This window comes from Protopterus annectens, chromosome 4.part1 (genome assembly GCF_019279795.1).
Source record: "Protopterus annectens isolate FY-2018-M chromosome 4.part1, PAN1.0, whole genome shotgun sequence".
In the NCBI taxonomy this organism is placed as follows: Eukaryota; Metazoa; Chordata; order Ceratodontiformes; family Protopteridae; genus Protopterus; species Protopterus annectens.
The window spans coordinates 279,835,726-279,979,904 of NC_056734.1; positions in this window are offsets into that span (position 1 = coordinate 279,835,726).

Sequence of the window (144,179 nt, forward strand, 5' to 3'; positions counted from 1 at the left end):
CAGGTTGTGCCGCTGCTACTCAGATCGTAGGTCACATATGTATGTATGTGACATGGCCATCCACTGTCATGTTCTGTGACCAGGGTCATCTGTGGCACACACACCCATGACAGTTACTTAAGAGTAGTGCGAGTGAGGGTATATGGCTGGGGTATATGTCAGAAATGGTCATACACAACAAAGTCTGCCAAGAATGGACAGTCTTTATAGGTGTACGACTGCCTTGTGGATATGCATTCAGGCCTCTAATGTCTGTGATACACCTTGGGACTCCACAATACCTATGGATATGTGGATCTGAAGGACACATGACATAACATGGGTCTGTATGTACACAATGGTACCCGACATACATGTTGAGGGCTACCACTGGTGTGGTACTGACGGGATAGTATGTATAGTACATGAGGATGACTATGCCATAGTCGGCTTACCGCTATACAGCATGTATCACACAACAGGTATCTGTCTGTATGATACCCTTGTGTAGGATATGCGTCCCATCCAGGGAATGCATTGTAGGCCATTCCATGCATTCTCAGATTTGGATGGACACATCCTTAGTGTGTCTGCATGTACCTAAGGGGGCTATATGACACACAGGTGTGTCACAGTAATGGGTGGCGGTCATCACCACTGGTTAGTGTTATAGTGTAGCACCGGAAGGATCCAATTGATACTGGGTTCCCTACTACTGTGTGTCATTTGTCAGGACATCATCCAATGATTGCTTATAGTCATGCTGTTGAGGTTGTGTATACTACCAGACCACAAATCATTGATTGATATTAATGGTATCACCCGCAGCATAGTCTCAACCCATGTCATACACACGTCTACCTATGTTAGTACATAACTGTAGTAGAATGCATACTGGCCATTGAAAGATGCAATGGGATGTTAATAATGTGTATGACAGGGTATGCCACACATTCCATGTGTCCACTATACACGTACATTCAGACAGTGTGCACCCACCATGTTCACAGATGTACACTTGCTAATCTGTACTGCACACATCACACATGTACTGTCCACTTGCTAACACATGCTGGCAACACATCACACATCAGCCAAGTGGCACATGGGTGGATAATACATACTCAGACCTAACAGTGGTGTAAACAATGCTACATTGACAAACAGAGCTTTGATGCATAATGTCTGCTCAGATATACCTGCAAGGATGTAGTTAGACTTCCTTGTTGACAACTCGCCTATTGCTACATTGCTATAGTGTCACCCTGTGCATCAGCACCATGTTAGCCTGTCCCTCCGTCTATAATGCAGATGACAGGAGGCGGCACAGGTATCATATGCACAGGGCATTTTGATGTTTGCCAGAGCCTGACATTGACCCATCCAATCGACATGTCTGTGTGTGTGTGTGTGTGTGTGTGTGTGTGTGTGTGTGTGTGTGTGTGTGTGTGTGTGTGTGTGTGTATGGGGGACAACAGTACAGCATGGGCCAATGTTGATGTAATGTGTGTGTGTGTGTATGTGTGAGCCCTAGTTGTTTGCTTAGTGTGTGTGTGTGTCTGCATGCACACAGCTCCACCATGTGGCTGCCATATACGGTGGTTTGTGGGACAGCCACAGACTGTACCTGCTTGGCTGTACAGATCACTGTCTCCAGCCATGAACACAGTACCTGTGCCTTGCAGGGGTGCTATGGACAGTATCGGGTACCAACCCTGACTGGGTACTGTCATCAGAGGCAGAGGTATGATGACTGGACCCATGTCCCTGCTGGAACTGGAAAGAGCCACGTGCACATGGTCTACTGGGATGGACAATGGACAGGCCAGCCCCAGCATTGCTGGGGCTGGTACTGCCACTACGGGAGTGGCTGTGAGCTGTGGGCCATCCGCGACCACTGCCAGCTGTTGCTGGCATACGTCCGCGTCAATGTCGTGACCGTCCCGCACGGTCCTGGCTTGAGGAAGACATGTTGTGGAGGGCATCTATTGTCTCCCCCCAACATCTATCAATGACCTCAGTGTATGTCCGGATGGCACTGGCAAGGTCACGGATGCTGTCATTGATAGCAGTGTTATGTGCCCTCTGCGGCCTAAGTTCCTGCCTGGTGTACCGTTACATACGTGCCTGAGCCTGCATTACAGCCCGGAACATAGTAGTCATTGTAAGACCTGTGAGGGCATGCCTGCCAGGGGCAATACATCCAGTGGTGCTCCCCGAGAACCCCTGGACCTCCGCCTATGTGGTACCTTTGTGGGTCTATGGCTATGGCTGCTGTGAGGGAATGCACGTGCCATGGGTACCACATTTTCCTGGACAATGCCAACTATATGCTGTCCCTCCCCTATGGCCATTGGTGGTGAGGGATGTAATGGCAGTATGAGTGTGCACATGGATGGGGTTGAATGCTGTGTACTGTCGATTGGTGAACCGACAGACCCTGTCAAATCTCCCTGTGCCAAAATACATGTCCCATCATCATCACTATCCGTGGCAGTGGCTTCAGGTCACCTGCTGCTTTCGCCAAGCCCTACCTCAGCACCTGTGAGAGGAAGACAGGAAACACACGTTACAGTCTGCACATGCACACATGCACACATGCACACATGAACACATGCACACATGCACACATGCACACATGAACACATGCACACATGAACACAGGCACACAGGCACACCGGCACACAGGAACACATGCACACAGGAACACAGGAACACATGGACACTCCTCACTACAGCAGATACACACACACAACAGACTTCCAAATCATACTCAATACTGGTTGAAGGTGGGTGACAGTATCACAAGGCAAACAGACACGCACACGTGTCAGCATGCAGAATAAGTGTTGCTGAAGTCCATGCAGTGTGAGTGTAGACAGCCATAGTTGATGTCAGTGTACATGGCTGTGGTGCATGTGTGTACATGTTCAGTGATTGCCTACACCCTGGAACACAATGTGTACAATGACACGACATTTCTGTGCAAGTATTATAAGCTCTGCAATGTCCTGTGCACCATCACACACAGGTATACATACCATGGCTGCGTGTGTTATCTGTGTGTCACATGGGTTTCCATGTCTGATTGCAGTGTCTGTGTCTGTAGCAGATAATTGTGGACACAGGTGTAGCATATGCATACTATGTACACACACAGGATGGGTGGTGCATGTATACATGATGGGATACCAATCCTGGACATGGCCACTGTAACAGTATGGGGTGTAGTACCATTAGCCATCATCATCATGCATCATGTGGTCACTCAAGGCCACTAAAGTATGCTAGACCACTGCCTAGCAAGCTGTACCTGAACCTCAGTGCCGTGGCTAAGTTCACAATTACACAGCCACGTTGCACAAGGGTGTGTGAGGTGTCCAATAGGCAGCATTGCCTAACATGACTGTGTTATGTATTGTGGAGTGTTGCACAGCCCCATGCTAGGCCCCTACCCCTCAGGTATGGTATGTATGTTGTGTGGATGACATATGGGATACTGAAGTGTGACCTGCCAGCGTGTGTACGGTTACACTATGTGTAGCATGTTGAGGTGTACTGCGCATGACAAACATGTTATGTTGTGTACATGTGTGTCAACTATGCCTATCCAATGTGCAGTACAGTGTTGCCACATTTGTGTCTGATGCTCTGTGCATTGCATGTAAATGAGGCAGCTACTGACATTACTGAGATGTTTCATGTCTCACAGCAAACATGCACAGCATGCATTATGCGTAGGCGTGTTATGTGTACATGGCCTACATCTCATCTATGACATGCACAGTTCAATAACAAGTTTAAAGTGTTAACACACTCACCAGCATGTAATGTCTGCCCTGCTGTCACACCAGAGGGACCTGCAAGAATATGATACAGTTTGTCAGTGGCCACACCTGTGGCATTGCTACTGTGAGTGTGCTAAACTACAGTAGAACAACAGGCATAGGTGTACATATACAATTCACATTATCAGTATTGCACACAATAGGCAGCACAACTGCTAAACACAGTACACATCTTACACATGCATAATCTATCAATACAGGTAACAGTAGTCGACAGCTAGGGCATGTTACCTGCATGCTCCATGTCACTATGCTGGGTGGCTCCGGCCTCCATGACGACACATGTGTGATGTTGTTGTTGCTGTAGGCCAGGGGCCACCACACTTAGCAGCAGTTCCTCCACTCTGGTGAGGGGGGGATGTATGGCCACCCCACCTCCTGTGGCAAGCTGTTGTCTGTGGATATCAGATGCACGCTGCTGGACATGTCTGATTAAATCACTGCAGTGATGGCATACCTGCTCATATGTCCAGTTATGCATGCCTATGTCATTTACCCGATGAAAAAGTTCTTGCCACAGTGCAGTACGCTCCTGCTGGTGCTGGCTGGCCCTTGAAAAGAGCAGGGTATAGTGCTGTACCAAGCTATGCTGGATTTCCTGCTCCTCTGCAGCTGTGTAGCATGGTTTCTGTGATGAGCCATATGCCTGGAAGCCAAGTAAACGATATGTGTGAGCAAGTTATGTGGCAAACTTAACATTATACAGTACAGATATCAGTTACCTGCCATATATAGCATCTGTTCATCTGTCAGAGGATACACACATTCAATACCACATATTAGTGCTCAGCCCACAACTGGCTGACAGTACCTGCCACACTCCATATGACACACCAGTATACACCAGTACTCGGCTCACTGTTCGGGATCCAATGCACAGCCTTGCCAGGGGGGTACATATCAAGCTGATGCATGCAGATATATGTCATCCATTGCAATGAATGTGAAGTACAGTTACAGTATAACCAGTAACCTAAAATAGTCGTTGATGCCATACCCCTACCTACCATATGTTCACAGTTGTTAATATAGCTGGCATACTGCTGTAACAGAGTACACATGTTGCTAGGTACACACGCAAACCCTGCATCACACATGTGATTGCAGACATGGTACAGGCACCATTACACACACATCAGACATTCATACCATGCACAAATGTATGCTAACACAGATGAGCATTTGATATGTACCTTACAGTACTGTGTGCCCCTACTTACAGATACCTATGCCTGAGGAATGTAATCTGTGCAGACTGCAGGAAACACACAAGACAGTGTTACCAGGGAATGTGAACATACACCATACTGTGCTGTTTACGCCTACAGATTCAGGTGGTACAACAGTTCTAAAGTCGGATGGAGTCACCAGCAGTAGCACTTACTAAGCACACATGTATTGCATCAGCCTATGATGGGACACCACAATCATACACAAGGACCTACGTCACAACATATACCATCCTACTATGTCTGCATTCCAATAACTGACACATCTTTCTCTGGCCTCACACGTAGGACACAAACAACCATGACGGAAACAACCTCACTCCTAGCTATCACACCATCACAGACCTTGCACACATTCATTGTCACATTCATTCCACCTCACATAGCTGGTATTGCACTGTGTACATGTCTGTGTGCATTGTGTCATAAGTAGGTAATACGCTATTGTCCCTGGGGCCTACAGCAGCCTAGCCATATGCTACCCTGGCCTGTGACACACATGTAATTAGATTTCACATCCTCCTGTCAACCGGATACACAGAGGTGATTCCCAGGGTGTGTTACCTATCCCCCAGACAATCATTAGGGGTATGTCTGACATCTGCTACTGAGGAGCCTTGTTTGTTCATGCTGGGTGGTTTACTCCAGAATATGACATATTTGCCAATAGGAGCATATCCCTCCAGCATGTGCTGTTTAGTGATGTTGCGTGCACTAGGGACCTAGGCCATGTAGCCCAGTGGGATTGTGAGGTGTTGACATGGTGGTTGTCTGACTGCTATGGGTGTGGCATGCCTCTGTATGTTTGGCAGAGGTAACCTCTGGGTGTCTGGTATACAACCCACTGTAGCTATGGTTATGTGAGTCAGTCTGCATAAGGTATGTGTATCAGGGCAGTATTACCCTTTGTGAGGTATGTCTGTGGACTTTCCACTTGCTGTAGTTGTCATGTGAGGTACATACCACATGGGGCATTGTGATGAGTACAGGGGAACACTGACCTATATTTCCATACATGACACATCGTTTGTGATTACATGTACCACGTAGACAGATTACAAGACTAGTGTGGCACTGTGAATATCAAAGGGGAGGCTACTGTCCACCTGTGTCCCATGTTCCCTTCTGACACCTTCAGTGTTAGTCAGGCAACCACCTATCCGGTAGTTAGTGGGTAAAGTGTTTTGGAATGGGGTATGGCACTGCAGTATCAACACTGGTGTTCAGTCCATGCCTTGATCACCAGGCACCTGTTGCAATACATCTGACCGTGTGTCTCCCTCTCTCACTATATATATATTTATATATCTATGTATATTTATATACATATACATTTATATATCACTCTATATATACTTATCTATATATACCTATATACATATATATATATATATATATATATATGTATATATATATATATATATATGTATATCCATAGATATCCATATATATCTGTATATATCTATATATCTATATATCTATATAGGTATATATCTATATATGTATATATCTACATATATATATATCTATATATATCTATATATGTATATATGTATATAGCTATATATATATATATATATATATATATATATATGTGTATAGATATACATCTCTCTCTCTCTCTCTCTCTCTATATATATATATATATGTGTGTGTGTGTGTGTATACACATACATATGTGTATATATATATATATATATATATATATATATATATATATATATATATATATATATATATATATATGTAGACATACTTGTAAACAGCCACTGCTGTACATATACATGTACATATATGCAGATATACTGGCCAACTTTCATGGTGGGAATATCAATTATGGAACAGTTGTGAGATATACGATTATGTAATAATATTGCACAGTGTTGTGCAGAATGCTTTTCGCTATCCTCAGGCCGTATAGCTATAGCAGACCTCACTGGCTGTAACTTAGTCCCACAGCATTTAACCACCACATGACATATACCTGCACTGCTTGCTGTTTTCAATGCCACACACTACAACCTACATCGATTTGGGCACATAGCAACCTTCAAATACATATATATGTCCAGCCTTCACTAACTGTTGCAGTATGTCCCTTGCCCTATGCACATCTGCATATACATATAGATGTAGAGTACCCTTCAGACACATCATTTGGATGCCAGCAAATACATCTGTGTTACATACCTTACCTTTGTATGTCTCACCTCAGTCTGTTGTACCTGTTGATGTTTTTTATTTTTATTTATTTAGGTCGGTGTCCTCCACTGCCTCTGTTTGTTTTAATTTTTGTTTTGGTTGGTCAGTGTCTACAACTGCCTCTGTTTTTTTTTTTTTTTTTTTGTTTGGTCTCTCCAACTGTTTGTCTGTCTGTCTGTCTCTCTCACTCGCTCTCTCTCTCTCTCTCTCTCTCTCTCTCTCCAATTGCTGCAATGATATTATTGCATGTATGGACAGCAAGTACAGGCTGCTTTTGTAGGTAGCTGCACATGTGCATGTGATGGCCTCTGCACCAATTGGTGCCCACCATTTAGTAATTGCATGCAGCCTGCTGTGTGGCAATTGCAGTTCTCACTGTGATTTCAGGACACTGCTATAAAATTATACGTTAGGTAGGCATAGGCCTTTCAGTTTTGCAAGGTGGGGACCATGCTTGTTTGCTGTGGACACTGTTGTGTCAGTCAAAAGATTGGTATATGTCTCATATCTAAAGCTGGGTTGTAGCCAGTGACATGCATGTTGTACTAAAACCTGACTGTTGCTTCTTCAAGTACACTCTTCTCAGTGTGTAAGTTTACTCACACCTCCTAATGCTAACACTGGATACATGGGAGTATGTACTTTCTTTTGGAATTAGGGAATTAACTGGCATACAACAGTAGTTATTGCAATGTATTCCAATGTCTTTCCTATTTTCCCTTTACATTCAGTCCTTATATTGCATGTCATATTTCTTTATTGCAATGTATTCCTATGGCTTTCCTATTTTCCCTTTGCATGCACTCCTTGTAATGCATGTTATATTTCTTTCAGCACCAAGTTATTGTATATATGTTGTGGCTTAGTGGTACATCATGCAGACTGGTGAGTCCAAGGTGTGGGGTTTGAGACTGACAAGGGTATTTTATTTTGCTGCTGAGCAATACAAGGGCCTTGTCATAGAGAGTGACAAAGGCACTTTGAAGTGGTTGTAAGTGAGTTGGCGTGGGTTTGCGCGATGCTTAGCGAAGATTAGTGTATTTTAGCAATACTAAGCTAAGCTTAGCTTAGCTCATTTTATGTTAGCAATAGTAAGCTAAGCTTGGCGGAGCTCATCATATCTTAGCAATGCTAAGCTAGGCACACACATGCGCACACTGGTGCAAACCTGCTTACTACTGTTTACAAGTGCTCACTCCCGCTAACCCCCGCGCTCATGTCTTTGACAGAAAAGTAAATGGGGCGATAGGAATGTGGTGATAAAGGGTGCTCAAAGAGGTGAAGACAGTAGGTAAAATAGCTTGGGATGTACATGATGGGTGTGGAGAAGGTCCATAGCTGCCCATTTCTTTACCAGCAACAGCTGTGCATATGCAATGCATTAGGTGGGATATTTGAAACCTTTCACCCCTGAGAGAGTGGTGAGGACATCTAAGTATGTTGTACTACCAATTATGAATATCAGGTACATGCACTGTTTGTGAACAGCTATACTGTCATTAGTACATTACTCACGCCTGAGCAGTTTGTGGTTTGTGTTGGCATTAGCGCAGTCTGCTCAGGACGACTGGACATATTTCTGTACTATGTATGCCTACCTACACCCTTGGTTGTGCCTGACTACACAGGTATATAGTACCTTTGGGTAGGGGTGCAGAACTGCAGTGTGCATTATTTATTATCGTGTGATGTTTATCTTGCTGAACATGCAGAGTTGCTGTGTACCTGTAAGTCTATGAAGGCTTGTAGTCTGTCTGAGTAGCTCCCACCTGTGGACATATTCAGATGGTAGACAGAGGTCAGCCTAGTATTCTTTGACTGTGCACCACAGCAGTCTTTTCAGCACCTGAACAATGACATTGTCACAAGTGATTGCTAGCAGTACATGGCTACATCTTTTGCTATTTCTGTGTTGTACTTCTACATAAGGCCATGCTTGTTGAATTCATTCTACAGCTATTTGCAGAGTGTGTAACAGCAGACAAGCTGATATGCCTGTGTGTTTCTGACTCTTCAAGGCCTCAGATACTCTCACGTATATATTTGAACAGCCTCAGGGAAAGGTACATATAAGTGGGATACACCTGTGATATAGTTCTGACATTTTTCAGTTCAGACTTTGGGTGATTCAGAGCATTTCTATTACTACACCTTTTCTGACGTGCAAGCAGTGTCTACTCTCACTTAGTGACATTTGTTATGAAGTGAGATTCAACACCTTTCTGCCTACTGTTAGTATATTTCACAGGGAGTCAGTGGGGCACAGCTAACATGTATTTACTAATCAGGGTCATCACTGTAGAGCAGTCACTGTTGGGAGGTCTAGCCTGTGACCTATGCTAATATGCCAGTGTGTATCCTGCTCTGATACTGTGTGGGGTTTGTAAGCTGCTACTGTAAACTTATTCCCTACTAGCATGGCTGATTCTCATTTCAGTCATGTCATCCAATTCAACAACACCTGCTGGTTAAGGCCCACAGTACAAGATTTGTGTTATGGCATTCCTGTTTTCCCTTTACATTCCCTCATAGTAATGCATGATATATTTATTACAGCACCAAGTTCTTGTATATTTGCTGTGGCTCAGTGGTAATTCATGCAGTCTAGTGTGTCCAAGGTCCACGGTTCGAGACTGACAGGGGTATTTTATTTTGCTGAGGAGCAGACTACAGGCCTTGTCATACAGAGTGACTAAGGCACTTTTAAGCAGTTGTAAGCGGGTTTGCGTGAGTTTGCGTGAGTTTGTGTGACGCTTAGCTAAGTGCACACAAGTGCATACCCGCTGACTACTGCTTAAAAGTGCTTACTCCCACTAACATCTGCGCTAATTTCTTTTAAAGAAAAGAAAATGGGGAAATAGGAAAGTGGTGAAAAAGGGGGCACAAAGAGGGTAGGACAGTAGGAAAACAAGCTTGGGATGTGCAGGAAGGATGTAGGGAAAGCCCATAGCTGCCCAATTCTTTAAGAGCAACAGCTGTGCATATGTTAGAAATTTAAAGTGAGATTTGAAACCTTCCACCCCTGAGAGAGGAGTGAGGACAACAAAGTATGTTGTACAGCCAATTGTAATTATCAGTTTACATGTCCAGCAGACATGTGTGCGAAATGGGCAGCTATGTATGGGGTGTAATTTTTTTGCGGGTACAGATTGCCCTTTTTTTATTTTTTTTTTAGGTAAGAGTGGAATGTGAGGTAAAGGAAGTAGGAATATTGAGGGAGGTGTGTTGGGGAGGTTAACAGACAAGACAAACAAGACACATACAGGGGCGGAGTATGACACATGTGGTGGGTACACATAATTGACGGGGACGGATGTTTGGATATCGCAAGCCCATGATCCCACAGATGGCAACAGTGGAACTGAGATCCTCACCCATGGGCAGTTACCACTGTGCCTTCACAGCCCAGGCTGAGGCTGTGCTGCAGCTGGATAGGAGGGGCAGGCACACCCATGAGTTGTGCCACTCTCGCCTCAAGCTGGCGTAGGGGATCAGTCACGGAATGCCTGATCTCACTACACACCACAGACCAGACCCTTTGGAGGGTGAGTGGAGGCTCTCCTCCGGCCACACTTGCAGAGGGGGGCCGAGCCCCATCCCCTGCAGCACTTCCACCCAAAGGTGGCACAGGGCCACCGGAGGAGGAGGTCCCGGGCTGGGCACTGGTGCCAGGTGCAGTCACCAGCTGAGGTGGGAGAGGTGGGTCTGCTGGGACCCGTCTTCCCAGTTGTCCTATGTTTAGCAGTATTTAATGGCATTTTGGGTTAGTAACAAACAACACCATTCCAAATTAGTTGTAACAGCATGCATTAGTATTCCCATTAACCAAACACACATGAATTCCAAACGTTGAACAGCAAACATAACACATGCATATTTAGAACAACAGTGGACATTCCAACAGCATGCAGGGTTGATTGGTGGCAACAGGCCATCAGGTTTGGATATGTGAACAGGGCACATGCATCAACGTACATGCAGATATGTATAAACCAACAGGACAAATGTCCATAGGAATTAATTTTGAATACACATACCCAGATTGGTTTGGAATGGCATAATTTGTGAACATAACATAGAGTGGTAAAATATTACATTAACAACTTAAATTACCTATACGTATACTGTACATTCCTAGTAGATGCAGATATATATATCCCCTACATGTATTAGTACAGTTCCCTGTATGTAACCTTAGAAATGTTGGTGATGGAGATGTTACTGCTACATTAATATACTTTCCATTTGTATTCATATATGTTCATATCTGGCTGTGTTCAGGTAAAGTATCCTGCTACATTTGAGCAGTTACGTACAGTTCTAGCAACACACTGACATTTGTGGGATCACAAGCACAAGCTGCTCATGTACAGGATTAACGTGTACATACTATACATGAAACAGTTGAGGACTATAAATATTCTTCTGTGATACTGGCATTCCCATCAGCCAGTTTATATGGGCCTAGACAACTGTGGATGTTCAGCATTTCATACAACCATACTATCTCCATAATGCAGGGGTACAACAACATATCCAAAATGTGGGACAGACACAGTCCAGGTATTGTACTTTATTACAAACATTTCACTCTTTGGTTGTGGCTGTCTCATTCATTTCATTATGTAGTGCATGCAGTATACCTTTATTCCAGACTTCTTACACCTTTATTGGTAGCTTCAAACTCTTTCTCACACTCTCTCACTTATTTTATATTTACATTTCAGGATGGTATTTAATTCCAGGCTTTATTAACATTTATTACTGGGTTACAACAATCCTTTCCAGCTGACTCACTTATTTCATATGACAGTATATACAAGGATGTATCCAAGACTTGTCTGTCCTTTATTGATGGATTAAAACACTCATTTTCAGGCTGAAGCAGTTATCTGATATTACAATACAGGTGAAAACTCTATTTGAGACTTGTTTACTCTTTATTAATGGATTACAATACTCTTTTTCAGGCTGCATCACTTATCTGATCTTAGAATACTAACAGAAGCTTTACTCTAGGCTTATTTGACCTTTATTACTAGGTTACAACACTGAACTCTTTTACAGGCTGTCTCACTTATATTCTATAATAATACCAGCTGAATAATTACCAACCTGCCTGGTGGTGCAGCCTTAACAGCCTATCAGCATAGGCTTGACGATTCGCGGAACGAACACCTGCAGGTGTAATATAAATGAAGGGATATTGGAACATACCTATCCATACTATAGGCTAGGATAGCATATCTTACATACTTAATTACATGGATACTTACTCAGAAGTGGGGCATTGGGCATATGACGGGCCTCCTGGATCCATCGGTTCAGTTGGTCCTCCTTTCGACGCTTCAGGTCTGCATGGTGGTGACGGACCTGCTCACCAGTCCTGGGAATGCCTGTGGCACTGGTAAGATCATGTGGCAACTGGTTCCACGCCTCTGCCTTGTATGCTCTGCATTGAACCTGGCCCTGCATGAGTCAGCCTTCATGTTGGTGGACTAGGAGCCAAACCATATATTTAGACTCCTAAATGCCCCACCTTTGTGCTCTAAAGCGATTACCCTCTCCAAAGCCTGCCATCCTGACTGCAAGTGGGTACTACAATCTGTTATGGTGAGTATTCCCGCCTATGGGGCTTAAATATGCCGCATTTCCCGCACTTTTTTGTGAATGGCCATTTTTGAGAATTCTAAGCTGACTGCAGATCTGCTTAGTAATGGTTAATCTACCATTTCTTTGTATATGTATGCTAATAGTGGCTGTTTCTCCTAAGCTGTCATGGCTTAGTGGTTCTGTGGTTTGATTATGATGCAACAAACGTTCCTACATTAAAGGATTTAATTTATTTATTTGAAAAAAAGTTGTTTAAATATAAATGCTTACAAATTGATGATAGATATTTGCACTGTTGTGTAGTCACAAAATAGTTCCTCAGGGACTTAGAATTTTTAAATACCCTTTTGGAGTTGTATACTCTGATGTGGTTCTAAAAGATTTTCATGACTTTTTTGATGAGTGTGGGTTTGGTTTGATTTTAAAGTTGATTAAGTATAACGAAACACTGTTGAACAGTTTGTTAGTCGATCTAAACAAACTGAATGATGATATTCTTAAAGACTTGCTGTTTGATGAATACAAATATTTGTATAATAGGGTCTTGAAAAAAAACAGATGACAGGACCAATAAGGTTTTTGCTAGGAAGCAGAAAAAGTTTATTGAGGGACAAAGAACAATACAGCAAAGGCAAAATGCATCCTGGACCTTTGAATAACTTTAAAAATAGAAATAAAAACCAGGAATTGGTTCAACCTAAGCAATTTGATTTAGCTGAAACTAATGAAATACAAAGAAATTACTTCCATGGTAGAGGTGCGTCTAATAGAGTTTTAGATGAGCTTGATTCCTTTTCTGAACCACATGAACATTTTTTAGGTCCAAGGAGGTCAGAACGCCTGGCAAACAAAGCTAGACTTCCATCCGACCCTGGTTATTCAACAAGTTTACATGGGAACAATTTTGGATGGAAAAATGTGGGGAAGAAGGGCAGATACATATTATTCAACATGCTGATGGTATAGTTTCTGAATATAAAGGTTTTAAATTTTTTAATTATACATCTATTGTTTTGGGAAAGAACCATTTTGATTTATTTTCAAAGGGTTTTAAGTTTGTCAAATCAGAGTATGGTGATTTGGCACACATTTTAGTAGATTTTAAACTATACCTGAGAAAATTAAACCTTGATTTGATACATAAAATAACCTTGGGAAACAATTTGTTCACCAACAGAGGTTAGTAAGGTATAGTACATACAACCCTACCCTGCATCCAGCACTTATTACATTTGAGAACATTGTTACAAATGAAATTTATGACACCTATAAAAAGAACAGAAGAAAAATGGAACAACATAATCTGAGTAAGGAAGAAGAAAAGTTGTTTTTTGAGTTAAAAACACAGAAAGATATTAGAATTATGAAACCGGATAAAGGAGGTGGTGTATTATTTGATAATGAAGAATATAACAATGCCTTAACTAATATTCTTTTGGATTCAAACACATATACTTCAGTTTCATACAATGAGATAAGATTGCATATAGAAGAATTGATTCTCTTTTAGAAGAACATCTTTTAGAAAATAGAGTTGATAAACCTACATACAATTTTCTGAGACAAATACACCCTATTATCCTTCAGTTTTTTGGGGTACCTAAGGTTCATAAGTCTATATCTGAGCCCCCGTTTAGACCAATTGTATCAGTCAGTAATTGTAAAACACATCCCCTAGCAGTGTATGTAGATAGCCTTACTAAAAATATAGTAACCAAGACGGAACATTTAATTAAAGATTCTTGGGAATTCCTTAGTAAATTAAATAAAGAATTGTGGTCAGAAAATTGTGTATTTCTGACAATTGATATTAAAGATTTATTTACCTGTGTACCACGTGTTGAGGGACAGGAATTTTCTGAGGACAGTATCCACAAACACCTGGATTTACCTTACGATCAGAAGTTATTAATTCTGGAACTAATGGAAATGGTTTTGGATAATAACTATATAGGCTTCCAGGGGGAATATTACCAACAAGCCAGCGGTGTAGCCATGGGAGCAGCTTGTGCCCCCATTTTTGCGAATTTAGTGATGCTAGAATGGAAGGAAAGATTTGTGTTAAATAGTATTTACAGGAAACATATAAAGTGTTATCTGAGATTTTTGGATGACATTTTTGTGATCTGGGATGGCACTAAGGAAAGCATAGGGGATTTTATTGACTATTTGAACAATACTACCAATTTTCTATCCTTCACATATACCGTTGATGATCACAGTATTAATTATCTGGATATCACTATTTGTAAGACAACGCTGGGTTTTAAGTCTAGAATTTTTCGTAAGGCTACATGGTGTAATAGTTACTTGCACCACGATAGTTCCCACCCTTTCCATCAAAAAAGTAGTTTTATTAAGGGACAGGCTGTCAGGCTGGCTAGGATGACTTCCGATTTCTCTGATTTATTTGAAGAATTTATTTTTCTAGGTAAAAAGTTTATTGAGAGAGGATATCCCAGGGGATTGGTTGGTAAAACAATGGAGGAAGTCTATAATGGATGGGGGACCAAATATAAAGCTTTATTAGGTCAACCCTTCAATAATGTTGTAGAATCAGACAAAACAACAAAAAAATTATCAGGGGGCTTGTGTTACTGAATTTAACACATTTTCTGACTATTTCACACAGATAGTAGAAGCAAATTGGTGTATATTGAAAACAAACAAGGAATTATATGAAGTGGTAGGAAACCGACCTCATTTCATTTATAGGACAGGAACAAGTCTTAAAAGACTGTTTGAAAGAGTTGATTATAAGGAGAACAGTAAAAAGGCAACTAGCTCATGTGGTAGGTGTGGACAATGTTCTCACATCTAGAAGGAAGAGTCTATAAAATTGAATAATGGCCTGGGTAGTGTTGTTAAATTTTGCAATGGAAATTGTTATAGTAGAATGTTGGTATATATGGCCATCTGTACACACTGTTCATCATGTTATATTGGGAAAACCGAAAGGGCACTAAAAGATAGAATATATGAGCACCTTAATGACATTAGGATTAGGAAAGATACCAGTGCCTATACAAACATTCGGTTTCCTGTGCATCTTCCAGTAGTTTTAAATTCAGAATTATTGATTTGGTTAAAAATAACCACAGGGGGGTGATATAAAGAATTTACTATTGAATAGGGAATTAAGATGGCAATTGAGACTTAAGGCCAATTACCCCCCCCCCCCCAGGCCTTAATGAATACATCAGCATTAAAGCTACACTTATTGAAAAGGCAGCAAAAGTTTGAATTATTGGGTATGACATGTTTTACATATTTAATCTTTCAGATGTGATTATGGTAATATTTCATAATAGATTTAATGTATATTTGTTTAGTTTTTCTTAGTTTTATATGAATGTAAGGAACATCTTATTTATCCTTTGATTTTTATACACTTTTGTATAATAGCCTTATGGTACATAATAATACTACATTTTTTAAAATCAGCTGACATTGTTGCTTTAAATTTTTAATTGGTTAGTTAATTAATGTTATTGTGGCATTTTAAATAGTAGGCGTAGCACTCATAATGTTTTATCTGATGAAGTCTCATTTTGGAGATGAAAACGCTCATGTATTGGTGGATTTAAAATAAACTTTAAAGAGGTTATCCTACTTGCAGTCTGGAATCGCTTTTAGTTGTCTGTGACTATTTTTGACTTGTTTTGCTTCCTGGGTTCGAACCTTGTCACTCTTTTATTTTAATACTGTCTAGACAGGTTAGGGGGTGTGGCTGCATTTAAGCAACCTAGCTCTGCGTTGCTCCATGGTGCCCTACAGTGCCCTGGTTGTCGCGGCGCGCACATCCACGTAAACACATTGTGCTGGGTAAAGCATTTTTAAATGTTGGGCAATTCTATTGCACTAGATAAAGCGCTATTACACTATGAGCAACTCTGTTTAGCTGAGTCAAGCGCTATTAAACTATGGGTAACTCTGTTTAGCTGGATAAAGCGCTATTAAACTATGGGCAACTCTGTTTAGCTGGTTAAAGCGCTATTAAACTATTGGCACCTCTGTTTAGATGGGTATAGCGCTATTAAACTATGGGCACCTGTGTTTAGCTGTGTAAAACATTGCTTAATGGCAGGCTATTATATATCTGGGTATTTTCAAAATATATATTTTGTTCGCTGATACATTGGCCATGTCACTGCTTTTAATAAAATTTTAATCATATTTGTCTGGTATTATTTCAAATACTGATTTAAAACATAAATAAGAAGGGGAGTGCTGGGACTCGAACCATGAATGCCTTCGCTTTGCGCATACGCTCTACCATTATGCTATTGCTATTTGGATTAATTTGCATAAGTAGTTCTTATATGCTCTAAAATGTCACAATTGCTAACTGTGGTTAAGCAATGGGCACAATCGTGCAAACAAGCGCAAATACAGGCAGCTATATCATGGATTTAAAAAAAAAATGTTTTTTCAGTTTTTTAACTCTGATGAGGGTTTACAGTGTCAGGGAGTGTGGTGTTGGGCGCAAGTACATTTGAGCGGACTCGCTCTTGTCTGTTGACATTATGCTTTTTAAAACCTTGCAGGGGCGTGGACTTTTAGACTGCTCAGCAGTCGGACACGCCCCCTGCTTGCCTACTCAGTCCATGTAAGAGTTACAGATGAGTCAGCGTGCCCTCATGAATATTCATGGCATGCTGACATCATACCGTTCAACTGTGGCCTCCGAGTAAGACATATTAAGTCTTACACGGAGGTTTCGTGAATCCAGCCCAGTATCATCAAAGAAAAAAGTACATTTATACCACTGAGTCATCCTGTGGATGACACTTATGAAAAAATAGTGACAAGACAGATCTATCAAGTTTCTCATTTTTCTCAAAAAGCTAACATCAGTAATTTAAATGAAGTAGAAATGAAAACACTTAAGGCATTACAGAAGGACACTAACATCAGGGTGATGAAGCCGGATTGGGGGGGGGGGGCGGTATTGTCATCTATGATAGTATAAGGTATACCAAGAAAATGTATGATATTCTCTACTATTCAGGTAATTATGAATCTATCTCTATTAACGAGATAAATATAGCTTATCAACGGATAGATTCATATATAGATGAATTTTATATTGATGGTGGAATCAATAGTGACAATTGTAAATTCTTAAAAGTTAAGTATCCAAGATTAGCCACAATGGTTGGCATACCAAAAATACACAAGGACATCAAAGGCACCCCTTTCCGACCAATTATGTCAGGTAGCAAATCCAAAACATTCTCCATGGGGAAGTTTATAGATTTGAAGTTAAAACATTTATATAGTAAGGTACTTCACTTAGTTAGGGATTCCTGGGAGTTTTTAGGTACTTACCCCATGGGTATATGCAAGCAAGGTTTGTTATTTGTCACCATTGATGTTATAGACCTGTTTTCATGCATACCCAAGCAAGCAAGATTAGAAGCCTTTTGTAACAGTGTCACCAAGTACACAGATTTTAGTTGGGATGAGATGTGCCTCATTATGGAATTGATGTCTATTGTGTTAGACAACAATTTCATATATTTTGAGGGTGAGCATTTCAAGCAGACCAGGGGGGTAGCAATGGCAGCAGCTTGTGCTCCCATATTTGCCAACCTGGTCATGCTTGATTGGGAGCATTCTATATTATTTCCTAGTGAGTTTTATAAGAGTTTTAAATATTACTCAAGATTTTTAGATGATATATACATCTTATGGGATGATAGTGAAGAAAGTTTAGTTGCATTTTTGCAATTCCTTAACACTACAAGTGACTATCTCAAATTCACATATGCTTACAACACTGAAGGTATAGCCTCTCTTGATACATATATATACAAGAAGGAGGGTAACTTTAATTCCAGAATATATAGAAAGAAGACTTTTTCCAATGATTATTTGGAATACAGTAGTTGCCATCCAGTTAATATGAAACACAACATCTACAAAGGGCAATGCATACATGCAGCCCGTATGACATCTGATGTAAAGATGATGGTAGAGGAAATTAATTTCATAACTGAGCTGTTTCTAGAGAGAGGCTACCCACTGAAAATGTTATCAGATATTGGACAAAATGTAATTCAGGATTGGGGCATTAAGTATAAACCTTTATTAGGATCTGCATTTGAGACTAAACAGGTAAGGAAAGTGGGGAATAATTATGACAATGAGAAAATTTGTCATCAGAGATCCCTAATATTGCAATACAGTCCAGTAGTAGATAAGGTAGTATACATTATAAACAAATTTTGCTATGTGATCTCCCGGGACTCCAGTTTGTTGGAATTAATGGGTAACAAACCTAGAATCGTTTACAAAATGGGAAGGAATATAAAAAAATGTATTAGTCCATAAGACAGGTAGCGTAGGTAAGGCGTTAAAGAACATTAATTCTTCACATACCTTCAAATGTGGAACATGCAATCAATGCAAATATATATATGAAAAGGAAAGGATGATTATTCAGAATGAATTAAAAACATTACTTAAATTCAAACGTGGTAATTGTAGAACAAAAATGCTCATATACTTGGCCAAGTGTTGTGAATGCACAAGCTATTATGTAGGTAAGACGGAGAGATGTCTCAGACAGCGTATATACGATCACACATATTGTATTAGGAAGAAAGACCCCACAAATCCATTATATAAGCATATAGAAAGGATGGGGGATACACACAATTTTAAATTCACTATTCTGGAGACAATTACCATAGACCCGAGAGGTGGTGACTACAAAACTCTGTTAAGTTTCAAGGAAGTTTGGTGGCAACTTTATCTAGATGCCACCACCCCCCAGGCCTCAATGAATACATTTCATGCAAACCAATTTTGGAAATGATGTAACTATTTGTACAACTATAGGAGTCAAGGGGGAAAGTGCACCCAATATCAAATTTACATTATGCAATATATACAGGTAGTTAGTTATCTAGTTACTTAGTAATTTGAGTGAACTGGAACCACATTTTTTATATTTTTTCATATTTCATTTTCAAGTATTTTTTTCATGTAATATTTATTTATTATTGGATTATATTAATAATGATAGTTGTTTTGTGAGTATCAGTAACATCAATTTTATTTGTAATGTATTTAACATTAACTGGGTATACAAGATATTATTATATAGGTATATTTAGTATTTAATCATAGATAGACTTGCATGACAATTTAGACACTTGATCTAGTTCGACACACACACATTTGTTTTCTGTCTTCTTATATATTTTATATATTGTCTATAATCTTGTTTTCACATCAAGTTATTTGCTACAATTCATACAGTTTGGAATATGTTATCAGTTGTAGTAAATATTTTTTATTGTCATTCTAGGGAATTGTAGTTTTTTGTTAAATATACAATTTAGTGTTGGTTTAGATTTAAGAGGTGTGTAAACAGCAACGGATACATGGTTTCTACTTGTATCTGTTGATTTTAGCGCCAATTTCAAAATATAACGCGATATGTGGTCATGAGAAGATGTTCTGATGAAGCCCTCTATATGAGTGGGTGAAAGCACTTAACTAGTTTTTTTTTGTCTTTTTTTGTCTTTCCAATTTCATGTGCTGTCAGTATTTGGAGTATTTGTATTGTTCGTTCATGGAATAAAACTGTGTTATACAAGAGGTGCTTGAACACTTATTGGAGAGTCTGTGACAAGGGATTCCATTGTCTTTATTCTTTTGGTATACAATCCAATAGACCCTACACGTGACAATGGTTTCACCAATGTTGGCAAGAACATCCACAAACCCACCATGTCAGCTGGGAATTTCCACCTGGTAGCCTGATGACAGTGGTCTGCAGGGACATGGAACATGCTAACAATGAACCCATGGCCAATGTCACTTGTTATCTTAACACACGTGACCCCGCCAATGTTGGAATTGTCAAAGGCAGAGAATACAACCTGAACCTGGTATACCTCCTTAATCCAATCATGACAGGTGTAGATGAGGGTTTGGAGGTGCACAATGCCTATGTAGATCATAGCAGACTTTTGTACACCTTCCCGCTTGTAGGAATGTGTGTAGGATAGGTTTCAACCAGGACTGCTTGGCATGTGCCATCCCGTGGGCATACAGTCCTTCACAGGTGATAGATGTGTCGATGCCCTCCTCCACACAGTTGAGGTGTGCAGCACTACTGGGGTTGCTATAACTCACTAGGTGTGGCTGTTGTGGACACGACTGCCATAATTGCAGTTACTGTTGCATCTATCCCCCCACATAGCTGTCTGTAATACTGTACAGTGTATGTAATCAGGTTTTTAGTTGTTGTCTACACCATTCACAGTAGTTGAGCGCCTCACACCCTCTTAAGGGTAGGGCTATGCCACCAGCATTGGCACACACATTACTGAGGTGAGGATTGCAATAGAGTGGGGAGAGGGACATACACCCTGCTGTTACCATGTTCAATGTCATCAACATTGCAGACTGCATATATAGCACTGTATGGTTGTGCCTATCAATTCTTGGTGGGATTACATGTGCAACAGATGTGTTACCTGCATGGGGACATACCTCCATGTGTACAGTCCTGTACTTGTACTGCATCCTATCCAAAGGCACTGTGTGTTGTACCCGGCCATGGCATGTGTGCCACCCACTACACTTACTGGTGTCCACTATAGAAGGCCTGCTGACACCACTACACCCATCAGCCATGTGGCACATGGACAAACACAACACAATCTGAACAGATACTGGTGACAACAATACAATATTGTTAATTAAAGCTATGATGCATCATGGCTGCACAGCTACACCTTCCAAGATATTAGCATTTCACTTTATTGCTGACAACATGCTACACATCCTTCCATTGCTACATTGTTGTACAGTCACCCTGTGCATCAGAACCATGTTAGCCTGTACCTGCATCGATGTTATTGATGTCAGGCAGTGGCACAGGTATCATTATATGCACAGAGTGTGTTGTTGGTTTGCCAGAGGCCTAAGCTGAGCCATACAATTGACAACATGTGTGTTTGTGAGGGAGCTGAGTATTGTTATGGGCCACTGGTGATATCATGTGTGCAGGTATGTGGTTGCCCTAGGTTCATTGTTTATGTGTGAGTGTCTGCATGCACACAGTTCCTCCATGTGGCTGCCCTATACAGGGAACTGTGGAACAGCTGCAGACTGTACCTCACAGGGTTTGCAGTTCACTGTCTCTGGCCACAGACAAGGGACCTGTGCCTGGAAGGGTTGCTATAGGCAGTATCAGGTACAGAGCTCGATCGAATCCTGTCCCCCGAATTTGACAGACATCCACTAGATCCATGTCCCTGCTGGGACTGGCCAGGGTCACATGCACCTGGTCTGCTATGATGGATAGTGGACAGCCCTCCCCTAGTGCTGGGGCTTCTACTGCCACTACGGGAGTGGCTGTAGCTGGATGTCCAAGGTGACCTCCAGCTGCTGGTGTTGCTGGCATATGTCCACATGGCTCTCGCAACTGTCCTGCCCTGTCCTGATGCATGGAAATGACATTTTGGATGAGTTCCAATGTCTCACTCCACCGTCTATCCATGACCTCGGTGTAACTACGGATGGCACATTATAGGTCACGGATGCTGTCAGTTACAGAGGTGTGATGAGCCCTCTGTGCCCTTAGACCCTGCCTGGTGTACCGTTCCATTCATGCCTGTGCCTCCATGACAGTCTGGAACATGCGTGTAGTTGAAATGGATGTTGCACGTCTGCCAGGTGCATGATGACCAGCAGTGCTCCTATGAGCACCCCTGCACAACTGCCTATGTGATACCCCACAAGACATCTGGCTATGGCTGCTATGTCCTGATACATGTGCCATGGATACCACACTATTCTGGCCCATGCCAACTGTAGGCTGTCCCTCAGCTAGGGCCAATGGTGATGAGGTGTGTAGAGGCAGTGTGACTGTATGCGTGGATGGTGTGGATAGGTGTGGCTGGTCAATTGGTGGCCCAGCTGCAGCCCCTGACAACCCTTCCTGTGCCTCAACACACCTATCTTCATGGTCACTGTCTGTATCAGTAACATCAGATTCCCTGTGGGGGGGGGCCCAGCCCCACCTCTCCACCTGTGAGGGGAAAACAGGGAACAGACTGTAAGACCTATACAACACTGCTAAACAGTAAACACACACACACACACACACACCCACACACACACACACACACACACACACACACACACACACACACACACACACACACACACAAACACACATGTGTGCAGACATAGCCACACACACAGACATACACACATGCAGTCGACATACATGGCAACCCATACACTACACCAGACAGTACCTACAGACAGCTCCCACAATCCCATAACACACACAATAGCAGGTGATGGTGCAGTACAGTATCACACACATACCTGTAACTACACACATGTCAGTATGCAGGACATGTGGGGCTGAACAGCATGCAGTACAAATGTAGTCAATCCCCATTACCAACATTATACATGGCTGTGATGCATGGCTGCTATTTGTAGGTGATGGCCAAACCCTGGAACCCACTGCATCCATGTCCACAGCATTGCTGTGCATCTGTTCAGCACCCTGGAATGTACTGTGCACCATACCTCATGGGTGTACACACCATTGCAGGATGTGTCTCTGTGTGTCAGGTGTGTTTCTGCTGCTGCTCACAGCCTCTGTGTGTTCTTGGATCATGTGTGGACACGTGTTTAGTGACTTCTTGATGTGTATTCACATATGAAATCATCAGTGGTGCATGTATGAGTGGTAGATTACCATTAGACCAACCACAGAGACATTGTACTGTACATATGGTGAATGTAGAGACAATTATTGACCATGATTGGGCCTTGGTTGATGTTGCCTGTGGCACACATAGGTTCATAGGTGAGTACTGGTCTATTGGTCCTGGGGCCTGCATAAGGCTAGCCACAGGGGTTCCCTGCCATGCACCACCCACTAATGTTATTCCCCTGTGCCCCTGTCAGGCTGTGGCACACACATACTACCCAGGGTGTATTCCCCATTCCCCATCCAATTGCCAAGTGTTTCTGTCAAGAGGGCCAATGAGTAGCATTGCCTGACATGTATGGGTAGTCCGTTCCAGAGTATGGCGATTCCCCAGAACAGGGCCCTATCCTTCCAGTATGTTCTGTGTAATGTGTTGATTAGGTTTAGGACCCTGGAGCATGTGTTAGCAGAGGGAGTGGGATGTCATTATATGTAGCATATTCAACTGCTCTGTGTATGACATAGCTGTGTATGTTGGGCAGATGTCAGCTGTGCCTGGGCAATGTGCACTGGAGTGTAGCCACAGTTGAATGAGATGGACTGTGTATTGCATGTGTTTGAGGCTGGTAATCCCATTAGTGAGGAGTGTGCTGTGTCAGTGCACATGTACAGCATGCATTATGGGTAGGTGTGTTAGATGTGTACATGGCCTACACCTTAGCTATGACATGCACAGTGAATTGCCAAGCATAACCTTAAACCATAATCACCGGCATCTGGCCGCTGCCTTGCTGGTATCCCAGAGGTGCCTACATTGACATGGGATAGAGTTGACGTCAGTGGCCACAACTGTGGCATTGCTCCAGGATGGCTGCAATATTACAGTACAACAGCAGCTGAAGTCCACAGTACTACAGTTTATGCATTACAGTTTATGCATTACTGCTTATCGGTACTACACAGCAACATACCCCACATCTTACACATGCATGGTCTACCTGTACAGATGCATACACTACAGTAGTTTACTGATATTCCCTGGAACCTTACATGCATGCTCAATGTGTGGTGTGTAAGTAACACCCACCTCCATTATTGTATAGGTCTGGAGCTCTTGCGGGCGGGCAGGTGCTACCAGGCTGATGTGCAGCTCCTCCACTCTGGTGAGGGGGGGTGGATGTTATGGCCCCCCCTGTTGCAAGGTGGTCACCCCACATGGCAGCGGTTTGACGTCGTACTTGCTGGAGCAGGTCACTACAATGGTGGCAGACCTGCTCATAAGTTCGGCTGTGCAACCCCACCTCATTCACCCTGCAGACCACATCAGTCCACATGGCTGTTCTCTCCTGTTGGTCCATGCTTGTCCATGAGAAGAGCAGCTGATAGTTGTGGATGATGCTAGTGATGATGATCTCCTCCTCAGCGGCACTGTATGTGGGGTTTCTTGGGTGTGCCATTCTCCCTGAAGGACATAATGATGGAAATATGTCTGAGCAACTCATATGTCATGTTTACCATAATATAATACACATATCAGTCTCCCACCACCATATCAGCTCCAAAATAATGTTCACAATATGCTAGTGGTATGTGTCCGGTATGTGTACCATTGGGCCATATATTGTATTGTACAACACTTTCTGCTATGTGATTATAGACATGCTCCCTGTGGGGACACTAGAGTTACAGGGCTGTTACAGGGTATTTCACCTGCATGCCATTGTCACTGCCACTATGTTTCCACATATGCATGTGATAGGCCTGCTATGTGATTGATATACATCTGCCATTCTGTAGTATTGGGGATATCTATACATGCTGTTGGACATGTTCTGGGATTGTGTGGACTCTTACAGCCCACATATGTTCCATGACAGTTACACACCAGTATGTGTAGGGGTTATTTTCCAGCAGGAACACCAGTCCAACCTAATGTGCTCATGTTATCAGTCCACACCACATTCATGGCCCACCATGGAACCTCATTATTGACTGTTCCATCACTACCTTCATGTAGAACCACCTCAGGGGATGGTGTCCCCCATGGAGCACACACAGACATGTGCCTGTCACCCAGGTAGGTCATGGGTATTGGGCATAGGAAGGTCCACAGTAACATGGGGTATGTGCTAAATCACCTGGAGGCATGTAGTACACATACACAAGGTTCAACATGCATGTCCCTCCTGCCCAGCGCACAGCCCAGGCACCATTATGTCCATGTAGATGCTGTCGTGACTGTCTATGGGTGGGCACCATGTTTCCTTTGTTCCCATGTGGGGGCTCAATGGCCTCCACATTCCAAATGTAACTACCCGTCCACAGTGTTTAACCACCACATGTGTCATATATCAGCCCTGTATGCTGTCTTGTTTGTCACCCAACCGGACCTACATACCAATATGTACCTAATACCCTTCACTAACATATATATCCCACCATTCCATACAATTGCAATGTGTTTTCAACATGGGTTGCACACCTCAATCCACACTCCATCTTGCAGCCATGTACTGGTGTGTAGGTATGTTATGCATTGATGTGTGATGTTCTCTCACACATGTCATGGCAGGGAAAATATATTGACATGTATATATATTTTTATCTCTCTCTCTCTCTCTCTCTATATATATATATATATATATATATATATATATATATATATATCTCGACATACACATACACACATATATCTGTCTGTATATATATATATATATATATATATATATATATATATATATATATATATATATATATATATATGTTGTTGTGTATTTTGGCTTTTCCTGGTTAGGGGTCGCCACAGCGGAACTCCGGTCCGCTAATGATTGGCAGTAGATTTGTACGTGCCAAGTTGCCAGCTCTGATGCATAACCTTCAACGAAGGTACGCCCATTCACACATGTCTCCACACAGAAGATGCTCTAGCTGAGATTTGAACAGGACAACATCGTACTATGAGGCTACAATGCTACCGCAGCACCACGACCACAGCTTTATATATATATATACTCGGTCAACTCCACTTCCGTCGAGAATCGGAATGTCGAACTCGGCAATGTCGAACACCAATATTGCCGAACTACAAACCTCATCCTTATCTCTACCCATGTTAAAACCCGTCCGCAGGTCGAATTTGGTTTGTGACAATTGGTGTTCGACAATGTGAGTTTCGAATTCTTTTGGTCGACTATATGTGGGTCGACCAAGTTCGCTTCAAAGTTTTGATAGTAAACTATAGATATATATATATATATATATATATATATATGTGTATGTATTTATAATTTTGTGTTGTTTATATACCTATATAAATGTATAACTGTCCGAGGTTCTGTACACATACACAGCTGTGAATATGTATCACACATATTTGTATCTGTATGTGGGGTGCATACAAACATCTGGACCACACTCATATACCATCTTTACTTCACAGTTGAACTGTTCTGCCTTGCTGCAACACAGACAGGTGTCACTTGTGAACACAGACTAACATTAGGGGGGTATATATGGTGACATACTTTAGATAAGCATATTATACTGCTATGGCAGTTGGGCATGCTATGCTACACTTTAACATGACTGTCCTGCAGGTGGTGTGGTCTCTCACCCATGTGTCTATCAAGGCGGTATTAATGCCCCCACCAGCTGTTGGCCACAGTAATTTACAGAACACAGATATCATGGGTCACATCTTTGCCATTCACTACTGGTCTGCACATTTGACAGGTATGTCCCACTGCCCACAGGGACTGATACAACTGTCCAGTGCAGTTGTTGAGCACAACATCATTACAGGAATAAGTACTGGTGGCACATATACATCCTTTCACAGTATACATCCTATTATTCTATGCCATATACTATATGCCAGTAAATGCATATCTGTTTCACATACCTGTTATGCTTCCACTGTAGCACAACCCTGAGCTTTGTGAACTTTCTTGAAGGTTTTCTCTCTTTCTCTCTCTCTCTCTCTCTTTCTCTCTCTCTCTCTCTCTCTCTCTCTCTCAGTCTCTCCAGTAGAGTGATTGAGCTGGTTTGAATAGATTGCAGCATGCTTTTGTTGGTATTGCACATGATCAGGTGGTGGCCTCTGCATCAGTCAGTGTCCACCAGTTGCTAATTGCATGCAGCCTGCTGTGTAGTACTACAGATAACCACTGTCATGGCAACCCTGTACTATAAATTGCTGCCTTCTGTGGGCATTGTCTCTTCACCTTTACAGTATGGATGACATCCTTCCTGTGTGTGGACATCAGTGTTATAGACAGCAGGTAGCAATACCTCTTACAGCAGAACCTGCAGACACAGGCCAAATCCACATTTGTGTAAGGTTCCAGACCTACAGACAGTGTGAGTAGTGCTGTGTGCAATGTATCTTGCTGTTTTTACAGGGTTTCTGTGCACATGGTACTTTTGCATGGAATGCTGTCTGTCTGCATAGCTCTCATTTGTGGGCCTATCCATATGATACCAGGGGGATTGGCTGTTAGGTCCTGTCTGTGCACCCTACAGGTATTGTCCCAATTATATCTGTGGCATTCTGTCTGTTGAGTGCTATCAGTACATGACTACATCCATTTGTATTTCAATGTCGTATCCCTGCATAAGGGTATGCTGCAACAAATCCTGTAACACCAGCAATTTCCAGGGTGTGTAACAGCAATAATGCAAATATGGCCCTATGTTCCTGCCTCTGTCCTCCACATATAAGCTAGTCTTTGTCCTGCTGTGATACAGGAAGGGTTGTTAAGTAATTGCCTATCATTATTTACTGGTAGCATTACTCAGTTGGCATCCCGGTCATGTCATGGACTCCCACACCAACTGTTGGGCCATGTTCATATATATGGGGGTAACAGCTGGAGAACACATATGTGCCCTTGTACATTCCTGAGGTAAGTGTGTGGTACACAGTGTTCCTTGCCCTTGTACAGCCTTTTTAATGGGGGGGGGGGATTCTATGCCTTTAACCTAGGCTATGGCACCTTTTTAGTGATATAACTGTTAAGAAGAGGGTCATTCAGTGTGATAGTGAGATGTTAGGTTAAGCAATGTTATGTACAAGATACTGTGACGTTGCATAAAATGTGGCGGGTTTGCATGGGGATAAGCACTGCCTACACAGGTTAAGTAATTTAGAGGCTTACTGGGTATATGACACTGTAACCTGAAATTAGCAGTGCTTACCTTCGCGCAAACCCGTGCACATGGCCTTATACTCGCTTACTGGTGCTGAGATATGCTTACTACTACTTCTTGTTGCTTAACCTGACTACTGCTTTATGCATATAGAGACTGACACCTCACATGTGCATTTCCTGCAGTACTCTAGGTTTTATATATATATATATATATATATATATATATATATATATATATATATATGTGTGTGTGTGTGCTCCTTCGTGGCAGCTGTATTCCAGTTCATATATATATGTTATTCCATACCGTGCTTTGCCATGGGAAATGGTAAGTCTTAGTTAAATTCCTGTTCCCCCCCTTTCTCACTTACATCCATGGGGCGGCCCCATTAGAATGGGACCATCCAACCCCAGCACACCTCGGTCCATAATGTCTTACCCATCATTCCCTCCACCCCTACCTCCCTCTTCCACATCAATCATCCTTCCTACAGGTTCCATCCGAATCTCACCATACCACTACACATTGTCCACTCTCCACTTCTCAGGACCCATCATGTACGTTGCCTCACCCCATGGATCTTCAGGGTTCCCACACATCCAGTCCGCAAGCATACATATCCTTCTTTGCCTACCTGTAAAGCATGGTATGTTACCCCGAGGACTCTTTTTAACAGAATGTTTGGGGTCATCCCGCTATGGATGAACATGCGTTTGTTTAAGATTAGACTTTGCAGGTTGACACTGTTTCTCCCACTGCAGTGCTGTGCAACGCTTAGCGGTGCTTAATATTCAATTTGCATGATGTTTGCCTTTTGGTATTGATGTCTTCTTCATTACATGTTAAATATGTGTCTTGTATGCTTGATTCATGTGTATGTATGCTGTATGGGGTCCTGGGAACTTCAACACTTTATTGCAATAACACCTCACATCTGGCCTTACTGCAGTACTCCAGTTCACATATTTATGTTATGTAGCAGGTTATACCACTTCACACTGTACATGGATTCAGTTCACATGTTTGGTTTGATTTTCCTGTGGTGAGAATTAGTTTGCTGATACCTCATGCACATCTATTGCTATGATGGTTAACTGCTGTGCCTATAGTGTCCAGGGTCCTGAGTTTGAGCCTTGCACAGGCAGTTTATTTTGTTGCTGGGCAGAACATGGGCCATTGGATCCAGAGTGATTAGGCATTTTAAAGTGGTTCTAAGCGGGTTTGCATGGGTTTGTGTGACGGTAAGCACTGCTAACCTTTGGTTACAGTTTCTTACACTCAGTTAGCTTCTACTTTGCTTAATCTGTGTAGGCAATGCTTACCCCCATGCAAATGCACTTAAACCCGCTTACTAGTGCTTATATATGCTTACTACTGCTTATTTGTGTTTAAACATGCTTACTAGTGCCTTATTCATTATGACACTGACACTTCACATGTGCATTTAATGCAGTACTCCAGTTCACATTTAAATGTTATTATGTAGGTTATACAGCAATAAGATGTAAAAATATGTTTATATACAGATTTCACATGGAAAATGCTATGTGCTGCAGTGGGACTCGAACCAGGAATGCCTGCTCATTAGGGTGATGCTCTAACCACTACACTATTGCTGTGCTGCTTGGGCAAACCCACACACCTATGGTTAGCTGTACTTGGGGTTTTAAAAAAAAAAAAATAAAAGGGTTTCTTCATTTTATTTGACTGTACTGTTACTGTTGAACACATGGGGACTGTTGGTGGGGATATGCGGACACTTATGAGCAGTCTCGGTCATTTATTTACACATTCTTCTGTTCTACTTTGCAGGGGAGTGTTTATTCTGAGAGCTCTGCTCTCAGACATACCCCCTGCACTCGTCCATGCTCCATGTAGTATTAGGAGTTCAGGCAGTGCGCCTTCATAAATATGCATTGTGTGCTGCCGTCCTCCTCTGAAACTGCCGCTTCTGTGCAGGACTAGATTAGTCCTGCACGGAAGATTAGTAAATCCAGGGGTTAGATTAACAGCACTATTTTTTTTTCTGCTTGGCAAAGCCTCAGTTTCTGGTCAAGCAGGAAAATTCATATAATACTGTGGTCAGAGCTCTCATTAATATTTCTGTACTTATGCTCTGATGATAATTATGAATCTTATCTCACTTTATACACACAAACATTTTCTACTTTTATCTATCATGATATTGGAAAATGCAATAATCATCATCATTAGGAAAGAGACTGCCTATACTGTTACTAGTGTTTAAATGACTTGCTATTAATGGGGAGGGTAATGTTTGTAACATTAATGGTATATTTGTTTTAAGTTTTATTTTGTTGTCTGGTTGATAGAAAGGATGCAATATCTGCTTGATTTTAATGTGCAAAATGTTTTCACATGATACAATAAGCAATCTATTAGGGAAAACAAAACAAAACAATCAGGGCTCAGGGAAAGTAGGGAATACTGCCCCAATTGCACAGAATGGTGCAGTTTCTTTTCCTGTGCAAGTATCTGTAAATAGCATGGTCTAGAAATCTGACACACTTAGAACTTTTCTTCTTGTATATGTGAATGAATGGTGCACAGATTGTGAAATCCATCAGCAAATGTTTTGCAAACCATATTCATTATGCTCTTAATACATAAAACAGTAACAAATACTATCCCCTGGATTCTCAAAAGCTTGCACAAAGTGCAAGATGAGTGCAGGAGCTCGCGCAGGCAATATGTCTGCCGTGTGATCCAGGAACAGCCGGCAGGGGTGTGCATGAGAGCTCCAGCACTAATCCTGCACAGACTAAGCCCTGGTATGCAAATCACCTAATTTGCAGGAGAAATCCATGCAAATGAGGTGATTTTGCAACCAGGAAGCTTGCAATAGTCCATGCAAAACTAGTGCAATCGGCAGAAATGTACTCGGTTAGTAACCGAGTACATTTCTGCAAATTCCAAAACTGAGCTATGACAGTTCCAAATAAAGTCTGCATATTATTGAGGAAGCATGCCAATGGCCAAGTAGAAGGCCATTGGCATTGCAAACTGTTTAAAAAAATAATAATTTTTTTTCGCTGATTTCGGCTGTTTAGGTATAGGGCAGCAGCACACAAACGGGATAGGGGGGACGATAATAAAATAAACCTAAAATAAGCATTCTAACTAAAATCAGTATTCTGCAATGCAAGTCAATGGCAGGCATAAGACAACCTGGCCAGTGAATAATGGTTGCTAAGGGGGGGGGGGGGTGGCTCAGTGTGGGACATGTAACTATGCATTAGCAGGAAATCCTATGCAAATGAGGGAAAGGTTAGTGAATCCCAGTTTTCCCCAGAGTGTGAGGCAGGTCCCAAGAGTGTAAGAGTATAAATAGCTGGGTGCAAGACTGGGATATAGGTGACATCATGGGGGGTGATAGGCATACTGTAAGTGGATTGGAGCCCTGTGGCACGGGATTGCTCCTAGCTTAGCACAGCTAAGCAAGGGGTGTGTCTAAACCTACCTAGCACTCTTTACAAAGTATAAGCAGGTGTGCCAGGCACGCACCATGTTTTACAGAAAGAAAAAGTAAGTTAAACCAGGAAATAGCAGCTCAGTGCACATATGAGCACTCCGTTTGCATGACACACACACAGGCTTAAATGGAGGCAATGACAAGGGAAAACAGCAGTAGGAAGGTAATCAAGGAGAACTAGCTGAGCTGACAGGCAAAATGTATCAGAATCAGCTAATTACACAGGCAGTAGACCAGCCCAGCCCAGAAGACCACTATAAACTAAGCAAACATCTCCCCCCTGGTTTGTCTACACTCTACACCACCAGTGTATACAAGCAGGGAAATTTTAACAAAGAAACCTACAAAATGAGAAGCGCTGCAGCAGGCAACATAGAACAACATGTGTAAGAGGCTGAGGGTGGTGAGGATGTGAATGCTGCCAAACAACCCACAGTGAGGAGAAAGAGAAGAGTGTACAGACCCAGGGTAACCTAACAGGGGTTACCTGAGCTGGAGATAGTGGAGTGCTATAGGGTCGACAGAGACCTGCTACAGCAAATTGATGAGCTGTGCCGGCCATACCTGACACACCAAACTGGCCGAGGGGGACCCATCCCAGTGGATATCAAGGTATGTGTAGGCCTAGGTATACTAGTCACAGGTACCTCCCAAAGCACAACTGGGGATATTATGGGCATTTCACAAACATCTGCATCCAGAGTATTCCACCAGTTCCTGGAAGCCATGTCAGCACATGCCAGTGAGCATGCATATTTCCTCAACACAAGTGAGGTGTTGACCAGCAATATGCACCTCTTCCATCAAATAGCAGAATACCCTGGGGTAGTGGGTGCTATAGACTGCATGCACTTACACATCAAAGCACCACCCGGTGAGCAGGGTAGGGCCTACATCAACCACAGGGCATCCCCACCATCAACTGCCAGGTCGTTTGTGATACCCAGGGCATTATAATGAATGTGTGTGCTGGCTGCCCTGGAAGCTATGACGATTCACACATATGGCATCTGACACAGCTGTACCACAGATTTGACAATGTGGACATCCCCTACGGTCACCTAGTGGAGGATGCTGGGTACCCACTGAAGCTGTGGCTGATGACACCCATCAGAAATGCACACACACCTGAACAACAACACCTTAATGAGGCACATGCACAGGCCAGACATATAATAGAGTGTATGTTTGGGATGCTGAGGTCATGGGTCCAGTGTCTGGACACATCCGGTGGAGTCTTGCAGTATTCACCAGCTACATGTACCCAAATTGTTGTGGTATGTGCTATTCTACACAATATGATCCTGCGGAAATAGCTGCAGCAGGAACAGCATGGGGCAGGGCCACACAGCCATCCACCAATGCCAAGGCCTGTACAGGCACAGAGGGACACAGAGGAGGAACAACCTGAGCCTGCCCCAGTAGGCAGAAGGAAGGCTGCCCAGTATGCCCGGGACTTGGCAAAAAGGCAACGCATAGCATATGCACTGACACAGTAGGGACCCAGGGAATGACACCTCTCTCTGATTTGCACAGACAGTAAAAGGTGATGCCAAACATGACACTACCTGTGCCCAACCATGTATAGGGAGTGTACTATATGCATCCAACATAGGCAGCCCTCCAGCACCATCCTCAAGTCCGGCACACCCTCAAGGTAAGCCAATCAACCTACCAATCGCCAAATGGTGTAGAATGTGTTGTTACCTGTAGCTATGGTATGGATGTGAGCATGCAAGGGAATTGGGTGGCCAAATGTTAAGGCAGCAGACAGTAGACACCCATAGTGGCACCATGACATCTGTAACACATATTGGAGTCACCATAGTAGCCAGTACTATACAGGGTGACAAAACCCACTGCAGGAAATGGGCTGAGTGACATGTGTGCCCATGAGTCACACATGCCAGTCAGGAAGGTTCACATACCCAACAACAGTCTCAGACAGCAGGACAGGTAAAGACAAACACAAACAAATGCTGTACTATGGCCTCTGAATGAGCCCTATGGGTAACCCCTCTTGCAGACCTACACAGACAGACCACAGCAGGCCAGGCAGTCGGATGTAAGTTGTGAATGCTAGGAAGTCAGAAACTAATATGTAGGTAAACAAAGCTAAGATCTGTAGTACAGTGGTATGCCACTAGCCAGCAGGGTAGGTAAGACTACAGACTGAAATGGAGTACCTGACATACTTGTACAGTCCTAGCAAATGTGTACAAGTGTCAGGTGTGCCTCCCCATCCAACGTACACTTATAGTAACAGTCAGGTGTGCCCCACTACTCCTGTGTAGAACAGTAGAAACAGTCAGGTGTCCCCGCCGCTATGCAGACATGTAGCAACAGTCAATGCCAAATGACCGATGGATACCCTGCAGACACAGCATGCTACCTGTCGGTGTACAACACAAAGGTCAGCACTGCAGTACAAACTATCTGGACTTGATCCACACATGCGATACAGATGGCCATACTGGGCATGCTCACACACTTAGAGGAATGAAGGCAATGTCAGTCAACAACATACTGAAAGGTAATACTGGGCATGCTCACACACTTAAACACATGAAGGCCATGTCTGCAAACACCAGTTGACTAGACATATCTGGCAGTCGCAGTTCTCAGTGCAGACACATGTCTGTATGCACCACTCCTGCCTTGCACACACAGTGGATAGGAATACAGACATATATGTAAGGACAACACACTTTAATAAGCCAAAGGTAGACGGGCATAGATGTGTGGAAGAGGGTGACTATGACAAGGAGCCATCTGGGCCTGTCCCACCCAGCACACAGCCAAAGGGCCCCAAACACATGAGTGATGTAACTCACTGTGGATACTAGCCACCAGTACATGTCAGCATGACAGACTATGTGGTGCACGTGCCAGCTGTACAACATGACTGTACAAGGAAGTAGCCATCTAGTAGCTGTATACACGTACCTGTGACATATGACCCCGTGTGTTCCCACATGTGGCATGTCAACCCCTACATAAATGGGGTATGGCCCATGCACACACTGCCATCCCCATAGCAGTATTATGACAAGCCTGCTGAGGTCATCCAATGTAAATTACACCTTTGGGAGTGCTGTAGCTCAGTAATCTTCATGGTGCATCCCATAACTGCATATTGCAGTAGTGATAAACTAGTTAGGTAGTAGTTCTAACCCCAGACTTGGCAATTGTGTTAGTGTGTGCTTGTGTGCATGACTGTCTGACTGTGTAGAGAGAGAAGTGCTTTTTAGGCTGCTCACACTCTGTACAATTCATATACTCAACTTTGGCAAGGCTGCTGATGTCACCCACCTAGAAATACACCTCTGGGAAAATCATAGTCCAATAATCTCAGTAGCGTGCCCTGTAACTGCGTCTTGTTGTAGTGTGATAAAATAGGTAGGTGTTCTAACCCCAGACCTGGCAACTGTGTGTGTGTGTGTGTGTGTGTGTGTGTGTGTGTGTGTGTGTGTGTGTGTGTGTGTGTGTGTGTGTGTGCGACTGAGTAGAGTGCAATGATTTTTAGGCTACTCACCCTCTGTACAATTCATATACTCAAGCTTGGCAAGGCTGCTGATGTCACTCACCTAGAAAAACACCTCTGGGAAAACCATAGCCCAGTAATCTCTGTAGTGTGTCCTGTAACTGTGTACTGCTATGGTGTGATAACCTAGTTAGGTAGGTGTTCTAACCCCAAACCTGGCAACTGTGTGTGTGTGTGTGTGTGTGTCTGACTGAGTAGAGAACAATGCTTTTTAGGCTACTCACACTCCGTATAATTCATATACTCAACCTTGGCAAGGCTGCTGATGTCACTCACCTAGAAATACACCTCTGGGAAAGCGAGAGCCCAATAATCTCCCTAGCACGTCCTGTAACTGTGCACTGCTGTAGTGTGATAATGTAGTTAAGTAGGTGTTCTAACCCCAAATCTAGCAACTATGTGTTTGTGTGAATCTGTGTGTGTGTCTGAGTAGAGAGCAATGCTTTTTAGGTTACTCACACTCCGTACAATTCATATACTCAACCTTGGCAAGGCTGCTGATGTCACTCACCTAGAAATACACCTCTGGAAAAATCATAGTCCAGTAATCTCCGTAGCACGTCCTGTAACTGGGTACTGCTGTAGTGTGATAATGTAGTTAGATAGGTGTTCTAACCCCAAACTTTGCAACTGTGTGTGAATCTCTGTGTGTGTGTGTATGAGAGCAACTATTTTTAGGCTACTCACACTCCATACAATTCATATACTCAACATTGGCAAGGTTGCTGCTGTCACCCACCTAGAAATACACCTCTGGGAAGGTTATAGCTCAGTAATCTCTGTAGCGCGTCCTGTAACTGCGTACTGCTGTAGTGTGATTTAGAACAGTGGTAGGGTTCCATCTCCATCCATGGCAGTGCTGGATGTTTTGTGTGTGTTTCAATGTCTGTGTATGGAGCAATGCATTATAGGCTACTCACTCACAGTACATTACAAATGCCCTACTTTGGCAATCCTGCTGATGTCAGTCATTGTGAAATACACCTTTGGGGAAGGGTTTCTCTAGTAATCCCTGTGGTGTGTCCTATAACAGCTCCATGCTGTAGTGTGATGTAGACCTCGGTCAGGGATCCTATACCCGCACATGTCAGTTGTGGATGTTTTGTGGGTGTCTCACTGTCTGTGTTAAGGAGTAATGCATTGTAGGCTAGTCATTCTCAGTACAGTTGACATGCCCTAGTTTGGTAATCCCGCTGATGTCATTCATTGTGAAATACACCTTTGGGGAAGATGGACTTCAGTAATGTTGGTGGTGCGTACTATAACTGTGTAGTGATGTAGTGTAATAAACTAGTTAGGTAGGGGTTCTACTCTCAGACATGACAGATGTGTGTGTGTGTGTGTGTGTGTGTGTTTGTAATTCGTATCCTGTGTAGAGGCGGTTGTGAGTGTGTGACACCTGTGGGCAATGTATTGCTTATTTCATTTATGGTGGCCCTACTATATATCACAATGTCAACTATACAGAAATAACAGATGTAAATTAGCTGAGAGGCTGGGGTGCAAAGCCATACCCATACATGTGACATCAAGGCCAACCAATCACAGTTAGCAGCTCCACTGTGCCTTCACATGTGACTCACAATGGACATACCATGCCTGACAACATGTCCTGTATGGACAGATGACATTGACATCAGGGAATGCTGTTAGCATACTATCAATGTAGGTGCAGGGTGAACCTGCTGCCCATTAGCAGTTTCTGCCACAGGTGGGCAAGACTGGCACATCTGATGATAATCTGTGTTCACAACATGGGCCAGACACCCCAGGTACAGTTCCACATGCCACTGTACATACATGTGGGAGGTGTGCACATCCTAGACACCATCCATGTCATGGACTAAGGAACACATACATGGCAAGTGATGCACAGCATTGGCCACACACAATAGTCACCCAGGTGATTGGATCTGGGATGCAATACCCACCTGTGTGGGCAAATGCAGAAACTACAGGCCTGAGCCACAATGCAGACCATTGTCATGTGGCCTGATGCCAAGGTATACCCATCGCCTACCCTTGTATAGCCTGTTGGCATTGTTGACCACCACCGTGTAGACATGCACCCATGCATGTCAGAACTGGCACCCTGTGTGCTCGTGTATGTGTTGTATGGTGTGTATGTCCACATCCACACTCACTACAACCCCCCAGGGCACAGTGAAGCATGCTGTCTGATGTCTGACACCTCCTCATACTCATTGCCCATACGACCTCCGTATGACCCGTTTGGTGCATGTGATACCTGCACATTGATATGTTGTGGCAATCCCACTAGTGATGAGTTGCACTCCTGACCCTGCCAAGTGTGTCAATGTGTGTGCGTCCCTGTGTCAGTATGCCTGTGTTGACGCTGGCACCTGTTCATGCAGACAGGCACGTGTACGTCACCTACTATATATCTACCGTATCCCTGTTGCAGATGTCACTCACCATCACATATATGTTCTGAGTGCTCCACAGCAGGTAACCCATGTGGCGCATCTAATAACTGCATCAAACTGTGATAGCACTACATAGTTGTCGGGGGTTTGATACCCTGTGCTGGTAGGTGGGTGACACAAACATGCTTCAGTTTTACTCTCCCACCCTTTCCTGATATATATTTGCCTCTGTCTGCCTCCCCCACTCCCTCTCTGGTGGATGTGGAGACCCACACGTGCTTTGCTTAGGCAGCAGCATGTGTATTTTAAGTGATGCGTATGATCAGCTGAAGGCCTCTGCATGAATTGCAGCCCTCCCCTAGCTGATTGCATGTGGAACAGCTGTGGTAATATTCCCATAGCCAATTGCATGGAAACACATTCCAATACCTGGGAACATCATGGTGGTGTTGGCCCTTTTCTGTCACTGTGAGCAGGAACTAGATCTGTTTCTTGGCAAACAACATCTCAGATGGATTGGGGATTTGCCTCTAACAGCATATACTGTGGAAAGAGGACAACAAACAGGAGGGGGATGTGCCTGACCTGAATAAAGACTGTAAGTGCTGCTATACTGTATTTGGAGTAATGTTGGTTTAACAGTGTTTGTCTGGATATGCCTGTCATACATGTTGCAATACCTGCCATGACAGTTCCATGTATATGAGGAATCCCCATCTTCATGGTCATCTGCAGACTGGGCAATGTTGTGCCTTTGGTCTCATGTGCTAGCCACAGTGCATCTATCTGCAGAATACAGAATGTAGTGTGAGGATTGCAGTCTGTAGATGGTGAAGGCTGTGACAGTTACTGACTTCATATCCCTCATAGGACATATGTTGCAACAAACCCCGTAACAATGGTATATTTATGAGGTTATCACAGCAACATGTCTATACTGTCCCTGTGTATGTGCTGTCAGCCACACCTCTGTCAACCATTGTGCATATATCATGCATGAAGTGGTGCATATGTGCTGTACACCATAAATAGTGTTACCATATCTGATAACAAGCCAGTGATATGTCAGATTGCTACACATGTCATGTGCAATAGGGGTTATATTTCACGACATAACCTGGAAATTCTGTGGATGTTTGTACAGTGCTGAGGTCTGTGTAGTGATGGTGAATGTTGGCAGTGTGTGTATTGTTAATATGTACCTTAGCCTGTTTACAGACTGTGGTGGATGTCATTGTTCTAGCTCCCCTTCTATCTGATGTTACATGCTGTCCCACTGTATGGTACCATTTTGGCATACATGTTTGTAGGGCCATACACACACATGTCCCATACCACAGACAGCCATCAAACCAAACTGTGTAGCAGCCCAGTATATGTAGGGTCATTCTGTGAGTGGCACATATGAGGATGGTGTAGAAAAGATAGTCCACATACTGTAATATTATGCTAGCTTACCATATGTGGCTGTGGCTGTGTTCACATTGGTTGTGATTATGCACTTTCACACAGGTGTATCTTACCCTGTGCTGTGACATGGCTGTTGAGCCTGATATATATGCAGGTACATGTGTATTCCCCCATACGAGGTGTAGGCCAGTGCTGTGCCAGTCTGGCTGTGGCCTGCACAGTGCATTGTTACATGCCTAGCAGCTTAGTGTACTTACCCAATAAGATGTCATGTGCAGATACTTGCCAGATGTACCACTGCTGGGCCTCCCTTAAATGTCATGTATATCACACAGAGTAGTGGGATGCTGTACAGATGTATGTCAATATTTAGTGGGTAGTATGTGTCCATGGCACCACTGTACCAGCAGTCATTATGTGTCAGGCCAGATAGGAGTGTGTGAATCCAAAACCTATGGTGGCATATGTATACCAGTCATTACATGTTATAACCATCTACGTGGCTGTCTACATCCATATTGTCAGGCCTGGTACACATGTTGTGCACTGAGGGATTATGTGTATACCTCTGGACTGTACATTGTGTGTCCGAAGTTCCACATATATTTGCCAATATCTCTGCTGCACTCCACAGGGGCATTACATGCTAGCAGCGGTACTTTACAATGATTTCCTTAGGATGTCTGTCAGTAGCCAATGGCACACATGTCATAAGCAGATGTGACCTTCCACACACACCATGTCTGTGAAGACAATCCCATTGACAGCAGTAATAGTCTAGTAATATACCTGCTATAAATACCTAACATCCCCTTGCACTATGACTTTGGGACTATAGGGGCTGGGGTGGGGCTACACTCCATGTCCAGGACATATGGTGGAAATATATGTACATATACTTATCCGGATAGATATATGTATATGATTACACATGTGTAGTACATTCATTTACCACCGCCATGGCAACCACCCACTATGAATCCCTACATCATGTGGGCATGGTCCCTTTACATTTCCTGTGTGATGAACATCCTTCATGTGTGTGTCCATCAGTGTTACAGACAGCAGGTAGCAACACCACTTACAGGAGAACCTGCACACTCAGGGCAGCCACATATTTGTAGGGGATCAGGAAATACAGACAGACTGTGAGTAGAGTTGTGATATGCTTTGTATAGTACTGGTGTTACAGTGTGTGTGTGTGTGTGTGTGTGTGTGTGTGTATACATACTAGATCACCTTGGAATGCAGTCTGTCTGCATAGCTCACTACAGTCGGCCTATCCTCTTGCTGGACAGAGGTATGCCTATCATGTGTTGTCCGTCCACGACATAGGTCCTGTGTCAAATATTACACTGGCAGTGTGTGTGTTGCATGCTATCAGTACATGGCCACATCCATTTCTGTTCCTAACCTCAATTCCCTGACTAAGGGTACGTTGCAGACTATCCTGTAACACCAGCACCTTGCTTATTGTATGGCAAGACTTTTCCACATATGTGCCTGTGTTCCAGCCTCTGTCCTCCAGCTACATACCAAGCTTTGCACATATGTCATGCTGTTGGGGGTTGTTCTGTAGTGGGCTGTGAGTATATCACACTGCCATTGCTGCCATTAGTCCACTGCTGTTGTATCCCCCACACATACAGTGGTGCTGGGGCCATATATGTGTGGGCGCCACCTATACAATACATGTGTGCCCTTATCCACTCCAGAGGCTAGTGTATGTAACAGTGGTATATGGGCCTGTATTATAGAGTCTAGGTGGGTAGCACTATAAATGACCTAGGCTGTTACAACATGTAGGGGTATCAGGGGTGAGCTGCCTCAAGGTATCTAGATGTACAGTACTGTATACTTCACCTATATTTACATTACTTACATGAATTGGGATACTGCAAGCCTACTGCCTCCTGCCATAAAGACTGTTCTGTTTGTTGTTGTGTTCGTGATGGTGCCAGTTATGCCTTGTTATGTATCATTTACAACCCAAGTGATCACATAACATCTTTACCACCTACTGAGTTTGTATGCAGTGTAGATAGAGGCTGCTGAACTACACACCTGCAGTACATACTGTTGATTGCTTGGTATCCTGTGGCCCAGTCTGTCTTCGCTAATGTACAATTTCAAGGGCGTGCCCTGGACAGAAACAGTTGTGAACCTTTCCAGAGTACTGTATTAGTGTAATTGTTTCACAGTTGCAGTTCTCTGTTTATATGGTTGTCAGTGTCTGAACAGCTATATGACATGTCATGTAGAACTGATAGTACACAGTTAAAGGTTTCCCATTTCTGCAAACCTGTGTGTGGCGTCTTTCCTATGACCTTTCCATGGGTATATGTTGCAGGCAACGATTGACATTTGTATGGGTGGATCATACAGTGTCCAGTTGTGCAGGTGTTAACTGTAGGCATAGTGGCTTTTCCATATTGTGTGCACCTTCTACATATGTATCATACTGTACATATATCTGTGTGTGTATGTGTAGTCACATGTATATATATATATATATATATATATATATATATATATATATATGTATATATATATATATATATATATATATATCTGTATCTGCATATCTGTGTCTGTGTATCTGTATCCTGGGGATGTTGATGGCTTCCACATATTACATGTCCTATGGGAGGCAGACTGTACTTGGTAGTGTATTGCAGGGTGCACATGTTTGGCTGTGGGGGGAACCTATTTGTACGAGACGTATAGTGTGTGGGGCCTCTCAACCCCATTTACAGTGCATGTGAACATATGTGTATTTGTTAATCTGTCATTGCTGTCTACAGATGTATGGCCATATATACCTATATATCTGCTAATATATATATAACCATGTCCATATATACCTACATAGATATATATCTGCGTACACATGTATAACGTGCTGTGTATATGTAGACATATAGGTGTAGACACATATATATGTCGATTTAGGCATATGCATGTATATATGTGTGTATATATTGATATATATGTATATAGTGTTAGGAATATATAAATATATGTGGATATATATATATATATATATATATATATATATATATATATATATATATATATATATATACACATATATAGATATGTTGTATCTGTTTAGTTAATATAATTACACACACAGACATATAGGTTTTGGTATACATTCTCTGTACTGTTGCATAACAGGACTGGGTGATATGTTTCTGGAAACAGTGAATATCTATGCATTTGTTATGGCTTAGTGGTAAATCACTTTGTGTATGGAGTTCAGGGTCCTGGGTTTGAGCCTTGTTGAGGCAATTTATTTTGTTGCTGGGCAGAACATGGGCCATTGGATACAGAGCAATTAAGGCACTTTAAAGCAGTTGTACATGGGTTTGCATGGAGGTAAGCACTACTAACCTCTGGTTACAGTTCCTTATATTCTGTTGGCTTTTAAATTGCTTAACCTGTGTAGGCATAGCTTACCCCCATGCAAGCAAGCTTAAACCCGCTTACTGCTGCTTACAAGTGCCTACTCCCGCTTACCCCCGAGCTAATTTTTTAAAAGAAAGGAAAAAGGGTTGATAGGAAAGTGGTAAAAAAGGGGCACACAAAGGGCAAGACAGTAGGGGAAATAGCTAGGCATGTGCAGGAAGGGGGTAGGAAAGGTCCATAGCTGCCCATTTCTTTTACAGCAACATCTGTGCATATAGTCTGAATTTGGAGTTTGATTTGGAGCCTCAAATCCCTGGGAGAGGGGTGAGGACAACATAAATTTGTTGTGATGCCAGTTAAACCAGATTACATGTGACCAGTGGACATGTGTGCGAAATGGATAGCTATGTATGGGGCATGATTTTTTTGTGGGAACAGATTGCCCTTTTATTTTTCAGGTGAGAGTGGGAAGTTGGGGAGGGGTAGTAGGTATAATTTGGGCGGTAGGTTGGGTAGGTTAACAGACAAGACAAACAAGATGCATACAGGGACAGTATATGACACATGTGGGGGTAAACACCTTGGATGGGGAGGGGTGTTTGGAAGCTGCAAGCCCATGAACCCCCAAATGGGAACAGTGGGACTGAGGTCCCCACCCATGGGCAGTCACCACTGCACCTTCACGGCCCCAAAGGTGACTGTGCTGGGGGCTGTGTAGGAGGGGCAGGCTCACCCTCTAATTGTGCCACTCGGCCCTCAAGCTGGTGTAGCCAGTCTCGTAAGTCCAGATCAAGCTCCCTATGCACCATGGCCCGGACATGTTGACAGGTGATAGGTTCCCCTCTGTGCCCACTCTTAGGGGGTGAGCCCCATTCCCTGCAGCAGTTCCATCTGAAGGTGGAGCAGGGCCCATGGAGGAGGAGGTCCCAGGCTGGGCCACAGATGCACTGATGCCCGGTGCCATGGCCAGCTGAGGTGGGACAGGTGGGTCCACTGGGACTGGCCTTCCCATACGAGCTATGTTGTAGCAGGTTTATGACAGATATGGGTTAGTAACAATAAACAGCATTCAGGATTAGTTATAACAGCATGCATTGGTATTCCCATTAATCCAAAACACCAGATGTAACACAGTTGCAGAGCAAGCAGAACACATGCATATATGAAACAACAGTGGCCATTACAAGAGCATGCAGGTTTCACTGATGGCAACAGGCCACCGATATGGGTGTATTTTAACATGGCATATGCATAGAAACAAATGTGAATATTTATAAACCATTAGGACATATGTCCCAACAAATGTTTGGAGTTTACACATACCAATTGAGGAGTGTCATTGGGTTATTTCACACATATGGTAGGGGTGAGAGAGAGTGTTCAATTAATAACTTATATATCCTTGTAGTTTTCACAACATTCTTAGTCACTGCAGTGATCTTTCCCTTACATGTTTTATTACACTACTCAATGGCCTTATATTGTACACTGGTATGTTTATAGATTATTATATACATGACCTGTGTCTTACATACATGCATGTCAAGATGCAGGTGTTAATGCAACATATGTTGGGTATTGTGATCAAACACTTTGGGTGAAAGGCTAGAATGACAGGTATGTGTTCATATACATTCTATGATTATGTATACATTTGACTATCACTTATATGTCATTAACAGCTGCCTACATTTCTGGGATCATCACACTGCTTTTTCAGGGGAACAGGGTACCATGCTGGTGATATGGGCCATTTATCTGGACATGCTGGACAGATTGGAACAGTTGTGTGGTATGAATATGCATACAACTGTCTATCTGAACATTCTAGCATACTTTGTACAGTTGGGTGTAATTATGCATACAGCTTTCTATCTGAACATTGTAACAAAATCTGTACAGTTGTGGGGTATGATTATGCATACAGCTTACTAGCACTCCTGGGATACAAACCCCTGCTGTGTGTGCCAACAAACGTCTAGTTAACATCACGGTACACTGTGCCATCAGGGAACTGATGTGAAGCTTTCTACTGTTTTCTAAGTCTCCCTGACTTGTACAATATGACTGACTTCTTGGCACTTCCAACATTGTTATACAGAATTTCATACACATTTTATCTGCATACCAAAGCATGGGTAACACTGCTTAATACAACAGTACTATTTATAGTAAGCAACAGTTCAACTACATATGAAAGAAGAGTAAACAGAAGCACTCCAGGGGTTATACCTGTATTGACAGAATACTACACATTTATTCCTACTGGTATGACACTTTCTAAGGCTCTTATACTTATTTGTTATGACAGTACATACAGAGAAATACTAACCTGCCTCACGACGCAGCCTTTGCAACCTACCATCATGGGCTTGCTGGTTCATAGACCACTTATCTGCAGCTGTCGGAGGAATACAGTGATATTTAGCCATACCTATCCATAGTATACACTAGCTAGGCAATTCTTAACTACTTAGTGGAATGAGTACTTACTCAGTACTGGGGCATTAGCCATGTGCCAAGACTCCTGGATCCACTGTTCCAGTACATCCCTCCTCCGCCGCTTTAGGTCAGCATGATGGTGCCTGACCTGCTCACCAGTCTGGGGATACCTGTGGCACTGGTGAGGTCACGGGCGAAACTGTCCCAGGCCTCTGTTTTATACTGTGAGCCCTGGGACTGGCCCTGCAATACCCTCTCCTCATGGTGTTTTACCAGGAGTCAAACCATGAGTTTTGACTCCTGGATGCCCCAGCGCTGCATTCTGAAACGAGTGCCTTTATTTACACCAGCCATTCTGCCTGCAGTAGGAAGCTACAACCAGTTATGGAACGTATTCCTACATGTGTGGTTTAAATACAGCCAATTACCCACACTTTTCCTGTGATTGGCCAGGTTTGAAGAGGCTAAGCTATGGGCACACCTGCTTACTGAAGGTTGGCAGTGCTTAAAGGGGTATACCGGTAGGCAGATTGGATTGGCTCACCCACACATTGCTTACTCTTACTAAGTTGAGCTGTGCTGCGGTTAGCATTGCTTAATAGTTAATTTGCACTATATGTGCCTTTTGGCAGTGATTTATTCTTCATTACAGGTTATATATGTGTCTGGTATCCGTGATTTATGTGTACATACACTGTATAGGAACCTGGGGAGTTCCACACTTTATTACAATAACACCTCATATCTATGCTTATTGCAGTACTCCAGTTCACATATTTATGTTATGTAGCAAGTTATACCACGTCACACTATACATGGATTGTTCACATGTTTGGTTTGATTTTCCTGTGGTGAGGATTAGTTTGCTGATACCTCATTCATCTGTATTGCAATGATGGCTTAGTGGTTGATTACTGTGACTATAGTGTACAGGGTCATGAGTTTGCACCGTGCAGAGGCAGTTTATTTTGTTGCTGGGCAGAATATGCGGGTTTGCACGGGTTTGCTCGATGGTAAGCACTGCTAACCTCCAGTTACAGTTTCTTAAACCAGTTAGCTTCTACTTTGCTTAATCTGTGCAGGCAATGCTTACTGTCGCCCACACAGACATACTCCCGCTTGCTGCCACATACCTCCATGCTACTTCATGTACATGTCAGTTTTATACATGCTTACGTCAGGTGTACATGTCAGGTATGATGTTCACGAAGATCAGTGTATGGTTAAGTGGAATTCCAGTTTATCATTTCTGGTTAGGCTACACTCAGGTATTCGGGTTAGGTTTAGTTATGCCATACCTGTGTTGTAGAGTAAATGTGAATAGTGGAGGTGTAGGCGGGTGGGTGGAGGGGGGACATTTTAACTGTATAGTAGGTCATTTGACTGATTGGTGGGGGAGTGGTAGTGCAGGTTTGCAGGGTGTTGGGATGTATATGCGAGACAGGACAGGAGGTGTCAGTGTCAGTAGTAGGTGTAGGGGTCTGGAGTGTTGGGGGGTGGAGGACTTCGACAGGTGGTGATCCAAGTATGCTTGGGCTTTCCCTTCATGGGTTTTTACATGTGTAGTCTGGGACAACTGTGGTAATACACCTGGGTTGGGGGTTCCAGATTCTGCCAATATAGTTGTGTGGAGGGTGTCACTTACTTGTGACTTTGGGCATTACTACGGATGTAACAGGGGCCGACAGGTAAGTGGTGTTATTGGGCCACACAAAAGGGCTGATAGTAGGGGACATGTCCAGGGATGTGCAGGACAGCTGACGGGAAGGTCCACAGTTGACCATTTCTTCTACAGCAACAGCTGTGTATATACCCTGCATATGGGGGTAGGTCGGGACAATCACACCCCTGGGTGGGGGTGAGGACAGCAACATAGCTCTCAACCAATCGGAGACAAATCTCAACAGAATCAGGGACAACTCCTCAAATAATCAGGGACTGTCAGGGACATTTTCTAAATATTTGTAGTATTAACCTGAAACATTTGCAAAATAAGAGAATGTGGATTAATATAGGTTTTCTGACGTGAAACGTCTATAACTCTGAATTACTATCATTATTTATTAAGGGCAATTCACCACCTTTTCTTCAGCACTCACCAGTTTTCAGGGGGATTAAGAGGGGCAGACCTAAAATTGGAGTCTATATCAGAGACAGTTGAGAGGTCTGGACAGCAATAACACCTTGTGATGCCAATTAGTTCAGCTTACATGCCTACAGTGGGGTGTTGCGACCAAGTGTTCTTTGGTGTCATTTAATGGGTTTGCAACAACACATTTGGTTATACCATCCTTTGCCATGTATACTAGACTTTGTTGCAGTGGGACTCCTACCGGGCATGGCTGCTCGTTAGGTGTCGGCTCTGCCCAATGCACGCTATTGCTTATATCCCTGGGGCGGTCCACATAAAACCACTCCAGCCAACACCTGCACAGCTAGGCCCATAATGTCATACCCATAGTTCCCAAACTGCACATCCTCTTCTGCACTTTTTCTTACTCCAGGTGCAGGTCGGGTTGGGCCACACCAGTACACAATACCCACTCCCCACTTCTCAGGACCAATCACGTATGTTGTCTCACCCCATGGATCATCAGGCTTCCGCAACCTTGTAGACCGAGAACATGCATGGCCTGCCATTGGACATCGGTATAATGGCTGGAAATTCAAATATCATGGAATTTTTGGGGTGTCCCACAAGGGACATTCTTGTCTTTGTTTCAAGATTAGACTTGGCGGGTCTCTCCCACTGGTAGTATCCTGCCTGTAGTCTGGGAAGCAGTGGTGTGTTTACTTTTATTGTGTGTTTGTATGTTTCACCTGTCTATCTGGGGGGGGTGATGTGACATGTTACACGTTTTTTGATTGGACCCCTCACCCCCATTGGCATGGCCTGTGAACATATGTAATTCTTAACTGCTGTATCATATCCTAGCTATATATATGTGGATATTTACACACACATACACACACCACACACACACACACACACACACACACACACACACATACACACACACACACACACACACACACACACACACACACACACACACACATACACACACACACACACACACACACACACACACACACACACACATATATATATATATATATACATACATATCTGTATACATACACATATATATATATATATATATATATATATATATATATATATATATATATATATATGTATGCATACGCACACACACACACACACACACACATATATATATATATATAGATATATATATATATATATATATATATATATATATATATATATATATAGATATTGCTGTGTATATATATATATATATATATATATATATATATATATATATAATACGACATATGGATCTATGGGTGTCTGCATAAGTAGATATCTATATGTGGGTATTTATATATATTCAGTTTATGTATGTATACATTTGTACTACGGAGAGGGAGAGGTATATCTCCATGTAGTTATGGGTATATATACACACACATACCTCTACGTATTTGCATCTACATCTGGTTATTCCATTCTTTGCCATGTAAAATAGACTGTGTGCAGTGGGACTCGTAGCAGGAGTGGCTGCCCGTTGGGTGGCAGCTCTGCCCAATGAACACTATTGCTTACATCCCTGGGGCGGTCCGAATAGACCCACTCCAGCAAACACCTGCACGCCCAGACTCATAATTACATACCCATAGTTCCCCCACCTGCACCTCCTCTACAGCACTCATCCTTACTCTGGGTACAGGTCGGGTCTAAACACACCACTACACACTACCCACGCTCCATTTCACGGGACCCATCTCGTATGTTGTCCCAACTCATGGGTCATCGGTCTTTCCCACCCTTGTAGTATGGGTATCTACACACCCCGCCTTGATAGGTCATCGCACGGGCTTCCTCCTATAACAAGATTATTTTTGGGGTGTCCTTAAATGGACACTCCTGTCTCTGTTCCAGAATTAGACTTCTCAAGTCCACAGTGCCCCCCCCCCCCAGTTGTATGCTGCCTGTGGTCTGGGGAGCAGTGGATTGTTTACATTGTTTGTGGGTTTGTTTGTATGTTTCCCCTGTCCGGCTGAGGGGAGGTTCATGCTACGTGTTACACGTTTCTTGCTTGGGCCCCTCACCTCCATTGGCATGGCCTGTAAACGTATGTCATTCTTAGGTGCTGTATCTTATCATAGTTATATTATATATGTCTGCACATATATATATAGATATATTGATATATATATATATATATATATATATATATATATATATATATATGTATATATATACATATATATATATATATATATATATTGCTGTATATATATCTAACAACATGTGGATGTATGGGAGTCTGCATATGTATATATGTATATGTGGGTATTTATTTATATGTCTATCAATGTTTATATATATTTGTACTACAGAAAGGGGGAGGTATATATCTATATAGTTATGGGTATTCATACAAACACATATACCTCTAAATCTTTAGCTACATATCCGGTAATGTTGTCTGGTATTGCTGGTTACTGTGTTTCGTGTGCATACCAGCCAACCTTGTGTGCCACGTATGCTTTACGATACCTATGACTGACTCCATTAGGATACACAGACTCACACATGACACTGGCCGTTGGATACAGTGTGCTTAAGGCACTTTCAAGCAGTTGTAAGCGGGTTTGCACAGAGGTTAGCACTGCTGACTTCCTGTCACAGTGTCTTACACACAGTTAGTGTCTACTTTGCTTGATCTGTGTCGGCGGTGCTTCAACTCACCCAAACGCACTTGCACATGCTTACTACTGCTTATCGATGCTTACTTAAAAGCCAAAAAGTGGATAAAGAGTGCAGTATAGTGCAGTAAAATAGTATACTTGAAGAGAAAAAGTGACTGCACACAACTTACATGGATAAAAACTTTTTAATATAAAAATAAAGATAAACTAAATACAAAGGTGAGCGCTTTCACAACTTACAAGTCGCTTCATTAGACAATGTTAAAAAATTAAAAGCATCTTTATATAACAGCATATAGTGATCAATTGAAGTAATTAGCTTTTAAAGGGAAAGCACAAAAACACAATAAACTGTTCAAAGGTGTTATACTAAAATGCAATAATTATAAAGTAATGACATTTTTAAAAAACTGGTATAAAATCATGATATATGCTATAATTTAAACTGAACACAAATAAATATAAAGACATCTCAAATTCTATTAAAAAAAAAAAGAAAAAGTTGTAAAAAATATGTATCTATTTATGTTTCAAGTGTCGTGCCTTTAAGAAGGGTTTTAAAGAGGAGGTGTTTTTGAGGTCAGGAGGTTTCTCTGCATTAAGCAAGAGAATCCATTTTTGCTCAGCAGCCTCTGTTTAATTTTCCAAGTCACCTCCTCGAATAGTAGTGTCAATTACCTGCAATGCCAAGAAGTAAAGATGTCCGAAGAATCTGTCTGTATAGTGTGGGTTGCTAAAGCATTCTTTTCTCTTTTATTCTTAATATCTCTGATATGTTCTAATATTCTTTCCTTAAAGGATCTATTAGTTTTTCCCACATAGTACACATGACTTTTCTGGCAAAATGAAAAATAAACAATATTGTTAGTTTTGCCATCTGCATAATGGTTCAATCTAATATTAAGGCTGTAAAAATGGTGTGTATAAGTAGCATGACTGTAAGTATGTTTACAGGCTGAGCAATTTCTTCACGGAAATGTGCCTGTTATAATAGGAATAGCTGTTTTAGAAAAGGTGGGTTTATTGCAAAGATGTTGCTTTAAGGATTTATTATTTCTAAAAGAAAAAGAAGGTGTAGTGCCCAATTTGTTCATCATGTCAGGGATGTCATGTAAAATATTCCAGTTCTTCTTAATGATGTCACAATAATCATTGACATTGCTGGAGTATTGGAAGACAATACTAAAAGTATCTTTATTAGAGAGAGAAGGCTCAGATAAATGTGACTTTTCGGTAGTAGTACTGAAGTATGATTTGTATCTGCTGAGTCTGTGTGTCCATGCTTCATTGCTCATCATGTCTATATCTAACTCAGAAGAACCTCGCTCTAAAAATTCTGATTTAAGCTCTATAAGGGCTTTTTTAGCATCTGTATCATCATTGTGCAATTGCAGTACTCTAAAAATCTGTCCCTTGAGTGTATTGTGAGAAATATGTCTGGGGTGCATACTTCTTTTGTGTAGAAGAGTATTTTTTCTAGTAGGTTTTTTGAAAATACTACTAGTCACTTGATTCAACTCGGACTTTATTAGAAATACATCTAGAAATTCCATTTCACTAGGGGAGTATTTGTATGTGAATTTCAAGAAATCAGTAGTATTGTGCATATAGACAATAAAATTATTAAGTTCACATATATCACCTTTCCATAACAAAAAGATATCGTCCATAAAACGCACATACCAGAGAATCTTATCATAGTACTCATTAGTTTCTGTTAGTACAGATGTATGTTCCCAATGTGCTAGAACTAAATTGGCGTAACTATTTGCACAAGCTTTGCCCATAGCTACGTCAATTTTCTGAAGATATAATTCATTTTCAAAAATGAAAATATTGTTCTCCAGCACAATTTCCAGTAATGCACATATCAACCTGACTTTATTGTTAGAATAACAGTTATTGATAGTCAAACATTCTGTAATCACTTCAACGCCTATATCATTAGGAATGCTAGTAAAAAGGTATTCGACATCTAGTGTGCCAAAAATATAGTCACTATCACTAGTCAGTAACCGAGTGTGTAGTCTTTCTAAGAACGACTTAGTATCTTTCAAAATAGTGTGACGTATCTAGTAGTGCATGTAAATTCTTATCTAGAAAGATAGATAATGGTTCGGTACACCGTCCTGTACCAGAAACAATCGGTCTCATGGGTGGGGTATTTTTATTTTTATGTATTTTAGGTAATCCATAAATCATAGGGATTAGCGGATGGGCTGTAGTGAAAAACTTAAACAAATCTTCATTTATAAGTTCTGTTATTAACAGATCAAAAATTAAGAAAGACACCTTTTCCATGATGCTATTCGCAATCACTTTAGAGATACATCGGCATGTACTTGTATCTTCTAATAGTGTCCTCTATTGTTTTAAATAAAGATCTTTATCCAAAACCACTATCCCTCCACCCTTGTCAGCTGGATTAATTTCAATTGAATGCATGTTTTTGAGTTCATCTAGGGCTGAATAATCACTATTATACATGTTATAAAAATTGAATACAAACTGTTACTCGACCAAAAAAACCAAGAAGAACAGACTGGAACAGGAATAGTCAGAAAGCCACTAGTCCACTCAGCGATATGAATTCATATCGCTGAGTGGACTAGTGGCTTTCTGACTATTCCTGTTCCAGTATGTTATAAAAATTACTTCTTGTCCCTTCAGTAAAAAGCTGCCTGAATTCAAACTCACATACATTAAAAAAAGGATTGAACTACAGAATCAAAACTCGGTGTAAAAGTACTTGGTTTCTTATAGACATCAATGTCTCTTGTATTTTTCTCAGGAAAAATAGTTTTTAATGTAAGGCTCCTGCCAAACAACCTTATATCTTTTAACATTTCAGCATGGTCTGTTCTCTTCGCTGGAACGAAAGAGAGAACTTTATTTAATAGTGTTATATGTTCTGCAGTCAATTCAATAGATGAAATGTTAAAAATTAAACCTGGATTTAATAGCATCTCCTTTTTATAGTTTGTTGATTCCTCTCTGTGCTGGAAAGGTGTTGTAAACTCCCCTTCCTTGTTAGACTCCTCAAATGATTTTTTATCAGTAGTGGATCTCGTAACAAAAAAATCACTTGAACTGTTGTTTTCTGTGAAAACATTAGAGCCAGTTGAGTTAGTAAAAGCATTAGAAACAATAGGATCCTTCTGAATAGCGTTCCATGAAGCTGATGTTGAATTTAATGTCTCTGTATGCAAATCATTACTAGGACCAGCTTTTGGTGATTGTGAATTATCGGGTAATATCTGTATCTGATGATACAGATGCTAAAAAAGCCCTTATAGACCTTAAATCTGAATTTTTAGGGTGAGGTTATTCTGAGTTAGATATAGATGTGATGATCAATGAAGCATGGACACACAGACTCAGCAGATGCAAACCATACTTCGGTACTACTACCGAAAAGTCACATTCATCTGAGCCTTCTCTGTCTACTAAAGATACTTTTAGGATTGTCTTCCAATATTCCAGCGATGTCAATGATTATTGTGACATCATTAAGAAAAACTGGAATATTTTACATGACATCCCTGACATGATGAACAAAGTGGTCACTACACCTTCTTTTTCTTTTAGAAATAATAAATCCTTAAAGCAACATCTTTGCAATAAACCCACCTTTTCTAAAACAGCTATTTTTATTAGAACAGGCACATTTCCATGCAGAAATGGCTCAGCCTGTAAACATATTTACAGCCATGCTACTTATACACACCCTTTTTGCAGCTTAAATATTAGATTGAACCATTATGCAGATGGCAAAACTAACAATATTGTTTATTTTTCATTTTGCCAGAAATGTCATGCGTACTATGTGGGAAAAACTAATAGATCCTTTAAGAACAGAATATTAGAACATATTAGAGATATTAAGAGTAAAAGAGAAACGAATGCTTTAGCAACCCACACTATACAGACTGATTCTTCATACATCTTTTAAATTCTTGGTATTGCAGATAATTGACACTACTATTTGAGGAGGTGACTTGGAAAATCGAACAGAGGCTGCTGAGCAAAAATGGATTCTCTTGCTTAATGCAAAGAAACCTCCTAGCCTCAACAACACCTCCTCTTTAAAACCCTTCTTAAAGGCATGACCCTTGAAACATAAATAGATACATATTCTTTATAACTTTTTCTTTTTTTAAAATAGAATTTGAGATGTCTTTATATTTATTTGTGCACAGTTTAAATTATAGCATATATCATGATTTTATACCAGTTTTTTAAAAATGTCATTACTTTATAATTATTGCATTTTAGTATAACACCTTTGAACAGTTTATTGTGTTTTTGTGCTTTCCCTTTAACAGCTAATTACATCAATTGATCACTATATGCTGTTATATAAAGATGCTTTTAGTTTTTTAGGATTGTCTGATGAAGCGACTTGTAAGTCATGAAAGCTCTCACCTTTGTATTTAGTTTATCTTTATTTTTATATTAAAAAGTTTCTAGTCTTGTAAGTTGTGTGCTGTCACTTTTTCTCTTCAAGTATACTTTTTTACTGCACTATACTGCACTCTAATTTATCCATTTTTTGGCTTTTAAGTTTCTCATTTTTATTCTGAGAAAGAGGCATGGCAGAATCAGTTGAGATGGAATCTGTACTCAGTTTACGTATATCGGACATTGGTTGTGATCGTTTAGTTCGTATCTTAAATATTACCGAGAATCGATTGTTAAACATAAATTATATGAATGAAGAAAACAATATAGAGAAGAGTCAACAATCGTATGAGTTTCAGTGCTATAAAGAGTTGGAGAATAAACTTTATAGATACAAGTGATTACAATGGCAATGCTTGCACCTACAGGCTTCCTTGCAACACAAAGTCATTCTGAGGGGGCTCAGAGCGCTCAATATGCCGAGTTACAGAAACGTGTATCCAGAATTACTAAGGAGATGGCAACAACTGAATCTTCAGTTTAGTGCTAAATACATTAACCTGCTCATTGACTTCTTTTTACCTATGGAAAATTAATTGAAAGATGATATTCTTTCAACTCAAAATGCATTTTTTAATCGTTATCCATCTGACATAATTGCAGACAAACTTGATCTACTACAGGACAACATTCTTTCTTACGAGAAGAGATTACAGCTTACAAAGGTAAAAAAACTGCAAAGAGACTGCAAAGATTTTCAAAATCAGCACGTTTTCTCCTGGCCTAGGGAGTCACTTAGAGGAATGGCTACAGGTCCTATCAATCAATCGACTAACCAACAGAATACACCTACTGTAGAAGCGAATGCTATGCCCTCCTCTACACCATCAGTGCATACAAGGCCAGTTGCTACTAAGCAACAAACTGCCGTACTTGCTAATAAGAACACTGAACAGTCAACTTTATTGGAGGTTTTACCCGATAATTCACAATCATCAAAAGCTGGTCTTGGTAGTGATTTGCATACAGAGACATTAACTTCAACATCAGCTACATGGAACGCTATTCAGAAGGATCCTATTGTTTCTAACGCTTTTACTAACTCAACTTGCTGTAATGTTTTCATGGAAAACAACAGTTCCACTGATTTTTTGTTACGAGACCCACTACCGATAAAAAAATCGTTCGAGAAGTCTAACAAGGAAAAGGAGTTTACAACGTCTTTCCAGCACAGAGAGGAATCAACAAACTGCAAAAAGGAGACACTATTAAATTCAGGTTTAATTTTTAATATTTAATCTATTGAATTGACTGCAGAACATATAACACTATTAAATAAAGGTCTCTCCTTCGTTCCAGCAAAGAGAGCAGACCATGCTGAAATGTTAAAAGATCTAATATTGTTGGGCAGGAGCCTTACATTAAAAACTATTTTTCCTGAGAAAAATACAAGAGACATTGATGTCTATAAGAAACAAAGTACTTTTACACAGAGTTTTGAGTCTATAGTAAAATCCTTTATTAATGTAAGTGAGTTTGAATTCAGGCAGCTTTTTACTGAAGGGACCAGAAGTAATTTTTATAACATGTCTAATAGTGATTATTCAGCACTAAATGAACTCAAAAACATGCATTCGATTGAAATTAAACCAGCTGACAAGGGTGGAGGGATAGTGGTTTTAGACAAAGATATTTATTTAAAACAAATGAGGACACTATTAGAAGATATAAATACATACCAATGTATCTCTAAAGTGATTGCGAATAGAATCATGGAAAAGGTGTCTTTCTTAATTTTTGATCTGTTAATGACAGAACTTATAAATGAAGATTTGTTTAAGTTTTTCACTACAGCACATCTACTAATCCCTATGATTTATGGATTACCTAAAATACATAAAAATAAAAATACCCCACCCATGAGACCGATTGTTTCTGGTACAGGATGGTGTACCGAACCATTATCTATCTTTCTAGATAAGAATTTACATGCACTACTAGATACATGTCACACGATTTTGAAAGATAATAAGTCATTCTTAGAAAGACTACACACTCAGTTACCGACTATTGATAGTGACTATATTTTTGTCAGACTAGATGTCGAATCCCTTTTCACTAGCATTCCTAATGATATGGGCATCAAAATGATTACAGAATGCTTGACTATCAATAACTGTTACTCTAACAATAAAGTCAGGTTGATATGTGCATTAATGGAAATTGTACTGGAGAACAATATTTTCATTTTTGAAAATGAATTATTTCTTCAGAAAATTGGCTTAGCTATGGGCACAGCTTGTGCAAATAGTTACGCCAATTTAGTTCTAGCACATTGGGAACATACATCTGTACTAACAGAAACTAATGAGTACTATGATAAGATTTTCTGGTATGTGCGTTTTATGGATGATATCTTTTTGTTATGGAAAGGTGATATATGTGAACTTAATAATTTTATTGTCTATATGCACAATACTACTGATTTCTTGAAATTCACATACAAATACTCTCCTAGTGAAATGGAATTTCTAGATGTATTTCTAATGAAGTCCGAGTTGAATCAAGTGACTAGTAGTATTTTCAAAATACATACTGGAAAAAATACTCTCCTACACAAAAGAAGTATGCACCCCAGACATATTTCTCACAATACACTCAAGGGACAGATTTTTAGAGTACTGCAATTGGACAATGATGATACAGATGCTAAAAAAGCCCTTATAGACCTTAAATCAGAATTTTTAGAGCGAGGTTATTCTGAGTTAGATATAGACATGATGAGCAATGAAACATGGATACACAGACTCAGCAGATACAAATCATACTTCAGTACTACTACCGAAAAGTCACATTTATCTGAGCCTTCTCTCTCTAATAAAGATACTTTTAGGATTGTCTTCCAATACTCCAGCGATGTCAATGATTATATTTGCAGCCATGCTACTTATACACACCCTTTTTGCAGCTTTAACATTAGATTGAACCATTATGCAGATTGCAAAACTAACAATATTTTTTATGTTTCATTTTGCCAGAAATGTCATGCGTACTATGTGGGAAAAACTAATAGATCCTTTAAGGACAGAATATTAGAAAATATTAGAGATATTAAGAGTAAAAGAGAAATGAATGCTTTAGCAACCCACACTATACAGACAGATTTGTCACACATCTTTAAATTCTTGGTATTGCAGGTAATTGACACTACTATTCGAGGAGATGCCTTGGAAAATCGAACAGAGGCTGCTGAGCAAAAATGGATTCTCTTGCTTAATGCAGAGAAACCTCCTGGCCTCACCAACACCTCCTCTTTAAAACCCTTCTAAAGGCACAACCCTTGAAACATAAATAGATTCATATTCTTTACAACTTTTTCTTTTTTTAGAATAGAATTTGAGATGTCTTTATATTTATTTGTGTACAGTTTAAATTATAGCATATATCATGATTTTATGCCAGTTTTTTAAAAATGTCATTACTTTATAATTATTGCATTTTAGTATAACACCTTTGAACAGTTTATTTTGTTTTTGTGCTTTCCCTTTAAAAGCTAATTACATCAATTGACCACTATATGCTGTTATATAAAGATGCTTTTAGTTTTTTAAGATTGTCTGATGAAGCGACTTGTAAGTCATGAAAACGCTCACCTTTGTATTTAGTTTATCTTTATTTTTATATTAAAATGTTTCTAGCCTTGTAAGTTATCTGTGCTTATGCCTGCTTACTGCTGACTTATTCATTATGGTACTGACTCTTCACATGTGCATTACATGCAGCACTCCAGTTCACATTTAAATATTAATTAGTTGGTTATACAGCAATAATATGTAAATAAATGTTCATATGCAGATTTCACGTGGAAAATGGTATATGCTGCAATGGGACTTGAGCCGTGAATGCCTCCTCATTAGGTGGCTGCTCTGACCACTGCACTATTGCTGTGCTGCTTCATTTTATCTTCCTTGTTATCATCTTCAGCCTTTTGTACTGTTTTAACTATGGCTAAGTGATGGGTACACCCGCACACCTACGGTTAGCTGTACTCTGAGTTTTAAAATACGTACAGGGGTTACTACTTTTTATTTTTTGTCCTGTTGCTGTTGTACACAAAGGGGACTGTCGGTGGGGATATGCAGACATCTATGAGCAGTCTCGCTAATTTATTTATAGTTTATGCTGTTCTACTTTGCAGGGGTGTGTTTATTCTGAGAGCTCTGCTCTCAGACATGCCCCCTGCACTCGTTCACGCTCTGTGTAGGATTAGGAGGTCAGGCAGTGCACCTTCATTAATATGCTTGGTGCGCTGCTATCCTCCTCATAAACGGCCACTTCCGTGCAGGACTAGACTAGTCCTGCACAGAAGATTACTGAATCTGTGCAAAAGTAAAACATGTTAGTGAACCAGAGTTAATGAAGTAGATCGCTATAATATATTACAATGATTTATATGTTCATATCAATCCATTTATTATGTTATATTTTCTCATGCTGATGCATTGATGAATTATACTCTTACATTGGTACCACAAAACAGAATATTATTTGCATTCTTGGTAATATCTGTAGTTGCACACTGTACATAATTGGATATAAACCTTTGCATTTCACTATTTTAATAAACAAGATGCTTTTGGATTAAAATACATTATGTATTCAGTTTTATTCTTTGTAAGTAGAAAAGGAATACAAATTGCTTTCACAGATATATTAGGGGCACTTGCAGGTTAAATGATTTCTTCAGAATCACTCTGTGGAAACCACTATTGCTCCTATATATCTCATATCTTCTTACTGAACAATACAAGTTATTCTTTATTTAAGTGACTACTGCACTAATCTGGCAATCTGAGTCACGTTTAATTACCCTAACCATTTGTTGGTAGAAAGAACTCTGTAGCAAAAATAAATTACTAATGCATACGTGTATTCACAGTTTTGTAGCAAAGTCTTTATTTTTTGTTCTTTGTATATGCACTGCCTAAACACACATTTTGATAATGCAATTCAGTGTAGTATTTTCTTATAAGTAATATATAGTGATAACATATATTTTAAGAAATGTATAGAATACTTGCATTGAAGTATAAATTTAAATAGCAGGTCTCCAGTTATCGAACAGTCCAAATCAGAGGGATGTAACAGGGTGCCATACCTAGTCCTGGTGGGGTATCAGAGCTGTGGTATTGCTACAATTAGGATATTGATATCTTCATAAATATTTCAATATGTAATCTTGTAGAATATTGAATCTGTGGCTTCAACTCATTGTAGAACCCTCTACTGTATGAAGTGAAATAGGCATACTTACCAAACAATTGTGCTAGTTATCAGCAAAATGACATTATATCCTACTGAAATGTTTCTTTTTCTTTTATGGGTAATCTGTAGAAATACTTATTTATATGGGGTTCAGGGCCAGAATTAGAATCCCTTTACCAAACCAATTTGTGCTTTGAAAATGTTTCTAAGGTATTGTAGCAAAAAGCAGAGAGACCATAATATAATTGTGCCATAAATCTCCCACGCTGATGGTCTTTCTGGCAGTAGAGGCTAACATGTTTTATATCATATAATATCCTAGTTGTTTTGATAGTTTATAGAAGCTCAGTCTAATAAAAGCTTTTAAAATTATGCTTCTAGTCACTAGTCCCAAGAGAGTTGTCTTCAGTCTGTGGGTGTGTAAATGCTGCGAATGACTTCACTATGACAGCCTGGCATTATTCATGTGTTAAATCAGGATTCACTATAGTTCTTTTAAGGACTAGTATCAATATCTGTAATGTTGATTGGCCCATTCCTCCTATTAGTCGAGGCCAAAAAGCCTACAGTTATGTATGGTTAAAAGTTATGCTATACAGGGGGCAGACTAATAGCAGTGTATATCTTCAATATGACAGTTCTCACCCAGGACATATAACCTGAAAATAACCCTAAATTAAAATATTTTGAGAATATGCTCAGAAGTGGCAGGGATACAGACAAATCAGACATGAAAAAAAAAGTTTTTTGAAAGTGGTTATATCAGAGGTTTGAATTTACATTTAAATTAGGGAAGACAGACAAATAAAGCAACAAAGCAGCCAATTTTATAACCAGGAATGTTTATTAAGCTAAGGAGCATTACAGTGATGATCACCACCACTGCAGTTCAATTGGCCAGGTTAAATCCCATGCTCAGCCCAGGAGATTAGGCCTTATTACTTGAACCAGACCTCTGATCAGCAAGTAATGCAGACCCTTTCTCCTTATTTCTGCCTTAAATAAGATTTCAGCATATTACAGTTGCAAGGTAATAGACTTTGCACCCTCCCCCCCAAAAAAGCACATTAATACAACTCATAAAAGTCCATCAGGGAAAATACCTACCTGGGAATTCCTAAATGTAGAGAAAAGAGCTGATGGAATTCATGTAAGCAAGCTTGAACCACTTCAGTAAATTTAAGAATATACAAATCTTGAGGCCTGACAACACAGATATGTTGCAAGCAGCTCTGTTTTATTTTTCTTTTCTTCTCCACTTTTTTGAAAATGCAGAATAAGTCAGTATCACTGAAAATGTTAAACAGCACTACCTGCTGCTCTGTAGTGAAGGGTAAGTCTTTCCTGATGTCTGAAATTATTGTTCATATTCAGTCATACATTATTACTCTTCTGCATTTTCTCAAAGTTTACTTTTAGTAACATCATTCTTGTCAAGAACATAATTGCCTTAGTTTGATTTAACATAATATCTTAGGTTAGTGTTTGCTATAAGAAATCAGCATTTTAGTGTATTGACAAGACACATCTTATAAATTTCCTTTATCATATGCTGTTTTGTAATACAGCAGAGGAAGGTAAGACAAGCAAAATGCCATGTCCTCTATTTCATTAATTAGTAGCTGTGCTACACAAAAAGAATGCTCAAAGCAATTATTTCACATTAACCCTGATACAATTTACAATTGGGTTTTGTTAAATAAGCGCATGTGTGAAACAACTAAGAGTGCAACAAACCATGGGATTCAAAAACATTCAGCATACTATGGTAGGCAATGTTGTGCAATGAGCAACCAAGCAGAGGGTGTGTTTTATTCAGTGACACATTCACAGTGAGTGGTGGAGACCAGTCAACAGAGGTGCTTGCAGTATATGCTAATGACTGTATAAATATATGGAAATAAGCAACAAAATTAAAATGAGGGGCTGTGTTTATGCAAATGAGGTAAACAAGATGATAGAGTAATTCAGAGATGTACAAAGAGAGCAGCTTGGTGCACAAACACTGGTGTTAATGACTGCAGTGAAATAATCATGTACTTTCAAGGGAATCACAAAAATCTGCTGGATGTAGCTGCACCATTTCTGAATGTGTACGTACAAAAGGCTGTTATTGCTGCTATGAGTCAGGGTGGTTCATGTTGTCATCCTTAGAAGCTCCATGTTATTCTATTGCACTTAACATTTTATAGTCCTCAGAACACTGACATTATCGTCTGGTACCGTGTCGATATGGACACAATACAGAAACTAGTAGACATGTGCCTGCCTTATCTCCAGGTCTGTAGGAGTTGAGAATTACCCATCTTAGTTGATACAAAGGTACATGTGGCTTTACATATATTAGAAACAGGGACTTTTCAGACACCGACAGAGGACACAGTGGGGCAATCTCAGGCTTCTGCCGCAGGAATATTCTGCCAGTTTCTCAAGGCCATAATGCAGCATGTGGAAGAGCATATGTTGTCTCCATGTAACACACAGAGAAGAGAGCCAGTGCCATATAGGATGTCTGTGATATAGCCAGTCAAACATGGGAGATGTGGATGAAATGTAATACTTTTAATGAAAGGCAATAAAACAAATAAAAACTAATAAAAACAGCAAGTAAAAACACCAAGTAAAACAGATGAGCACTTTCACTCTATCCCTGGAGCTTCATCAGATCTAATTAACACAGAGCTTGAGACTATTTAAAGGTACAATAATTCTGAAGTTACCTGTTCAGGTCATGCGACCTAAGCAGAGGTCTTAATGGAACATGCTCATTCAAACCTTTTCCTTTAACACTTTGCATTTCTAGAATCCATTCAGTTTGCAAACTTTCAGTCTTGTTGCTAACATTACCACCCTTGATGCTCTTGTTCAATAACTGTAATACAAGAAATTTAAATGAATGTGCTGTCCCAGCACTTTAAATATGTTTACATAAAGCATTCTTTTTATCTTTCCTGGAATATCATAAATGTGCTCATGAATATGGTGTTTAAGCATTCTGTTTGTTTTACCAACACAAAAACTGCTACATGCTGTGCAAGTTGCAAGATATACCAAATCAGAACCCTTGCAGTTCACAAAGAAATCAAACTTGTACACATACTTGGTTGTGGGATGTTCATAAGACTCAGTAGTTTGTACGTACTGACACATATTGCATTCTCTGCAGGGGGTGTGTGCCTTTTCTGTTCATTGTAGGCTGTTTCCTAGCAAAAGGTTTATAGCATAACATTCTCTTAAGAGAGATGTTGTTCTTAAAACAAAAACTAGGGAAATCTCCTAGAACAGACTTATTTCTATCATTACAGGTCAGGACATGCCAGTTAACTTCAGAATCATTGTACCTTTAAATAGTCTCAAGTTCTGTGTTAATTAGGTATGATGAAGCTCTAGGACTGGAGTAAAAGTGCTCATCTGTTTTACTTGGTGTTTTTACTTGGTGTTTTTACTTGTTTTATTGACTTTCATTAAAAGTATTACATTTCATCCGCATCTGCTGTATTTGACTGGCTTCTCTTGCATTGAAATAAAGGTCCCACCTGGTGATCTGGCGGAAAAGTATTTGAACCATAAAAAGTATCATTCCATCAGCTGCCAGGTGGCCTATAATGTACAGGGCAAGCCACCAAGACAGTTGCCATGACTCCCATATATGGCTCACATGTGACCCTAAACAAAGGTTTGCAAGGGGTGCCTTCCCCAAGGTCATCTTATCAACAATACCAACTATGCCTTAGAACCCTGGCTGAGGAGACCAATCTAAACTCCCCCGTACTGTGATAGAGCATGACACAGCTATGCCCTATTACAAACCCAGGCCACAGTGGAACCTGTGCTTATACTACTGAAGATATGCTTTTACTGCCTGGTGGTGCCTTGCAGTTTGACCATGGCACATATGCAGTGTTACACAATGCGAATGCATTGAGCTGGACTGATGCACATACTCGCACCATATTCCTGAGAGTTTATTGTCACATTCCTTACCCTCCACTGGTGAGTTAATGACCTTACCACAGGCCATGCACTGTTTTTTTTTTTTTTTAGTTAGTTCTGTTCACATAGATTTTTTTACTGTGTTAATTGCTAATGAGCTTAGGCCACGTTGCAACCTAAACCTATAGGCAAACAACGACAAACCCATACAATTGTGACTGCCATATTTCTGATTCCCAGGGAAGATGGTGAAAGTCTAATACAATCAGAAATGAGTATAGCTTTTGTTACAACATATACTACTATGACATATAAATAGAACAAATACATCTTAAATTGAGGCCATTATTAAATAATTCTTTAAGAGATTAAATTATAGTAGTTCTTAGGAACTAACTATAAAACCACTGAAAATAATACAGGTAAGAAACATAACCTTACTTGAAGACCAGTGATAAATGGATATTACGTAGTTTGACATATATATATATATATATATATATATATATATATATATATATATATATTAGGCAGGCAAAAGATTTTCATTTGTCAGAGGAACAGGCGGTATCAAATTAACCAGTTTATTAACTGACAAAATGAATATACAATAGACATAACAATACTTGGAAAGTATTATGTAAATACTTTTTAAGAGTGTTTTTAAACAGTATCACCTATCATCAAAGAGATTTTTGAAATGAATGATGAATGCATTCACTGAGATTTATTTATAACAAAGTCAGGATACTAATTTCAGTTTTTGGGTATACAGGTATTGTGTAACATATAATGGGATGATACAAAAAACAAGCCAAGTGAATGGGAAGAGAAACGTCACTATGCATATTGAGATATTTTAGCACCATGATTAAATAACCATATTCAGTTAACTCATTGCTTCCTAGAAAAATACAGTCATCAGGAAAGCAGAGTTTCTGCTCATCCTGTAAGAGCACAATCATCTCAATAGGAGACTTCTCTATATGTGTGACAGGAGCACTTTTTAATGTGTCCAAAGTTTAATTCCTGAAGTTTGTGTACACCTAAAACTAAGGCAGCAAGGCAGTAGTTACATATTGCTATGCATGCATATGAAATTGTCAGTGCAGGATGTACAAGGCTGGAGTTATTAAAGAGTGCTTGCAAAAAGTTATTTAAATATGACCCTTTCACCATATTTATGTTAAAAATGGAAAAATGGAGTGTGAAACTGTCATGTTTGGGGTGGAGTTTGGAATCAATGGATATTAGAAAAAAATACACAAATATACTGTGGATAATGTGAAGGCATTTTGATAAATGTTTGGTAAATCAGTTATGGATATTGGCAATATCTTCATATCTGCAGTAATACTATAAAAGTGGTATGAGCCAAAGGTGAACACATGATTCAGATTAATTGCTCATTATTATGAATAAAAGAAAATTACAGTATCACACTATTATATAAAGATGAAATAAAGTTATGGTTTTCTGATGAAGCACAATGAATAAGCATATGTATGAATAATAAATACAAAACCTAGATTTAATTTAGAGTTGAATATTAAGGTACATTTATTTTTTTATTTTATTTATTTAACATTTGTTTGCCAGGCTTGTCCGGCTGGACAGCTGGTGTCCGAGTCCTGGGAAGAAAAGCTCCAGAAAAAAGTTACAGAGTATGAACAATATACATAATAACAATCAAGGTACTAATGTAGAAGGTCACAAGGTAACATTACAGAAATAAGTACAGTCATGTGTTCTCACACTTTATAGACATGCAAAGTTTTAGTATAGAATAGGCATACAAACAATATTTACAGCATGTACAAAGAGAGAAGGTGTAATACAGTATCTTGTGTTTGACTAAAGCATAGCACCCTATTTATTTATTTATTTATTTAATAACCAAAACTCCACTATTGGCACAAATGGAAGACGAATAGCCACCTGCTTTAACGTTTTCATTCTTTTATTAAAACAGAACTTCATCAGAAATGCACCCAACACTTTTCCAATGCTTTAAATAATGATGACATACTAATCACATGTGTAAAACCACCAGTGCTTGTTCAACACTATATTTTCAACTGTAGTTTCTTGGTAACTTTGCATAGACCTACAAGTTTGTGTAAAAATTAAGTAAATGACAAAATGTCAATCACAAATCACAAGTATATGAAAAAATATATATAAATATAAAAAAAAAAAAAATATATATATATATATATATATAATAATACTGTGTGCTATTGGTCTAAAACCTAGTTCTAAGTAAAAAACATTTAATGTTGATTACATCATTCAAGCCTGGTGGCTCATCCGCATTCAGCCTAATTTGCCAAATGGCTTCCCTGCATTCCAATTGCACTTTATAATTACCACTAAAAGTGGTGTCATCTACCTTTTCTAAAACTGAGAACATGAATTTTTTAAAAAAAGGACACTTCAAGGAATGCTTAGCCAAAGCATTTAAAGTGTCTTTCTTTTTAATGGCTAAGTTATGTTCATATATCCTTTTGTTTAATGTCCTAGTGGTTTTTCCTATATAAAAATGTTCACATGTTACACACTGTGCCATGTAAACTATGTTGTTACTTTTGCATGTAAAATGTCCATTCACTTTGATTTCTCTTTTCAAATGATTCAAAAAAATACTAGATGTGCCACTAATAAATCTACACTGTTTGCAGTTCTTGCAAGCAAATGTGCCCACCAAAGAATTTGTACTATCAAAAAAACTGCTACCTCCTCTTTCTAAAATCATTTTAATGTTAGTAACTTTTTTGTATGTAAATAATGGACTTTTTCCAATTGCTTTCACCAAATCATGGTTGCCTAATATAATTTTCCAGTTGTTAAATAATATACCCCTAATGATATCCATTTCATTAGTAATGAGTAAAGGGAAAGATAAAACAAAGTTCTTTCCAAAGACTGAACAATCTGTATTGTTGTTGTGTAACATTAAATCTGTTAAAATTGGCCTAGCTCTATCCTCTCTCAGTGCCTTGACCTCAGATATAATGTAGTCAAGCCAAACTGTGTCATAACCTCTCTGGATGAAAAATTGTTTTAAATCTGCTGTCTTTTTACAGAAAATACTGTCTTCACTAGTCAGTCTGCTGAGGCGAATAAACTGACCTTTCACCACTCCCCTTTTCATATGGAAGGGGTGCAGACTGTCATAGTGTAAATACTGGTTGACAAAAGTTGGTTTTCTAAAAATACTACTATGAACACCTTTATTTGAACTATCAAAATACAAATGTAAGTCCAAAAAGTTAATGTATTTTCCAAACTCACCCATTGTGAATTTCAAAAAATCAGTAGTAGTATTTAGTGTTTGCAAAAAATCACAGAAAGACAAATAATCACCTTTCCACAGAAACACCAAATCATCAATATATCTCCTGTAAAATACAATGCTACCTGTGTCAAACTGTCCAGTCAAGTGTTTGTCCTCCCAAGATGCCATAACAATGTTGGCAAAACTTGGCGCTACTCGTGACCCCATGGCAACACCAGATGTTTGCTTAAAAAGACTATCATCAAACCTAAAAAAATTATCTAACACTAGGTCCATCAAACTGCAAACAGTATGTATCATGGTGTGCCCTAATTTGGTGGCTATTCGTCTTCCATTTGTGCCAATAGTGGAGTTTTGGTTATTTGGTTTTGCTCTGTTTTGTTTCAGATTTATTTATTTAAGTTTGATGACCGGGGATGTCCACTGGGCCAAGAAGAGCCCATTTTCAGTGGAGGCCTGGGAAGTAAAGCTCCACAATAATTGCAAGTTACATTTCACATGTTACAAAAGGACATAGTTCATACAAGCTAATTAAACACTTACAGATTAACTCCATGATATTTGCAATTGGCTTGTCACAATGTTACAAATATGAAAAGACATAATTCAATACAGAAATTTCAACATTTACATAAAGTGAATATTTTTGTTATAAACTCAATTGTAAGTTTAACATTTCAAAATATATAGCTACTAGCAATTAGTAGGTTAGGAAAATATTATGCATGGAGAGAGTAATGGTATATTTGAGATTGGAGAGTATAGTACAATAGATATTAGAGAGAAAATTACTTTTTAGTAGGGGAGGGATTGTTTTGGGTGGGATGAAGTAATAGTAGAAATAGTTGGATGAGTCAGTGCAAGGTGGAATGGGGGGGGGGTTAAGTTGGAACATGGCAAGGGCATTCCCATTTGGAAGAAAGATGACAGAGTAGCTGAGATTTGAAATTTGTATGGTTAGGTATGTTGCGTAGGTGTGTGGGGAGAGAGTTCCATTGTTTAGCTAAGGAGTGGGACAGCAGTAGATGGCCAGGAGGTTGTGCAGGTTTGTGGACCTAAAGGAGATTTTGGTTTTTGGATCTGAGTGAGCGGTTGGGAATGTAAGGTTTTAAGGAAGTAGCGAGAGCTGGGCAGTTGGCAGGTTTAAAGATGAGCTTGTGGGCAATGGTGAGTTGTAGGTAACTGAGGTAGTTGGTTAGTTCAAACCAGCTGAGGGTGAGGAGGGAGTGGCAGTGGTGGGATGAGTTTTTTGAATTGATTGCAAATTTGGAGATCTTATGGTAGCAGGATTCAAGTTTGGACCGAAGGCCAAGATGGTGATTGGTGAAAAGAGGGGCACCATACATAAGGGAGGGAAGTAGGAAGGTGGATGCAAGAGTTTGACAGGTAGAGGGACTTTAGAAGTGGTTGTGCCTGTATAGGAAACCTAACTTTTGGTGGATTTTCTTGATTGTGGAGTGGATGAGGGTGTCAAATTTTAGTTTTTCATCAATAATGATTCCAGAGGGATGGGGAGTTCAGGGAGGACCTCCCCATCCCTTAATTATTCCCTTAATCCCCCATAATTTTGTATGAATTTTAAATTAATATTGCTGTTTTGGAATATTGTGAAAATATCATATGCATAACTATCTTGGATTGTTCAACATCACAGAAGAGCTGTGTTCTACATGCTTTTGTCATACACCATTAGAAAGTCTTCAAACAATCAAATAGTTCTCTCAGTAATGCATAGGGTCTATCTTGTAGGCTTACAGATATATTGTCCTTTGCTTGATCATAACACCAGAATTTTAACAAACAAAATATATTTTTTTTTAATTTCATAAATATGCAATACATTATCAGCAACACCTGATGGAACTTTGATGCTAACACCAGTGCTATGTTAAAGAATGTTCATAGTTTTTGTGACATGAGATTTTAAATCAAATGGGGTGTGTTTTCAATGCACAATTCTGGAGAAAATCTCTGAGGAACAAATTACTTCTTGGTTTAGAAGACTTCAGGAATCAATAGGATTTATTAACCTTTGCTGCTCAGAACTAAATAAGTTGTCTTTTTAAAAATAATTCACATTGACTGCTCATTGTTGTGAGTAAACGAAAGTTATAGCATCACATTGTCATAAAAGAAAGATACGATAAAGCTATGCCTTTCTGATGAAGCACAATCATTAAGTATATATACATAATAAATACAAAACCTAGATTTAATTAACAGTTGATGATTATTTTTGTGAAATTTAAAAATAAAAAGGATTGTGACATGGTAATAATAGTAATAAAAACTACACATGAATATTCATGATAATCCAGGGAGATATGTAAATATTATTTAAAATATTCTGAATTATGAAATGTTTAAGTTAATTAGTTATGTCATAATCAATTTATTATTTAAATAATTAAACACTGTTGATTGTTAATTGTTTTTTTTCCTGATGAAACTGTGAAAATGGTGGTTTATTATGTTGCAGTTTCAGAAATACAAGTTTGTGATGTTTGTTTTAGTAATTGCTATATATATATATATATATATATATATATATATATATATATTTATTTATATATATGCATTTCTACTTATATCTCTTCCATATTTATCACTAGTATATAGAGAGAGGCATGGAAGGCTTAAAAGGCTTGAAGAAGTGTATTGATTTGGGAAGAGAAAGAAGAGGGGGACTTACAGTTTAAAAGAATACAGTCATATTTAAAAAAAAAAAGAGTATGAAAGGTTAGAAGAGGTATGTGACAACAACAGTGGAAAAGCAGACAGACTGAGCAATGTACTAAAAAACTGAGAGAAAAAGGGATCAGGAAATTACAGAATATTTACAGAATATTTAAAAGGAGGAATGGATGGAAGATGTGAGTTCAGTCCATTTGACCAGAGTAAGGAATTATGAATTTAGAAGAATGTGAAGAGAGTAATGCAGGAGGATGGGAAAATAAATTACTAGGAAAGTACATGCAAAGAAAAGAAGAACCTGTGTAGATGGATAAATCATTACATTCAAATTCAAATGGGAAGAGTTATAGAAAGAAATGGCACATATGATATAATGAAAGTTGCTGAAGAGAGGAATGCTATACATGGGACAAAATAGAAATGACAGAGTTATGGAAAAGACACTGAGGATGTAGAATGAACGAACTATAGGATTTCTTGGGAAGGATTATTCAAGCGGTTTTATACATCTCAAGGACATTTTTAAGCAGGAAAGAAAGAGAATGAGATGTTTTGATGAGGTGGGGCATTGAAGGTGGGAATGATACATATATTGAAGTTGTAAACTAGTAGGGATACTGTGTGAGAAAGTAATGAAAGAATGGTGGAAAGCATGTGGAAGCTTTTGAAAGTGGTAAAAGTTCAGTTTATTTGGGACTAGTTGTGGCTGATTTTAATAAGGGTGCCTCTTAGGTTCAGAGGTTGTTACTAGGCTAGTGACCACTAAGGCCCTTACAAGCCTAGCCATGCACCCTAAATGATTTGGGTCCCCAATTATGATGGGTGTCTATTTGGGAGAGTCACATCAGTAGGAAGGTAATCAAGGATATGTTGGGGGGGGGTGTTAGGATCCAACTTTTCCTATTGATGGACTCTATCTATAAAGGACATATTGACCAAACCGGGGGTAAATTTAAACTGTCCAGTCCAATTCCCTAGGTTTAATTTGAAAAGGATCAGAGATGAACTCTGTTTTACATGGATGGGGAACCTATTCCATAATGCCAATATCCTTTGGGGCACATATCTGTCACTGTAACACATTTTGTGTTTATGTCACAAGCGAGGTTCAGATCCCTGGATCTAGTGTTTCTGGTTGTGCTTGTTTTGTGCATATGCAGCAGATCGATCAGGGCTGGGAATGAGGAATCTCTGTAAGCCAGGCAAAGATCCCCTTCAGTAGTCTGTAGGAGACTGAATACATTGACAGAACCTTTAGGTGATCAGTGTAGGACAAGCTATTAATGCCCTGAATTCTCCTGGTGAAAAATCTTTGTGGCTGTTCCGGCTGTTGCAAGTGTCTGGTTAGATACATTCCAAAGGGGCGCTGTATTTGATAGGTTTGTTAAGAGCTGAGTAGAGTGGTGCTACAACTTCCTTGGGCCTGGATGCAATACCCTTACCTATAAGTTGGCAACATAGAATGATTTCCTTATTATCTTAGCTACATGTTGGTCAAAGGCCAGATTACTGTCTACTCATGTTCCCATATCCCATATTACGGTGTTATCTGTTGTGGTGTTTTATCAATGGAGCAATTAACTTGTTTGACCGTTTCCCTAAACAAATTATAATGCAATTTTTTAGCATTGAGTTTTAGGCCATGGCTTTGGCACCAGTCATTTGTCTGTGTTAAACCTGCTTTAGAGAATGGGCAACCTGTAGATCACATCCTGATTGGAGAACAAACTTTCTTCAGCAGGAGATTAATCTAGAGGTAATGAGCACTGAAACATGAGCAGCATATCAAGCCACAATGGAGCTCGGACTGAAAAAAATAATGTCCGCCATTATTTTACGCTCACTAACCAGCACTTTTGCTGTTTAGCAACTGCAAAATAAAAAAAGAAAAAAAAAAAAAGAAAAAAGAAATGTGCATATTTATGTTTATGTCTGTGTGTGAGAGCATATGCATGTATGAGAGTGAGAGATCGATCGAACCATTATCTTACACTCGCTAAGCAGCAATTTTGCTGTTTAGTGAGCATAAAAAAAAAATAAAGAAACCAAAAAATGTCTGTGTGTATGTGCATGTGTGTGTTTATGTTTCTTTCTGCATGTGTGAGTGAATGCATGCATGAAACAGAAGAGACCGTGCTTGTTAGAGTGTGAGAGTGATCTTATGTGAGTGAATGTGTGTATGGAAGCAGAACAGACTGCGTTTGTGAGAGAGTGAAGAGTGAGAGCGATCCCTAGCAGCAGTAGCATCAGTTAAGAGGTTTCCATACTTCTTCCATATCTCTCAACCTTTTGGCACAATAAATATGGACACAGTCACAAATAAGGGAGGACAAAGGACCAAAAATAGGGGAAGATTTTAAATATTAGTCTTATAAACTTAGAAAGTTGCTAGAATAACAAAGTTTCAGTTAGCATGAGTTTTTTTAAGGATATCAAGTTCATTATTTAATTACTTCAATCATTGCTGATTTACTAGAAAACTACACATTTTATAAAGATGGGATCAAACATATAAGCCAAAAATCTGGGCATTCTGCAAAAATCTGGACATTTGAGAGGTATGCTCCCTTGACATTTGGTTGAAGATATCTGAATAAGCCTAAAATAAAGGGGGGCATATTTTACTTGAATATTAGGATTTGAGTTAGCATGCATTTTTCTGAAACAGAGGTCTGAGAGTGAATGAGGTTGACAACTGGCAGCAGCAGTAGAAAAAAAAGGTTTGCATATCACATGTAGAATAGTGGTAGTATGTTGTACCTTTAATAAGTGTTTCAAGGTCAGTATGTGCATATAAATAGCAAGCACATGCTATCTTTAGTGACATTTTGAGAGTGGAGCCAGAGAGTGAGCATGTATGAGTGTAATAGCTAGTTTGTTTATGTTTATCTAAGTTACAATTATTAAGCCTCAATCCTGATGTGTTTGTACATAATAAAGCTGCTTGAACAGAACCAACAAAGACTTGTCTATTTTATCCTGACTGGACAAGTGACATGGTATCAGAACCGGGATTCCAAGGGCTGCTTTTCAGACCTATGAGGTGGTGAGTTAACAGTGAAGCTAAACTAAGAGAAACAATCACATAAAAGGGCCAGAAACAAACCAAAGGTAATGAAAACTTGCACAAACGATTTATTTAAAAAAGAAAGATAAAACGGAGCATTGCAAGGGCACAAACTGCATTATTAAACACGTGAGAGGCAGAGAAGGTTTATTAATTAATCAAAATGTTAAAGTTAAGATATTTGATGAAATGATTATCAGAAAAGTACATAACAGGTTTGGAATTATCTTGGAATTGCAAAATGAGCATGTTTAAAGCAAACTGGGCCTGTTTAGAGTAAAATGGTAAAATGAGCACAAGAAAATTATAACGGGAAGGAAAAAGATTAAATGTGCAAAACGAATATAATAAGGGCAAAAAGGGCACATTAATCATAAATAAAGCAAGGTGACCATGTTTTTTTTGGCAAGCTACTGTGTTTTGGCATAACTACTATTTTGCATTGTATTCGGGGCAAAACTAGAGTTATTCAAAGTATCTCAATGTGTGTAAAAGTGCTTACAGTGCATGCTTATTACTGTGTATTTATTCTGAAGAGTTTATTTGTGTACAAAGTGCAACTATTTCATGGAGAACAGTCAAAATACAGCTATTTCAAAAAGTTTCTTGTGCTGGGTGTGTCTATTCACAAAGTGCCACCATTACAGAGTGCTTCTTGGACTGTAAAGAGTTATTTAGCAAAGTACAGCCATTTTGGGTAAGTTTCAGTGTGCTGTGTACTGGCTATTTGCAAAGTGCAGTTATGTTGAAATGTTTCTTACTCTGAGCTTCTTCTGCAAAGTTCATTCGCACAGTGCAGTTATTTTGAAATGTTTCTTACACTGACAAGAGGTGATTTCTTGCAATACAATGATTTCAAGAGTATTATAGTGCCTGAGAGACTTATTTCACAAAGTTCAGTTATTCAGAGACTTGTTGTGCTATTCGGCATAGTTATAAATACTGGCATAAATTTATGGCATATGAATATGTGTGTGTGTGTGTTCATGCATACTTGCAAAAGCCTTTGCTGGTATGTGTTAATATGGCAGGCATATTTCAAAAACCATCACCATTGGTGTTTGATCAAAATATTGCAGGCAACTGGAGAATATTTGAGCAAGAGTATATAATTTTTACACACGCAGCTTATTCTGACAAAGATGCATGCACTAGGACATTCATTTTGCTAAACCTAGCTGGGTCACAGGCCGTTGAAAGAGTGCATTCATTTGTGTATGCACAAGCACTATATGAGGGAGAAGGCGAACACCTTCATATTGCTGTACAGGCTGAATAAAGGGAAGACCCTGAGTGTTGGAAGTGCAAGTTCAGGGAAATGTGTAACCCCCCCCCCCCAAGGCAAATATTGCATCAGAGAGGCATTTCTTTTACACAAGAGATAAAAAAAGGGGAAACTTGTGCAGCTTATATTACTGACCTGAGAAACAAAGCTAAAATGTGTCAGTTTGGTGACTTAAAAGATGAGTTGATAAAAGACAGGCTTGTGTGTGGTATTAATAGTGCTGCAGTGAAAATGATTTTGCTTCATGACAGTGCTCTAAGGCAGAGCAAAGCTATTGAGATTTGTCAAATCCATGAAGTTACAGAAAGGCACACAAGTATGTTTGCAAGTGATAAGAACATGGTTTCAGCAGGATCCAGAACAAATGTAGACAGCATACAACATGTAGCTAGCAGAAGGAGGCCTAAGCACATGGCAGCTGCAACTCCTACAGGTTTTCCTGGGAGACCCCATAGTTTTCCAGCAAGTTCTAAAAGGACATGCTCAGTGCAGTACAAAGGTGAGTCAGCAATACCCAAATCCAGCTTTATTTTTAACTGTCACAATTGTGGTGCCAATCAGGAGTCTAAAAAAATGTTTAGCATTTGGTCAGCAATGCCACTAGTGTAAAAAATGGAACCATTTTCAAAAGTTTTGCAAATCGAGTAAACCTCACACAGTTATAAAGAAGGGTCACTCGAAAAAGCAAGATGATCATATAGAGAGATGCAATTTTACTTTCTACGTAGATGATGTATCAGTAATTGGTGAAAAGGTTGATGCAGTAAATTTGTTGGCAAAGAATGAAGTGTTTTGTACTATTTATATCAATGGTAAGTCCACTGAGCTTAACGTAGACACTAGCTCAAAGTGTAATGTTATGTCAGCAGACACATTTCCTAAGGTGAAAACTAATGAACAACTCAGTGTAGCTAGTTGTGCAAAACCCATTACTTATGAAGATGAAGAAATTCAAACCAAAGGCTCAGTAGTGCTTTCATGTTGTTTGGCTAGGAACTGTTACAGCTTGTTATTCTATGTATTCAAACACCTGTGCAGTCATTATTGGGTCTCAGAGACAGTTTGAGAATGAATTTGCTTTTGTTTATCAAAGAAGTTCATCATAAAAGCACATATCCTAGTTTCAAGTTTACTAAAGCTATTTTCTCAGAGTATGCTGATGTTTTCAATGACAAGTTAGGCAAACTTCCAGTTGTATATTTTATGAAGTTAGACCCAGAGGTCAGTGCAGTGGTCAGACCAGCAAGAAAAGTTCCAATAGCTATGCAGAACTAAGTTAAAGCTCAGCTGGATAAAATGGTGCAGCAAGGTATAATTTGTGCAGTTGCAGAACCAACTGAATGTGTGTCGTCTATGGTAGCAGCCCACAAAAAAGGCTCAGATAAAATCAGAATATGTATTGCCCCAAAGATTTGAACAAAACATTAAACAGACCACATAATCTGATGAGTACAGTCAAGGAAGTCACAGCCGTAATACCAAATGCTCCATTTTTTAGTCGTGGATGCAAAAAGTTCATTTTGGCAAGTGACGCTTGATTGCAAATCTTCATTACTGACTACTTTCAGTACCCCATTTGACAGCTATATTCCTCAAGATGCCGTTTGGAATAAATTCTGCAAGTGAAGTCTTTCAGCATGCAATGGAGCAAATTTTTTGAGGTTATCCTTGTGCCATAATAATAGATGATTTATTGGTAGGAGACAATGGTGAAGAAGAACATGACAGAAACCTTAAGGAATTTCTAGATAGAGCACATAAAGTGAACTTAAAGCTCAATCCTCTGAAGTGCAAATTCAGTCTAACAGAAGTTACATATGTAGGTAATTTATTTGCTAGCACTGGCTTGTGACCAGACCCGTCCAAGCAAGCAACCATTCTTTAGATGTCGGCACCAAATAATGTTCAGGCTCTACAACTTCTTCTTGGTACGGTCAACTATTTAGGCAAGTTTATACCAGACTTCAGTGAGCTGACAGTACTTTTGAGAGAGCTGATCTGCAAAAATGTTATATGGTCTTGGTTGGAAGAGCAGCAGAAGGCATTTGAAGACCTTAAGCAGACAATTGCCACTCCACCTACATTAAGTTTCCATGATGTTAATAAACCAGTAACTCTTTCCTGTGATGCTTCAAAGTTTGGTCTTGGTGCAGTTATTCTTCAAGAAGACAGACCAGTAGACTCTGCATCTAGAGCTCTTATCCAAACTGAAATGCAATATGCTCAAACTGAGAAGGAACTTTTGGCAATAGTATTTACATGTTCAAAGTTTCATGATTACATCTGTTATCGAACAATTCAGATTGAAACTGATAACCAACCTCTAGTTACTATTCTAAAGATGCCTATGCATTCAGCTCCAGCGAGATTACAAAGAATGATACTCAAATTGCAAAAGTACAACTTCAAAATGGTCTATACAAAAGGCCAACTTCTTAATTTGGCTGATACCTTATCCAGACTGCCCAGAAATACAATAGAACAGCTCCATGCAGAAAATTTTGACTTTGATGTCATGGAAGTGTGTAATTTTCTTACCATGAGACTAGATGAGCTGAGAGATCATATAAAGACTGATCCTATTTTGCAAAAGCTCAACCACTACATTAATGTTGGATGGCTGGCAAAGCAATCTAGTGTAGCACCTCAAGTGCAAACTTATTTTCCTTACAGAGGTGAGATGTTGATGGAAGATGGCATTATTTTCAAAGGTCCAAGAATTGTTGTTCCTGCTTCCTTACAACATGAATATATCCAGATTTTGTATTGTGGTCATCCAGGTTCCAACTCTACCAAACGAAGTGTGAGAGAACTAGTATTTTGGCCTTCTCTAGTAAAAGACATTGATAAAGTACTCTCTTCTTGTTTGGTATGCAATAGTACTAAACTGCATTTGCAAAGAGAACCACTTCAGCTAAGTCAAGTTCCTGAACTACTTTGGTCAACAGTAGCCACTGATATATTCGAGTGGAAGAATCAGTATTATTTAGTCTTGGTAGACTCTTATTCAAACTGGTTTGAGATCAATTCACTACCTAATTTAGCATCTACTGCTGTTATCACCAAATTGAAACACTATTTCTCAGTTCAAAGTAGTCCACACAAAGTTATTTCTGACAATGGTACCCCATTTAACAGTCAGTTGTTTTAGAAATTTGCAAAAGAATGGGACTTTGTACATGTTACTAGTAGTCCAGAATATCCACAGTCAAATGGACTAGCTGAACATGCAGTACAGAGTGCAAAGCAATTACTTGAGAGGTCAAGGTGTGATTATACAGATGTCTTTTAAAATTTACTTAGTCTCAGAAACATGCCCCATGACGATATACTTGGCTCACCTGCTCAGAAACTTCTATAAATGGAAACCAGAACAACATTGCCTATTAGTTCCAGTCTGTTGAGGCATAAAGCTAAGAGCAACAAAACAATTAGAGTGCAATTATTCAGAAAGCTTTCTTTCCAGAAGTCCAGCTATGATAAATCAAGCAGATTTCTTCTTCCATTGAAAAAAGGAGAGACAGTGAGGATAAAAATGGCAAAAGGTTTCGACCAGATTGATCAAGTAACAGGTATATGTACCAAGCCGATATCCTACTTCATAGAATCTGAGGGTGGGGAGTACAGGAGAAATTGCAGACATCTTCTTCCTGTATCAGAATCGATACTGCAGCATTGTTCCTGTGATACAGACTTTAAATCTCAGAGCAATCCAGACAGTGTTTCTGTTCCAGAACATGTCTTAACTTCTACTTCCATTCCTGATGAAGTTCATGATGTCCCTAAAGTTGAACATTCAGCAGAGACAGTCCCAGTTGCTAGACCTAAATATAATTTCTATGTTACATGATTTGGTTATATTTCCAGACCTAGTGTGAAATACACAGCAACCTGGACATAATTGTCTATATGTATTCACTTCTGTATAATTGCATGACAAAAAATGATTTGTATTAATTGCATGTCAATTAATGCTGTTAATATTGCATGACTTATTTCTCAAAGAGGGAAGATGTAGAACAGTGTGTGTGTGTGTGTGTGTGTGTGTGTGTGTGTGTGTGTGTGTGTGTGTGTGTGTGTGTGTGTGTGTTGTACCTTTAAGAAGCATTTCAAGGCTAGCATGTGGAAACCGCAGTGGTACAGCTGTAGTGTTGTTGCCTCACAGTAAGAGGTTCTCCTGTTCGATTCTTGGCTGGAGTGCCTTCTGTGTGGAGTCTGCATGTCCTCTCTGTGGTTGAGTGGCCTCTGAAAGACATGTGTAAATGGGCGTGCTTTTGCTGAAGGTTGGGCGTCAGGCTGGCAACTCAGCACCATAAAAATCTACTGCCAATCATTAGCAGACTGGAGTTCCACTGTGGAGACCCCTAACTGGGAAAAGCTGAAAAGACAAACCTGCATATAAGTAGCAAACATGTGCTAGCTTCAGTGCCATTTTGATAGTGCAGCCAGACAGTCGCATGTATGAGTGTAATAGCTAGTTTGTTTATAAGTTTATCTAAGTTAAGGTTATTAAACCTCCATCCTGATGTGTTTGTACCTAAAAAAGCTGCTTGAACAGAACTCACAAACACTCGTCTATTTTATCCTGACTGGATGAGCAACACCTCTGGAACTTTCAGCTGAAGAAATCTGTATAAAGCCTAAAATAAAGACTTAACAAAGGCTCAAAAATAGGAACAGATGTTAATAATAGGCTCTTATAAAATTACAAAGTTGCTTAAATAAAAGAATTTGTGTTACCATGAATTTTCTGAATAAAATAATAGTCTGAAACTCAAATGTTTGGCATTATTTAGTAACTTCAGTCTCCAATAACTGGTAACAAACCAAATGTTTTAGGAGAAGGAACCAAAAAATAAAGTAAATACCTGGATATAAGTGTTATATTTTTGCTGTAAAATGCTTCCTCCAACACCATTAAGATATACTACTTTAAGTTTGAAACATTAGCTGGAGGAACTACGATGGGTATTTTTACTTGCTTCAAGATGTTGGTGTCTTGGGGGGATTCTATAATAGCTCCCAATTTGCAGTCATTAATGAACTTGGTAATCCAGAGGCCTTGAACATTAGCCTTGACTTCAAAAAAGTAGATGCCAAACAGCAGTATGACCAGCTTGGAGCCCAGAAGCACTCCTCTGGTGGTCGGTTTCTTGGTGGAGGTGGTTTCATTGATCCTGACTACCTGTCTATGAGCCAGCCAGCAATCCAGCGAGTTATGCAGGGATTAATGTCTAGCACAGAGAGCTTTGTCAACAATACCTGAGTGGGTTAGTGTATCAAATGCCTTGGCAAGTTGAAAATAAGGAGTATGCACTTTTTTACCCTCATCCACTGCACCATACTTCTCAAGTGTACTGCATTACAAGGAACATACCTCATTTGGGGTCTTAAAAAGTTCATGTTCCTCAAAGTTCCACATTGAAAGAGTGTGTCCTACATTCAGTGTTAGAAAGTTTGTAACTGATATCCATGACAAATGTATTTATTTATTTATTGACATTTGTTAACCAGGTTGGTCGAGCTGGGCTTGTGGCACATTTTCAGTGGAGACCCAAGGAGAAAAGCTCCAAAAAAACACAGTTTACAGAGAATCAAACATCTAATTCAAAAATATGGTCAAAATCAGTTATACAAATGTTAGAGAGACAAAGCAGAAATGCAAACACATGACATATACATATCAATATTTTTACAGACTAAAAAATATATATACATATTTACAAAAAGAGTTAAGTCCAACAGTATTGATTGCAGAGTTTAATAAGTATCCGCAATAATGGAGTACTTAGCTGTATGTGGAGGGACTGAAAAGGTATATAGTAGGATTGTGGGTAGCTTAAGTAGGGGCTTGACAAGGACACATTTTGGAGTTGAGTAGATGAAGTTTGAGTTTTTCTTTAAAGTGGGATAGGTGAATGATGGAACAAATGCCTCTTGGGAGTTTGTTCCAGGCTTGTGCGACAGATTGTTTATATAGGAGTTTGCCAGCTATTTTTTTGAGTTGGTAGATTTGTAGTAATTGCTGATGAGAGGTATGGAGAGTCCTCGGGGAAGTGTAGATATAGATGAAAGAAGAAAGAGCAGGGCAGGATGAAGGTTTGTAAAGAATGAAGTGTAACATTTGAAGTTGTGATAGCAGTAGAAGATGAGGGAATTCTAACCAGTGGAGAGTATCTAGGGCAAGGCAGTGATGTGTATTATATGGAGAGTTTGTGATAAATCCAGCTATCTTGTGGTAAGTTTGTTGGAGTATGTTTAAAGTAGTAGTTTGGATGTTGGTGAGTACTGGGGCAGCATATAGAGCTTCCCTATTAAATAATGTAGAACGCCCCTTTATCGACACCTAAATATCAAAACACCCAAATCCCAAACAAACAGAAAAAGCAAAAAAAAAACAAGCCAAACACAAAATAAAGTGGGGGCTTCTCCCCCCACACCCCCTACTTAAATATACCAACTCCGAGATCACACCACCATGGAGGAAACGTGTCTTCAAAATTTGGCCTTTTTGACAATCAGCTGTCGATAAAGTGGTGTTCGACATTTCAGACATTTGCTGAACTAATAGGGAACCCATATGGAAGGGAGGGGAGGGGAAGAGAAGACCTTGTGCAAGGGAGAGTCTGGCATTTGTAGTTACAATTTTTTTGTTATGATACAGTAAACCAAGTTTCTGGTGAGTTTTTTTTATACTTTGGAGGATGTGCAAGTTGAATTTCAGTTCATCATTTATGATGAACCCCAAGGAGTTTAGTGTGAGCTTTAGGTTGGATAACAGTGTTATTAGAGCAAGTAATAGTAAAGGTGGATTTGAGAGGAGACAGAGATCAGGGGAAAATAATAATAGTTTGGTCTTTTTAGGACTGAGAATGAATAGATTCCTGGACAACTACTGTTCAGTAGATAGGAAGGTCTGTTGAGTAAGAATGTGGAGATTGGAGATATTGTCTGAGATGGAGATGAGAGTCAAGTCGACTGCATATTGGATGAGGGAGGATTGTTACAAGAAGTATAGAGGTCACTGGTAAAGGCATTAAATAGGAGGGGACCCAGGATGACTTGTGGTATCCTGGATGGGCAGTTATGAATGGAAAAGTGGAAGAGAGCCATTTAACAGATTGCTGCCTGCAGGATAAGTAACTGAAGAACCAGGCAAGGGAGGAAGAAGATTGATTGAAATCTGCAAGTTTAGATAGCAATAGGGGATGGGGGACTGTATCAAAGGCTTTGGTAAGGTCAAGGAAAAGAAATGATATGAGTTTGTTATTGTCTAGGGCCTCGGCAATCGTATTTGTAAAGGATAAGAGGGCAACAGTTGTGCTGCAGTTGGGATGGAAACCATGCTGAGTGGGAGTAAGGAGGTTATGCTGGAGGAGGTAGTTGAGTAGTTGTGAGTTTATACATTTTTCGAGAATCTTAGTCAGTAATTATATGAGTCTGTAGAGTTTACACCTTTATGCAGGGGAATAGTGAAAAAGGATTTCCATAGGGTAGGGACGGTGGATTCCCAAATAGATCTATTGATTAGTATAGATACTGGATAGGCAATGGAGTCAGCAGCAAGTTTGAGGAAGGTAGAAGGTAGATTGTCAGTGAAGGGAAAGCAGGGTTTGAGTTTGTGCAGAAGAGATCTAATGTAGGAAGTAAGAACTGGATGTAGAGAATAGTTGTTTGTTAGAAGGATTGGGAGGGGTAGGCAGAGAAGTTGTGTTACAGGTGGAAGGTATGAGTGTTTGAATGGTTTCGTTTATTGAGAAGATTTGCAGTTTCCAGAGGAGATGTATTTGGGTAGGGGCAGGGATTTGAGGGAGGCCTGGCGAGAGAAGTTTGTTAATAGTATACCAGAACTTGTGAAGGTTAGATTTGTTATTGAATTGGGCAGAGGACTTTTTGTCATTATTGATTTGTTTTTTTGTAAGATTTCTGAGGTGTCTATAATTATGTAGCAGAGGTAATTCCTTTGTTTTGATCCAGGCTTTCCAAGCTCTCTCTCTCCTTTTAGCATAAGAGCCAGGAAGCATAATTGGGTTTTATTCTAACCTTCCCAGAGGGAGCAAGGGAGTTCAGGGTATTCAGGAAGATGCTATTGAACCTAGTAACTGCGTCACTGAGAGGGATTTGTTTAATGATGGACCAGTCAATGGTGGATAGAATAGAGTTGAACTGGACTACATTAAAATTAGAGAGTTTTCAGCAATCTCTAAAAGGTGAGATTTGGGGGGTTGGTTGGTATATCTAAGGACTGAGGTGGGGAGGTGGTTGATAAGTTGGTCAGGTAGGGTAGTGGGGTTGTGGTAGTGGTTAGGGGAGTTGGTGAGTATCCAGTTAATTATGGAGCCAGAAGATGAGTTTTTATTGAGGCGGGTGGGCAAAGATATCAGTTGATGGAAACCATGCAGGTTAATGTTGAGTTGTGGAGAGTCAGTTTTAAGTTTAGACAAATCTAAGTTAACATTGCTTAAGATGAGGTTTTCATAGGGAATATTGTGGAAAAACCAGGATAAAATATTCTCTAAAGTAGATGAATTGTTTCCAGGAGGGATATAGATGGTGGCAACAGCTCATTTTTTTTGTGAGGGATAAGGTGGCAATTAAGGATGATGCGGTCAACTGGGTGAAAGTCAGGGATGGTTGTGAGGAAAGGTGAGAAATTGAGGCTATTGGAGTGGAGGATGGCTACACCACCCCCTTTTTTGAGAATCTATCAAAGCGATAGATATTATAGCCTGGTGGGAGAATTTCATTGTTAGTGATATGTGGCTTAAGCCAGGTTTCAGATGAGGAAAGGATGTAAGGGTTTGTATGTGGGTTCCAGAGAGGATTCCAGATGGGAGGGTTTGTATGTAAATAGAAATAAATCATATTAATTCATTAAAAGATCTTTTTTATAAGTGAAGCCATCATATTTTAACCATCATATGATCTTTCTGGTTGAAACTGTTAATAAGCCATAAGTATGTGTTCCTCATTTTGCCCATTTACTCCACATTACAAGGTCTAGTGTTCCTCATTTTGGAGATGTAAGGTTGAGAGCTATGCTGCAGCCACTTGAGTGTGTGTATCTGCAACAACAGACTAATGGATCAAGGGAACTGGAAAGAAGACAGGTAAATGCATATAATTTAGCTGCACCTCATTTTGAGTTTTAAAAAGTCCACTTTCCTCACTGAAAGGGTCTGTTGCACACACAGTGCTTAGGTTTCTCTTTTAGCTACTTTCCATGGTAAATAATACTGAATCATATAACTTCATCAAACAATATTTTTATAAGTAGAAACTATGACATTTTAATCACGTAGTGAGCTTGGCATGTGAATGTTTTATTGAATCTAGTTTGTAAATGTTCTTCATTTTGTCCATATGTTCCACATTATTAGAGGAAGTGTTGGGGATGGAAGGTTGAGAGCTATGTAAAGAGAAGAACTAAAGAGCACATCCTTCCTTTTTTTCTAAGTATATCTGAATCAATATTTAAAATCTCTTCCTGTTTTGGGGGGCATTTGCTTGAAATTCACCACTTTTTGGTTTATTCCTTTTTTAAATGACAGTCAGATGAGGTGCACAGAGCAAAGCAAAGTGGCTTTAATTGTTGAGTTACGAGTTGATTTTAAAGGAGTAGTGTAGTGTACATTTGTGTGAAATAAGCTGGAATACTTGTGGCTATTAATTCGTGTAAAACAAAATTTAATTTGCATAGCTCTCATCTGTCCCTGACTCTTCCACATATAGGCTGAGAAACATTTTTCTTTTTCTGTTCTTCTCCCTTTTTTATTACAGTTGGGTAGCATGTACACAGTAAAGTGCCCATAACTGCTGAGTGAGGGTGAGGGTGTTGGTGGATAGAAGTAGCTTACTCTCTTGTTGTTTGTTCAGTTGGATTCATGTTGAGTCATCAAAGGTAATTTTAGCAACTGGGAAAAAAATCACAAAAACCTCCTTCAACAAACAATTCAACAATTTTGTTTTTGCAGGGGAGCAATTCACCCTGCACCCACCACACCCCGATCCTATATATACTAACTCTGAAGTCACACAACAGTGGGAAAAAAGCAAACTCCACTGTCATCAAAAGTAATTTTGGTGAACAGCACTAGCTCTTTTTGCATTTGCCAAAATTATGTTTGAGGACACAACATGCCCCAATTCAGTTAAACCCCCGGGCTTTCCAGAACTAGCATGCAGTTTTGTACAACAACTTTAAATAGTTCACTGAGGCTATTTTTTATCACAAGCAAACATTTGAGGTTCAAAAGTAGGTGTACTGTGTGTGTGTGTGTGTGTGTGTGTGTGTGTGTGTGTGTGTGTGTGTGTGTGTGTATGTGTGTGTGGTGCATGCGTGTGTGTGCGTGCACATGCGCTTGTGTGTGCATGTGCGCATGCGTGTGTGTGTGTGTGTGTGTGTGTGTGTGTGTGTGTGTGTGTGTGTGTGTGTGCGTTTGTGTGTGTGCGTGCATGTGCATGTGTGTGCATGTGTGTGTGTGTGTGTGTGTGTGTGTGTGTGTGTGTGTGTGTGTGTGTGTGTGTGTGTGTGTGTGTGTGTTGTGGGGGTGCATGGAGTGAAAAATGCAAAGGGCCCAAATAACACTTAATTCACCACTGGTACACGAAGGAAGCAGGAAGAAAAAGAGAAAAAATAATGATGATACTGTCCAGGTGGCTGATAAGCTGGACAGGAAATGCAAGACAGTAAGAGGAAGAGGTGGATAGAGGACAGAAAGACAATCAATATTTATTTGACATTTGATCTATAATTTAGATATGTGAAGTAGAGTCATTATAAGATGCAGAACAGGAAAGAAATAGCATAATTAAAAACAGATGGAAAAATTGTTGAGATATTATAGGTTAGAATTGGAAAAAATTAAAAGAAAACAGAATAGGTAAGTTAAAGAAGAGAGGTACAGAGGGATTGGAAAATGAATTGAAGGGAAATGATATTGAATATAACAAAGCATGGAGAAGAAAGGCAAACCAAAAACACAAAACAAACAAAAAAATCTATGCTAAAAAAAAGTCTTCTGCCTTTACGCTGTAGCAAACTGTTTGCAACATCTGTAACAAGCAGCTGGTACAGTTTATGCCAAACATGAAGCATTGACGCACTTCAGTTTTGACAGCAAATGCAATATCAGCATTCTTTTCTGAAAGCCAGTAATGTACTTAAGAACAGTCTGTAGCAATGGTGCCCCCTAGCACTTTATGCCACATGTGGCTGCTCATCTTGCTCTATTGTTGCTACACTTCATCCCTCACATTTGAACAATTGAATCAGATTTGATTAACAGTCCTAGACACTTCAGAGAACTAATATGAAGAGATAATTATACTTGAATCTCTTGTATTTCTATGACTTTGCTGTCTTTCAGTTGTTTATGCATTTTATGCAATTCATTGCTGCTCTGATGTTTATTTCTTGTGTATTTTGCATATTGTTGCTCCCTGAGCCCAGGCTGTGACTGAAAAAGATCACTGGACTATACAAATGTGTATACACACACACGCACACACGCACACACACACACACACACACACACACACACACACACACACACACACACACACACACACACACACACACACACAAACATCCACATATGGACAGATGCATATACATATTTATACACAAGTATCAAAATAAGGCAGCAGGGGTACTGAGTACATAAAATAGTTTTTTGTTGTTTTTTATTAAAAGAGAAGACAAAATAACACAACTTTTAAAATCACTGTTTCCAGTGCATTTCTTGTCTCAAATTAAACTTGAGAATTTTCTACCAGCTGTAATCTCAACAGAATATCTTCAGGTTATGTCAGGCTTGTTCAGGGTGCCATTTCTTTCCATAGTGCTCTTACCAGTGCCACTATTCTAGGCACAAACTCCCTCTGCAGAGAGAGGCCATCTCAGCCATAACCTTCCTTTTTTATTACGTTGCAACAGCAACAGAACTAACCGCTTGGTATCAGCACTATTTAAAGGAAAACTTCACCTTAGAACTAAAAGAAAATCTATTTTTATACTCTCTTTGTTTTCTGAGCTATTTTAACACATCAGAATCACTAGGAATACATCTTATAGAATTTTAACATGTTTTGCTACAAATATTTCCAATGGGGCTTAACATATCAATGTGATATTGTTTTTCTTCAAGCCTTTCTCTTTCCCATAATCAAGTTCAAGTCTGCTTTATATGAGTCATGCTAGACATAAGGAAGTAGTGGTGTATTCCTATCCCATCGACATATAATGGGATTAGTGTCAGTCACTGTCATCTCATATACTTTATGTAACAGGACTGTTTCTTTTTTTCCTGGTATGTCCTTCATTTATGTTTATCTCAGAGCTCATTTTATATTATACTAAGGAGTTATACAGCTGCAACCAAAAATGCAGCTAAATTGCAGGCCTTTGTTTAAGGTATCCTTTTTTAATTCAAGATGATTGAAAGCTCCCCCCGCACTATTTCTGAGGTGACAGAAATGCTACTGCACTTAGATATCCTTGCAGTTTCATGTGTGACAGCCACTACTGGAAAAGAAGGGGTTTGGGAACAATTCTGTTCCCCAGTGCCTGCAATGGAAGGATTACCATTATTATTTATTTATTTTTATTTGTTTTTATAGCATTTTATAATGTCATATTCTTGTTTTCCCTTACTAAGTTTCAAAACAAAACAAATAAATGTGATAGAAATGGTCCTACAAACCTGACAATAAGACTCAGAATATTGTTAAGTTTGAAGTTCCTTCATCCTTTAATACACAAACTTCATCAGAAAAAAAAAACACTTTTAAAACATTTAAATACCTTCCTTTACACATCATGTGATCATAACAATGAATCAGATATTACCAAAAATGGCTTTGGTACGCAAATTTTGTTAATACATATTTCATAAAATACATCTTAAAAATACCATATTACAAACAAAAATAATGAAAGATATATAAAAATAAGTGAAATGTATTATTGTTTATCCAATTACCTGCAATATGCTTTTAATTTAAGTAAAACTTAATAGAAATTACATCATTTAAACCTAGTGGAACTGTGGCATCTAATTTCATTTGCCACTACAATCTTTTCTGCTCTGGCTGGGTTTTCCATGGATTGTTTTGCATTTTCTCCACTACAAAAACAAAAATGTATGTGTAAGATGAGCTTTGATGTGCTTATATAAAAGCATGTTTTAGGTAACTGGATGTTGTATCTTTCATTTTTTCCCGGTTAGGGGTCTCCACAGCAGAACTCCGGTCTGCTAATGATTGGCAGTAGATTTTTACGTACTGACTTATAATAATAATATATTTTCACTTATTTTTATATATTTTTCATTGTTTTTGTTTGTAATATAGTATTTTAAAATGTATTCTATGAAGTATTTACTAATGAATTTCGTGTACCAAAGAATTGGTAATATTTGATTCATTGACATGATCATATGATGTTTAAAGAGAGGTATTTAAATGTTTTGAAAGTGTCTTTTTTGTTTTCTAATGAAGTCCATTTATTAAAGGATGAAAGTTGTTAAAACTTTCAAATATTTGGAGTCTTATTATCAGGTGTATACTGTTTCCATTGCATTTATTTGTTTGGGTCATAGTTTAGTGGTGTGTTTTTACAGAAGTTTCAAAACAAAATATGACTGAATTTCTATTCCTTAACTTCAGTTTAACTATTTTTTTCTGGGGCACAGATGTCTTCTAGCATATTTTCTATCTTTTCTTGTTATTCTGCTCATAAAGTGACTTGTTAACACTCAGGAAAATCACTCTTCTACAAACCTGACTTCTTGATAATGATGCAGTAAAATTATGGGACTGGAAAATAATTCTATTCCCCAGTCCCTAAAATAGGTAGATTTTTTTGTGGAGGGGGGTGGAATATTGTAAGAAATTTATCAGTTAAATTTTTTAACTAATGTTACATTCTTTTTCTCCTTACTATGCTGTTCTGCAATTCTATAGCCAAATATTACCAACTTTATATTCCCTGCCGTTGGATAAGTTTTATTTTTGGTGCACGTCTTCCAGCACTATGCTTTTCTCTGTTCAGTCCAGCAAAACTGACTCTTTGATAATAGCATAAGTACTGCTTATGCTCTGGACTGGTGGTGCTGCGATAGCGTTGTCGCCTCACAGTAAGACGCTGTCTGGTTCGATTCTCAGTTAGAGTGTCTTCTGCATGGAGACATGCGTGAATGGGCGTACCTTCGTTGAAGGTTGTGCATCAGGGCTGGTAACTTGGCATGTAAAAATCAACTACCAATCATTAGCGGACCGGAGTTCTGCTGTGGCGACCCCTAACCGGGAAAAGCCGAATGACACAAACAAACTACTTATGCTCTGGGCTCTTTAAAACTTAGAAATTACTCTATGTACTTTTGCAGAAAACTGCACTCTTCAGGGAAGCCTGCAGAATCCATTCATGTTCCTCTAATTGAACTTGCGATATGTCTTGCAATAAGTGCAGAGTGCTAAAGTTCTGCTTCCAGTGCTAAGAGTACACGGTTTGAATCTGTCTTAATTTTCTACTATGTGACCTTCAACTGGTCACTTAAGCAGGCAGTGCTTTGCAGCAGTTAGAAATTTGGGTTAGGCTCCCTAATAGTCATGGACTATATGCTTAGCTACTTTGTATGAATCTGTGCCCCTATCCCTTTATATCTTCATTTAGTACACATCACAACTATCGCAATACTGTTTCTATGTTATGTTTCTTCAGTCTGTTATTAGTGGGGTGGCTGTGGGTTACATTAAGTGACACTGCATGTTAATCTTTTCTGTAATGATTTTTTCCCCAGTCGTAATTGCAATGGTAATGTGTTTAATGTATAAAACATTTATTTTCTGCCGTTTCTTTTCCTGGTCCATTTCATTACATTTTCAGCATACTTCCCCAGAGATGGCCATACAAATAACATCAATTATGTTCTCTTGCTCATATACTCTTTTACATTTGTTTGTCATCTGTGTATGTTTTGGCCTTTGTCTGGTTTCCTAGTTTACTATCTGTCTAGTAATCCTCTCTTTTGAAATGATGTGCATAGCTACTTTAGCAATGTTTACTGCTACTAGAAAGGGGCAGTTTTTTGACCACACATTAATATCTCTCTCTACCCCTGGCAAAACTCCATTAATTGTCAGACTAAAAAACAAGGGTTTTTTGACCAATATGAAGAGAGGCAATGCCAATGAGGCAAGCACAAATGACTATAAAATAAAGATGCTCCATTCACAATATGTTACACATGTTCTGCTTGTTCCCTTGTACAATGGTAAAAAGGCACAGCACAAATTCAAGAATGTCTGCTCATCATCTATTTTCTCCACCAACTATACAGTCTTAGGAAGTAGTGTATGTTGTTCATACACTTAGTATTTTTAAGATGCATTTTAGTGTACTTTGTCATCCCATTTTCTCCTAGTGTTTTTCCTTTGTTGCACAGGAAGTGATGCATCACCTTGATGCTTGTTTTTCATACTCTTCAGCCACATATTGTCCACTCTTTGTTTTGTAATTTTTCCAATCAATTCACATGTTAAAACAATGGGTAGGATTCACGAAGGCTTGCACGGAGTGTACGAGACGTGCAACACTCCATGCAAGCCTCGCGATCCAGGAACAGCCCTAAACTCCGTGTAAGAGACCAGCTAAAACGTCTCTTACACGGACTGGGCGTGGACATGCTAAATACCTCACTTGCATCTGAAAGGTATGCAAATGAGGTATATTAGCAATCCACGAAGCAGAAACCAGTCCGTGTAGGAGACATTTTAGCTGCAGAAATGTACTCAGTTGACAACGTAATGTGATAGAGCGTGTGTTTGGGCTGCTCAAGTCACGGTTCCGGTGTCTGGACACATCTGGTGGAGCCTTGAAGTACACACCAACTACATGTACCCAAATTGTCATGGTATGTGCTATGCTACATAATATGATCTTGCGAAAACAGCTGCAGCAGGAGTAGCATAGGGCCGGGCCAAACAGCCCCCCACCATTGCCAAGGCCATCACAGGCAGAGCGTGACTCGGAGGAGGAACAACCTGAGCCTGCCCCAGTAGGCAGAAGGAGGCATGCCCAGTATGCCCTGGCCTTGGCAAAGAGGCAACACATAGCACATACACTGGCTCAGTAGGAACCCTGGAAATGATACCCCTCTCTGACTCACTCATATAGTAACAGGGATGCCTAACATGACACAACCTGCTCTCAAACATGTACAGGGAGTGTAGTATGTGCATCCGACAGAGGCAGCCCTGCAGCACCACCTGAGGCATGATTGCCATGTGTTAAGCAATGTAACACCATCTAGTATATGCAAACATGAAGACCCTGCTTAACATCTCACCCTCGCCAAGCATGATGCCACACTATGAAGACAAGAAGATCAAGTACAATAATTGGCTGAAGTAATGCAGTCAGTCAAAGGGGAGCCAATGTGTTACAGCTTGGGAAGATATGCGGAGATTGACATGATGCACCACCTGCTAGGGGTGGCATGCACCTATCATGCCATGCCCCATGGATACTGGCAAAGGCTGTCAGTACCCACAGCATGCCCTGAATAGGTAAGTCTCAAAACACAAACCCAACCTCATAGGTTCTACAAGGGATAGGAACCTAGATGTAATACTACCCCATGCCAGATGTATAAACAGCAAGATGTGTGCAGTGTAAATGCACACAGTAAGGAGAATGTAGATACCAGTCCTGTAATAGAGAACTGGGCAAGGCTCACATCAGCACCCTAACACTACCAGGTCACACCTCATACTGTGCTGTACAGCCACAAAACATGGAACAAGCTACAAAAGGAGGGTGACTAGCAAGAAATGGCAAGGATAACCACACCCCATGTTGGTACCACAACAAGAAGCAGCATGGAATATCCATGGTCAAATACCAATGGCTAAAACTGCCTCGCAGTATATAGCCTGCTGCAGACCACTGTCCTAATACCAGGAACAGCACCTGGCCTATGTCGGAATACATGAATATATCAAGCCCACCAAACCACATTATATTGCTCGACTGAAAATACCCAGACATACACCGGTAGCATTGTACTAGCACCAACACAGTAGGAGAAAATTACCCAGATTCCATAAACCAAAATGCCCAGGAACAATGTACTACTCCCACAAGAGGGGTAAGCATACTGGATGTGATAATCAGCAACATGTGTACTGGATGGCAAGATGAGAAGTGTACCCCTCACTGGTAAGACCAGACCATAGAGTAATCACACTGGATATACACACCCTGACCCCAGTCCCTGGCCAGAATACCACAGTGAAAAACATGTATAAAGTATAGGTTGCAGCCCTCAAAACCGATGTTGAATCCACAAAAGGCCCTGTGCAAGTGCAGAATATGGGACACACCACAGAACATGTTATACAGGCATTCCATGAACACAGCCAGGAATGCTTGGAGTATGCAATCACAAATAACAACAACACACAATGCCATACACGCAGGCATCTGGCATGCTGGCCTCCAGCCATTACCAAACCATGCAAGAGAATGAGGAAGATACCACATGATAGAGCAAACATAAAAAGGGAAGTAATCACTGACCAGTAGTATGGCAACAACATATGTCCACACATACAATCTGCTAAGTCCAGCCACAACAAGTATAATCTATGAATCCAGAGGCAATGTGATGCCAGTACCAAGTACACAGACAACCACAACACCCCCCAATAAATACAAACATATGTGATAGATGCATCCATGTATCCAAACCAGAGGTTGAGCTCCAACAACTCAGTACTGTCAACACTAGTCAGGAGGAGAAGGTAACCACATACACCACAAATCCAGTCCCACATAGACCTACCACAACTGTAAACCAAACACATAAACACAGACAAATATTCCCGGAGGCCTTAATTACAAACACACCACACCAACAGATGCCTCCAAAGTAGATCACAAGCAACCACAACCTTCAAACAAAGCACATGCAACGAATAGTACGCAAAGCTGGTGTGCCAAACAGTCACAGGCCCAAAGGAGGAACAACATGCCTGATACAGTCGTAATAGGTGTCTGTATAGGCAGACACACAGCTGTCCCACTCACCAGACTGAACAAGGGAAAGGGTAGAGTAAGCTGCTTGTTGGTAGCCACAAAATGCCACTTAACACAAGTACGCAGGTCACCCCAAAGCAAGCAGAAATATGATGCACTCAATGTCCATGCTGGTGTGAATTACCTGAGATGTACCTCCCTGGTCAACATCAAATGAGACATGGATGGTCCCTCCGAGTATGTACCCCAGGGCGGGATGACACTGGCTGTGTGCAGCATCCAACGCTCACCAAGAATGATGCCACAGTACAAACACAGAATGCTCATGTTTAACAGCTGGCACAGTTACAGCTGTCAGTCCAAGAGGGTGTAATGTGTGTCTGCTTGAGATGTCAAGCATGACAAGCCATGCTGCTGTTACAGGGATGGCTGTCAGCTGTTACCCATGTGCGTCTGGATACTGGATAAGGCCTTTGCCGCCTCCATAGAGCCGTATGTAGGGAAGGCCAAAAAGACTACCCACCACCCTAGAAAACATAAGTGGTAGGAAACATAAGGGTAATGCTGACCAATGCCAGATGTGTAAACTGCAATATGCATGCCCCTGAGGCACTTCCCATTATGGAGAACATTGATGCCTGTCCAGTGACAGAAGCCTGCTGCAGGCCTAGTGATAGCACACCAGCACTACTAGGTTATACCACATACCATGTGTTATGGCCCCAACACCTGCACCAAGACATCAAAGGAGGGGGAGTATCCATATGCAGCACAGACACCCATATAGCCAGGTAACTGACAATGCACAAAGCAGCGGACACCACCCATGTGCACATAACTGTAGTCAAAACTGCTGTACAGTCTGTAGCATGCGACAGACCACACTCTCACACACAAGAACCCCACCCAGACCTCCGAAGACACTGGGCAGTATGGATGTCCCACCAAATACCAGACAAGGTACACAAAGTACCACATAGGTGTCAAACCATTATGTATGCAAGGAGTCATCAGGGACCTAGGGACACAGGTCGACATTAATCTGTCATGTGACAGTGTGGCTATGAAGACTGTTGATACTGGACACCGTATCATGAAAGGATTCACATCAACATCAACAGAGGTCACTGTGCCACTGTACTGTTTCCTTATAAGACCCATAATCTAGTACAATGACTCATATGGGATGTACCATACGTGACACCTGCAGCGGTTCGGAAGACCTCATAGTTACCCCACCAACAGGATAAAGGGTGTGCAATATATGTCATATGCTGCCTGGCTGTAGACACCCCAGCTGACTGCAGTCACACACTGCCTACACAGAGGCATTGTATGTCTGTTGTACCAGGCCATGTCCAACACAGGTGTAATGGACATGCTACACCACAGGAAATCAAAGCCATTGGAGCTGTGAGAGTCACAGATGTCAACCTCAACACATAATGAAATAAGATGTGCTGGAGGGACAGATACATAACCCATAGGCTCCCCACACCCAGAAACAGGATCCCAATCCATGGTAGGCAGAGCCCCTCACTGACACCCTTCAACAGGAATATTGCCAAGTGGATGGATGACTGTACATGTATACTGGGGGTCCCCACTGTGTCATGACCAGACAAAGGCACAGTGAAGAACCTCATAAATGGCCATAATTGAACATAGCAAGGGGTGGCGAAAGACACACACACTCTAGCTAGGCTTACTAATGGCCTAGGGTGTCTAGCCTACTATGAACCCATGAACTTATGAAGATACAACACATACAGGACACTAAGGATAATCACAAGGCTTACCCAACTGATGGTAGGAACCATGTTGGGCATCCACAGATATGCTCCGAATCACACAGATATTACAAACAACATACCAAACACACACACATATTGCTAACATACAACCTGTCAGGTGCAGTGCAACCCCCCCAAGTGCAAAATACCTATCCCAGCAGATGGTCCCCTGACATTGCAGATGCTGAGGTAACAGCCATCATCTGCAAAGCAGAACACACAGCAGCAAAGGTATGTGATGGTGTCCTGTGCTGAGGCCAACATGGACCCCAAGAGTAATGGAATGCAAAATCACACTACTGGCCAATGTCAGCCTTACCACAGGATATGTACCCAAAGAGCAGTGTACAACAACAGTGGTCCATCACAACAAAGGTGTTGCCTGAATGGATACTCCAAACTACCACCCCGGGATCCTGACAAGCTTGTTCTGCACAGCTATGGAAAGGATCAGTATGTACCGCAGACAGAAGGCTAATGTGGACCTACTGATACTGGACCCTACACACTGTGGCTGTTGTAACTGCAGAACCGGCCCCTAAACATGTCTGACCCATTTGAAGCAGTCATTAAGGTCATTGATCAGGGCTATGTGGTCCACACAGTGTAGCTGGACCGTGCACATGCTTCTAGACAATATCGTATGTGTTCAGTATGGATATGTTCACCAGCTTAAATATACACCCCTATGTCAGTAGAGGGGTTGCAAAGCAGACCAAGGACAGAACTGACATGGTCAGACATGCCGCATCCATGTCAGACTACAAAGCGGATATGAGTGGCATCCCACAAGGCCTGGTCTTGGCCCGCCCCCCCCATTCTGTATACATGTCCCATAGGTATAGGCCAACATGGAAGGACTGTGACTGAGCATGTATGCAGAGGAGTACAAACAGCCCACCATATCCGACCCCCAGCTGACACAAGCAACCCACAAAAGGGCCACCTACAAACAGACAACTGTAGCCATAGCCATGTCAGCAAGCTAATCGCAGAACTGTGTATAGACAACCACCGTGGATATACAGTAAGTGCCCACAAATTACCACACAGGTGTTAACCCATGAGGCACCTAACATGTAATGTGAGACCTGGGTACAAAAGGTGATAAATATCCTGCACCGGACAAACATGTGTCTGTAGTGTTCGCAGAAACATGCACCATATACCCACCCAAACATGAAGGCTGGCAGATGTAGATAAGGGGAACTCACTCTGGCTCTGCAGCCATCCTCCATCAGCATCACAACTGACTACAATAGCCCCTGTGGGATATACCGCAGCAGACACCTCCAACAACTGTAAAGTCCACAACAGTACCCCACCAGGGGTAGCAAAGAGCCTGAACAGATGCCATGTGTTGCCTGAGTAAACAAACTGCAGCCCCACACACCGCCATCCTTCCCAGCTACAGGAAAGCTGTGCCTGATGTATGAAGCCATCTCCAACCTGGAATGAATGAACATGTTGCACCTTGTACAATCTGAATGGCAGTGAGATATGCACATGAGAGACCTGAACCCCAGCACTGACAAACATAGGACAAGCTGTACAGAATGATCCATAACACAAAAGGCACCCCCACACTTCAGTAAACTCCTGGTACAGGTCAGCCAGAGTGCCACATATCGACACCCCTCAAGAGGCATCCTGATGAGTGTATGGGAGATGGTAGGCTACCCTGGGTATCACTGTTATGTCAGAGGTAGACAGAGGCACAGTATACCAACCATGACATATGTAATGGCAAACTCCAGTTACAATGTGTGTCGAAGGACAAACACACCCTGTGACTACCATCAGAAATGGCCTATGGAACATCGCTAGTGTTTGCCGATGTCCACCCATGTTGTGGAATACACTAGCAATGTTGGACGAGCCTGGTGTAGGTAGTCCATATCTGAACATATTGCAACATGGTCATATGTGCACAACTGGCCCCTACACAGTCTGTTGTGCTCACTATGAAGATGTCAAGCAGTGATAGGACTAAAGCCCAGGATACTGTCCACTACAGTGAAAGTACCGAACCAGTACACTATACGGTACTACAGTGTTAGGTCATTATGAAAGTATGTTGAGAACTGTCTGCAAAGTATCCCATGCAATTCCTGCAGGCGCAATATAATCCCTATTGTGGCAGACATGAAGCAGTTGGCCAGTTAGTACACAACATGACACCCAGCACACAATCATAAACGTGCGAGAATGTCGAAGGTCACACACACCCAAATATATGTTGGACTTCAGAGTGCAACATATGGAAAGCTCACACTGGGCATGCTCGCACACTTTGATAAATGAGGCATATGTCAGACAACATGCCATGGAAAGGCTAAGCTGGGCATGCTCACACACTTAGGCCATATATCTGGTATTTGTACGTGTCAGTCCAGGAACCAACCACAACACAGCAATCAGCCCAGTGCACACAGTAAATGACCACAGAGACATAAGTGATATAGTGGATCGCTGTCATATGCAAACATCTGCCACAGATGCACAAGTTGGTCATAGGAACAGGGAATGCTATGGCAATAAAGACCTGCAAACAGTAGAACAGCACAGCAAATATTGTGCATCCGACAATTGAACATATGGGTGTAGAGGTCAATACTAGGCTTCTTGCCCCAGGGAATGACAGCTCAGCCAGAGTGTGCTTGGCATCTGCATCCCCAGGATAGTAGGCTACCGTGCCACTGTAAAGTAGGTCACAGAAGGCAACATGTGAGGCTAGTGAGCTGTACCTCTGTCAAGCAGGGGCACCGTGGAGGTCTCAGGGATTGAATGTGCTAAGCCACAGCCATGTTGTCGGTGTGTGCTGTGAGAGGGTTGCTGAGGATCTCTGACAGTAGGTGTCCATCAATAACAGACTGAGGGGAGCCCTATCTGTATTCTCTGGACGATTCCACTGTGAACACTGTGTTGTAATGAGTATGTGTGAATGAAGTGCCATGCTGGAACTGTCCACAGATGTCCTCCCTCTGTGGGCTACAGCTCTGCAATGTATTAGGTCACTCTGTCTGTTGAACGGCGCATATATGGCCGGTGTACAGCTGACAGGTGTCTTGTTGTGGAGCAGTCATGGGTATATGTGGGATAGCATGTCCAATGCAAACTGTACACATGCTCATGGGATGCAAGTGTCAAGGATTATGCTGAGTGGCCAGTATAGTCCTCCAGCATGGGTCCTCTGAAGTCATCCACCCCAGTCTACACAAGTGTAGAGTCTGCTTGTGCTAAACACAGTTTGTGTGCAGTGACAACCTTGCCTGGGGGTGGAGATGAGATATGGATTTCCAGGGAAAGGTGGTCATGGTCAGATATCAACAATGGTGGTCTACCTCTGGTGTGGAACAGTGAGTACCCACGTTGCAGATGGACAGGTGCAATATGTATTCACCCATGTGGCTGTGGTGTGTGGTTCTGCCATAGCACATGGACCCACAAATTGTAGTGGCTGTAGGGTAAAGTGGTAGAGGCCTGAGTAGTTCTCACACACAATATGCCTGTACCTGATGTTAACAACTGGAATGGTGTATGTGAATACCTGCATATCCTGGCACTGTTCCCACGGAAGCTAAGTGTGTGTCCTGGATGTGGGTGTGGTGTTCTGAACTGGTTGTGTTGTGTGTTACAGGTCCTGTGCTCCCAAAGCATGGTATAGAACATAACCTGCCAGTGCGATGTGCCTATCTGACCCAGACGTAGGTGGCTGCAAATGCATATATATGCTATCCCCCACTTGCCAGGTAGTACTACATCTACATACCTCTGTGGAAATAAAGATGTCAGCACCCTACAAATACTACAGGTGCAGAAGAGATGCCCAGTAATTCGGATAGTGCACTCTGCTAATGCGTCTCCCACAAGTGTCATAATATAGTTAGGTAGGGGTTCAAATCCTGCAAATGCTCAGTGTGTGTGCGTGGGTGAGTGGGGTTTGTGTGTGTGAGAGGGAAATGTCCCTTTTGGCAACTGGGAAAACACACTACAGGATACACATTCCCCTTACTAAACACTGATGATGTCAGCACCCTATAAGTACAGCAGGAGAAGGGAAACATCCCAGTAATGCGAATAGCACTCCGCTAATGTGTCCGTCTTGAGTGTCATAACATAGTTAGGTAGTGGTTTGAATCCTGCAAATGGCAAGTGTGTGTGTTTGGATGAGGGGGGTTAGTGTGTGTGAGGGAAATATCCCTTTTGGCAACTGGGAGAACACACTACAGGATGCACACTCCCCTTTCTAAACACAGATGATGTCAGCACCCTATAAGTACAGCAGGAGAAGGGAAGCCTCCCAGTAATGTGAATAGTGCGCTCCGCTAATGCGTCCGTCTCGAGTGTCATAACATAGTTAGGTATCCTGCAAATAGCAAGTGTGTGTGTTTGGATGAGGGGGGTTAGTGTGTGTGAGGGAAATGTTCCTTTTGGCAACTGGGGAACACACTACAGGATGTACACTCCCCTTTCTAAACACAGATGATGTCAGCACCCTATAAGTACAGCAGGAGAAGGGAAACCTCCCAGTAATGTGAATAGCACACTCTGCTAATGCGTCCGTTTCGAGTGTCATAACATAGTTAGGTAGTGGTATGAATCCTGCAAATGGCAAGTGTGTGTGTTTGGATGTGGGGGGGTTACTGTGTGTGTGCAAATATGTGTGAGGAAAAGGTCCCTATTGGCAACTGGGAGAACACACTACAGGATGCACACCCCCCTTTCTAAACACAGATGATGTTAGCACCCTATAAGTACAGCAGGAGAAGGGAAGCCTCCCAGTAATGCAAATAGTGTGCTCTGCTAATGTGTCTGTCTTGAGTGTCATAACAAAGTTAGGTAGTGGTTTGAATCCTGCAAAGGGCAAGTGTGTGTGTTTGGATGAGGGGGGATGCTGTGTGTGTGCAAATTTGTGTGAGGGAAATCCCCCTTTTGGCAACTGGGAGAACACACTACAGGATGCACACTCCCCTTTCTAAACACAGATGATGTCAGCACCCTATAAGTATAGCAGGAGAAAGGAAGCCTCCCAGTAATGTGAATAGCGCACTCTGCTAATGCGTTTCTCCTGAATATCGTAATGTAGTTAGGTAGGAGTTTGAAACCTGTAAATGGCATGTGTGTGTGCTTGGATGTGGGCAGTTTGTGTGTGTGCATTTCCGTATGAAAAACATGTTAGTTTTGGCAATCAGGAGATCACACTACCTGATGCACATTACCCTTTCAAAATACTGATGTTGTCAGAACCCTATAAGTATAGCCAGAGAAGAGGAACTATCTAGTAAACTGAATAGTGCACTTTGCTAATGTGTCTCTCTCACGTGTCATGACTTAGTTAGGTAGAGGAATGAATCCTGAAAATGGCAAGTGTGCATGTGTGTGGGGATAGTAGGGTGTGTGCAAATGCAAGTGTGAGCACACAGACCAATTTGGCAAATACTACAATACACACCAGATGCTGCATACTCTCCCAGTAAACACAGGGGATGTCACCACACTATCAGCACAGCCAAACAGGGCTAGTTGGCTAGTAATGCCAATAGTGTGCTCTGCTACTGTGTCTATTACCATTGTCAAAGTACAGATAGGTATGTTTTGGTAACCCACAACTGTCACGTGTGGTTGTGTCACACAATATGACCTTGTGTGGGTGTTTGTACATAACAATGCATGCCATTGCCTAAACCAGCAATGGCATTGCACACATGATGTATGTGTGTGACACATACACATAAATACCTGTGACCTGCAGTAGTTACCATGTCTGACACATGCTTCGTGTGGATAAATGGTATTTGCAATGTATACCAATATGACTGTGTCTTACTGTGCAGGGTCTGCACGTGGTATGTCCCTATACAGTGTGGGTGTCTATGGTGAAAGACTTACAGCAGGGGATACACAGCTGGTCTGGGCCATATAGTGTACATGTAGTCGATGTACAGGTGCTGCATGTTCCCACCTGTTGTGGTAATGGTAACATGTCATTCCACTGCAATTTGGTGACCACATGCTGTGAACTCTTCAACTAGTGTGTTGTAGCTACAGTAATGCTCACACACAATGTTTGGCTGGATGCAGTACGGCCTTATAAACACAGTTCTTGAGACTGTCATATTGCCAGTGTTGTTATGGAGGATAGGTGGTCTTCCTGTGTATGTGAGGGTTGTGTGTGCCAGGCTATGAACCAGATGGCAGTCCGACACACTATCAGCTGCACATGAGTAGGCCCTGATGGTTTGTGCTGTGCCAACAACCTAGAGGTGTGTGTATCTGTGTTACCTTGGGATACCACCCCCCTATCCATGTGTGTTACATGTGTAGGGGATGACAGGCATGGTATGGGGCATAACCTGTCAGTGATGGGTAACACCTGTGAGCCATGAATCATGAATCTGGTACTGCACAGACATTGCAGTTCACCGTGCTGAGGGCAGTGTCTGGTGCATGCATCTTCCAGTGTACACTGCTGTTGTTGTGTAGCAGCACTGTTAGTGTCCTAACCTGTGTGATACCCACGGAGGTCGCTATGCAAACCATGTCCTGCAGCATAAAGCAGTATGTGTGTACCAAGGAGCTTTGCCATTATACATTGGGCCATGGGTGTCACGTGCAAGATGACCCGTGCACATCATTGTGGCTTCCCTAGCATGTAAGCACATGTTGACAGCCAGTGGATACCCTATGAATGCAGTGGAGACTGAGCATAATGTAGACATACAACACCCTTCCCACATATAGTGGTAGAATACCTGGTGAGGGGTATGTTGGCAACCAACATCAGGCTCATACTGGCCTGTGCCACATTCTGAGAGATCCATTCTATGTTCCCTATCATGTAGTCCAGGGAGGTATGTCTCAGGCAGCCACACTGGCATGGTCAGTGAGTGAGTCATATCTATCCATGCCTCTGACTGACCTGTATGCATGTGTGCTGTGGTGGACCATAGTGCCCCTGAGTCATATCACTGTGACCTTCACCAGATACAGCCTGTTGACCGGGACCCCAGTGCAGCACACAAGACAGGTACCTGACATATCTGTAGCAGGTGTGTTGTGTAGCCCTACAGGCTGTGAGTGTGTGGCACAGGGGATGTGCGTGCCATGTGTGGCATGTGCTCTGTTCCGACGGAACATATGCCTGTGTGCCAGCTGCGGAGGTGTGTGATGCCCAGGCAGGCTGCTATTCTGAGTCCCCACGTATGCCCCAGTGTGCTCAGCATGCTGTCAGTGTGTGTCAATGTCTGACTGGTATTGTCGTCACTATAATATATTGTATTGATTTATTTATTTATCCTACATTTGTTGACTGGGATAGCCCGACTGGATGCATGTCCATTTCCAGGGGAGGCCCGTGGAGACAAGCTACGAGGGTAGCAGATACAGCATTACATAATACTAGCATTACATATTACAAACAGATTATTTACAGAGATTACATAAGTAAGCAAGTCAAACATGTTCCACAGGTTAATGTTAGACCTGAGCACAAGTCAGGATTAAATTAAAATTACACAGTAAAGTGGTTCACAGATTTTACACATTCAAGTTAGCCAGGCTTGATACATTGACATAGCCAGTTAAGTGACAAATGTTGTTTGAGTCTACTGTTAAATTGACCTAAGGTGGACAGTAGGGTAATATCAGCTGGAAGTGAGTTCCAGGATCTACTTACAGGGTTTGCAAAGAGAGAATCACCGGCTGTGTTATTAAACTTGCTAGTCTGAAGTAGTACTTTGTTAGAGGATCGAAGCGGTCTAGGATTGTTATAGGGGGTGATAATATTTGAAGTGCAGGAGTATTGTCTGGATTATAGAGGATTTTATAGGCCATAATCAGTTGGTTATACTGTATTAGGCTGGGTATTGCAAGCCAACCAAGCTGATTTAGATTGATGCAATGATGTGTCCTAAAAGGCAGCCCAGTGGCAAACCTGGTAATGTGGTTGTAGCAAATTGAGTGTTTGTTAAGGACAGTCTGGTTCATATTCGAGAGTAGAGGGGATGCATACAGAAGGGTCAGAATAAGGTGTGAGCGAGCTATGGCACCTTTAGCTGGAGGGGCTAGGAAGGCTTTAATTTTGTAAAGTGACCCTAGTTTTCTATTGATGGCTTTGATAATCTGGTTAACATGTATGTCACATTTGAGATTATTGTCTATGATGACACCTAATAGTTTCGGAGATGGGTCAGGGGAGATTATTGTGCCATCAGTTGATGTTATGGTAATGGTGAAAGTGGTAGACCAACGTGTTGGTGAAATAACAGCAGTTTAGTTTGATTGGGATTTAGGATCAGACGATGTTCAGAAAGCCAGTTTGCTATTGTATTAAAGGTGGTCTGGGTAGCTGACCATAACTCTACTGGAGATGTGGCTGAGCAGATCAGAGTAGAGTATTCAGCATATTGGATACAGCTGACTTTTGGGATGACAGTATAAAGGTCGTTAATGAAGATGGAGAACAGCAAGGGCCCTAGTATAGAGCCTTGTGGTACTCTGAGGGTGTTAGGTAGAAGGTTAGAGAGTTTGTTCTGCCAGAGGCCAGCCTGCTGTCGACCATGCAGGTAGGATTGAAACCATTGGAAGGCTCCAGTATCTAGACAGTCTTTGCAGGGTGTGGAGTACAAGTTGGTGATCAACCATATTGTATGCCTTTGAAATATCCCAAAAGAGGGCTGCGGATATATAATTATTGTTGCAAGTATGGCTTATGGTGTTAGTAAAGGCTAGGAGGCCTGACGTAGTGCTGTGATGAGGATGTAAGCCATGCTGAGTGTCTGCCATAATGCGAGTTTGGATTAGGTGGTGCATGACTTGTCTATGACGAAAGTTTCCATAATCTTTGCAAGTGGAGAGAGTATAGCTATTGGCCTATAATTGGAGACTTCAGTAGAGCTGCCTCCTTTGTGAAGTGGGATTACATATGACATTTTCCAGATGGTGGGAAAGTTAGATTATAACATGATTCCTTTGATTACTTTTGAGACGGGGTAAGCAATAGCATCATCTGGTTTTGATAGGTACTCGGCAGGGAGTTGATCAGCAGAAAGTGTAGTGGGTTTCACTGTTACAATCAAGGTACAGAGAAGTGAAGTGGTGACTGGTTGGCAGCTGGACGCAAGTAGTTTTCTAGGGGTGCTACTTTCAGGACCAGGGGAGCTAGGAGGTAGATGGCTAGCTAGGGCCTGAAATGTCTCAGTAAAGAACTGGTCAAAACTATCAGGAACATCTTCAGGGGTACTATCAATAGTAGCAGCAGGGATTGGGGTTGACGTTTGTCCAGGGGGTAGTATGTATGACATGCCACCTGACAGGGTATGGCATTACTGGGTTCAGAGAGACCAGTCCCCAGATTGGCTGTGTGGTGGCATCCAACACATGTGTTGTACGTTCCTGGCCAAGGGTGATGGCTGACTGCATACATGTGGCAGCTGTGACAATGACATATGACTCACATAAACCACAACTGGACCATAGAGGTGATTCACAGGTTACCTTTGCACATGCTACCCTAGTAGTGTGATTGCCATGGTGAGTACCAACACATAGGGCCAATGGGGAACAACATACTGAAGGTGTGTATGTGTGGGTGTACCGCTACTGTTTCATAGCACTGACATATATGACTGCACACGTGGGTAAATGCCAGGTAAGACGTGTGCAATGTGTCACAGGCAATGTACATGCGTACAGGAGAGACAGTGACGTTCTGTCATGTGTAAAGTTGACATACGTGTCGTACGCTATGCAGATGTCACTAGAAGTCTACAGAAGCACTGTAACTCTGCATTGCAGGTGTAAGCAGTGTTCCAGGGGACCCTAAGCGAACATGCATGCAAACAAAGCTACAGTAAACAGGGCTGGAAGTAGTGCATTATACAACAAAGAAGGGGTAACAATAACAGTAAGTAACAATGCAAATATGTAGGCACTATCAACATGTACCCAGGAATACGCAGTGCAGATGCCCATGGTAGAACCGATATTATGTCATACTTATTTATGATTTGGATTACATTGGTACTGCACACATATTTACATGCGCGAACATCCACATGGCATAGTTGTTGTGGGCAACTTGACACCATTACTGTACATGTCCACCATTGCATATCACTACTTGCGTTAGCTTTCCCCCTGTGCTACCCATGTATGTGGCTATCTGTTGACAACCTTACCACCGGCATGCAATTATGTGCAGCTGTTATACTTTGGTATGTACTATGGGTGCAGATAACAATTCAGGACATTCATACAGTTACTGCAACAGACATGCTGGGATAAACACACAGTCATAGCAGCACACTGTACTGTTACCAACATGATACTACTAATACACTTCTATGTAGTCACCCTGTGCATCAGCAACGTGTTTACCTGTTCCCGCAATGATGTTGGAGATTGCAGGAGGTGGCACAGTGTCATCATATGCACAGGGTGTGGATTAGGTATGCCTGAGTCAGCCACTGATAAAACCAATTGACATGTGTGTGTATGTGTGTTGGTGAGGGGCAGCAGTACAGGGTGGGGCAGTGTTGGTGCAGTGTGTGCGTGTATGTGGTTGCCCTAGGTGTTAACATTTCGCATGTGTGTATGCACGCACACAGTTCCACCTCATGACTGCCATATACAGGGGTTTGTGGACAGCCACAGACTGCACCTGGCAGGCCATACAGATCAGTGTCTGTGCGCACGGACATGGTACCTGTGCCTGGCAGGGGTGCTACGGACCGTATCCAGTACAAAGCCAGACTGGGTACTGTCATCAGAAGCAGGAGTGTGTTGACTGGACACAAGTCAATGTTGGGACTGTCCAGAGCCACGTGCACGTGGTCTCCTGGGGCATTCCAATGACAGCACAGACCCAGCATTGCTGTGGCTGCTGCTGGCACTATGGGGCCGTGCGCGAGCCTGTTGTCATCCACGGCGACTGCCAGCTGCTGCTGCTGCCGGCATACGGCCATGTTGATGCAGCAAACGCCCACCATTGCCCTGGCTCATGGACATCCGGTTGTGGAACTGCTGTAATATGTCCCCACAACGTCTGTCTATGACATTGGTGAAGTTACGGATAGCATCCGCAATGTCACGCATACTGTCTGTCATGGCTGTGCGACATGCTCTCAGCTCCCTCAGACCCTGTCTGGTGTACCTTTCCATACGTGACTGTGCCTGCATGACAGCCCGAAACATAGCTGAGGTTGACAGACCTTTTTGGGCACGTCGGCCAGAGGCAGTACGCCCACGGATGCTCCCACGAGAACCCATGGGCAACTGTCTGTGTGGTACCATCAGAGGACCCTGCCCATGGCTGCTGTGTGGGGATGCATGTGCCACAGGTACCACATTACCCTGGTCTATGCCCACTGTATCCTGTCCATCACCTAGGGACAATGGTGACAAAGGATATACAGGCAGGATGACTGTGTGCAATGATGGGGTTGACAGCTGTGTACTGTCAATTGGCTGACCAATGGCAGACCCTGACACACCTTCCTGTACCATTACACAAATATCATCATTACCAGTAGCCATGGCACAGGATTCAGGTTCCCTGCTGCAGGTCACCAGAGCAGCCCCAGAACCTGTGAGATGAAGACAGGAAACACAGTTTACAGTCTCCAGACATTGTTACCAGTGATGCACTTATACACACATGCACACATGCACACATGGACACATACACACAGACACACATGCACACATGCAGACATGCACACGTGGACACATGCACATGTGGACACATGCACACATGCACACATGGACACATGCACACATGGACACGTGCACACATGCACACATGCACATGTGGTCACATGCACACATGGGCACATGAACACATGCACACATGCACACGTGGTCACGTGTACACATGCACACATGCACCATGCACACATGGGCACAGGCACACCTGCACACATGCACACATGCACACCCCACAGTATACACACAGAGCACTACTGAGTTACACTACTGTTACTAGCATTATCAGGACTATTATAGGTTATGTTAAACACACTCACCAGCATGGATGGCCTGCCTTGCTGTAACCCTGGAGGGACCTGCAGAAATGATGAGATTAATGTCAGTGGGCACAACTGTGCCATTGATATTGCATATGATACAGTGTACAGAATAGTCAGGTGTACATATGGCATATTACCTGCACGCTCCATGTCGTGCTGCTGTGTGGAACCAGCCTCCATCATAATGCAGGAGTACTGCTGTTGGCATTCCGGGGCTGGAGCCACAACACTTAGGAGTAGCCCCTCCAGTCTGGTGAGAGGGGGGATGTGTGGCCACCCCACCTCCTGTGGCGACCTGTTGCCTGTGGATATCTGATGCACGCTGCCGACACTTCGGATTAAATCACTGCAGTGATGTCGTACCTACTCATATGTCCTGTTATGTGTGCCAATATCATTTACCCTACGGACAAGGTCTTGCCACAGTGCGGCCCTCTCCTGCTGATTCTGACTGGTGCAGGAAAACAGGATGTCATACTCCCGCACCAGGCTCAGGTGGATCTCCTCATCTTCCGCCACAGAGTAGGCAGGGTTATGCTGTCGCGCCATCTCCCTGGAAGAGAACACAGACAGGATATCAGCAGACCGTGTAGTGATATACTACTACTCCCATATATTGCATGTGTGTGTGTGTCATGGTGGATACACAGGTACATGACCAGATATCAGTGCTCAGCCAACACCTGTGCAACAATACCTGCCACATTCCATACAACATAGTAGCATGCCCCATCGGTCAGCACACACTGACAGGTGCAATGCACAACCTCACTCTGGGGGTTCATCCCAAGGTACTGTATGTGGGACACCATCCACTACTGTGATGTGGACAGACGTTACTCGGCCTGAATATACATATCCCACCACCACCACCAGCACAGTAGACTACTTTGATATGTATGTGATTAGACAGTTATTCACTTGCTGGGACTGAGATGGTATCCATGCAGCACACTGGGCCAGTGGAAGCCACAAGCCACACTGCTAACCCCTTTGCAAATGCTTACCACGGACATGCCACGGATTGCATGGAACTTGCACACACATGTCTAACCCAGACCCTATGCACAAAGGTTAGGCATCCTGTCCGGTGGACCCCAGACAGAGGCAGATTGCATAACAATAGCAGGAGGCTACTGTAGGACAGAGCACATTCACATTAAGGGAAGGCATCTGTGGTCAGCACTGGTACTACGCTACGGTCCATCATAACAACGGCCACGGCCTACTCTGGGAGGGAAATGGACACAAACACTATGGATGACCACAAGGCCTTCTTCAGTTATGTTACACATATGGAACACATGCCTCAGATATGCTCTGTGTTAATCCACACCTACTTAACATTCACCAAACACACGGATATTGGCAAAAATTTTGCAGACATGTTCGGTGCACGTATTGCCCCTCCTTCTCCCCCACCTTTAAAATATTTATCCCAGCTGGATGTAACCTCCCTATCATCTCACATGTCCAGGTGAGGGCCGCCCTCAGCAGAGGAGAACACACAGCATCAATGTGACCTCGTGGTACCCCTGGATGTGTGCTACCGGCACTCCGAGAGGACATACAACCGCATATAACACTGATAGTTTATCTTGGCCATACTACAGGATATGTACCTGGACAGTGGCATACAGCAACAGTGGTCCCACACCACTAAGGGGCACCTCGACTGACCCTGGGAATTACCACATCATATGCATAATGGGCCTGGTCTTCTAAGCTATGGAATTATGCAGTATGGGATGCATATGCAGTGACATCGGGTACCTGCAGACACTTATTCCCAGCCAGTGTGCCTTTGGGATGGGCTGATCCTGACTTTTGAACCTGGCTGACCTTTCAAAGCAGTCACTACAGCCATTGCTGGGCCAACGCACAGACAAATGCTGCCAGGATCATGGCTTAAGACTGATTGACATGTGATGTATGGTCATCCCCTTTTGGCGGAACTACGTACACACAACATATCACATGGACATACCTATGGATACAGACCTATGACACATTTGGAGGGTTCACAGTATGCACACTATTAACCTGCTACTTTGCATTACCTCTGTTTGTCGCAGCTGGTTGCATTACCACAGCTTCTGCTTGCTGCTGCTACTGTCAGTGCTGACAGCTTCGGGAGACAAGAGTCACAGTGTCTGATTTTTTTTTTTTTTTTTTGCTCTCTCTGTCTCTCTCTCTCACTTCTCGCTCTCCCTCTGTCTGCTTACAGACAATGCAATGAATGTATTGCATGTGGGGAGTGTTAGCACTGAATGCTTTTGTAGGTATCTGCATAGGTCCATGTGATGGCCTCTGCACCAATTGTAAGCCAGCATTTGCTAATTGCATACAGCCAGTTGTGTACTGATTGCAGTTCTCACTGTGATTTCAGGTCAGTGCTATAAAAGGGTATGTGGGATAGGCGTTGCCCTTTCAGATTGTGAGGGCGGGGACCATGCTGGTATGCTGTGGACAGTGTTCTGTGAGTGTAAAGGTTAGTATCTCTCTCATGATTCAGGCTGTGTTGTATATTCACAATTCTCCATTCCTCTCTCATGTTCCCTGTAGTAAGTGTGTATGCACATTGACTCCTACAACTATATATAGATATATATTTATATATATATATATATATATATATATATATATATATATATATATGTACATATGCATACATATATCTATGTACTTTAACTGACCTTATTATCTACAAGCTGCCAACTAGCATGGCTGTTTCTGTTCACACACTACTATTATGGAAATCCAGTAGTTCTGACAGTAATTTTAAATGACATGCTTTGTGTACTACACATCCTATATTCCCTTTACATTCATCCCTACTATTACATGTTATATTTATTTTAGCACAATGTTTTTGTGTAAGAGTCATGGCTTAGTGGTAGGTCGTACAGACTAGTGTTTCCAAGGTCCTAGGTTTGGGACTGACAGTGGGATTTTATTTTGCTTTTGAACTGAGTACAGGACCTGTCAATCAAAGTGACTAAGGCACTTTTAAGCAATTGTAACCGGGTTAGCGCTGGTTTGCGCGGAGCTCACGCATGCGCACTGGCATTTAGCTCCGCGCACAAGCGCACACCGCTTACAACGGTGCTTACTCTGGCACACACCCACGCTATATTCTCTGAAAGAAAAGAAAATGGGGAGACAGGAAAGTGGTGAAAAAGGGGACACAAAGAGGGTAAGACAGTAGGGAAACAAGCTTGGGATGTGCAGGAGGGATGTAGGTAAGGCCCATAGCTGCCCATTTCTTCATCAGCAACAGCTGTGCATATGTATGTAATTTGGTGTGACATTTGAAACCTTCCACCCTGAGAGAGGTGTCAGGACAACAATAATACTTGTTGTACAGCCAATTGTAATTGATAGGTTCCATGTCCAGCAGACATGTGTGCGGAATGGGCAGCTATGTATGGGGCATAATTTTTTTGTGGGTACAGAGTGCCCTTTTTTTTTTTTTTTTTTTTCAGGTGAGAGTGGTATGTCAGGTGAAGGAAGTCGGTACAGCTGGGGAGGTAGGTTGGGTAGGTAAACAGACAAGACAAACAAGACGCATACAGGGGTGGTGTATGACACGTGTGGGGGGGGTTACACAATTGACGGGGATGGAGGTTTGGATATCCAGAGCCCATGAGCCCACAGATGGCAACAGTGGAACTTATATCCCCACCCATAGGCAGTTGCCACTGTTCCTTCACTGCCCAGGACGGGGCTGTGCTGGGGCTGTGTAGGCGGGGCAACAGGCATGCCCGTTAGTTGTGCCACCCGTGCCTCGAGCTGGCGTTGGGGCTCAAGAACAGAGTCCCGAATCTCCCTACGCACCACAGTCCGGATGCTACGGAGGGTGAGTAGTGGTTCTCCTCCGGCCACACTTGCAGAAGGGGGGCGAGCCCCATCCCCTGCAGCGCTTCCACCCGCAGGTAGCACAGGGCCACTGAAGGAGGGTCCGGACTCGGCACTAGTGCCAGGTGCACTTGCCAGCTGAGGTGGGAGAGGTGGGTCCACTGGAACCCGCCTTCCCTGTCATCCTATGTTTTGCATTATGTCATGACAGTTCGGGTTAGTGACATATAATACCATTCACAATTAGTTGTAACAGCATGCATTAGTATTCCCATTAACCAAACACCTAGATATTCACACCATTGAACAGCGTGCATAACACATGCATAATTTGAACAGAAATACAAAGTCCAATGACATGCAGGGTTAATTGATGGCAACAGGCTATCAGGTGCGGATGTATGAACAGGGCAGATGCATCAACGGACATGCAGATATATATGACCCAACAGGACAAACGTCCAGGGGTGTTAATTGTGATTGCACATACCATTTTCACGTGGAATGGGTTATATGTGGTTATAGGGTGGGGTAAAGAAAGTAATATTAACACCTTCGAATAACAATACATATGCTGTACATTTCTAATAGCTACAGTTATAGACACACTACTGTTCTAACTACAGTTTCCTATATGATAACTATTTCAACTTGGTGATAGGACTGTTACTGCAACATCAATATACATTTTAGTGTTCTTCATACACATTCATATCTAGCTTTGTTCAGCTACATCATCTTGTTACATTTGCTTTATATAGCTGTAGACAAGTGTGGATGTTTGGTATATCAGACAATCATCCTATCTGCATATTTCAGACTGAGAGCAACATATCCAGATTTTGGGATACACATTCCACATGCAGCAACACTTTGAACAGATTTCGCTGTTTGGTTTTGAATCTCACATGCATTTCATTCTGTCTTGACTGCAGTATACTTTATTCAGGGCTTATTACTACTGTATTGCTGGATTCATGACACTTTCTCACACTCTCTCACTTGCTTTCATTTTACTATTCAGGATGGTACTTACTTCTAGGCTTTATTGACATGTTTTACCTGTAGTTATTACAATCCTTTCCAGCAGTCTCACTTCTGTCATGTTTCAGTATTTCCACAGGGATATATTCCACACATGTGATTTCATCATCTTCTGCAGCTATACTTCTCAGCCTGCTGCAGGTTGTGTACTATTTTCTTACAGGTAGGGCATTTTTATTTCAGAATATATGTCAGACAGTTTCATTTTTTGGTTTAACTTACAGGCTGAACACTTTTGTAATCAAGCAAGACTTGCAGACACTTTCACACTGTTACTTGCAGATTTTATTCCTTACTGACTACACTGCACTCTTTTGCTGACTGTCATACTTTTATATTTCTTTACGGTTACTGGTAGTGGATTACTGACCTGCCTGGTGGCGCAACCGCACCAGCCTATCGCCATAGGCTCTGCGGTACGCAGAACGGACACCTGCAGCTGTAATATAAATGAAGTAATATTGGAATACACATCTCCATAATATCAGCTAGTTTAAATTCTTACATACATAATTAAATGTTACTTACTCAGTAGTGGGGCGTTGGGTGTTTGCCGGGCCTCCTGGATCCAAAGGTTCAGTTGGTCCTGCTTGCGTCTCTTCAGGTCTGCATGGTGGTGATGGAACTGCTCACCCGTCCTTGGAATCCCTGTGGCACTGGTGAGATCATGAGCCAACCGGTCCCACGCCTCAGCCGTGTATGCTCCCCACAGGACCTGGCCCTGCATGAGTTGGGCCTCATGATTATGGACTAGGAGCCAGACCATGTACCTGGACTTCTCAACACCCCACTTCTGTGCTCGGAAGCAACTACCCTCTCCTACTCTTGTCATTCTGCCTGCAGGTCAGTTCTACAATTGTTTATGTTGTGTATTCCTGCCTATTGTGCTTATATAGTCAGTTTTTCCCGCACATATCTGTGATTGGCCATTTTGGAATTGTATCAACTTCAGTAAACCTGCATTGTCATGCTGTAGTTTGTATTCATTCCTATATATTAGCTATTATTGCATTTTTAGGTACTGCTGTCATGGCTTAGTGATTCTGTACCTTGACTATGGTGTATAGTATCCTGGGTTCGAACCTGGCCACTGCTTTTTATTTTTCATGACTGTCTAGACATGCTGAGGGGTGTGTCTGTGTAAAGGCAGTTTTGATACGGCTTGCTCAACGTTGCCCGTCTGTTAGTTTGTTTGCGCGGTGCGCAGCTCCACGCAAACGGGGTACGCTGATTTAAGCCTCATTTGGCTATCGGCACGCATATTACACTCAGCTCAGTTAGGGGAACATAGATTTAGCGTGTTAGACCACTGCTCAGCTACGGGCACTCATTTTGCACCAGTTAAACCACTGCTCATCTACGGGCAGATGCACTCACTCTGTTAAACTGTAGCTCAGCTATGAGCACATCTGGAATTTTTTATTCTTTTGTTACCTCACATGTCTTCAATATAAATGGGCTATTTCATTACATTTCACATAAATTGGGGTTTTATGTGTACATATTTGTCAGGGACTTGTTTCCTGCTTATTTATTTATTATTATTATTATACTATTTAGTATTATTTATACTGTTCACACACTACTATTATGGAAATCCAGTAGTTTTGACAGTAATTTTAAATGACATGCTTTGTGTACTACACATCCTATATTCCCTTTACATTTATCCCTACTATTACATGTTATATTTATTTTAGCACAATGTTTTGTTTTAAGAGTCATGGCTTAGTGGTAGGTCGTACCGACTAGTGTTTCCAAGGTCCTAGGTTTGGGACTGACAGTGGGATTTTATTTTGCTTTTGAACTGAGTACAGGACCTGTCAATCAAAGTGACTAAGGCACTTTTAAGCAGTTGTAACCGGGTTAGCGCTGGTTTGCGCGGAGCTCACGCATGCGCACTGGCATTTAGCTCCGCGCACACAAGCGCACACCCGCTTACAACCGCTTAACGGTGCTTACTCTGGCGCACACCTGCGCTATTTTCTTTGAAAGAAAAGAAAATGGGGAGACAGGAAAGTGGTGAAAAAGGGGTCACAAAGAGGGTAAGACAGTAGGGAAACAAGCTTGGGGTGTGCAGGAGGGATGTAGGTAAGGCCCATAGCTGCCCATTTCTTCATCAGCAACAGCTGTGCATATGTATGTAATTTGGTGTGATATTTGAAACCTTTCACCCCTGAGAGAGGTGTCAGGACAACAGTAATACTTGTTGTATAGCCAATTGTAATTGATAGGTTCCATGTCCAGCAGACATGTGTGCAGAATGGGCAGCTATGTATGGGGCGTAATTTTTTTGTGGGTACAGAGTGCCCTTTTTTTTTTTTTTTTTTTCAGGTGAGAGTGGTATGTCAGGTGAAGGAAGTCGGTACAGCTGGGGAGGTAGGTTGGGTAGGTAAACAGACAAGACAAACAAGACGCATACAGGGGCAGTGTTTGACACGTGTGGGGGGGTTACACAATTGACGGGGACGGAGGTTTGGATATCCAGAGCCCATGAGCCCACAGATGGCAACAGTGGAACTTATATCCCCACCCATAGGCAGTTGCCACGGTTCCTTCACTGCCCAGGATGGGGCTCTGCTGGGGGCTGTGTAGGCGGGGCAACAGGCATGCCCGTTAGTTGTGCCACCCCTGCCTCGAGCTGGCGTAGGGGCTCAAGAACAGAGTCCCGAATCTCCCTACGCACCACAGTCCGGACGCTATGGAGGGTGAGTAGTGGTTTTCCTCTGGCCACACTTGCAGAGGGGGGGGGCGAGCCACATCCCCTGCAGCGCTTCCACCCGCAGGTGGCACAGGGCCACTGGAGGAGGGTCCGGACTCGGCACTAGTGCCAGGTGCACTCGCCAGCTGAGGTGGGAGAGGTGGGTCCACTGGAACCCGCCTTCCCTGTCATCCTATGTTTTGCATTATGTCATGACAGTTTGGGTTAGTGACATATAATACCATTCACAATTAGTTGTAACAGCATGCATTAGTATTCCCATTAACCAAACACCTAGATATTCACACCATTGAACAGCGTGCATAACACATGCATAATTTGAACAGAAATACATAGTCCAACGACATGCAGGGTTAATTGATGGCAACAGGCCATCAGGTGCGGATGTATGAACAGGGCAGATGCATCAATGGACATGCAGATATATATGACCCAACAGGACAAACGTCCAGGGGTGTTAATTGTGATTGCACATACCATTTTCACGTGGAATGGGTTATATGTGGTTATAGGGTGGGGTAAAGAAAGTAATATTAACACCTTCGAATAACAATACATATGCTGTACATTTCTAATAGCTACAGTTATATACACACTACTGTTCTAACTACAGTTTCCTATATGATAACTATTTCAACTTGGTGATAGGACTGTTACTGCAACATCAATATACATTTTAGTGTTCTTCATACACATTCATATCTAGCTTTGTTCAGCTACATCATCTTGCTACATTTGCTTTATATAGCTGTAGACAAGTGTGGATGTTTGGTATATCAGCCAGTCATCCTATCTGCATATTTCAGACTGAGAGCAACATATCCAGATTTTGGGATACACATTCCACATGCAGCAACACTTTGAACAGATTTTGCTGTTTGGTTTTGAATCTCACATGCATTTCATTCTGTCTTGACTGCAGTATACTTTATTCAGGGGTTATTACTACTGTATTGCTGGATTCATGACACTTTCTCACACTCTCTCACTTGCTTTCATTTTACTATTCAGGATGGTACTTACTTCTAGGCTTTATTGACATGTTTTACCTGTAGTTATTACAATCCTTTCCAGCTGTCTCACTTCTGTCATGTTTCAGTATTTCCACAGGGATATATTTCACACATGTGATTTCATCATCTTCTGCAGCTATACTTCTCAGCCTGTTGCAGGTTGTGTACTATTTTCTTACAGGTAGGGCATTTTTATTTCAGAATATATGTCAGACAGTTTCATTTTTCGGTTTAACTTACAGGCTGAACACTTTTGTAATCAAGCAAGACTTGCAGACACTTTCACACTGTTACTTGCAGATTTTATTCCTTACTGACTACACTGCACTCTTTTGCTGACTGTCATACTTTTATATTTCTTTACAGTTACTGGTAGTGGATTACTGACCTGCCTGGTGGTGCAACCGCACCAGCCTATCGCCATAGGCTCTGCGGTTCGCAGAACGGACACCTGCAGCTGTAATATAAATGAAGTAATATTGGAATACACATCTCCATAATATCAGCTAGTTTAATTTCTTACATACATAATTAAATGTTACTTACTCAGTAGTGGGGCGTTGGGTGTTTGCCGGGACTCCTGGATCCAAAGGTTCAGTTGGTCCTGCTTGTGTCTCTTCAGGTCTGCATGGTGGTGATGGACCTGCTCACCAATCCTTGGAATCCCTGTGGCACTGGTGAGATCATGAGCCAACCGGTCCCACGCCTCAGCCCTGTATGCTCCCCAGAGGACCTGGCCCTGCATGAGTTGGGCCTCATGATTATGGACTAGGAGCCAGACCATGTACCTGGACTCCTCAACACCCCACCTCTGTGCTCGGAAGCAACTACCCTCTCCTACTCCTGTCATTCTGCCTGCAGGTCAGTTCTACAATTGTTTATGTTGTGTATTCCTGCCTATAGGGCTTATATAGTCCGTTTTTCCCGCACATATCTGTGGTTGGCCATTTTGGAATTGTATCAACTTCAGTAAACCTGCATTGTCATGCTGTAGTTTGTATTCATTCCTATATATTAGCTATTATTGCATTTCTAGGTACTGCTGTCATGGCTTAGTGGTTCTGTACCTTGACTATGGTGTATAGTATCCTGGGTTCGAACCTGGCCACTGCTTTTTATTTTTCATGACTGTCTAGACATGCTGAGGGGTGTGTCTGTGTAAAGGCAGTTTTGATACGGCTTGCTCAATGTTGCCCGTCTGTTAGTTTGCACGGTGCGCAGCTCCGCGCAAACGGGGTACGCTGGTTTAAGCCTCATTTGGCTATCGGCATGCATATTATGCTCAGCTCAGTTAGGGGCACATAGATTTAGCATGTTAGACCACTGCTCAGCTACGGGCACTCATTTTGCACCAGTTAAACCACTGCTCATCTACGGGCAGATGCACTCACTCTGTTAAACTGTAGCTCAGCTATGAGCACATCTGGCATTTTTTATTCTTTTGTAACCTCACATGTCTTCAATATAAATGGGCTATTTCATTACATTTTACATAAATTGGGGTTTTATGTGTACATATTTGTCAGGGACTTGTTTCCTGCTTATTTTGAAAAAAAAAAAAATTGGTGTTGTGGGGGCTCGAACCATGAATGGCTGCTCTTCAGCCAACATCTCTACCGCTACGCTATTGCTTCCTGGCTTATTTTTCATATTTAGTTCTTATATGCTTTCCCACTGACTGCTAACTGTAGCTGCGCTACGGGCACGCCCACGCAAACGAGCAAACTCACGGTTAAACATTTTTACAATTTAAAAAAATATAAAACATGTTTATTTATTTGTTTTCTGTTCATAGTCTGTGGGGGCATGTGTTGTGTTCTGTTTATTCACATTTCCGTGGACTCTGTCGTGGGTGTTTACTTTGTGTACTTTTCCTCTTCTGGGGGCGTGTCCGCTTACTGGGCTCGGCCTACAGACACGCCCCCTACTGTCTTACACGGACCGTGTTGGCCTTAAGTGTGATTCAGCATGCTCTCCTTAATATGCAGAGCATGCTGACATCACTCCATTTAACTGCAGCCCCCGTGTATGAGTTATAACTCTTACATGTAGGCTTCGTGAATCCTGCCCAATGAGTGAGAAGGTCACCGAAAAACCAATCAGTAAAAACAAAAATGAAAACTCCAGCAAAGCTAAAACTTCCACTGAGTGATCTCCTAAACCTCTTGTACCAGAAACACATGGGATATATGCAAATGAACTTTATGAACATCAGGTGTCTCAGCTCATTGGTAATTCTAAATGCTCATGATTTGTTCTTTTTTTTTTGTTTTAATGGACAACTTCAGGCCAATAAAGCCAAACCCTACTAGCTGTGGACATACACATTTCAGCCTTGTTATGACCTTGTCAGCCAAGCACAAGCAGATTGTTTAACTAAACATTAGAAACACAACGCTGTTTTACCCATCTGATGCCCATTTTCTTTAGGGTCACTGCAAAAATATCCCAAACAACAAACTAAAACAATGAGTGAGAAGGTCACTGAAACATCAATCAATAAAAACAAAAATGAAAACTCCAGCAAAGCTTGAACTTCCACTGAGTGACCTCCCAAACCTCTTGTACCAGAAACACATGGGATATATGCAAATGAACCTTATGAACATCAGGTGTTTCAGCTCATTGGTAATTCTGAATGCCCATGACTTGTTTTGTCATTTTAATGGACAATTTTAGGCCAATAAAGCCAAACCCCACTAGCATTGGATATGCATATTTTGGCCTTGTTATGACCTCATCAGCATAGCACAAGCAGAGTGTTTGACTAAGCATTAAAAACACAGGGCTGAACTTGTCCATTAAAACGACAAAACAGTTTTTGTAATTTTTTAAATAAAAATTAATATTTTATTCTGGGAATGTATAACTGCTGTCCATATGCTTTATATAAGCACATACTTTGCATTTACTTTACATCCTGCAAATTTAATTAAAATGCAATAGCATTAAAAAAATAATTCTTTAGTTAGCACAGTCATTATTCCAAATGCTTAAGCCAAACAGGGGTTGCACTCCACATTCATAGTTTGTAAATACAACACTCACACACACGCACACACACATACACACACACACACACACACACACACACACACACACACACACACACACACACACACACACACACACACAAATATTCAGCTAATGCAGCTGATAAAGAATTACTTCAAATACTGTGTTTACATCTAGTGTGATTAAGTTTAAACTTGATAAAGTCAACTGATTTAAAATACAGACACCATTAGGTGAACCTTTTGTAACTTACAATAACTCACTATTTTTAATCCTGTCATCCAAAGACAAAAGTGTAATATAATGGAAAATCAATGATAAAATCAGCAGTTTTGCTAGCATAATGCAAACTCATCTCCTTGCTATTTGAGTCATGCCATAGTGATGTATCTAGGAGTGAGGAGGGAAGAGTACCACACACATTTTGGGGTGGGGATGCATCCTACCATGCTAAGGTGTGAAGTAATGAACTGACAGTGCCAATATCAGTGAGGATGTCACATACTTGGAAAAAGAAATAAAGGTTGTTTCATTAATTAAAACTACCTGAAATGAAGTAATCAAATGGTTCTATTTAGTTTACACTGAGGGGACTTTGTGTAATAAAAAGAAATTTAATTTTCTTTAGCTTGCCTACTGTACCAGCAGTGACACTTGCTCATTGTTAGCATTCCTGTAATTCAGGAATGCATGATCTGTCTTGTCTGACTCTATGAACTACATTTTATTGAATCAATATTGATTTCACAGGCTTGAAATGAAAATGCCTAGACATTAATACAGGTTTAGCGGTGTCACACTTCTGACAATCTATTCATTTTGACAAAACATTTGGTCTATTACTGCATCAAATACAAAAACAGTGATGTTCTATGCGGTTATCATTTAATTTTTAATTTATAAGCAAGATGGAAATTTGGAGGTAGATGTTTACTGGAATGGTTTCAGTTCACATTCAAATTAAAACAGAGAGTGGGTATCAGATAGACATTGCTGTCATGCAAGTCACTGTAATTGAGTTGTTTCATTTTTGCCGTCATTCCATAATGAAATAAGGTGACAAATGTGAAGGATATGAACTGCATCAGTTTTAAGATAATATGAAAAGATTTATTGGCTTGAGTTCTGTTTTGTTATTTTTTTTCAGCATTTAACCACAGGTCATGATACACAATTTAATAGAACCTCTTTAGACTAAATACAGAGAGCTGACTATGGAGTCTGATAGGTTCTCAGAATATTACAATTTCTGTCACCAGAGCTTCATTTCAGCTGTAGATAAGTGCATTCAACTAAAAGTATAGTTCTTTGAGTTTTTTGTAGAAAATAAGAATGTTGTAGAACACCTCACAGACCATCCCATACTTATCTGTACGTATCTTTCTATCTATCTATCTATCTATCTATCTATCTATCTATCTATCTATGTGGGCATGTATGTGTGTACGCGTAGATACATGTCAAATATGCTCAAGGCAGTGTCAATGAATTTATTGAATTGATACTTTAAAACAAATATAAACGTTTATCTCTCAGAGGATATAACAAATATCTTTCTTGAAAAGATGCATGCATCATCATGTTTTATAAATTTTTATCTTTCAGAAGATTTAAGAAATATCTTTCTTGAAAAGATACATGCATCATCATGTTTTATTATTTCAAAACTCTAGAGTCATATATTAAAAGAGTGCTTTAATAAAAACCGAGAAACAACTGAAGAGTGGCAGCATGGTGAAAATGATATTGTTCCTGTTCTGATCCTGTATACGGGCATAAGAATCAACCATCTTCTCAGAAAGTATGGCCAATAAGGGAGCAGTGGGAATGGTTAGAACCAACAAGAGAGCTAGCCAACTGAATTATGTCATCTGGGCCTCTGGTAGTGGTGATAACCAATAAGATTGCTAAATCATTGAATAATGTCTTATAGACAAAAAAAAAAAATTAAAAACTGTAGCATAAAATTAAAAGCACTGTGAAGGTATTCCACAATAAACAGAGATCACAGTGTCTCAAGGATAGGACACAGTAAAGGTACCTCCATTTCTCAAACAAAGGAAGGGAAAAAAACTGTGCCAGGTATGGTGGGCTACTACAAATAGATATAGATAAGAATTCTGCTAAAGAGACTGAAGTTTATGCAATCACTGGAGCAGTGCAACAAAGAGAAAGAAGTGGTTTGCGTCTCAGCAGGAAATTAATGAAAACTTTTAAAAAAGTAATTCATGAAAAACAGCTTGTAGGTAATGGAAGGTGTTTGTGTATCTCTGTGTAAGTGCTTGTTGTGTGTGTGTGTCTGCGTGTGTGTGCGTGTGTGTGTGTGTGTGTGTGTGTGTGTGTGTGTGTGTGTGTGTGTGTGTGTGTGTAGTGGCCCCTACAAAAGGGAAACTGAAGGTGTGACTTTAAAACTAAATACCCAGGCTGAGTATGGAATCTGAAATTGGGATCCTAAAAATTAGTGCATACAGGAAGTAAATCTTTACTCCTTTGATAGAAATATCCCATAAAGTGCCAAGGAGAAGGCAACAAGTTCAAAGGGGTGCTCACCTGTACCTGGGAAAAGAGCTCCTGTTTCCCAGCAGGGATAAAAACTACTAGATCAACCTAAGGAACAAGAGGCTCCAATACTGACCAGAGAAGTCCAAAGATTCTGATAAACAGGCAGTACCACCCACACAATGTCCTCCTCTGAAATACTGTGATAAGGACTGGTACATTTATGGAGCAAGTTCAGATTGCCTCGCTCTCTTTAAGGCCTGCTTTGATAAAACAAATAATATGAACCCCACCACATGCTCGTAGTTTACTGAAGGAGATTTCACTATAGTGGTTGATTCAGTGAAAGGGTGTGCACAGCAACAAACTCAAAAACTTATTATCAAATCACAACAGATTACTGCTTGGAGAATTGATGTGTTAGGACTGCAAGATATTAGGAGAGTCCTGCACACAGGTGAAATAGATGTTACCTTTACATTCTCAGTTGTAAAAAAAAGTAGTAGGCTAGACTATTGGCTGGTCTCTTTACTGTTGGTCCTTACTACACAAGTTTTTTGATATTTTGTCAGTACCATTAATGGGTCACAAAACAGTAAGAATAGTTTATGAACTGGTTATTCACTCCAAGCCAAACATAGTCTGATAATTGCACCATCTAAATCTCAAATAACACAAATCATTAAATACCATTAAGGAGGATACATAATCATATATTATCAAAAAAAAACAACTAGGTAGTTTTCCCTGTATTAACTTAAAGGATTCACTCAAGCTAAAAATTAAAAATAAATGTATACATGAGCCAAAGCCATCTACCTCAAACTTACAGAAAGCACTTTTTCTGAGAAAAGGACATGATTCAGGGACATTTTAAAGCAGTGTAAGTTGTAGAAATACAGTTAAGTAAGCAGAGGAAGATGAGACCACAATGTTATCTAGAAAGAGTTGCTCCATGAACATGGATTCAAAGGCTCATTAAGTGCATCTATTAAAGCAGCACAACAAAAACACAACATTGTTAGGGACACTAGAGCTTCAATTTTATGAAAATATGCCATAGGACAGAGGACATTTAAAAGTATTTATCAAAGTCTTTCAAGAGCTATACATAGCCTCCCAGTCTGATGTGACTGAAATGAAATTGATGAGCAATGTTTCAAGGATCCTTGCTTCCTGCAAACTGTCCACACTAACAGATAACCAGTGTTCATATTTAGACTGACTTATAACCAGAGAGGAGGTACAACATGTTATATTTAATATGACAAAAGGGAAAGATCCTGGCCAAGGTGGGTTCATTACAAAACTCTGCAACATTCTGTTGATAATATTTGACAGATACATTGCTTAACCTCTTTAAAATATTTTCTGAGAAAAGAAAAGTTAATGCTTTATCTCTTCTGTTCATAATTACAGTACTTCTGAAAACAGGCCAAGATTACTCTATGGTTTTCAATTTGCTGCCTTGTTTCACTAATTAATACTGATCTCAATACGTATGCTAAGATCCTTCTGAAGAGTCTATACAGTGTCCTTCCCTCCACAATACTATCCTCCCAAGGTTGATTTGTATGACAGAGATCAAGTGCATATAACTTATGCATATTAAAGCTATACCTGTATGGACTCAAACAATATTGTATTTCAGACCAGCAAGTAAACCCAAAGAACAAGTTACAGTGATTATGAATAATTTTGAAAAAAGTGTTTGGTTCTGTTATGTGGAAATTTTTATTGTAAGAAACATGTTTTTTTCCTCCTTCCTTTGCTGCTAACGCTCAATCTCTCTATACATGAGATCCATAAATACCAGCTGTCCGTAATTTGCAGAATGTCCCTGATTTCCACTCATATTTTGCCTGGTCTCCCATAACATTATTGACATTTTGGTAAATCACAAGGATTGTAGTCATTTATTGTCAGATATTAAAGTTGCATACTTCTTATTATCTGGAAAATACACGTTGATGCAAAACATAGGTTCATAACTGTTTACTATGCTAATGACCACAAGGGCCTTTTTAAGCCTAGATATGCATCCCAAATCTCTGAAAAGCTCTTGTGTCCTTGATAAGTGTAAGCAGGGTCTTGGTGGGAGGTGAAACATTTACAAGGAGGGACCTGAGAGATGAACCATCTACAGGCTGTCTGTGTCCATTAGAGATATAGGTTCCAAACCAGGGTTGGATTTTCTGTTCCGTATCCAAATTGTTCAAGTTACACTTGAATTCGGTTAGGGAGGAACTCTGCTTCACATGGATGAGGAGCCTGTTCCAGAGAAGTAATCTTTGGGATACAAACCTGTTTTCCCAGCAGGTCCTACTTATATCAGTGGCAAGGTTTAAGTCTTTAGAACAGGTAGTTCTGGTGCTGTTTGTTTTGCAGATATGCAGTAGGTCCATCATAGTAGGTTCTGACAATGCCTTGTATGCCAGGTATAGATCTCCCCTCAAAAGCCTGTACGAGACAGAATACATGGGTAGAGCCTTCAGGTGATCTGCATAGGACATGTCACTTATGGTCTGTATTTTTTAGTGATGGACCTCTGTGGACATTCTAATTGTTGGATATGCCTGGTTGGGTACATATTAAAAAGGGCATTGTACTCAATGATAGGCCTGATGAATGCCGAATACAGTGGAATAATGACTTTCTTTTACCTAGATGCCATACTTTTGTTTATAAGTTGCACAACATAGAATGATTTCCTCACATCTGTAGACACGTGATGGTCAAAAGCTAGATTATGGTATACGTGTGCCCCCAAGTGACTACTGTGTCAACTCTTAGGGTTGTGTTGCCAAAATGATGTTTACCAGGGGTGGATGACTTCCCAAAGGATACTATTATGCATTTCTTGGCATTTAGTTTTTGTCCGTGGCTCTGGCACCAGTTCTATGTCTGTGTCAGCCCTTCCTGGAGAACATTTGTGTCAGTGGGTGATTCAGTCACAGCTCCTAATTTGCAATCATCTGCACATTTAGTAAGCCAGAGGCCACTGATGTTGGCCTTGACTTCAGAGAAGTAAATGTCAAAAAAGAGCAGTCCCTGGACTGATCCCTGAGGGTCTCTGCTTGTGACTGGCCTCTTTGTAGAAGTAGACTACCGTTCTAACTTCCTAGGTCCTGTCTGTGAGCCAGGTGACTATACGGGTTACATACAGATTTGTACCTAACCTCTTAAGGTTGTAAACAATACCTGAATCTGGGATCTATATCAAATGCCTTGGCCAGGTCAAGGAAGGCAGTGTGAAACATTTTGCCATCATCCATTGCTTTGGTGACATTCTCAAAGACGTCCAACAGGTTGAGTTAGCAGGACCTGCCCTTGATGAAACCAAATTGGGTTGGTCCAGTGCCTGGAGATTTCCTATGTCATTATTGATCATTTCCATGATAATTCTTTCCATGGCTTTGCATGTGAGACTAGTGAGGTTTTGGGGTCTGTAGTCTCCAGAGTCTGTAGAGAGCCCATTTTTGTGCTGAGGAAATAGGTTCATAGGCTAGTGCTAGGCTAGCTGTTCTTGTGGGCCATTTTAAGCCTAGCCAGTTTACCCAAGGTGAGAATCAAGTCCTGCACCTTGTGAAAAGAAATCCTTGGCTACTGAACTGCTGAATGGTTCTGGTACACCACTTTTCAATTATGAGCCAAGAAGCACCACACCACAGTCTGCAATTTTGCACATCTTGGATTGTTCCCCTCATGCTTTCACTTTTTGTCTGAGAAGGCCTTTTTCTGAAGAATGGAGGGACAAAATATGGCTTTCCATAAACCTTTAAGTGAATTTGAGTAATATTTAAAAAGCGTTCCTAATTATGTTTCTTTGTTCCCTCTCACATTATTATTTTTGGCTCTGCCAGAATTCTTGATCAAAGAAGTTTTCAGGTTTGTTGGTATCAACAGCAACAGTCTACTTACTAATGCATTATCTTTATAATTTTGCCTTCAGAGGGTAACAGACAAAAATGCCTATAAGAAACAACTTTATTTTTATTAGGAATAAAGCCCCAACATCATGCTTTAAAATAGGCAAATAGTTCACAGCGTTCTTTACGTGTGATTGAAGATAAAATATTTTTATTGGCTCTTCCTCGCTAATGACTTTTTAGCACTGATCCTTAAAATGGTTTCAGATGTCCATGGTTTACTGTCCATGTTTTCATCATATGCCACTCTATTCATCTTTATAGGCAAGGTAAAAATGCTTCCAGAAAACAGTGTAGCTACCTGATTATTTTTTTACTTTTATTATTTATTTATGCTTCTGAGTAACAAAATAGATGTTCTTATTGTCACATACATATGTATTTGAGAACATTTTGCTATAAGATTGAAACATTCATTTTTATTCCTTACTAACTGTTTGTTATTTTAGTTAAACAGCGTTAATATTATTTATTACACTTGGACTGAACCCTGCCTGATACTATTGGCTTATATGTCTCTACACTTACATAGGCTCACAGATGCATAGGTTCTTACTGGTAGTAAGACTGGTGAACATATAGAGCTTAATAATGCAACTGAGAGTATAGTGGGTGAATTTGCCACCTCACTTGATGATGGCCATACTGGTTATTCCAGGACTAAATATGTGGCTACCAATCCAATTGTTAAGGCAGACCCTTAAGGGGACCAATGTGTTAAAATGTTTAACCTGCATGGGGAGCTTAATCCATAAGTATAATATTCTTTGGGTGATGAACCTACATTTCCAAGACATTTTTTTTATATTGCAGTGAAAGTTGAGGTCAATGGAACAAGTGTTTTTAGTATTACCTGTGTTTCTGAGGTACAGGAGGTCTAATAGGACTGGGTATTTCATAGCTTGAACAGTGATCCAAATATCATCATGTAAGAGATGACACAAGACAGAAAAATTAAGGTGGTTCTTAGTCTGTGTAGGTATCTAACAGAATTTTGTCCTTTGATTTTTTTTTTATAAATAATGTAGTCTTTCTAACGAGGTTAGATGCATGGAGAAGTTTATTCCAAATGGTGCATTTTATTCGGTAACTGGTTTGATGAAGGAATAACAAAAGGGGATTATGATATCCTTGGACTTCCATGATATATCTTTAGTAATTTATTGTGAAGGGTAGAAGGAATTCCAAACTATAGCTGATATGTGAAGATCAACGGATAGTTCATTGTTAATGTAGGTATCTACATTCCTAATGACTGTGCCAGTCTTAATTGAAGCTCAATATATATAACCAGTAGGATATACTTTTACCCAAAGACAGCTGAGATGCACTTCATTTTTTGGTACTAAGCTTAGGGTCATGGTTAGTACATCAAATACTGGTTTTGGCAACCCCCCACATACTTGATAGACATGAGTGTGCATGTGGAAGTCAATTCCTTCTACCAGCACCCAGTTTGTATTTATTAGCGAACATGGACTTCTATAGATGTTTGAGGCTGGAGTTCACAATAGAAAAGAAGATACCAAAATAGAGGGAATCTAGGATACCACTAGTAACCTAGGATACCACTAGTAACCTAGGATACCACTAGTGTTCAAATAGGCTGTATGGACAGAATGGCCGTTGTTGATGGCATCAGCTACATTCTCTTTTTTTCTTTTTTTTTTAACTGCAAACATTATACATCACTTTTAATGTATCAAGTCATTGTAAGTCAACCATTTTATACTTCATTCAAATCCTGGTTTCTTTTATACCTCTTTCCTGCTCTGCATGTATTGATCCCGCATTTCTCATTTTTTTCATATGTAATTTGCTACTACCCGTTTCTGTAGATCCCAATTTCAGTTGTTTTATCTCTGTCACTATTTTTGCTACTTCTAATAAAGTTGATATATACTTTGATTTCCATTTTCTAGTAATTGTTTGTTTGGCAACCATCATAATTAGACTCAGTAAGGCTTTAATATGTCTAGGCAATTCCAATTCTGTATCATAGCTAAAAAAACATTTTTCTCCAATTTGCTTACCCAGCATCTCTGACAGAACAGACTGCATGGAATCTGTAAAGTCTGCCAACGCATTACACTCCCATAAAATATGTTCCCAGTTACCTATTTCTGCCCCATCACTCCTCCAGCATTTGCTGTCGACCTGAGGAAAAATTCTTGCAGTCTAATTGAGGTATAACATTACCTATTTAAACACTTCCAAGCAAAGATCCTAAATCTTCTAGATTTTGCTGCATATTTGGGAGGTATACATATATCTCCCCATTGTTTCTTTGTGAATTGGTTATCAAATCTCTCTTGCCAATCCTTACTAACTTTCTCTGATTGACTCTAATAGGTATCATGCAATACTTTATATGCTGTACTAATTATTCCTTTCTTAATGGCAACTTATGTTATAGATTCTACTAAACACTCTATAAGTGCTGGTCTTTCATTTAGGACCCCCCCCCCCCCATTTCTTTCTCTTTGCTTATACTTTGATATCAATCTTTGATAGGGAAGATCTCTTACATGCAGTCCAAATCAGTTCTTTGCATTTCCTATTCTATTACCTTTCCCTCTCTAGTTATTTGCTCCTAATACTTTGGTTCCTTTGCAGTTTTCTACAATAAACTATGCCCCCTCTTGCCTGTTGTCTGTATCTCTAATTGCAGTCATCTCTACTGGCAGAATCTCCTTTCTCCATTCCTGTGTTGGATTAGTTCTTAGACTACGTTCTATACTTTATGAAAATAGTATTCCATATGATTATTGTTATTCTTCTTAAAGGTTTGCATCCAAAAATCCCAGCCTCTCCTTGTTTCTTGAGCTCCCCCCCTGTTTTATCATTATCTCTTTCGACATTGAATTATAGTTTTCTGTTTGTGCTTTGTATAGAAACCTTAACTGTGTTGTTCTGAAATACCCCTTCAGCTCTGGTAATCCCAATCCGCCCTGTTCTATTTGAAGAATAAGCTTATCCCACTTGACTCTTGCTGTCTTCCCCTCCCAGATAAAATGCTTCAGCTCTTTATAAATTGTCATCCACAACTTCTCCTCTGGTTGATAAAAGTATGCCTGACGTGTATGAGAGACTAAAGGGCCTAAAATTTTAACTGCATGTATTTTACTTTCAATATCAATATAGCAGAGCTTACATTTTCTCAGTTTTTGTATTATCTTTTGTTTAGACTCTTCCCATACATCCTTAGCTGCCACACCAGTATAATTTAATCCATACTCCTAAATACTTAATTTTACCATGTCCCCATAAGTACAGATATTGCTGAACCAATTTGTAGGTGGGTTACCTCTATTGCTTTTGTTTTAGATTCATTATTTTTTGTATCCCAAAAAGTTTTGAAACTATCTCAATATACCCTGCAGCACTGTGATGTCCCTTTCTTGTTTTGTCAGGTATAAAATAATGTCATCTGCAAATAGAGCCAGCTTTTCCTGACTACCATACCAATTATATCTTCCAATTTCTGGGTCCCTTATTTTCTTGCCAATGGCTCTAAATATAATGCAAATAACAAAGGGGAGAGAGGACACCCCTGCCTGGTTCCTCTGCTCAAGCAGAGATTATCAGAGATGACCCCACCCACTTTAGTTTTCACCTCTGATTCTTCATATATCTTCCAAATCAGCCTTATAATGTTATCAAGAAGTGCAAATGCTTCCAATGTCCTACTCATAAAATTCCAGCTTACTCTGTTGAATGCTTTCTCTGCATCAACAACTACCAGCAACAGAGGTATTGTCTAACATTCTGCTTCCCTCTGGATCATTAATGTTCTGTTACTGTTGTCAAATGTTTGCCTACCCTCTAGAAAACCACATTGATCCATATCTATCAATGTTGGCATCACTTTTCCCATTCTTTTAGCCATTATAGACATAAACAATGTATAATCACTATTCAGTATTGAAATGGGCCTGTATGAAGCTGGATCTGATGGATTATTATCCACTTGAGGTAGTACAGCTACTACCACTTTCTTCCAGGATGTCGTTACTTCTCTTCTTAAAATACTGTTAAACAAAACCTTCCAGATATTTATCAGTTTTTCCCTCCTAGCTTCCAAACTTCCACAGGAATACCATCTCTTCCTGGGGACTTACCTGTGGATTGGGTATACATCACCATTTTTATCCCATCTTCTCCTATCCTGTTAGTAATTGAGCCTCCTCTACCTCTAACCTTGGCATATTTAATTCATTCATAAACATTTCCATTAGTACCTTTGCTTGATTTCCATATGTCTCTGCTTTTTACAGACTTTCATATAATTTCCAAAATATTTCTAATACTTTTAGAGGATCCCTTGTTATCTTCTTTGTTATAGGCTCCCTAAGTTTGGTGACAACCCTTTTGACTTTCTGTTGCCTGTGTCATCGTGCTAAAAGGATTTTGTGCAGTAAGTTATCAAAAAACAATTGCTTAACAGCAATCTTTCTAAACTCATGCATATTATTGCTGTAATCCCTTATTTTCTGTTTAGCATTCTGCAGTTGCTCCTCTTCTTGTTCTGTGTGATTCCCCCTATTTTGCAATAATTTAGCATTTGTCAGTAACTCAAAATAATTCTTGTTACTTCTTAACATTATCTCTCTTCCTTTTATTTCCACCCTATTTTTAAATTCCACTATCATTTTATCCCACTCTCTAGCTATATTTTTCATTAGCTCTGGAATAATTTCCCCTACCCATTCATTAAATTCCTCCCTTTTCAACAGATAGGTGGGAAGGAGCCAGTGTCTCATTTTTATTTCATTGTATCAAGACCTTCAATTAAATGCACATGTTCCTGTGAAATGTAAATTCTGTCTAGACTCACCCAGGTTTTTGTATCTTAGGGAATAATATGTAATTTCAATCCAAACTCTAGTACTGAATTCATATCTTCCATGCCAAATATTTTCATAAATTTCTTAAAAATCTACCATTCTTTGTTATATTTTCCATTCTGTGCCCCTGACACATCTTTACTGTTTTAAATCAATTTTCAGTCCCCACTTATACGCAATATTCCTTGCTGAAAACTGAGTATTACTCCCATAATTTTTTTTAGCTCTATTGTAGCAGTTTTCAGTGAAATATAGATTCATGCCAGTGTATTCTTCCTCCCTTGCCAGTAGCCCCTTAGTACTACAAATCTATCATTGTTGCCTTTTTTATCGTCTTCTATTACTATCGGAGCTCATCCTGTAATTAATATAAGTACTCTTCTCTTCCTTTGCCCCAGGTATTCTGTTGCATTCCCATCCTGAAAACTTTTTTTTTTTATCCTGTTCACATGTTCAGTTCTTTCCAACCGTGTAGCATAGCTATTTGCACTCTACATTTTTTAATATAGTTGACCACTCTTTCTTTTTTCTATTTATATTTTAGACCATTAATGTTTAAAGACATTATAGAAAGAATCATATTCTTGAAAATTATTATTCCCACCTTTTATGTATAACAGCTTTTTTGTTAAATGTTTAGTTCCAGCTTTTGGGTTGCATGAATGTATTGTTTGGCAGGTTAATCTTTTATACAATTGTTTTTTGTCATCTCCATTGGAGCCTATGTCACATCTTGCAGAACTTTTTATTTTATTGAAAACCCTCAGACAAAAATACATACACACCACCAATAGCCTAGTAACTTAATGATAACACAAAAAATGTAAATCTTCAAATATTGAAGTTTTACCCTCCTGGTAGGGACAAATGTTCCAAACTGTCAGCCACAATCATAGACTTGAGCTAATCTAAAAAAAGCAAACTTTTACACATCCAAGAAGGCATTGAAGCCACAGCAAGACACACCAAATTTAATATAAGGTATAAACAGATAAGCACTTTCGTCCTTGCATAGTAAAACGACTTCTTCAGATATAATACCACAGAAGAAAAGAGTAATTAAAATCCACACTGTGACATCACATGACCAGTAGTTGTTTTATTAAAGTTACAATGTGCCATTTGACAGATGTTGTAAAATAAACTATAACTGTCTAATCTGAAAGCCATCTAAATAAAAAGCATCTAGATAAAAGCAATATTATAACAGTCATAACTAAAACTGTCAATACACTTCCAAACACATTTATCATTGATAGGCTTTAAATTTAAACACATAATAGTAGAAAATTCATACAGACCTGGGCTGCTGCTTGCATTAAAATGAAGCTGCAAAATTAACTCTTTTTTTTCCGGCAGCAACCCCCAAGGTCCTCCCATGTGATTCAATTCTACCTATTCAAGCACTGCAAATTTAAATTCATGTTCAAGACAAAGCTTAAGGTACTTAGACAATGCATTAGCTTTACTTTTGCTCCATATTGCATATTAATGTTCTTAAATTCTGTCTTTTAACATATGTTCAGTCTTTCCTACATAGAATCTTTCACAACCTTGACATAGGGCTAAAACAATAACCCCTTTCAACATACAGTTGTACCTACCCTTGACTTTAAGGCATTCCCCTTTACTACAAAGGTGACCACAATAAATGTTTCTGCAATGTCTGCAGCTATGACATTTATACATGCCACAAGTGTGTCTCTGATTTTTCTCCTTGATGGTAGAGTCACACATGTTCTTAAAGCTAATTCCCTTTTTATAAATTACTAAGGGGTTGTTGCTAAGTTTTTCTTTGACATCTTTATTCTCACTAAAAATGCTCCATTTCTTATTCAATACCCACTTTATGTCGTGGTCCACAGAAAAAGTAGTGATAGAACTAACCTTGCAATTTGTTTCTCGGCCATATTCAGAAGATGGTGTAAACCAGTTATAATGCCCCCTTGTGTCCTAAAATCTTCTCCATTATGAATAGGGGTGAAGTAGTTGTTTCCTATTTTCACCACCAGTTAATTCATAGAGCAGTCTATAAAACCTTCTGGGTATCCCCTTTTTTAAAAAAACTATTTTAAGTTGTTGCACTCATCTAGAAAGTCAGAAAAAATTAAACCATGCTTGCTGCTCTAACAAACTGGCCTTTTACTACAGCTTTTTTTCTGTGTTACAGGATGTGAGCTGGAATAGTACAAGAAAGAATTAGAGTCTGTTTCCTATAAATGTTGGAAATAATTTTTCTGCTGTTATAATTCTTCACTAATATTACATCCAAGTAAGACATTTTGTCAACACCTATGCCATAAGTAAACTTCAAAAATTCAATGGTGTTGTTTAAACATTCTAAGAAGGGGGAATGTAATTAATGTTGCCCTTTCATAACATAAAGATATCATCCTGGTACCTCATATACAGGCACAATAACTCCTTATACATACTATTCAGGACAAACTTGTTTTCCCATTCTATCATACCTGCATTGGCATATAGGGAACCACAAGTGGATCCCATACCCACCCCTTTATCCTGAAGAAAAAATTGATTTTCAAAATAGATGTCATTATTCTGTAGTACCAATTCTATAAGCCAAACCAGCAGGTTAATCCTATCATGGGGTAAAGCACTATTGTAACAAAGAAATTCTATAAACCATTGGACCCTGATGCTGTGGGAATCACACTGTACTTCTCTTTCATATCAATGCCACATGGCAATTATTGAACTAAACATTATTACACTTGCTCAAAAATCCCAAGAGTCCTTACACATACACACACACCCACACTACACTCTCTCTCTCACACACACACACACACACACACACACACACACACACACACACACACACACACACACACACACACACATACACACACACACACACACACACACACACACACACACACACACACACACACACACACACACACGCTGAACATTTTGCACTATGCCTTTACAATGAAAATCCAAGTATTTTGTCAAAGGGGAAGTGATAGAAAATCCAATGTCCACAATGGGATACATTGGTGGATTTTCCTTGCCTTTATGAATTTTTGATACCCCAAAAATTGTGGATACCTTGAGGTCTTTCAAGTATAAAAAATTATATTCTTCAATAGTAATCTTTCCTTGTGTCAACATGCCATACAATGTTGCATATATTTTGGCATAAGCAATATTTAACTCATTTCATGAAACTTGTCTATAAGTATCTTCAAACAAAATATTGCACATCTTGTCAGCATAAACAATATTGTCCATCCCCCCTTGTCCAGCTTCATGATCCTAATATGAGAGGATTTCAAGTAGTCAAACAAAGCTAATTCTTCATTGTAATATTAGAACCTACAAAATCTGTTGTCTCATTAAAACAAGCTCTCAAATCTAACTAACACAGTTTTTCAAACACACTTAACAAGGGATGGAAGGGTTGGTTACATATGCTGGAAAGTTTTAAACCTGGAATTTATACATCGTTGCTGTCAAATAAGACAGTCAAGTTTAATTAATGCACAAACATTTTCAAGTCTATTAGCACATGGACCAGATTTGCCCTCTTAGCCATTACAAAAGTAAAACCTTTTGAAAATAAGTCCACATGTGCTTGTACTACAGGACAGGAACTGAGATTAAAAATATGAAAGTCACCTGCTTAATTAATAACAATCTGGCCGAGTTCCCTAGTGTCCAAAACAGTTGTAGCACAATTCATCTTTTCCAGTTTGGCCTCTTCTAGCCATTGTTTGCACATCTCCACCCTGAGTGTTGTGGGGGTGGGGGAATTGTCATTTTGGCCATTATCCCTTCTGGACTTGTTCCTTGCCCTTCAACCTCTTGGAAGGTCATAAAGGAGAAAAACCCAAAGGGGGGTCCCCCAGAATCAGCTCTTGCTGCTATTGCTCCATGTTGTTAAAACCAAAGTGTTGTTTCCTTTCATTTTGTTGAAAATTATGGTGAGCTATGTTGCTGCCCCACTCTTGTGAAGGGGTGGGATGGGACAGGCCTTATTACGCATGTACTCTAGTCTATCTCTTTCAAGTTTTCTCATTTTCGTTCTTTTAATTTTTCTATTTGTATATCAGTGGTGTGAAAAATACGAGAATACTGTACCTTATAATGTTCATAGGTAATGTCCTCGGTAAGTTTTCTATCTAGCAAACCAATCTCTTCTACCAGTTCCTCAATAAATTTAGTATTATGTTTGACAATAAGTTCCATAAATTCGCAACCATTCCTATCAAACAACTTGAAGTAGTTCTTTATGCAGTAGTCAGTTGTTTAGTAGACCAGTGGGATACTTCCAGAGCCTCAGTTATTTTGGAACTCGATTAATTTTGATGGACTCCATCAAATATGTATTTTTTAACTGCAGCTTTTGAATTTTTATCAGCCTATGCTCAAAGGCATCCAACCATTCCAAAAGACTGCTATTATCACTCTGTGTATCACGAACTTCAAAGTCTATCTTCTTATGAAGCTATTCTTCAATTCTAAGTACTGCATGGTTGCTATTATGATGAAAAACAAGTGGTACATTAGCATTTTCATTGTCATGACCTCCATTTGTAGCAGGAGTCGGTGTTGTTTTTGATCTCACAGTGTTAAAATTGGGTGGACTCCAACTAGACCTCTCCTATTAGTGTTCTCACATTTTGAAACTGCAAATAATCAAGTACTTGAGAAAATTGTTATACCAGTAACATTAAATTACCCACCAATCAGTTTAGTTCTTCAACTTCTGTTTCAATAAACAATGACTGTGAATTGCTGGGACCACCCGCAGCAATCACAAACACAAAAACTGCACAAACATGTAAGAAAAACAAAAAGCAAACTTTAAATATCCATGACGGCACAAAAGACACACTGAATTTAATATAAGGTATAAACAGATAAGCGCTTTCATCTTTACACAGTAAAAAGACTTCTTCAGATATAAAACCATATCCATACTGTGAAGTCACATGGCCAGTAGTTGTTTTCTTAAAGTTACAATGTGGCATTTGACAAATGTTGTAAAATACACTAAAACTGCATAATCTCAAAACCATCTAAATAAAAAGCATCTAGATAAAAGCAATATTATAACAGTCATAAATAAAGCTGTTTAAAGCAAGTGATAGAAGATAATGCATTCAGACCTGGGTTACTGCTTGCATTAAAACAAAGCTGCCACAAGACCGTAGTTATGCCCCAGATGTTGCAGGGATCAGTAAATGTGTAAATTACCTCTCAACTGTCCCTGATTTTGACTCAAATTTTAACTCTGTCCCTCTTAATCCCTCTTAAAACTAGTAACATTTGGAGGAAAGGTGGTGAATTACACTTAATGAATAATGACAATAATTAAGAGTTATAAACTTCTTTTACTTCAGAAAATGTGTATTAATTCATATGCTCTGATTCTGTCAATGTTTCAAGTTAATAGCACTAATATTCTAAAAGTGTCCCTGATTGTCCCTGATTTTTTTCTTGACTTGTCCCTGATACTGTCAAAATTTGTCCCCAGTTGGTTGGGAGGTCTGTTGTAGTCTTCTCTTGAACAGTTATTCTAAGTAGATTGTTGGTCAGCTCAGAGCAGTAGAGCTCAGAATAGCTCAAAATCTTAACCAAAGAGGTTTCCACCAACCTGGCAACCATACCAATGGTGGAAGCAACACAAACCACCTACTCAGAAACAGCTAGGAATGAATGCCCCTCTGTTCCTTCTATCACCAGCAGCACAATAGTATCACTAATCTCAAGCTAGCTGCTAAGAAACAGGACACAGTCACCCCAGTGTCTATAATTTTTAGGAAAGTGAAGAATCAGTGTCTATTTGTTTTTTTTCTCTCATCAGGATCAGAACAGATCTAATCTCAAATTTACTCCTGAGAAGTGGTTTTCAGGTTGTCCAGTGATTTGTAATCTCATCTATGACACTAGTATTTTAAAACAAAGCTGGAAAATGACGTAAAGGTTCAGTACTATTTTCATGGAATCCAGTTTTCCACTGACAAAAATGTCACCACCCAAAGTGTAATGTTCTGCTATAGCCATTAGACTGGAACTATTGCTAGACAGAAACCGGATACATTACTTAAGTGCCTCATGCATCCCATATTATATTGATTATCACTGTGCCAGTGATGTTATAGTCTGCCACAAGTTCAAGGTCATGCATTTTGGTTAGGTTATGGGCATTTGTTCAACATGCTATTATAGTTCAATTTAGCTTTGTCAAATAGACTGGTTTGATGTGTTGTCTAATCCCTTAATAAGGAAACTTTTTTTTACAGAATAATAACTTATCACCAGAGGCTTAGACATATTATCATAGCCTGTCATGAATAATTATGGTCACACTTCTTCAAAATAATCACAGTTTTTAGATTTGTATTAATATCCCAACATTATATGCAGCTATTAAATAGGCAGGTTATATTGACTGTGAAATGATGCTCCTGCTTCTATTTACATATGCAAAAGAAACATGATTCAATTGACTATAAGGCAATTTTTCTTTTCATGACACAAACAATATTATATAAATAAGTCAGAAAATAAACAAACATACATGACTACTACATATAAAACCACAATTTTCACATATAAATCCAAAGTAGAAAAAAACACACCAGAAGTTCAGACCTCATTTTTTTACATTTTAATAAACAAAACTTCTAAACACATATAACTGAGCACTAGTTTTATATTTGTAAGTCAAGAGAACATACTGAGGTGCTTCCAACATTCTCTGCCTGAACAAGTATGCATCACTTTAAAAATAATGCAATAGTGTCCTAGCCCACAATCCTCTGGTACTATTCAATTATGTAAGACTAGAATGGCATACTACTAGCAATGTCTTTCAGCTTTTCCCAGTTAGGGGTCACCACAGCAGATCATCGTTCCACTTATGATTGGCAGTGGGTTTTTACTGTGTTGAGTTGCCAGCCTAGAACCCAACCTTCAAAGAAGGCACACCCAGACATGCATGCACCTACCTGCATGTCTTTAAAGCTCACTTGACTATGGGGAAGACATGCAGACTCCACACAGAAGGTGATCCAGCTGAGAATTGAACCGAAGATCCTCTTGATGTGAGGCGACAACTCTAACTGCTGCAGCACCGTGGCCACCACTAGACTGGTCTACTATTAATGGCTGATAATAAGAGCAGTATAGGTCATATGCTAGCTCCAAGCAAATGGAAAATAAATGGCATAACTAATGAAGCAATTTACTTTAGTTTATATTGCAATATTAAATATGTAGTATCCCAAAAAACATGCCTGTTTATCATTATTAAGCACCTAAATTACTTCATGATAATACGTGCACATTTTTTCTCAATGAAACACAGTCATAACTGTAATCATAATTTCAGACAACATTCAGATAAAAGCAGACCTAAACTGTGTAATATCATTACTACTTATCTTTATAGCACAGACGACTTTTGACTTAAAACTAGACTTCTTGAGCAACAAACTTACTCAAGATAAAACACTGGAATTACAGAAAAGGAAGTCATCACATAAACTATGTGCATTCATTGCGACTAAATCCTGTAAGAAATTCTGGGTCTTTGATGTCAGGTTCTGTGCTTTATAGTACAAATCATGTACATTAGAAAGACTGGAAACATATGTAGCAGGATCATTACTTATTAAAAGCTGGCTGCATTTTTTTGTTGTAAGTCTCCCTCCCTCATTCCCAAAATTTGCTTTACTTTTTCAGACTCTTTATGAGCAAAATGTTCTATGGGCTGTTTTTACTATTTACCTTCATAGTTTAAATATGCTTTTATAGTCATTCCTATTACAATGAATACCCTTCCTAAGAATGATTCAATATTAGCAACTGACCTATAATCACCGAGAATTAGGTGATGAATTATTTTGAGTTAACAACATAACCATATAATGACTCAACCATGAGACCGGATTCATAGTACAGCTCTAAAGCATCCATTAACCATGGCCTTATATCTTCTTTGGATGGAGACATAAAGGTACCTTTGCCTGATACATTTATGGTCAAACTCCACTAAGCTAACTACACAGAGTATCTGTATCATTCATTCACCCTATAAGCATGTGCTGCTTCTGGGAATAAGATTTTATCTCTATCCTAGACTATATTGCTCAGTTCTCTATCAGAAAACTCTCTGAAGTAGACAGGGTATTCAGCTGTGAAACTGAAACTCAACCAACGTTTATCTGAATAAGCATTCAAACAACACTGGTTATTCATCAGATTGAAATAAGAAAAGAAGAATGAGTGTGCTTCCAAAGGTTATTGGCATAAATATCTGTTTTATTTTCCATGTCTGGTACATGATTTCTGTTTTCGGAGTGATTACATATTTGTTTGTATCAGTGCTCAAACTGTCAGTATTTGTTTAATTATCTGAATATATCTGTAGCAATCGTATTGGAGTATTGCATGGGTAAAAGAAGCATTCATTTGCAAATTATTATCAGCATTCTATAGAGGAAAACAACTTTTTGCCATATATATATATATATATATATATATATATATATATATATATATATATATATAGTTCCAATTGAAAACATCGAAATTCTAAACCATCGAAATTCATATGGTCGAGACCATATCATCGAGTGTTTAGAACATCGATGTTGTCAAGGGGAAGAAAAAGGTAAGTAAAAAAGGGAAAAAGCTAGCGTTTCTGTAGGGCAGCAAGGTGTCCTGCACATTGTGTCTGTGAATGTGCCATCTCTGTGATGGCACTGCAGACAGGGTATGGGAAATCTCCCGTTTAGCGCTCTGCATATAGTGCTAAAACGGAGATTTCCCTTTACCCCACTGTAGTGCGATCTCAGAGTTGATATATTAAAGTTGGGGAGGTGTGGTGGGCGCAGCCTCCCACATGGGGTGTGCAGGGGGCGAAGCCCCCCTGCATAAAACAGTTTTTAGAGGTTTTTCTTTTTTTACATTCCCTTTGAATCTTCGATGGTTTGAAACTCAATGTTCTGGTCTCGATGATGAGAATTTCGATGTTTCAAGCTTTTGATGATTCAAAGTGGAACTATATATATATATATATTTATGGGTCCATTATGTAATCTTGAAATACTGAAATCCTGAAATTCAGTATTTCGAAACTACAACTCACAATTCCGAAAACACACAACCGCGAAATTCAAAATGCCGAAACTACGCTACACACACAGTACATACATAAGCAAACACAAAACTCCCTCCACAATCAAATAAATGCATATACACTGTAGATAAGCAGGGGGGCAAGCCCCCCTACACCCCCCACACCTCCTACTTATATATTCTAACTTTGAGATCGCACAAACAGAAAAACAAACAAAACTCACACACACACATCTTAAAGTCCCTCACACACACATCACAGTCACAACACACACTTAAACACACTAAAGCCCCTAACCAACACATTTACACATACAAACTTACCTAAATTCAACCGATACAGCCACACACCACACCAGCGGAAGCAGAAATTCAACATCTCCGTGCTTCGGGATTTGAATTTCGGGCTTCTGCAGGTTTCAGAACTTTGAGTTTTTGGCTATGTAATTTCGAAATACTGAATTTCGGGATTTCAGTATTTTGAGATTACATAGTGGACATATATATATATATATATATATATATATATATATATATATATATATATATATATGTGTATTTATATATATATATATATATATATATATATATATATATATATATATCTATATATATATATATATACACCAAGGTATGAAATGCTGAAAAATGAGTAAATACCAAACTGCAGAATACAGCTATAAAGCAGGATAATGTAGAATAAAAGTTTCCACAAACGATAGTAAGTCCACAATACTTTATTCGGGTAGCGCTTTCACAAAATCATTTGCTTCTTCAAACCTCCAAAGGATATGACATCATCTCCTTATATACACTCTTAGATTCAAATGGACCAATCAACCAATAAATCAACTCCCAATAACATAATAAAAATAACAATACCACTATTAAAACCATCAGTAAAATTCACTATCACAAATCATACAAAATATATGTATATATTACTAAATATATAAATATAAAACCATGGAAAAATATATACAAAAAGAAAAATAAAAATAAAAACTATTTCCTAAGTCTCTTGTCTCTGAGCCTTGCCGTAGTAGCAATATGGTCATTAAAACCATTACCCGGATGTGCTCGAAGATTAATGATCCATCTAAGTTCTGCATTCTCAGTCTTATTAGAAACATCCCCCAGCCATTCTCCCTCAGAAATAAGTTCTAAAACACTGAATCTAAAACTATGTGGCTCACCTAGCTCAGTAGTGTGCTTAGCTAGAGCACTATATGTATGACCTCTCTGATAACAATATAGGTGATCCCTAATCCATTCATGTAGTCCCCTGTTGGTTTTACCAACATACAATGAACTACAACAGTTACATGTAGCTAAATATACAAGATTTCTACTATTACAATCTGCTGTACACTTAAACCTGAATACCTGTACTATGTCCGGATGTTTAAACTCTACCCCATCATAGACGTATCCACAGAAATTACAGGACCCACATCTATATGTTCCTTCAATAGATACCAACTTTTCACTATAAGGGTTCATTCTTGGGTAGCATAATCTCCGTTTAAGATTCCTCATATTCTTAAATGCAAAATGTGGTTTATTACCGACTATATCGATAATTTGTCTGTCGGTCCTAAGTATCCCCCAATTCTTCTGCATAATCCTTCTAATTTCGCCATGATCCCTAGTGAATGCAAAACTAAAGGGGACACCCTTTATTCCACTTTTACAACTAGCAAACTCTACGAGTTTAGAGAGATACAGTTGAGCCCTCCCTTTACGCATTCCTTGAACCTCACTGGTGAAATTATCCACAGTTTCACCTGAATAACCTCTCTTAATGAAATCACTCCAAATCCTGTCGAACTCACTACATAAATTCATATCTCTATTCCTCAATCCTGAATTATGCATAACCTGTCCTTTAACTAAGTTGTTAAACACATAGGTCAGATGCATACTTGTTCGATGTAGATAGGACAGTCATTGACAAGCCTTAACAAATCTATCAGTATGTATAGAACCATCAGAATCAACACTAATCTTAACATCTAAAAATTCAATGGCACTTGATGAAATCTTGCCAGAAAAACTCAAAAACCCACAACTGTGATTCATGTCAGACATAAGTCTTAAGAGTTCATTCTCACTGCCCTTCCACATAACATATAAATCATTTACAAACCACCTGTAGAACAAAATATGTTCTACAGCCAAAGAATGCAGAAAAAAATACTGACATTCCCATTCAGCCATCACCATGTTGGCATAGCTATTGGCACATGATGTGCCCATAGCTACGCCCAACAATTGGTGATAGTATTGCCCATTGAATAAAAATATGTTATTCTCAAGAATAAGTGAAAGAAATTATATATATATATATATATATATATATATATATATATATATATATATATAAAACCCAGAAAAAGACCCTGCACTTATTTTCAGACAGGAACCCTTCACTTCTAAACTTAGTTGACAAACTACTTGCAGCAATTCTTTTAAAAATGTTTGATTCTTTGAGTAATCAAACTAGAATCAGTTGACTGGTGTGAATGTATAGCAGCCAGGTAAAATAAGGTAATATCAGTCTTCTACTATAATCACCTATTGGATCCAATACCCTTTTACTGCTATTAAGTTAAGGAACTGAAAAATCATTTTTCTGAGTTAACTGGATCTTTCTCCAACATGCATTATCTTAGCTTTCCAATTAACTTATTAGGGGCTATATTAAAATACCGAAGAGGTGTTTCAGCAAACACCTCTTGGTCGACACGTAGTGAGCAAATGCACTAAAGCGTGAACTCTCAAAACAGTGATTTCTTTCCCTGGGAAAGAAATTGCTTGGCCATTCCCATGTGCTCGCCCCTTTCCTCACTGTAGTGCGATCTCAGAGTTGATATATTTAGTTAGGGGGGGTTGGGGGGTGTGGGGGGGCAAAGCCCCCCACATTGTTATGTTTTAAAGCGTGTGTGTGCGTGTGTGTGCTAGTGGTTTCTTTCCCAGGGAAAGAAAACACTGTTTTGAGCATTCACACTTTAGTGCATTCACTCATTACGTGTCAACCAAGAGGTGTTCGCTGAAATACCTCTTCGATCTTTTAATATAGACCCACTTATTATAGGCACTTCTTAATACAGTTGAGCAGTCAGAGCATGAGTTATAATATCCACCAAGCCATGTTCAGCTTTTCCACTGAACTAAAGATGTATGGTTTTATGTTTCCTTGTTCTTGTTTGACTTTCATTAAGACCATTAGTAATGAAATCAAGTATTCAGTATGTTAATGTATGACATCAGCAGGTATGCAATAGAGTGTCATTATGTGAAGATGACCTAATGTATTTAACAAATCCAGATGACTGTATCCCTTAGCATATGGGCAACATAAGAGAATGTTCCAATATTACAAATTAAAAAGGAACTCTGTGTAAAATAGCAGAAATCAGAAGGAATATTTCTCCTTTAGAACAAATCAACATGCAATATCTATTTTAGTTAAATCATAACAAATTTAGAGAATTTAGTGTTTACAGTTACCTCAACAGTCAGAACTCATGTAGTAATAATAAAAAAATAATTTCTCAGAAGGTGAAGTATAAGATAAAAAGGAATATGCATTCCTCCCACTTTCTCCCCTCCCAGCCTCTGTCTTACCAACTCTCAGCATTGTTCTACCTCAAACTCACTGACTACATCAGCAATTGCCTCCCCCTCTCTTAGAAACAGCATGGCTTATGGTTAGAAGGGAGCACCTCTACTTCCCTCTGGTCACTTACAGATAACATTCTCATGGCCATGGATAAACAATTGATATCTGGAGCTATCTTTATAGACATTTCTAGGCCCTTTGATTTGGTCCACCACACTCTTAGAGGACCTCAAAGAACATGGCATTAGCACAGATGCAATACTATGGCTCCATAGCTACCTGTCACATTGATGATACTTTGCCAAATACAACTCCACTACCTCCCGTTCTTGCCCTCTGTCCAAAGGTGTTGTTTTAGGCTCCATGCTTTCCCCTTTGCTTTTCCCAGTCTATATTAGCTAACTTAGCTAACTTTATCTAAGTGAGTAAGTGAGTGTTGAACAATTGTCTTCTAACCATCAGCCTTCTGTCAACAATTCAGAACATATTGAACTATCCATGTGGCTTAATACATCATTCACATTTAATGACTTAAATGTTAGCGAACTGGTAACTGTACAACAATCTATTTCCAAGTTGGAGAGTATGCTTTTAAAGTGCCATAAACTTCAAATAGAAAATGGCTACGTTAAAGAATGCATCAGGCTTAAAATTGTTCCCAAAGGGCTGAGATATTGGAAGTTTCCAAATGGTCTACAGCCCAGTACAGATATGCACTGTGAATTGTTGGACATATTTAATAGGCAATGCCTTGAACTCATGGAAGTGCTCATTAAACCTAATCAGAGATCCACTGATGCGATAATACAGGGAAACACCATACTTGACTCTAGCATCACTAAGGATCTCTTGTTCAACCAACATAAAACATCCTATCAAAATATTTTTTTATAAATTAGATAAAATAGTACTTGATATTAAACTACAGACAGAGAAAAAATATATCGTGACAAGCTGATTACCAAAAGCAATGAGCTTATCCTTTACCCAAGGGTTTTTCCACAATTGGCCATGATGATACCAATTCAACCAACTGGAACACAGATGAGGAAGACAACCGAGAAGAACATCACTTCCCTTGAAAGAACTTTACTTCCCTTTAGATTGAGCTTACCCTCGGCATTCAGAGCAGATTCATAACCAGAGACTGTGGCAGGGAAAAGCTCAGAGCCAACAATTGAGGGCGACACAGAATCGGCAACCCAATCGAGGGAACAGGATATTTTAAATGGATCCACTGATTTATTCGACAAGTTTTCCTCAGAGGACTTAGGACTGGATGTGGTTCCCAATACTCAAGGTGACTATTACCTTTACAATTATTCCAATGAGGAATATGGAGGTGAACTAGCAGATTTGTTGTGTAAAGTGTTTTCCTTTGTGCCAACATTATGCTCAAATATTGAGGATTTGACCATAGATTTTAAGCATTTTTTGAGGAAACGTAATTTAAAACTTTACTTTAAAGATTCTGATAGTGAGTTAATTCCCAGGACTATGGTTAAAAATAGTGTGTTCAATCCCTCCTTTGTCCAGTATTAATTCTATTTGAAAAAATGTGTTTGTCTGACTTCAGGAAAATATTACAACTAACAACACTAGAAGTTGGGAGTAATCTTTCTAGTAGTGAATGGGCTTTCCTTAAAGAGCTTAGTCAGGACAAAAACATTTGTGTGATGAAGCCTGACAAGGGAGGAGGGGTAGTCATTATGGCAAAGACAGATTGCGTGACTAAGATGGGTACCCATGTTTTAGATGGAGACTATTAGGAAGAAGTATCCTTGAATTTCATTAATGGCATTTACAGGCAGATTGATTTTTATTAGATGATATGTTAGCACAAGGACAAATTAATGAAGGGGAATATTATTTTTTGTATGCAAAATATCCCACTATTCCCTGAATTTTTGGTATCCCAAAATCCACAAGGACTTCAGGGACTCTCCCATGAGGCCCATTGTGGATGCAGGGAAATCTAAGACTTATACGTGGGGCAAAATTCATAGATATTAAACTAAAAAAATGTTTCAGGTCTTTTGATCACCTCTGTCAAGATTCATGGAATTTTAAGTAAACTCAAAAAATTCAAGTTTTCCCATGATATGGTCTTTCTTACAGTGGATGTTATTAATTCATTTAATGTGATACCCCACGAGGAAGGACTGCTGTATTTTTATGAATTTTTAGTAAGTTCCATTGATTTTGAGAATGATGACATGAACATTTTATTCACTGTTATAGAAACTGTGCCCCATCACAATTTTGTTTCCTTAAATGGACAGTATTGTCTACAAAAAAAGGGTACCTATGGGTGCATCTTGTGCCCCTATTTTTGCAAATATAGTCATGCTGCAGTGGGAAAAGGAGCATATTTTTAAAAAAATTCCTTCACCACCTTGGTCTTTATATGCCCAGTTTCTGGACGATATATTTACTGTGTGGGAAGCAGGGTTAGAGAAACTAGAATGGTTTGTCCAATATTTGAATAAGACATCAAGTTTTTTGAAGTTTACACACACTTGGAATTCTATACATATACATTATCTGGATGTAAAAATTA